The sequence below is a fragment of the Poecilia reticulata genome, chromosome 1 (genome assembly GCF_904066995.2).
Source record: "Poecilia reticulata chromosome 1, P_reticulata-male-v2, whole genome shotgun sequence".
Taxonomy (NCBI): Eukaryota; Metazoa; Chordata; class Actinopteri; order Cyprinodontiformes; family Poeciliidae; genus Poecilia; species Poecilia reticulata.
The window spans coordinates 33,509,207-33,651,661 of NC_088830.1; the positions used below are offsets into that span (position 1 = coordinate 33,509,207).

The 142,455-nt window shown below is 44.4% G+C and overlaps 7 protein-coding genes, 2 long non-coding RNA genes, 4 other non-coding genes and 1 pseudogene across 21 annotated transcripts in view; 4 read left to right on the forward strand and 10 right to left on the reverse strand.

Moving 5' to 3' along the window:
• Positions 1-16,004: 16,004 nt before the first annotated feature.
• Positions 16,005-17,313, reverse strand: cxcl18b (chemokine (C-X-C motif) ligand 18b). Its single transcript, XM_081611761.1, has 4 exons — positions 17,129-17,313; positions 16,907-17,024; positions 16,737-16,829; positions 16,005-16,427 (listed from the first exon to the last, which is right to left on the reverse strand). Exons 1-4 carry the CDS (start codon positions 17,199-17,201, stop codon positions 16,349-16,351), a joined length of 363 nt encoding a protein of 120 aa, XP_081467887.1. The 5' UTR covers positions 17,202-17,313; the 3' UTR covers positions 16,005-16,348.
• Positions 17,314-28,744: 11,431 nt separating this feature from the next.
• LOC108167100 (uncharacterized) lies at positions 28,745-32,500 on the reverse strand. Its single transcript, XM_081611762.1, has 2 exons — positions 32,227-32,500; positions 28,745-29,208 (listed from the first exon to the last, which is right to left on the reverse strand). Exon 2 carries the CDS (start codon positions 29,205-29,207, stop codon positions 28,857-28,859), a length of 351 nt encoding a protein of 116 aa, XP_081467888.1. The 5' UTR covers position 29,208; positions 32,227-32,500; the 3' UTR covers positions 28,745-28,856.
• A 6,293-nt stretch (positions 32,501-38,793) lies between these two features.
• On the reverse strand, positions 38,794-49,334 carry LOC103472417 (ribosomal protein S6 kinase beta-2). Its single transcript, XM_008422053.3, has 16 exons — positions 49,123-49,334; positions 47,671-47,725; positions 47,559-47,596; positions 47,373-47,487; positions 46,313-46,381; positions 45,876-46,023; positions 45,740-45,797; positions 45,559-45,659; positions 45,392-45,482; positions 44,493-44,583; positions 44,278-44,385; positions 43,178-43,240; positions 42,350-42,427; positions 42,174-42,281; positions 41,982-42,094; positions 38,794-41,556 (listed from the first exon to the last, which is right to left on the reverse strand). The coding sequence occupies exons 2-16, from the start codon at positions 47,722-47,724 to the stop codon at positions 41,379-41,381; spliced, it is 1,413 nt and encodes a 470-aa protein (XP_008420275.1). The 5' UTR covers position 47,725; positions 49,123-49,334; the 3' UTR covers positions 38,794-41,378.
• Positions 49,335-49,878: 544 nt separating this feature from the next.
• LOC108166162 (uncharacterized) lies at positions 49,879-53,898 on the forward strand. 2 transcript variants are annotated; one of them, XR_014089336.1, is made up of 4 exons: positions 49,879-50,861; positions 51,822-52,019; positions 52,112-52,264; positions 53,554-53,898. It is a non-coding gene; the product is annotated as an uncharacterized LOC108166162 (long non-coding RNA). The 2 variants fall into 2 exon arrangements; XR_014089335.1 differs by lacking the exon at positions 53,554-53,898 and having other exon boundaries at positions 52,112-53,213.
• Positions 53,899-54,681: 783 nt separating this feature from the next.
• Positions 54,682-54,754, reverse strand: trnak-uuu (transfer RNA lysine (anticodon UUU)). Its single transcript has one exon. It is a non-coding gene; the product is annotated as a tRNA-Lys (tRNA).
• Positions 54,755-56,328: 1,574 nt separating this feature from the next.
• LOC145549566 (uncharacterized) lies at positions 56,329-56,921 on the reverse strand. Its single transcript, XR_014085513.1, has 3 exons — positions 56,733-56,921; positions 56,536-56,640; positions 56,329-56,432 (listed from the first exon to the last, which is right to left on the reverse strand). It is a non-coding gene; the product is annotated as an uncharacterized LOC145549566 (long non-coding RNA).
• A 6,910-nt stretch (positions 56,922-63,831) lies between these two features.
• Positions 63,832-63,904, reverse strand: trnat-ugu (transfer RNA threonine (anticodon UGU)). Its single transcript has one exon. It is a non-coding gene; the product is annotated as a tRNA-Thr (tRNA).
• Positions 63,905-64,325: 421 nt separating this feature from the next.
• LOC103472394 (E3 ubiquitin-protein ligase DTX4) lies at positions 64,326-91,408 on the forward strand. Of its 4 annotated transcripts, none has more exons than XM_008422019.3 (12): positions 64,326-64,674; positions 65,578-65,804; positions 79,950-80,203; positions 80,636-81,525; positions 86,862-86,923; positions 87,006-87,167; positions 87,974-88,035; positions 88,118-88,284; positions 88,370-88,523; positions 88,595-88,684; positions 89,219-89,317; positions 89,397-91,408. In XM_008422019.3, exons 1-12 carry the CDS (start codon positions 64,607-64,609, stop codon positions 89,526-89,528), a joined length of 2,367 nt encoding a protein of 788 aa, XP_008420241.1. In that variant the 5' UTR covers positions 64,326-64,606; the 3' UTR covers positions 89,529-91,408. The 4 variants fall into 4 exon arrangements, with proteins under 4 accessions (XP_008420241.1, XP_008420248.1, XP_008420262.1 ...); XM_008422026.3 differs by having other exon boundaries at positions 64,327-64,674; positions 79,950-80,164; XM_008422040.3 differs by lacking the exon at positions 64,326-64,674 and adding an exon at positions 64,772-65,347.
• Positions 91,409-91,536: 128 nt separating this feature from the next.
• On the forward strand, positions 91,537-91,624 carry trnay-gua (transfer RNA tyrosine (anticodon GUA)). Its single transcript is given in 2 exon segments — positions 91,537-91,573; positions 91,589-91,624. It is a non-coding gene; the product is annotated as a tRNA-Tyr (tRNA).
• Positions 91,625-92,023: 399 nt separating this feature from the next.
• trnae-cuc (transfer RNA glutamic acid (anticodon CUC)) lies at positions 92,024-92,095 on the reverse strand. Its single transcript has one exon. It is a non-coding gene; the product is annotated as a tRNA-Glu (tRNA).
• A 631-nt stretch (positions 92,096-92,726) lies between these two features.
• LOC103472373 (E3 ubiquitin-protein ligase TRIM21-like) lies at positions 92,727-97,329 on the reverse strand (annotated as a pseudogene). The gene is made up of 2 exons (XR_014089348.1): positions 95,952-97,329; positions 92,727-94,376 (listed from the first exon to the last, which is right to left on the reverse strand). The product of XR_014089348.1 is annotated as an E3 ubiquitin-protein ligase TRIM21-like (transcript).
• Positions 97,330-103,819: 6,490 nt separating this feature from the next.
• Positions 103,820-142,455, reverse strand: part of LOC103472310 (C-type lectin domain family 9 member A-like) — a 182,306-nt gene continuing 143,670 nt past the window's right edge. Inside the window, exons 1-7 of one of the 3 annotated variants that reach the window (XM_017306719.2) lie at positions 117,810-118,859; positions 113,035-113,367; positions 112,287-112,424; positions 108,847-112,119; positions 107,691-107,999; positions 106,614-106,734; positions 103,820-106,316 (exon numbers count right to left, since the gene is read on the reverse strand). In XM_017306719.2, coding sequence (XP_017162208.2) covers positions 106,304-106,316; positions 106,614-106,734; positions 107,691-107,999; positions 108,847-109,138 — 735 coding nt within the window. In that variant the 5' untranslated portion in view covers positions 109,139-112,119; positions 112,287-112,424; positions 113,035-113,367; positions 117,810-118,859 and the 3' untranslated portion in view covers positions 103,820-106,303. Of the gene's footprint in view, positions 106,320-106,613; positions 106,735-107,690; positions 112,120-112,286; positions 112,425-113,034; positions 113,368-114,418; positions 114,526-117,809; positions 120,624-142,455 lie in introns of those variants that run through there. The other 2 variants (XM_017306716.2, XM_081611815.1) reach the window with 2 other exon arrangements.
• The window catches only part of LOC103472347 (uncharacterized), a 20,229-nt gene continuing 980 nt past the window's right edge, over positions 123,207-142,455 (reverse strand). The window contains exons 2-6 of the mRNA XM_081609014.1: positions 142,437-142,455; positions 132,012-132,096; positions 124,763-125,071; positions 124,523-124,663; positions 123,207-124,394 (exon numbers count right to left, since the gene is read on the reverse strand). The exon at positions 142,437-142,455 is cut by the window's right edge and continues 80 nt beyond it. Of these exons, the coding sequence (XP_081465140.1) occupies positions 124,369-124,394; positions 124,523-124,663; positions 124,763-125,071; positions 132,012-132,096; positions 142,437-142,455 (580 nt within the window). The 3' untranslated portion in view covers positions 123,207-124,368. The remainder of the gene's footprint in view (positions 124,395-124,522; positions 124,664-124,762; positions 125,072-132,011; positions 132,097-142,436) is intronic.
• LOC103472336 (NACHT, LRR and PYD domains-containing protein 12-like) overlaps positions 142,044-142,455 on the forward strand; it is a 15,176-nt gene continuing 14,764 nt past the window's right edge. For both annotated transcript variants that reach the window (XM_008421916.3, XM_008421925.3), the window contains exon 1: positions 142,044-142,455. This exon is cut by the window's right edge and continues 1,310 nt beyond it. The gene's annotated coding sequence lies outside the window, so the exon portion shown is untranslated.

Sequence of the window (142,455 nt, forward strand, 5' to 3'; positions counted from 1 at the left end):
GTATTCAAAAACCCAGTGAATCTGTAAAGTCCTTCACTTTACGACTCAGGGAGCTGTTTTGCAGGCTGCAGCAGCGTGATCCCATTCATGCACCCACCGAAGGGAGCCTTCAGGAGCAGATGCTGTTGGGTTTATGTGAGGGTCCCCTGTCACAAACTCTGCGAGCTTATGTGCGTCACCATCCAGGAGAAGGTTTTGCAGCAGTACATCAGGAGGCACTGCACTTGGAGGAGGAACAGCTGGGACACCAGGGCCTGCAAACTACCTGTTTTACAGTGGGTGAGTCCAGATCTAGTAGACTACAATCTGAATTGGACTGGAAAGAAAAACTTAAAAAAGAGATTATGGAGGATGTTAAACTTCAAATGAGAGATCTTGTGAAAGATGTCGCAAGTGAAGTTAAACCCCTTTTGCAGCAGCAAAGTTCAACTAGTTCGGCCCCTAGTGAGCAAAGGTTTAAACCAAAGCGACCTGGGTACATGAACCGCTGGACTAAAGATGGTGAACCCATATGCCATCACTGTAAGCAAGTCGGGCACATTGCTAGGTTCTGCCAAAATACACCAGATCAGCCGCCTTTAAACTAATACACCCTGCTGCTGAGGCCCAGGCGGTGGGGATAGGATGCATGTTAAATAAACAGGGGGCCATCGCATCTTTTGTTGGAGAATGTCCTCTTATAGAAGTGTGTATGGGGGGAGTCAAAATGACTGGATTATTGGACACTGGCTCTCAGGTTACACTGGTGCAACAGCAGGTGATGGATCACCATTTTCCAGAAGTGGACAGAACTGATGCACCTTTGGTTTTTGCCCTAAAAGCTGCCAATGGTCTGGATATACCATATTCAGGCTATGCCGTCATGGACTTTGAAATTGAAGGGGTGAAAATACCAGATAAAGGGGTTGTAGTTGTGAGAAACGGCTGTTCAACACATCCTTTAATAATAGGGATGAACGTCATCAGTGCGTGCTGGAATGATGTTTTTACCAGAGAAAAATCTTTTTTCCCCCAGAAGTTGAAATCCCATAGGGTTTGGAAAGAGGCTTTTGCTGTGTGCCAACAGGCTGCCACCACAAAGACTGATGGGTTTCTGGGCTACGTCCGTTCTGCTGGTCGCAGAGGAGTCCGGGTGCCCCCAAACTGTGAAGTTATGGTTTGGGGTCGAACATCCAAAGGCAAGAGTCCAGCCGAACGAGTGGTGCTGGTGGAAGCTTTGCCTGATGCTGAACCTTGGGGAGTAGCGAGAACTTTGTCCATGGTTAACAGGGGACGGGTCCCCATCAGGGTCTGTAACCCCCACCCCTACGAAGTCACCATTGGACGTTATCAGAAATTAGGACAGCTGTACCAGGTGGACGAGTCTGATGTCCAAGGAGCCAACGACCTTACCCTGACGATGAGTTCAGATGGTGTGGTGGAAGTTGCTGTGGTGGAGACAGCCGGAATGGAGGAGCCTATAATACCAAAAGTAGAGGTGAGCCGACTACTTGATTGTAAGAGCTTGACCCCACAACAGGAAGCAGAGCTGCAGACCTTACTTCAGAGATGGCAGAAGGTGTTTGCTGTAAATGAAGAGGATCATGGAAGAACTGACCTGGTCCAACATCAAATTCACACAGGTGACGCACCACCGATTAAACAAAAGTATCGTCCCCTACCACCACTGATGTATAAAGAGATTAAGTCTCTCCTTGCAGACATGTTGGAAAAAGGCATAATTCGGGAGAGTAGTAGTCCTTGGGCCTCCCCGATTGTCTTGGTGAAGAAGAAGGATGGTAGCTGGCGCTTCTGTGTGGATTACAGGAAGCTTAATGCAGTAACTCATAAAGATGCTTTTCCACTTCCTCGAATTGAAGAGACTCTTACATGCCTGACCAAAGCAGAGTGGTTCTCCACCCTAGATCTTGCCAGTGGATATTGGCAGGTGGAAATGGATGGTAGAGATCGGGAGAAAACTGCCTTTACTACTCCATTAGGCCTATTTGAGTTTGATCGGATGCCGTTTGGGCTTTGTAATGCCCCAGCCACATTCCAGCGACTGATGCAGCGGTGCTTAAGCAACCACCTTTCTGAATCTGTGTTGGTATATTTGGATGATATAATAATCTATTCACCTGATTTTTCTACCCATCTTCAGCAACTGGAGAGTGTTTTCCAGAAGCTGTGGCAACATGGGTTGAAGCTGCGGTTGGATAAATGCAAGCTGTTCCAGCAACAAGTGAAGTTCCTTGGACATCTGGTTGACCAGGAGGGGGTGAAACCAGACCCAGAGAAGATCCAGGCAGTCCAGGATTGGCCCGTTCCATCTACCATCCGCCAGGTCAGAGCCTTCCTGGGGATTGCAGGTTACTACAGACGCTTCGTCCCAGGATTTTCTAAATTGGCTCGACCTTTAAATGCCCTTTTAAATGGAAGTTCTAACCGCTCATCGAATGCACATGTCCAGTGGTCCACAGAATGCCAGGAAGCATTTGAACGTCTGAAGCACGCCCTGATTGAACCCCCCGTTTTGGCCTATGCAGATTTTTCAAAACCATTTGTGCTCTATACTGATGCTAGCAACCACGGCTTGGGTGCTGTGTTGGCCCAAGTACAAGATGGGCAAGAACACGTGATTGCATATGCCAGCAGGAGTTTACACCCAACAGAGCAGAATGACAAGAATTACAGCTCTTTTAAATTGGAACTTTTAGCCCTTAAATGGGCAATTACAGAAAAGTTCAAAGACTACTTGGCGGGGGCGAAGTTTGTTGTATTTACAGACAATAATCCAGTAGCCCACCTCCAAAATGCCCGCTTGGGGGCAACAGAACAACGTTGGGTGGCACAGCTGGCTGCATTTGATTTTGAGGTGAAATACAGAGCTGGAAAAGAAAATGCTAACGCCGATGCTCTCTCCAGGTTTCCAGCAGGTTGTCGAGCAGCCCAAGTAACCACTGAGATTACTCCTCCAGGAGATCTACAAGAACCTCAGCTCTACAGGGATGACTGGAAGGGGGCTCAAGAACAAGATGCTGGACTGCAAATGTTGAGAATCTATATGAAACGGGGAGCCCTTCCTGATGCCCCAACCAGGAAAGCACTGCCCGAGTCGGTACAGAAGTGGCTAAAGCAGTGGCGGCGGTTCCAACTTCGGGACGGAATGCTGTGCAGAGAGGTGATGGACGCAAGGACACACGAAACCTACTTTCAGATCCTATGTCCCACAGAAAGACGCAAGGAGGTGTGGCAGAGGTACCATGAGGCGGCTGCTCATGCTGGGGTGGAGAAGACTCTGTCCAGGATACGTCGCTTCTTCTATTGGCCCTGTATGGAAGGTGAGGTGCAGGAATTCCAGCTAGGTTGCGCTGTCTGTGGCCTGCGAAATAGAGAGGCACCTAGAGCTCCTTTACATCCTATTAAAGTGTCTTATCCTTTGGAGGTTGTAGCTTTAGACTTCCTTACTTTAGGGAGGCCCACAGACAGGTACCAGAATATTCTGGTCGTGACAGATCTTTTCACCCACTATGCGTGGGCAGTGCCCACAAAGGATCAAACTGCACAGACTGCAGTACATGCCCTATGGGCTCATGTGATCCAAACATTTGGCTGCCCTGCTAGGCTACACTCAGATAGAGGAGCGAGTTTTGAGTCGGCCTTAATGTACCAGCTATGCAGGTGTTATGGTATTACAAAAAGTAAAACTACACCATATCATCCTGCTGGGAATGGTGGGGTCGAGCGGTTGAATCAGACTCTGTTGCATATGCTTCGTACACTCGAGGCTGAGAAACAACAGAGGTGGCCAGAATTCCTCCCAGAACTGCTACAAGCATACAATAACACTGTCCATGGTGCTACAGGTTACGCACCATCCTATTTAATGTTTGGGAGGCATCTGAGACAGCCAGTGGATGTGAACCTGGGTGTTGACCCAGAGTCCCTTTGTCATGACCTGAAGGGGTGGGTTAGGGATCATCATCAAAAGTTATCTTTTGCCTATGAAATGGCAAGGAAGAACAAGAATAGTGCAGCCACCCAAAATAAAAGGGTTTATGACAAAAAGGCTCAAGCCCTGCCGTTAGTCCCAGGGGAAAGGGTGTGGGTAAAAGACCGGGACAGACAGGGCCAGGGAAAGCTCCATCCAGGTTGGAGTCCTGAACCACATGTTGTATTGGAACGTGTGGGTGACACAGGTGTGGTTTATAGGGTATATCCAGAAAAGGGAGGGAGGGAAAAGGTCCTTCATCGGAACGCATTAAAGTTGTGCATTACCCCTGCAACAGATAACCACTCACCTGCTCCAGAAGACAACCAGGAGGTGCAGACCCTGGTTGAACCGCCATTTTATTGTGTTGTTCCTAATGTTCCAGCTCTGCAGGATGGATTACCTGACCTGCGGCGCTCAACAAGGTCGAACTTTGGCCAGCCCCCTGTACGGTATAGACTTTGAATAGTGTGCCAGGGACTGGCACAGTTAAAATATGGGGAGATGTCACACAGTAGAAATTTGTTTTTACTTTTTAAGTGTGGATTTTATTGAGTGTTTTTGCTGCATGTTTTGTTTTTTATTCACTGTGGACTCCGAGAGCTAATAGCTGATGCCAGTCACCTGCGCGGGGTGGGCGTGCCCATAGGCCGCGTACCTGGAACCTGCAAGGCGCAGTGTGTTTTAAAAGGCAGAGGACTTCGCGTTGAGAGCAGAGAGGAAAAAGCAAGAAGAACCTAAGAAGGGTCGTGACGAAGGACCGCGACCCCGAACGAGTTGACCGCAGAGATACAGTCAGTGGGAACGACGTGTAGAGCCGACAGTGGGCAGAGGGGGAACTCTGCCCTGGGCGGTAAGTAACGTTTCCACTGATTATCTGCAGGGATCCTTGCTGGGACCGATAAGACTTCCGCTGTTTAGCGATCGCTCTCCTGGCCAGGTGCTTTTGTCCCAACAGGACGCCAGCGGGGCGGATTCAGGTGGAGCAACTAGATTGGGCTGGAACGACTACAGGAGGTGGTGGCGCTGGGGTTGCAACTACAGACTGGACGGAGCGCAGGATTTGCCGTCCTAACCGGACTTTGTGGACGTTGACCCTCTTGGACAATTTTAGTTGGCTCTGATCGGAACCTTTTAGTACTTTTTATTGTGATTTTTATAAGAAGAAAACGGAGCATGTTTTATTCTGTTGGGGAATAAAACAAAAACCTAACTAATTGACCTCCCTCTCCTCCCTTGGTGCTGTGTTACTGTCTCCCTCCTTGTTATCCGAGAACCTATAGTTACCAGCTGACGTTAAGCGCGGCCGGTCTACAGAAACACCAGGAGATCTGTGATCAAATATTTAATGAAAAGCAGTGGTGGAAAGTAACGAACTTCGTTACTGTACTTAAGTTCCATTTTCGTGTTTCTGTACTTTACTTAAGTAGATTTAGTAATGGGTACTTTCTACTTTTACTCCACTACATTTTACAGTAAGTATCTGTACTTTCTACTTCACTACATTTCTATAAAAGTGTCGCGTTACTCGTTACATCCAAGTCGCGTTGAGCTTTTTTCTATTAAAATGTGAAGTTCAGGGATTTAAGGTGGCGCCGTAAAATCCCAGCAATAACGTGACTTAGTGTCTGTTGTCACCCATCGGCTCCACCTTTACTCGCACGCGGAGCTCCAAGACATGCGCAGTGGTTTCCTCTGAGCGGGAGAAGATGTCTGTCTAATGTCAGTAATATAATAGTACTGAAGCGCTGCATAAATCATAAGATATGGCGACATGTAAAATCAGCAGCGCTTCGCTTTCACAGACGGTGGAACTTCGTCCAACTTTTAGCGTCACTTTAAAAGGAAAGCTTAAAGAAAGGTAAGATCTGTGGACGTGATGCTAGCTAAGCTAGCTGTACAGAGACACATGTTGCATCTGCGATAAAATAAAGTCACTCATACGCTGAATTATTGTGTTGAGGATTTGACTGAGGTGTTGCATATATGGGACAACGCTGTGACCAAAGTGCAATATAGTGATATGACATTCAGGAACGATCCGGTTCTTATGGACGGATCTTTACTGATTACATTTATTTCAGCTCTTAGTATTTAATATCTAGTTGTTTATAGGAATGTGGATCTTTCAGATCAATTTGAGAAACAATTTTGATAGGTAAAAGTACTTTTTTGTTGTCACGTAGCACAGGGTGCTGGTCTTGACTTGGTCTTGGTTTGGTGGTCTTGACTAAAACTCTGCTACGTGGCTCCTTGGTTGCCTGTCCTCCCCCTGGCCCCCACCTTCTTTCCATCCCTTTTTTGTTGGATTTCTTTAAAAATAAAAGCCACTAGTGGCAAAAAAAAGTGAAGTTCATGTTCTGTTAGGACAGGAGACCAGATGTTTCCATCCCTGAAATTATGATGCATAGAATCACATATCTAAGTCTAAACTATGTTACAGAATAAACACAATAAAAACATGCTTTATCTGTGGCATTGTTCATTAAAATGGCACATTACTGATGTATTAACATTAACCATGATCGGTTCACTTAATGATATTAACGATTAGGTAATGCATTCAGCGAGTACTTTTACTTTTAATACTTAAGTATTTTTAAAAGTCAATACTTTTTTACTTTTACTTAAGTAAAATGTTAATGTGGTACTTTAATTTTTACTTGAGTACTTTTTTTGAGTACTTTCTGATGAAAAGTTTCATGTTAATGTCTAAAGATTGAAGGTAAAATTGATCACAAAAAAATGTAAACAAATTAATAAAAGCTGATTATTGAGGCTGGAGTTGCTGTGATATTAAAGAAATTAAGCAAACATTGGAATGGATCTTTATTACTTTTATGACAATGAATATATATTTTAATGAGAAATAAATTAAGTGAAACTAATATTCAGCCTGTTATGAAACTGCATTTAAGGAAAAATCAATGAACGCATTTATGGTTCACCAATAATTTCAGATAATGTATTTTATTAGTTTCTTTCTCCACATTAAACATTTCGGTATGAAGACTGTGTTGGTCGCTGCAGCCATGTGTGATGAAAGTGGATCTTTCATTTAGGAGGTAAATATTCCAAAACTCGTGTTGCCATATTTACAAAGATCAGAGGAGGCAGAGCGGCGCTCCGTCCTCCGCCTGGTATCTGGTGCAGCAGCACATGCAGCCAGTGGCAGATAAACTCCGAGAGAAACAGTTTAAACTCGTCCCTGTTTGCTCAGATATCTGCGTGAGAGACGAGCCGAGGATTTGTTTTTGCTGCAACTCGAGCTGCGTCTCAACAGCCTGACAGGAGGAGCTGGAGAACCAGAGAGCCGGAGAACCAGAGAGCCAGAGAACCAGAGAGCTGGAGAACTGGAGAACCAGAGAGCTGGAGAACTGGAGAACTGGAGAACCAGAGAGCTGGAGAACCAGAGAGCTGGAGAACCAGAGAGCCGGAGAACCAGAGAGCTGGAGAACCAGAGAGCTGGAGAACTGGAGAACCAGAGAGCCGGAGAACCAGAGAGCCGGAGAACCAGAGAGCTGGAGAACCAGAGAGCCGGAGAACCAGAGAGCCGGAGAACCAGAGAGCTGGAGAGCCAGAGAGCTGGAGAACCAGAGAGCTGGAGAACCAGAGAGCCAGAGAGCTGGAGAACCAGAGAGCCGGAGAACCAGAGAGCTGGAGAACCAGAGAGCTGGAGAACCAGAGAGCCGGAGAACCAGAGAGCTGGAGAACCAGAGAGCCAGAGAGCTGGAGAACCAGAGAGCCGGAGAACCAGAGAGCTGGAGAACCAGAGAGCTGGAGAACCAGAGAGCTGGAGAACCAGAGAGCCGGAGAACCAGAGAGCTGGAGAACCAGAGAGCCAGAGAGCTGGAGAACCAGAGAGCCGGAGAACCAGAGAGCTGGAGAACCAGAGAGCCAGAGAGCTGGAGAACCAGAGAGCCGGAGAACCAGAGAGCTGGAGAACCAGAGAGCTGGAGAACCAGAGAGCCGGAGAACCAGAGAGCTGGAGAACCAGAGAGCTGGAGAACTGGAGAACCAGAGAGCTGGAGAACCAGAGAGCTGGAGAACCAGAGAGCCGGAGAACCAGAGAGCTGGAGAACCAGAGAGCTGGAGAACTGAAGAACCAGAGAGCCGGAGAACCAGAGAGCTGGAGAACTGAAGAACCAGAGAGCCGGAGAACCAGAGAGCTGGAGAACCAGAGAGCTGGAGAACCAGAGAGCTGGAGAACTGGAGAACCAGAGAGCTGGAGAACCAGAGAGCTGGAGAGCCAGAGAGCCGGAGAGGGACCTGAACCAGTGACCATAAACAATCTCCCAGCAGGATGCATGTTCCTGCCGTCAGTGCCCCATCACACACACACACACACATACAGCCGACTGCTTGTAAATCACAGCCATGCACATGCGGCTCTGTGCCGATCCGCAGGCGGCCAACGCTACATCAGGTGGAAGAAAATCCAATTTATTTGATTGGGATATTGTTTGCATAGCGTGCGCAGCGGCCATTACCACCATGATTAAAACAATCAGTCCAATCCGCTCCTATGGAAGCCAGCGGAGCGGAAACCACATCACTGGAAGCTGCTGAGATGTTTAACAATGCATCTTAGCTTTTGGTTCCATGAGGTTGTTTTAATTATTTTTTATGTCGTTCCGACATGAAAACACCAAAACAGAATAAAATATATCAGATGAACTCGGTCCATAATTTTCCAAAGAGAAGCCGTGCAGCAGAGTTAGAGCTACGAGATGATATTCAGTCATAATATTATGACTTTAATGGAAAATCAAATCAGAATTATAGCTTGAGCAAAACTAATCAAATTAGCTGTAAGAAATTGGAGGAATGTTGAAGTTGTTTCAAATAAAAACATTTTCAGTGTCACTGTTTCAGTTGAAGATCAGTTCCTGTTTCACAAACTTTACTTCTGGTTCAGAGTCTCTGCAGGAGGAAGTTAACCGTCTCCGTCGTTCCCATCGTTCCCCGGCTCTCCGTCGTTCCCTGACTCTCCATTGCTCCCCGACTCTCCGTCCTTCCCGTCGTTCCCTGGCTCTCCGTTGCTCCCTGACTCTCCGTTGCTCCCCGACTCTCCGTCCTTCCCGTCGTTCCCTGACTCTCCGTTGCTCCCCGACTCTCCGTCCTTCCCGTCGTTCCCTGGCTCTCCGTCGTTCCCTGACTCTCCGTTGCTCCCCGACTCTCCGTCGTTCCCTGACTCTCCGTTGCTCCCCGACTCTCCGTCGTTCCCTGACTCTCCGTTGCTCCCCGGCTCTCTGTTGTCTCCCTTCCTCCCGTTGAAACGACGGGCCTGAAGCTCCAGTGTCTGCGGTCAAACTGAACGGTGAGAGATGAGAGCAACCAGGAGGCAGAGCATCCTTTATTTATGGAGCTGTGAGTGACATCCTGGACGGTCCAGCTCTCTGAAAGCCCCAGGCTGTCTTACACTCACACACACACACACACACACACACACACACACACACACACACACACGCACACATACACACACACAAACCCACACACACACACAGATATCTGGCCAGAAGGTCAAAACCTCCCAGACCCAGATTGTCGCCTGGTCACAGCGACTCTTTGCCAACTTTTCTGAGTTTTACCTGGAGAGCAGGACGTTTTTCCCTCCCTGCAGGTAAACGTGAACAGAACCATCATGCTAGCTGACGCTAATCCAGAGAAAGAAAGAAGCAACAAGGTTGGATTTGAGTAGAAATGATCCCGTCTGTCCGCCGTCAGCAAACCCTTTGCTCCAGCAGAGCTCCATAAATATTACAGCATCCAAACATGTTTGGCTAATTTACAGTTTTTCTCTTTTTCTGACGGCTCTGCCAACAAGCTTCTGGGTGGTTTCCCCCCACATGAATAAAATATCACAATGAACAATGTGTGTGCTTTAAAAGTTTCTCTGTGTGACGATGAGTGGGACTACAGAGGAGGAGTGACATCTCTCACACAGCTTTGATTTTTAGCTCAATAGTGTATTTTCTTCCACAGGAGGCTTTATTCCCCCTCACAAAGCTATATATACACTTCAAAGCATCAGTATCATAGAAATAAAATCCAGATTCTGCTTTCAGGACCGGCTCCGGCTGCAGAATGCTTTAAAATTTAAACATGCTTGTCGCAGCATTTCCAGAGCGCCTGCAACATTATCAGCAGCGAGTGTGACAACTGGAAGCGCTTCCCGAGATCGAAGGCTTTAATGGTGTGTGTGTGTGTGTGTGTGTGTGTGTGTGTGTGTGTGTGTGTGTGTGTGTGTGTGTGTGTGTGTGTGTGTGTGTGTGTTGGGAAGTTGGCTTTGCTGGCGAGAGATCAGTCCGCTGAGCGTCCGCGGCCTGACAGACGGGGAGAGGCGTGTAATAAGTGCCCAAAGAGCCGGCAGCAGCATGACAGCGCTTTTCTACATCATGTTGGCCGATCGATACAGAAGAGTCGACACCTTCTGAAGAGCAGAGAGAGAGGGAGAGAGAGAGAGAGAGAGAGAGAGAGAGAGAGAGAGAGAGAGAGCCGGCCAGATGAAAGGAGCTAATGGCCTGTTTGCTCAGACCTGCAGCCTGAGGCCTGCAGCACGATGCTGAGCAGTGCTGGACTCTGGGCCACATGCTGCAGATTCGCCCCCGGCTAAGTTCCTCTCCAGCAGTCTGAACTCTTCCTTTCATGTGAAGGTTGGAGGTTTTTCACTGAAGCTCTCAGCTGGAGAGATCACACCCAGCTGGCATGTAAATACAGAGAGACCTGGAGGAGGTCGGTAAGCATCAGCAGAGTGGAGATAAAGCAAGGGGAGGATCTGTGGTTCCCAGTACCGGTACCAGAACCGTCACATCCTGCTTCCTCCTTCCTCACTGGTTTAACTTTAACTTTCCCACATTTTGTTACATCACAACTGAGCCTGACTCAGTTAAACGAAGTTGTGCTGCTTTGTGCAGCAAAAATGTTTGTTTGTGTTGCTATCATTTAAAGATATTAACAAATGTTTCCAGAGGTCATCAAAGGTCAACCAGCCAGTCCAAAGTTTGGTGTCAATCAACTCTGCTACATTAGTGTAGCTGCATTTAATCAACAAAAATGTGTTTAACTTTGTAAATGTGTGATGCTGTTTGACCTTAAAGCTGTGATTTGCTGTGGATTTTCCTGGTAGATGTTCAGTTGGACCAATCAGAGAACAGGAGAAGTTATGACGTTTGTAGCTCCAGCAGCAGGAAGCCATCTGGAAGAATGTAGCATTCAACTGATTTTATAATTATGAAATTGATCCATGATTTTCTAAATTGGTTACAAGTGAAAACAGAAAAACTGTTTTGTCGATAATATTTCCAGACTCTGAACAACGGAGCCATGGAGACACAGACTGATGCTCCTCAATCAAGACATAAAAATAACATCTAATAAATGAATAAACTCTTAAAATTAACAATAAACTTACCTGGAAGTGACTCTGCTTTAGTTATGTGTGAGTTATTATAGTAAGTAAATGTTGGAGACAAAATTCAATACTGTAAAATCCACACTTAGTGACTGCAGGAAACAATCTGTGAAGCATTTCTGTATAAATTTAACACAACTTTAAATGACAGTTACAGATAATTATTTTCTTTCATTTGAATCTTAGAAATGAAACTCTAGTTTTGTTAACATGGAGAGAAAATTCATCCTTTCCTCTGAGCTTGTCAAGATTTAAGACTGAAAACTAACTTGTCGTGTTGGCGCCCCCACCTGGTGACAGATCATAACTGCATGATTAGAGCTGACTGATGGATGAAGGTCACTCATCTTTTATTTTAGAGAAGCTTCAGTGTAAAACAGTTTTTCCAGATGATCCTAACATTTATTATTTATTTGTATTAAATTCAGATTTACTTCACATTTCAGGTAAGGAGAGGGAAACAAAAATAAATGAACCCACATCCTATATCAACACATTTATGACTTTTTATTTAATGAACAAAAAAGGAATAAATTCAGGATTTTATCTGCAGAAGGAGGAAGAAGTTCCTCCAAAGATCAGGAATGAATAATAAATCTGCTGCAGTGAATAAAGATGATGTTCCTGAGATGAGACGATCAGGCGTCCGCCTCGGCTCTCCAGGACCAGCAGGAGGGTTTCCAGGATCTGCAGCTGAGGGTCAGAGGTCAGGATGCGTCTGGTCTCCTGATGTCAGAGGACGAGTCCAGCCAGGATGGACGGGCTCCTTCAGCTGGGATGAGCAGAAACGATGAGGCATTCTGTCTCATCATCAAAGCTTCACCTTCTGTCAGACTGAGGAATGATCCAAACCAACCAGGACCTGAGCCATGAGGTGTGTGAGGAAATCAGAGGAATGACCAGTGGTGGAGAAAGTACTCGAATAATTTACTTAAATAAAAGTACAAATACACAGACAAAAATGTACTCAAGTAAAAGTAAAAGTACCACATTAACATTTGTACTTAAGTAAAAGTAAAAACGTACTGGCTTTTAAAAGTACTTGCTGAATGCATTACCTTGTATTTAATTTTAATACATTAGAAATGTGGTATTTTAATGAATAATGCCACAGATAAAGCATGTTTTTATTATGTTTACTCTCTATAACATAGTTTAGACTTAGATATGTGATTCTATGCATCATAATTTCAGAGATGGAAACATCTCGTCTCCTGTCCTAACACAGCATGAACTTCACTTTTTTTGCCACTATGGGCATTTATTTTTAAAGAAATCCAACTGGCAGAGGAGGACATGGAACCAAGGAGCCACGTAGCAGAGTTTTAGTCAAGACCACCGAACCCAAGACCAAGTCAAGACCAGCACCCCGCGGTACGTGAAGCAAAAAAATGTACTTTTACCTATCAAAATTGCTTCTCAAATTGATCTGAAAGATCCACATTCCCATAAAAAACTAGATATTAAATACATAGAGCTGAAATAAATTTAATCAGTAAAGATCCGTCCAGAAGAATCGGATCGTTCCTGAATGTCATATTATTATATTGCAGACTTTGGTCACAGTGTTGTCCCATATATGCGACGCTTCAGTCAACACACAATAATTCAGCGCATGAGTGACTGTTTTTCATCCCAGATGCAACATGTGTCTCTGTACAGCTAGCTTAGCTAGCAACACGTCCACAGATCTTACCTTTCTTTAAGCTTTCCTTTTAAAGTGACGCTAAAAGTTGGACGAAGTCCCACCGTCTGTGAAAGCGAAGCGCTGCTGATTTTACATGTCGCCATATCGATTTATGCAGCTATTATATTACTGACATGAGACAGACATCTTCTCCCGCTCAGAGGAAACCACTGCGCATGTCTGGAGCTCCGCAGCGAGTAAAGGTGGAGCCGATGGGTGACAACAGACACTAAGTCACGTTATTGCTTGGATTTTACGGCGCCACCTTAAATCCCTGAACTTCACATTTTAACGGAAAAAAACAGCAACGCGACTTGGATGTAACGAGTAACGCGACAGTTTGTAGAAATGTAGTGAAGTAGAAAGTACAGATACTTACTGTAAAATGTAGTGGAGTAAAAGTAGAAAGTACCCATTATTAAATCTACTTAAGTAAAGTACAGATACACGAAAACTCTACTTAAGTACAGTTACTTCCCACCACTGGGAATGACCCAAACCAACCAGGACCTGAGCCATGAGGTGTGTGAGGAAATCAGAGGGAGTCATTTCTGCAAAGGCCTCAGTTTGGATTTTATTCTTATGATTAAAGAAGAAGAAACTGAAATTATTTATTTAACTGATACAAGCAGAAACACAGTGAAACATTTATGATGAACATATGACATTTTTTGCATATTTTATTATAATAAGGAACTTTTCCAGCAGTGTTGCCCAAAATGGGGGTCAGCGGGGGCCGGGACCCCTCTCAAAAATGTCCCCCAGAGAATCATGTTCAGGTCAAAAGGTCATCTGCTTCTATCAAGACACACATATAAAACTTATTAACACATTAATATTCATTAAGATTATATTATTGATATTTGTAGAAGTTAAGAACCATTGCCACCTGCTGGAATATGAGAATATTTGAGAAAAATACATATAGCTGCCTATTTTAATAGTTCAAAACACCAAATGTTCTGTAATATGAACAAATACAAACATCTTAGCAGAAGCTAACAGCTGATTCAGCCAATCAGCACCAAGCAAAATGAAAGTCACTCCTTGATTGGCTGCTTTCCAGCCAGTAGCAGCTTCTTATGGCGTGTTTATACTGAAAATGTTTTTTTAATTCATTATTTTCAAATACAATCATAAAAATAAATTATTCCTGCTTTGTGTAACATAACATATGAAAGATGAATAACTGAAAATAAAAAGGCTGATTATGGAACAAATACCTGATCTTTATTTTCTCAGTACAACGTTGGAGCCACATTTAGTTTTGTCGTCTAAATCTTTGAAGTCAAAGAAATGATGTGTTTTAGATTCAGAACTAAAATCTGTGTCACATACAACCTGACAGTAATCATCTGCTAGCTGTTTATTAATGTTGCCTTTATCTGCAACAACCGACTGAATGAACAAAGAGGTGGGAGAGGGAACGATTTCCCAGAATGCTTAGCGTCAGTGTTACTCTGACCTGCCTCTGGTGTGTTTTCAGGGCAAATATTCATTTAATAACTGTCAGTTTCAACTGTTAAACTCAATGTCACGTCTAATCTCTTCTGCTCTGATCCAGCTGAATGTTCTGCAGAACTCATCATGTTGTTAAATGAAATTTATTGTTAGATTGTTGGTTTTGTTCAGACACGTTCTGCTAACGTCAGCAGTGGTTTTAACTTGACAGTGTGAGTGAGAATAATACAGAAATGTAACTGAATAATGTGAAATAATAACTTTAAAACAATGTTTAGACAACGTGTCTCCTGCTGTTGAGCAAATAAACTTTACTTTCTCAGTTCAAAACAAAACTATTTTCTTGTTGACTTTACTTGTATTACATTTTCACAGTTAAACAACTGTTTTACAGTGCACCCTTTGTTTTTACTTGGGGACGTGTTGTGTCCTAATCAAAGGGTGAGAACTCCTGCTGTTCTTGGAGAACTGACATGTTGTTTTTGGCTCTGAGGATTCGCCAGTTTGCTTTTCCTGGATGGTTGACCGTAAATGCTCTCCGTGTTTTCTTCTTGTTCTGGTAACTGAAATAAATCCTGACCTGCTGCAAACCGTCTCCTCTTACTGGAGGATCCAAACCTCCGAACCCCTGTTCTCCTCCAAACCCCCAAACCGCCCCGAATCCCCCCAACCCCCGTTCTCCTCCAAACCGCCCCGAATCCCCCCAACCCCCGTTCTCCTCCAAACCCCTAATCCCTCCAAACCGCCCCGAATCCCCCCAACCCCTGTTCTCCCCCAAACCCCCGAATCCCCCCGAACCCCCATTCTCCCCCAAACCACCCTGAATCCCCCGAATCCCCCCTACCCCTGTTCTCCCCCGAACCCTCCAGCCCCCAGTTCTCCCCCAAACCGCCCCGAATCCCCCCAAACCCCCGAACCCCCGTTCTCCTCCAAACCCCTAAACCGCCCCGAATCCCCCCAACCCCCGTTCTCCTCCAAACCGCCCTGAATCCCCCCGAACCCCCGTTCTCCCCAAACCCCCGAATCCCCCCGAACCCCCGTTCTCCTCCAAACCGCCCAGCCCCCATCCAGCCTGCAGCAGCTGCAAACATCTGGGTCTGAATACTCTAACGCTGCCGTCATTTAACGATCAGAACCGTAACAGAGTCGTCTCATTGTCCTCGGCTGTCAGCTGCTGCATCTCTGCAGAATAACGGCTGTTTGTGTCGAGATGGCGCCAGTGTGCAGGAACCGAACTGGACCGAGCCCAGCTGAACTGGGCTGAGCAGGGCCGGGCAGGGCCAAGCCGGGCCGAACCTGGCCAAGCCGAACCAGGCCCACCTGAACCTGGCCAAGCCGAACCGGGCCAAGCCGAACCGAGGTGAACCAGGCCGGGCCGAGCCGGGCTGAACGCCAGCTGCAGAACCGGTCCGGTGAAACCGGCTCTCCATGCCTGGGAGGGAAAACAAAACTCGGGCAGCAAACAGCAGTTCTATCAAAACCTTCTTTATTTTCTTCCACATTCATATAAAAAATTTGAGCTGTTAGAAATGTAAAAAAATAAATAAATCAGCATAAATATTACAGTGAAGCAGAGGAAAACAAAGGTGTTTACATTTTGACAGTGTTCCAGACAGACTTGCTGCTATAGTGCTGTACATAAAACTCTTTCTGTTCAGGTCCACAGATTCTCCGTCTCCAGCGTCCCGGCTGTTAATCATCTCCTCCCAGCGCTCCGCCGCCTCCCCAGTCAGTCCCAGTCCATCCCAGTCCCCTCTCAGACTGGGGGCTCAGTGAAATATCCGGCCCTCGGCGTTCCCGGGGCCCCTGTGCTTCAGTCCTCGGAGGCCCTGTCCTCCAGCCTCCTCTGCTTGTTGAGGCACTCCGTCTTACGGCTCTTGTCTTTGTTTATCCTGAGGAAGGCAGAGAGAGAGCAGCGTCAGGCTAATGGGGAACATCTGTGGAGCCCATCACGTGCTCCAGGGTCAGGGGGCTCGTTGAGCTGAGGAGGTTTTATGGTTTTTTGTTTTCATTTTGCAGAATAAACCTGGAAGCTGCGCCACAGAATCGGCTGCGACTTCGAGCCAAATCAACATTTTTAACCGGAGCAGTAAAATCTGATCCCCTGCAGCTGGAGCAGCACCCAGACACTGAAACCTCAGAGGCTTCTGTGCAGACTAAACTGGAACTTAAGCAGAAAACCTTTGTTGTTTTTAACTCACCTTTCCCAGCAGCTGAGGATTTGTAAGCCAAGTTTTCTCTTTGGGTACATGCACAGCGTTTCTGTGGAGTTATCCAGCTTGATCCGAGTTACACTGAAACATCCAAAATCCAAACATCAGAATCGACATAACAGCTGAAATCATGAAGCAGAGAAAGAGAAAACACTCACGTCAGCTCAACCCGATCACAGCCGGCCCGCGCTTCCGTCACCTGGAAATCCGTGAAGTTGGACCTCAGGATTTTGCTGAAGGACGGACATTTGCAGCGGATTCCCACGACGTGTTGAGCTGGAGGTGAAAGGTCAAATATCAACATGGCTTCAAAGCTGGTCAAGAACGGAGCTTTATCAGTAGAAGCTGCATTTGTTTGTAGAAATCCTGCAGAAACTCACCTTGATAGAACTCCATGCAAACTGCAGCCACAAACACCAGCAGCAGGGCGCCGTTCCTCTGGGACAGACCCATCTTCGTTTTCTTGCTGGGAGAAAAGTCCTGAGAAAAATCCCTCAGAGGAGAAAGTTGGAGGCTGATGAGAATCCAGCTGAAGAGAGCAGAGGACTGAGTGTGTGCTGAGAGGCTGCGGGGCTTTTATACGGCGGGTCCAGTGGGTTTTCCCTCCACATGCTGCTTCCCGTAAGGCCCGACCCCAGAACTGCTCTGGAATTTCCACTTTCGCAGCGGAGACGCTCTGCAGTGAGCTCAGCGCTCAGCAATGGAGATAAAAGTCATTATCGCCGCCAGAACCCGACCCGCAGAGCGGGTGCAGAACCCGGACACGGTGATCACTGAAGATTTCTGACAAGATCTGCTTAGTCACTTCCTGTCAAAGTGAATCTTAAATAAACTACGATGATGGAAGTGAAGAAGCAGAACTTTCTCCTGTAAACATTCAGAACTGATGAGATTCATAACGATAAAGAAACAAAACATCAATATAAAGAAAAATAAATGAATAAATGGACGTAAAACAGTGAGTATCTGATTATTCATTTCCTATTTAGAGTAAAAGTAAAAGGGCTCAACATTTATAACAGTTTAAAATCTGAAAAGTGTGGCGTGCATTTTCTGGGTTTGTCTTCATCTCTGCAGCTTCATGATCCAGAATCAGACCCGACAGAGAGCATCTGTGGACATTTCTGGTCTAGACTTTGACTAGGCCATTGAACCATATGAATATTCTTTGATTTAAATCATTACATTGTGTCTCTGGCTGAATGTTTACAGGTTCTGCCTGCAGTTACAATGACATTCCCACATCATGACACTTCCACCACCGTGTTTTAATGTCAGCATGATGTGTTCTAACTTTATCCTGTGTCTCATTTGTCTTTGAGTTTTCAGGTTTTATTTTAAACTTTCTGTAAATGTGTGAAAAGTCCCTCAAAATGCGAAATGTGAAATATTTTCCCTCTGATGCAGATGAAGTGCCAACGGCTGCAAACAGCAGCAGTGATGCACAAACAAACCCGACTCACTGTCAACACAATAAAAATAGTTCAGAGCCGAGAAGGAATGTTCAGATCGGGATGTAATCCGGTCCAGATGCAGATCGGTGCTGGTTCTGATCCACGTCTGATTTACAAGGAGCAGCGGCTCATAAAACTGAACCAAATTACTCAACATGTGGAGCAAATCTAAACATTGTGCTGCTCAATAAAAAACGGTTATGAAGCAGCAATTAAACATAACATCGTTCAGGACGTGTGGAGGGACAGGTTCTGCTGAACAGAACCAGAACCAGAACCAGGACCAGAGCCAGAACCAGAACCAGGACCAGGACCAACCAGGTCCAACCAGGACCAGAACCAGGACCAGAACCAGAACCAGGACCAGAGCCAGAACCAGAACCAGAGCCAGAACCAGGACCAGAGCCAGAACCAGAACCAGAACCAGAGCCAGAACCAGGACCAGGACCAACCAGGACCAGAACCAGAACCAGAGCCAGAACCAGAACCAGAACCAGAGCCAGAGCCAGAGCCAGAGCCAGAACCAGAACCAGGACCAGAACCAGAACCAGAACCGATCTGATGAATGGATTGACCTCCAAACCTGAACAGAAAGTCTCTGCATTCCTGGACTGTCGTTCTGCTTGGTAACACTTACTGGCAGCCGCAGAGTGTGACGCTGCAGTGACGAGGGAGTGTGTGTGTGTGTGTGTGTGTGTGTGTGTGTGTGTGTGTGTGTGTGTGTGTGTGTGTGTGGGTGTGTGTGTGTGTGTGTGTGTGTGTGTGTGTGGGTGTGGGTGTGTGTGTGTGTGTGGGTGTGTGTGGGGTGTGTGTGTGTTTGTGGGGGGGGGGGGGGGGATTTTCAGATGGACAGAAGTTGAACTGTCGGAGCTGCACCTGTTTCAGAGAAAACACTGAAACACCCTGACACACCTGACTCTGGGCCTCAGGTGTGTGTGTGTGTGTGTGTGTGTGTGTGTGTGTGTGTGTGTGTGTGTGTGTGTGTGTGTGTGTGTGTGTGTGTGTGTGTGGTCTCTAGGCTGCATGTCCCGGCTGGTTCTGGTCCCATTCCTGACGGAGCCGCTCAGCGTGTGAACGTTTCATTTTCCCATAACCTGCACAATAACTACGTTTCCCAACAAGTGGCTGTCAGTCACACACACACACACACACACACACACACACACACACACACACACACACACACACACACACACACACACACACACACACACACTCTTCCTGCTGCCAGCAGTTAGAAAGCTGGACATGATTCAGATCAAAGTTCAGCTTTTTCCTTCTCAAAAATGAGGTTCTGTGGAGAACCCCTGAGCAGTCAGTGTCTTATTTCCATCAGATCCGTCTGGAAAACCATGGAGAAAACCAAAGCAGCCCTGCTCACCACCACTGTCACCTCTTCATGCTTTGCATAACTGAGTGAACCAGAGCCAGGTTTCCTCACACATTTGGCTCTAGAACTGTTTGGTAATCTTCTGATTTCATGATGCCTGTGATACGGTCAAGACCTCCAGCACCGGATGCTGCAAAGCTGCCCACAGCATTGTGCATCCTCCACCATGCTTGACTGTTGTTGTGCTGTTCTTCTCCTTCCAGGCTCCGTTGCTCCGTCTGTAAACATTCTGTTTGTGTTCAACAGTTTCATCTGTTCATAAAACGTTAAAACGTCTCCAGGAGGCTTGAGGCTTGTCCAGGTTCTCTTTCGTCAATCAATCAACCTTTTTTATGTGTTTTCTTCAGCAATGGGGTCTTATTGGCCTCCGCCCACAAAGCCCCTCTTTGCTTGGTGCAGCTTGTGGTACTTGGTGAAACTGTCACACCATCTCTGCTCCAGGTTGGTCTGTAGATGTTTGATGTGGTGTTTTTTCCACCATTTGCACCAACCGTCAAACATCAGTCATCAGTCTTCCTCTTCCCCCCGTCCAGGGAGTCCTTAATAACCTCTTAATAACCTCTTAATAACTTCTTAATAACCTCTTAATAACTTCTTAATAACGTTGTGCACCGTTGAAACAGGGACACTGAGGTCCAGAGGCCCTTTGGAGGATTTGTCCTCAAAAAGCTCCTTCGTCTTTACTGTTGTCACACATGAAGAGGTGAAAACAGGAGGCTTTTTAAAACACCATCATTCATTGGTTAATTCATGTCACATGGGTGGAGGCAGGTCATCGCAGTAGGTGAGCCGAACTGGGTTTCCAGACGGACTTGCAGCATTGACACATTAAACACGACATTTTTCTGTTTTCCTCATAACATAGAAAACATGTTATGAGGAACAGAACAGGTTCTGCATCATTTGCTGTTTTGTATCGAACTAAAGCTCTGCAGTAAAATGTTGCTTAACTTGATGAATTTCCTTCAGTAAATATTTAATATGTGCTTAAACTTCATGGGTGCCAATAATGGAAAGCAGGACTGAAGGTAAACAGTTTGATGTGTTTTTTACGCCTCCGTTTCCACCAAGCAGTTAGTTCATTTGTTTTCCTTCAATTAAACATCCCTCATGCTTCCTGAGTCATTTCCTGTGTCGTGGCTCAGGAATGTGTTCCTCTTCCTATCAGCTGTGATTCATTCTTCTTCTGACCCGATTCCATCATATTGAGAAGAAATCAGTGAATAAGAGCAAAAGCAGCTTCTGGGGAAACGGGAGGAGACATTAGAAGAGATGAGCAACAAACAAGTCGTTTTATTTCAACACCAACTGTAAAAATCAGCATTTCGCCAAAGACATGAAAGTCGGTTCCAGCCTCCTTTAGTCGTGTTAAAACCATGTTAAAGGGATTTTTACATGGTTGCTGCATCTCATCCCTGAAAAGCAGGATCGCTATGAGTCGACGGATCGCCATCTGGCTGCTGGAAAACAAAAGTTTCTGATTCATCCTGCAAGGAAAAAACACTCCGAGTTGTTTTATGTGAATGTCTGGAAGCCACAGGAACCACGCAGGATTCAACACAAACAGTCCAGTTAAAGTTCTGCTCAGGACCAGACTGACCCACTTCTGGTCGCCGTGTTGCATTCAGTGTCTCTCAGAAGTTTGAAACATGAGCTTTTAATCCCTTTTGTCCCAAATCTTTAGTTTTTTCTGTGTAACTTTAAAAAACCTGCAGAACCTCTGGACCTGAAACGACCGGCAGCATTTCATCACAGAACTACGACAGAAATCCTGCGGCTTCTCTTCTGTGTCTCTTCTGCATTTAGATGTCGCAACACTTTCCTGTAGCTTTTCTTGAATTTTCTTGAAATCAGACGTTTTCCAACCAGCAGGTTGTTTTTCTTAGTTGTTAACTTTCCAGATCTCTGAGTGTTTTATGAAATGTACTGGTTTAACTTCCAGAACCGTCTGGTTACTTTCTGGAACGTACAGAGGAGGATGCTGGACCCGCGGGTTACTTTTCACAACTCATGGCATATTTACAGAAACATGCAGGTTGCTTTTCCTGGTATTATTTTTATTTAATAAATGATCAGGTATTTCTCTGATTTTGACAGGTCACGTCTCCAAACTTACTGGTTACTTTCTGAAACCTTCACCAGGATTTTTACACATTTTCATGTCCAACTTTCAGAGATTTCTAGATGCAAATCAGCCAACATCTGCTTGAGTATGATTAAACGGGCACAGCTATTTTTCCAGATTGTTTTCTTTTCCCGGACCGTTCCCGACGCTCCCAGACAGAATTCGGAGGTACTGGTTAGGAGAGGTTCTGATTAAAAACATCTGGAAATCCACTGAGAAACGCTGATCAGCTGCAGCAGCAGGAGGAGTCAGATCCACCAATCAGGATGATGGATCTGATTTCCAGAGAAATCCCAGAGTTCACTGAGGAAATGGTTCCCATGACAACGCAGTTTTATCAGAGCTGAGAGAAGAACGAAAAGCTGATTCTGATTTGAAGCTCTGCTGCAAAAACTCAGCGAAAGTCAAACCTGGTTCTCATTTGAGACGAAACGTTTCTGTTGGCTGCGTTTTGGTCCAGAGGGAATTTTCTGGATGGTTGCCTTCACTTCTTCACTCTGAAAAAGCTTATTGGCTTCATTTAGCAGAGACATTTCTGGACTGAAGTTTGTGTTCTTCCTTCAAGACCATTTTAGGTCATTTGTGAAAAAGGAAGAACGTTCTGCACAATAAATCAGTAAAAATCACAGAGTGTTCGCCTTTAAAAGCTAATAAGATTACAGACAGAGAGCCGCTGCATCCCAGGGCAGAATCAATCTGTTGCTCCTTTATTAGTCACATAAAACTGAAATGTGAAGCTCTGCGACTGCTGGCTTGAAAAGCACTGCGCTGCAGCAACATCCTGCAAATAAAACTGTTAACAGAAGAAAGGCAGCGTGTAAATCCAACTCTCCGTTTCTCGCCACTGACTTCAAAAGGTGCAACAATAGAGAAAGTGATTAAAGGCGCAGCGCAGCAGGAGCAGCTAATGAAGAGGTGATGTGACCCTGCAGAGCAGCAGGCTGTCCATGTTTTCCTCTGTCCTCCGGACCGCAGGAAGCAGCTGTTCGGACCGCAGCGGCTTCCTGTCTGCGGCCAGAGACGCTTCAGACGGAAAGCTGCTGCAGTTGGAGCGATAAACGTTTTCAACCAGTTGCTTCCTGTCCTCAGACGACTCATTGGACTCAAGCCCTCATCTCACTGTGTGGATGGGACAAAACCAGAAATGTGGGTTGATGGTAAATGTTGCGTTTTGACATGTTCAGAACCGAGTCCGTTACCTGCAGGAAGCCTGTTGACGTGGTTCTGTAGGAGAAACGTGTTAAAGCATCTCATTGGTGCAGCTGGACTGAAGTTTTACTTCTGAGGAAAAGGAGAAACACAAGCAGCCAGTTTGTTCACAGCTGACTTTTAGAAATGGGTTTGATGCATAAAGTAAAATTCATAATTATTCATTGTGACATAATTCACCACAACATTTACTGTGAATTCACTGCAGCTTTGGATCTGAACAGAACCTCATGTTTAACTGAATCTGATCCAATATTTGTTCAGAATAATATTCCAAGATGACGAGTTTTTATCTCTGCATTGGTCAAACCGAAACGTTGACCTTTTTGTCTTTAAGTTGTTTTTTCTGGATTAAAAATCATTTTAAGGAAATGAGAAGCTTTTGAGAAATTCTGAGTTTATATGAACTGTAAACTGAACATTAAAAATACTTCATCCTGATATTCATATTCACTGAGTTTCTGTTTTTCTGCGGTCTCTTCCAACAGAAGACTGGAAAACCTCCTGATCCGTTCAGGCAGTCGACCCGGTCCACTGTGGGGCTGATCTGACTCTTCCGGATCCGTCCCAGCACCGTGAAGTTTCCTCTGACCTCTTGACCCCGTGCTCCACTCGTAGCTTTTCTTCCAGCCTGTTGTTTCCATCGTCTTCTTCACGCCTTCTTTGGTTTGTTTTGGTTGCAGAAATCATGGCCGACTCTCTGCTAGCTGCCAAATTCCTGAACAAGGTGAATCATGTCCCGACGTCGTTTAGCCAGCAGCTCATTCTGACGATTAGCTGAACATGTGGCTCCAGCAGCAGCTTTCTAACGAGCGCCTTCATCTTTTTGTTGCCAAAAGTGTCAGAGGAATTACTAACATCGATGTTCTGACAAGAGTTTTATGGCCCAATCAAAGTTCACCTCCACCCAGACAAATGCCTTTTGTTTTTGCTGCTTTGGTCTGTTTCACATTATCAAACACATGAAACATAAACGGAACAAACTGAAGATTTCATTCAGTGAGGGACAGAAAATCCATCAGAACCAACCTGGAAATGTAACGGCTAACGAGTCTTTAGCTCGGAAGAGCTTTGACTGAATTTTGGAGGGTTTTCCAGCTTAAACAGCCACTTTAAGATGAGATGACAGCATTTCAGTTTGACTTAAGTCCAGACTTTGACTAGGCCACTCCTAAAATTAGATTTTTTATTTGTTTGAGTCTTTTTGACATGAAGTAGCAGGAGCCACTGACCTGCAGCAGAGCCACAGGAGCTTTGGTCATTCTGGTTCTGGTTCTGGTCCTTCAGACCATCACACCTCCTCCACCGTGCTTCACTGCAACTATGATGTTCTGTGCTGGGAAAACTTTGTTTTTATTTAATTTCATGATTTTGCACCCCAGAAGAAGAGCGGTTCTTTTGGGGAGGTGATGCGGGCCGAAACAGAGAACTCTGGTCCGTCTTCACCCCTGAGCCTCAGTGAGCCTCAGTGAACTGTGGTCATAACTCCAGAGACCCACTGGAAGCTGCCTCTGCCTCCATCGACGCGTCACAACACGATGAACGATGTTGGGGCGCTCTGATTGGCTGTGCAGAACCTCAGCAGTCATACTGCTTGAACCTGAACCGTTGAGGTCTTTGCGTTGTGAAATGAAATCATCTCCAGTCAGCGTACTGCGGCTGTCTGCGGCTCCTCCTCTGTGATCCAGTGCGTGCCTCGACTGGCGGCGTGTTGGATCCGCTCGGCTCTCGTTACCTGCTGCTTTCTTTAGCTGCGTTTGATATGTGAAGGCGTGCAGCTCACACGTTACCACAGTCTAACTTGATTACAGCGAGTCTGTTTTATTTCTGTCCTCAGGCTCTCTGCACAGCGCCACGCTGCTCACCGACTTACTCCTTTTTTAATTTAATGAGGTTTGGAGAATAGATGATATCTGCAACTCGCTGTGGATTCAATTTAAAAGAAATCCAATGTTGTCAACTTTAACTCTGCTGAAGCAGCACTTTACTGTTGCAGTAAGTGTTGCACAGCCTAATAAGTTCCGGCCCATGAGTCTTTTCTTATCGCCGTGGCATTAACTTACTAATGATACAGCAGTTCAATGAATCTCTGCACTGTTATTGCATGTCCTCTGAGCTGCACAGACTCTCTCTCTCTCTCTTCCTCTCTCTCTTTCTCTCTCTCTCTCTCTCTTTCTCTCTTTCTCTCTCTTCCATATGCAGAGTTGCACAATGTGTGTGAGCCGACTGAGGGTCAGCCAGATTAAGAGCTTGTTCTGTGGAAAAGTCTCCAGGGAGACTTTCTCTCTCTTGCCACATGTTTGTTGGAAGAACTCAGGAGATTCATGCCAAGACCCGACTCGAGATGTTTTTTCTCATAGTCACAAGACTTCAGGGAAAAAGAAACTAAAAGTGGAGGGTTGAATAGAAAACCTGAGAGCTCAGCAGGGACTGGAGAGTTTTGCAGAAAGAAGCTGGAGTCATTTCAGATTTTTCTGATTTTTTTACATGAAGTCATCGAATGTCATGGAAACTTACGTGACGACGAGTTCTTTTAAATATTTGTAATAAACCTGTTGCACATGAAGCGTTTAGGACGTCACTCTCATTAAAGCTGCGTTGATTCAGGAACTTGACCTTCAGTTTCTGTCGCCATCATGATGAACAACAATACTCGCATGTTTACATTTCAAACTGACGTTATGGATAATTATCCGGATTACTGATGGAGAGATAAAACACGTGGTGGATTTTTCTTTAGTTTCAGCCAAGTTGGAAAGCATAAATTCAGAAGGTTTCACTGAAGACGTTTCTTGTGAGGATGAACATGTCCAAACCTGCGATCTGTTTGCAATTAAACCTGCTGATTTCTACACTTTTCAGTCCTCAGCAGGTTTTATTAACACCTCCTTCTTCTTCTCAGGGCCCAGAAATGTTCTGGAAAACAAAAATAAAGAAAAGTCCAGCTGAAAGTCTGACAGTTGAGTTTTAACATCAGCATCTGCTTCACATTACAGTGGAGGTTTATGGAACAAATGAAAACGCTTCATAACTGGCTGGTTTAATAGTTCAAACACAGAATATACATCAGTGGTCCCCAAACAACGGCCCGCGGGCCGGATCCGGCCCGCCTCCACATTTGGTCCGGCCCCGAACAATACCAGAGAGCATTCAGATTTTTTTTTCCGGACTATATGTGGATTTTTCTTCAACCAGCAGGGGGCTCTTTAGCAGGAAGTGAATCATTGGAAGTCAAAATTGGAAATAAAAGAAGAACGCGCCCATTAAAACGGAATTAGATTTTAATAGGGAATTAAAATTTGAGAATGTTGTTGATCAGTTAAATAGCATTAAGGGGAAAAAGAAGATTTTTCGTTTTTTAAATACTGGGATCATTATGAGAATTTGAGGCATAGATATTAGGATCCAGTAGATGGCAGTAGTGCAACAATAATGGATGCAAGCTGCTGTTGAAATCTAAAGAAGAAGAAGCAGAAGAAGAAGGAGCTAATTTTCATTTAGCATATGCTAGTAGCAACACGAAGCACTTTTACTGTTACAGTTACGGTTCGGAAACTACCGGAATCAGTTCAGTTAAATCTAAACTTGGCAACTTTTTCTTTTTTAACGTAATAAATGTGATATTCAATCGACCTGTTATGACTCAGATGTTGGCTGTCCGCCCCTCTGCTGCTGCTGCATCGCTGTGGAAAACCTGGAGCGGCAGAGAAATCTGCGGCTTATATGTTTACTGGTTTAAAAAAGACTAAAAACTTTGGAGTTGTGGCTTACAGTCCGGAAAATACAGTATTTATTTCATAAATAGGGTTATTTCCTGGATTTTTTCTGTGAAGAACCCAGAGAGGATTATTTGCTTGTGCTTTCTGGAAAACGATACATTTATACATTTAGCCACTCCTGCAATCGTCTCACTTTTTCTGTTACAAACTGACTCCGGCCCCCAGCAGAGAAGGGAAACGTTATGTGGCCCTCACAGAAAAAAGTTTGGGAACCCCTGGTACAAATTAATAATAGTGATGGAACTCAATTAAAGGTTTTAATCAAATTAACTCCAGAATGAATCACATTTTAATCAAAACTATATATCAACAAAATAAGCTAATTTTGAATTCATAAACACTTTTTCTACTAAATTATTGAATAAATAGACACAACAGCAAATGTTTTTATAGTTTTTAATCTTATATAGCAAAGTTATTCTATCCATTCAGCTTCCCAGAGGAACTCCTGATCATTCACGGAGCGTCTTTAGGAACACGGACTGTGGACGCTAACATTAGCATTAGCTGCTACATGTTTAGCATTGCGATGCTATTTTAGGCTGACTATGCTAACTCCCTTTACACAACAAAAGTCTTTTCCGGCGTCCAACCTGATCATTTAGAAGCAGAAATGAACTGGGACCAGAGGAGCAGCTCTGCTGTCCATCACCGATGTTAGCGGAAGTTGCTCATGCGTCAGATTTACAGGAGTACTAGAAACATGTCCTGGTGGAACCTTTCTTTGCACAAAATAAACGCAATTAACTGCAAACAATCAGTTTATTTCTGATGATGATAAATTTCATCAATACTTTAATTTGGTGTCATGATTTTCAGATGATTTTGTTTTGCTGCCCGTTTTCACTGATTCTGGTTCCGATCCTTGTTTGGGCCTGTTAAGGCTTATGCAATATGAAATATTATATCTCCTAATTGTGACATCCTGATGGTTGATAATGTTTATGACTCATATTTTCTTACATCAGAGTACGAACCGATTCCAGAAAATGGCTCTAAATCACCAGAGGCCAAACCGCATGCAAAGCATCCAAACGGGGGAGAAACCTGATCAGGAACACACGTAAAAAAAAATCAAAGAAATAAATGTTGAGCCGGCAAAATGAGCAGAAGTTTTGGGCAGTTTATGCAGGACAGACTCTGCAATTCATCCCAGAGAGAATCACTTCCAGCCATGTGGCAACATCTGCAGCAGACTGACCTCTTCTGGACCTTTTCCATTCAACATAAACTACAATGTTCTACAAATCACACTTTAACATGTTTACTTGAGATTAAAAACACAATTTTTCACCAACAGGAAGCTGATCGAGTGTTTTCTAATTGTTATCAACCTTCTTTAGGTAATGAAGATATTATTTATTGGTTATTAGGTTGACAACAAGAGAAGCAAATACTGATATCTTCCTCCTCAACAAATAAACATTTTTCATTTTCTCCTCTTAAGACAGAAAATTCATAAAGCATCAAACATCAGATGAAAGGAGCAATAACTCATTTTTACATCTCCTGTCGGGTTTAAAGAGTATTTACAGTAAAACGTGGTTATGTTTCACCACAGTATGACTCTGCACATTTTTCCACATTTCTGGGCCAAATTGTGAAACAGAAAACTGGCAGTTTATAAAGTCCAAACAGAAACGTTCAGCGGTCAGAACCAGAGAACGCTTGAGGCCGACGGCTCTGAACAGAAGCAGAAACCCCGATGAAAACCTCTACATGTTGAAATGCAGATTGTTTGGGGCCCCTGCGGCTGCTGCGGGACCCCTGCGGAGCCACTTAGTCGCCTCTCCAACTGTTTGCTCTCTCCTTGATGTTCTCTTTTCATCTTTTGTTTCAAGCTTCAAAGGGAATATGTTTCACACGCAGAGAGTTTCTGTTCCCAGTTTCTCTGAACGCATCGTGTTCCGGGGGGCTCCAGGGGGCTCCAGGGGGTTCCAGGGAGCTCCAGGGGGCTCCAGGGGGTTCCAGGGAGCTCCAGGGGGCTCCAGGGGGCTCCAAGGGGCTCCAAGGGGGTCCAGGGGGCTCCAAGGGGCTCCAAGGGATTCCAGGGGGCTCCAGGGAGCTCCAGGGGGTTCCAGAGGGCTCCAGAGGGCTCCAGGGGGCTCCAAGGCGCACCGGGCTCGCTGAGGGCTCCCCGGAGGCCCCGGCTCACACCAGGCCCTCAAACTGGGACTGGGTCGTCAGCATGTCCAGCAGTTTCAGTTTAACCGTGGGGTCGCAGGCCGATGGCCCCGTCAGGGTGAAGGACACGTCTGAGGGGTCAACAGGAAGCCAGGGGGCATTCAGGAACAAGGGCGGGGCCACAGGGCCGCTGCGGGCCCTCCAGGGCCGGTGGCCCCTCAGGGGCCCGTGCAGCGGGTAGCAGGCCGGCTGGGTCAGCTCCTTGATGGAGTCCAGGTACTCGTCCTGGGTGTGGTCTCGGTGGGGGGCGTGGGCCTCCTGCAGCTCGCTGATGGTGGGCAGCCGGTCCACAGAGGAGAGCAGACATCTGGGCTTCATCCTGAGGGACACAGGGTTTGAGTCTGGATTCATGTGTTCATGTTATGGAGACACACAGGGTGTGACTCTGGATTCATGTGTTCATGTTATGAGACACACAGGGTGTGACTCTGGATTCATGTGTTCATGTTATGGAGACACACAGGGTGTGACTCTGGATTCATGTGTTCATGTTATGGAGACACACAGGGTGTGACTCTGGATTCATGTGTTCATGTTATGGAGACACACAGGGTGTGACTCTGGATTCATGTGTTCATGTTATGGAGACACACAGGGTTTGACTCTGGATTCATGTGTTCATGTTATGGAGACACACAGGGTGTGACTCTGGATTCATGTGTTCATGTTATGGAGACACACAGGGTGTGACTCTGGATTCATGTGTTCATGTTATGGAGACACAAAGGGTTTGAGTCTGAATTCATGTGTCCATGTTACTAATTCAACACCATGAATTGATCTGGTTCCTTTCAGGCTGACAGAGACTGGAACTGCTGAAGCTCATTGATGTTTCCACAGATTACTTTCTACTCAGATCTGGACTTTGACTAGACCATCCCCTGTCACGTTTTAGATCTGCTGCTGGGTTTGGATCTTCGTTCACATCAGTCCCTTAAAGTTGCAGTTTGTAACTTTTATTTAAAAAACTAAAATTAAAACTGTCACTATGAGGTGACAGAAAGTCTGTGAGCTCTTCTCTCCCAGTTCTCCCAGTACTAACTAGAATCAACCAATCAGAGCCAGGAGGCGGGTCTTACTGCTGTCAATCACCCTCCCAGTGGCGCTCGTAGCAAACTGTCACAACATGGTGGCGGTTTTAACAAACCTGTAAACATGAAAGTTACGTTCTGCAGCTTTAAAGGCTGAATTTATATCTAATTATTTTGTTTTAGATGTTAATTTATTTAAACTTTGTTCTCAAATCCACCTGAAATCTGAGCCTCTGGAGCTGCTGTGTGAACTGGATCCTAATTTAGCTGTGATGTAATTAGATCCACTTGAGCCTTAAAGGTTGAAACAGATTGTTCAGTTTTAGTACGATGAGTTTTTAATTAAAGCTTTAAAATAAAAACAATGCTTGCTTTTCCATCAGCCTCTGTGTCTAACATGACATCAGCTTCATGAATTTAATCTGTTGGTTTTCAGCCTGTTGGAAACCAACAGATGTTGTTTTCTGTTGGTTTTCAGCCTGTTTTCAGCCTCCAGGGGGATCCAGGGGGCTCCAAGGGGCTCCAGGGGGCTCCAAGGGGCTCCAAGGGGCTCCAGGGGGCTCCAAGGGGCTCCAGGGGGCTCCAAGGGGCTCCAGGGGGCTCCAGGGGGCTCCAAGGGGCTCCAAGGGGCTCCAGGGGGCTCCAGGGAGCTACATGGGGATCCAGGGGGCTCCATGGAGTTCCAGGGGGCTCCAAGGGGCTCCAAGGGGTTCCAGGGGACCCCCTTGGAACCCCATTATATTATGTGTTTTCACATAATATGTGAAAACACATAATATAATGTGTGAATATAATGTGTTTTCACACCAAAACACATTATATTATGGTATGTTCATATGAAGATAATTATCTATTCATCAATATTTATTTTGCCTGTTGGTTGCTAATATGTCAGTTTATTCAATAATTTAGAAGCAAAAATTGATTTTTAACTGAAAATGTTGCTTATTTTATCCATAGTTTGATTGAAATATAATAAAAAATTTTAATCAAGTCCAATTATTTTTCAATTTTAAAACCAAAGATCATCTTGATGCATAATTATTACAAATTAAAACTAATTGTAGTAAGTATAACAATTTCAGCTTTAATCAGAGTTTACACATTTCATCATGTCCTACATGCTGAATTTAAAGCTCAAAGCTGCGTTTACTGAACATCACAGGCGTCTCTGTTGAGGTTTGGTTCGCTTTAAATCTGCAGGTTTTTCCCCCAGACCAAGTTTTCTGCAGATCAATGATGCAGATTCCAGCTCTGTGCTGCAGATCATTACTGGAACCAGATCATCTGGAACCAGATCATTTGGAAGAATCATGCAAACCTCCAGAGCAGGGGAACGCTGGAGGGGAACGCTTCCCTCTGGAGGGGGAACGCTTCCCTCTGGAGGGGAACGCTTCCCTCTGGAGGGGGAACGCTTCCCTCTGGAGGGGAACGCTTCCCTCTGGAGGGGGAACGCTTCCCTCTGGAGGGGAACGCTTCCCTCTGGAGGGGGAACGCTTCCCTCTGGAGGGGGAACGCTTCCCTCTGGAGAGGAAACGCTTCCCTCTGGAGGGGGAACGCTTCCCTCTGGAGGGGAACGCTTCCCTCTGGAGGGGAACGCTTCCCTCTGGAGGGGGAACGCTTCCCTCTGGAGGGGAACGCTTCCCTATGGAGAGGAACGCTTCCCTCTGGAGGGGAACGTTTCCCTCTGGAGGGGAACGCTTTCCTCTGGAGGGGAACGCTTCCCTCTGGAGGGGAACGCTTTCCTCTGGAGGGGAACGTTTCCCTCTGGAGGGGAACGCTTTCCTCTGGAGGGGAACGCTTCCCTCTGGAGGGGAACGCTTTCCTCTGGAGGGGAACGTTTCCCTCTGGAGGGGAACGCTTCCCTCTGGAGGGGAACGCTTCCCTCTGGAGGGGGAACGCTTTCCTCTGGAGGGGAACGCTTTCCTCTGGAGGGGGAACGCTTTCCTCTGGAGGGTGAATGCTTCCCTATGGAGGGGAACGCTTCCCTCTGGAGGGTGAATGCTTCCCTATGGAGGGGAACGCTTCCCTCTGGAGGGTGAATGCTTCCCTATGGAGGGGAACGCTTCCCTCTGGAGGGTGAATGCTTCCCTATGGAGGGGAACGCTTCCCTCTGGAGGGGGAACGCTTCCCTCTGGAGGGGAACGCTTTCCTCTGGAGGGGGAACGCTTTCCTCTGGAGGGTGAATGCTTCCCTATGGAGGGGAACGCTTCCCTCTGGAGGGTGAATGCTTCCCTATGGAGGGGAACGCTTCCCTCTGGAGGGGGAACGCTTTCAGCAGGAAGGAAGAGCAGAAAGTTGCTCACCTGGGTTTCTTTAATTCCGTCCAGGAGCAGGTCTACTTGTCCAAGCTCACTGCACAGCGCTGGGCCTCACTGCGGGTCCGAACCCGACCAGAAGCAGACCAGAATCTGACCCGAACCTGACCTGAACCCGACCAGAACCTGATCAGAACCCAACCAGAACCAGACCAGAATCTGACCCGAACACGCTGCGATGACAGCCTGGTGTGATTCTAAAAGAGTTGCCAAAGGATAAGCCTGGTGGTGGAAAGCTTTTAGCCTGAGAGAGCCAATTATAGCCACACACACACACACACACACACACACACACACACACACACACTACCCATTCAGGGTCAGTAGATCTGTGTTGGTCAACAGGAGTAAATAAGGTGATCAGTGCGTGTGTGTGTGTGTGTGTGTGTGTGTGTGTGCGTGTGTGCGTGTGTTCATGTGTAACTATCCAACAGGGGACATGCGTGTCATTTTACACTGACCAACAGGGGACTCACCGTTGAAGAGGGGACATTTTGTAGGTCCCCTCTTGGAAATGACCCTGTTTTAGGGTCAGGGGTTGCAGTTAGGACTAAGGTGTGAATTGACTTTTGGTTAGGGTTAGGAAAAGGGTTAGGTATGTGATGGTTAGGGTTAGGAAAAGGGTTAGGGTTAGGCTGTAGAAATGAATGGAAGTCAATGGAATGTCCCCTGTTGGATAGTAGCGTACGACTGTGTGTGTGTGTGTGTGTGTGCGTGCGTGCGTGCGTGTGTGTGTGTGTGTGTTGTTCCAGCAGGGTTGGGTAACAGCGTTAGAGGATTAATTTAGCTCCAGTCGCTCCTGATCAGCTTAGAGGGAAAAACTTTCCTCAGGTTTGTTTTCCAGGAGAAACTTATGAAACACCAGAATCTCCTGAACGAACCTTTGATTCAAGAACCGACTTAACGTGTTTAATCTGGAGAAAACAAAGACTAAGACAATCTTATAACAACATGACGACTCTACTTCCTGAGCCTGATAACTGTTGGACCTGCAGAATCAAGAAACGGCTCCAGTAGAACAACGGTTCTACTGAACATCTACCAGGCTTTGGGTCTCCAGACGGTCAGAACCCAGAATTACACAAAGACCGTCTGACATTTACCAGAAACATCCTGATGATCCTCCAGAAACGGGTTCTGAAAAAGTTACTTTTATTTTTATACATTTACTCATTTAGCGGCTTATTTTCCCCACATTTCATAATAAAAATCCTCTTCCACCATGTTTGACCTTTGACCCTGAAACAACCAGCCGACACATTCTGATCATAATGATGGTTTGGGCAAAAATGATCAACATCTGTCCATCCACATTATTTATACTTTAATTTATGCTAATTTACCCCAGAAATACCAAACCATGTGTTTAATGTCCAGAAGAGAACCAATCAATCACAGTTTGGTTTTTAATCAGAATTTAAAATGAGAGGAGGTTCAGGAGGTTCTGCTGCTCCGTCTGAGCTGGTCCGGTTCCAGAACCGACCGGCGTCCAGTCAGAGTCCGGGTCCAGAGCCGCTGCCTGGAAGTCTGAAAGAAAGCAGGAAGAGAAACGAGTCAGAGCTGATAAGACGTTTCCCTGAAATGTGTGGAGTTTTCAGCTGGACCATTAATCTAAATGAAAGGATTCAAACATGTTGATTCCTCAGTTTACATAAAGGGAAAATAATTCTACAGGCTTCTAATTTATAAAATATTAAAAATCCATCAGACGTCCAAAACAGGATTTTCTTACTTATTTTCCTGTTTCAGCTCCATTTAGTGTTTGTTCATTTTTATTACTTTTTACATCCTGTTGTGAAATTAAATGTTTGGTAAAGGATCTAAAGAGAGTTGTGTTTATGTTAGATACTTTGTTTTGTTGTTGCCATTTAAATAATTGGAGAAACTGATCAGTAGAGAGGAACATGGTTCCTGATTTACATTATTAAAGTCCATTTATTTCAGTTAATTATATTCACTTAGTGAAACACATTTTATTGATTAAATGACACATTTAATAATTATAAATGAGAATGTATATTCATATTTACTGACTATGAGTTTACATGATGCTGATCCGTTTTGTTCCACCTGGACCTCAAACTGTGCCGACGCCTCCGTCCCTCTGGAGGAAAACAGGAAGCTTCAGGTTGTTTGCTGAGGCAGACGTTGACCAATCAGACGACAGATCTTAAAACATAAATATGAATCTACTAATATTCTCACGTGATCATATTTTATTACTGAAGAATGAAATGGCTGTTCGTCTGAAGGTGGCTGATCCCAGAAGGTCGTCCCTGTTTGACCTCTGGGGTCAGTTTTCTGTCTGACGCCGGCGCGGCTCATGTTTACGGTCCAACATCTGCTCTTCGCTGTCAGAGCTCTCCTCTCAACACTTACGGGAAAACAAATCTGAGGAAATTCTCTGGAGGAGCTCGGGATGTTTTCTGTCCCGAGTCGTCTCTCTTCATTCCTGCTCCGCTCTTCCCGCCTGTCCTGCTTCCTGCTGGGTTCTCCTTCCCTCCGTCATCACGGCTCCGCAGATGAGGGTCAGCTCTGGAAATACACGCTGCTGTGAATAAGCCCAGAGCAAGATGGCTTCCTGCTGAGGACGCCTGGACGCAGGCAGGGGTCACAGGGGTCACTGGGGTCACGTGATGTCAAGATGGAGGAACCAGAGATCCTGGGATCAACGAGCAGACGTTTGATGGTCGAAGAAAGTCCATCTGTCCATAAACTGGAAGGAAAAGGTTTCCAACATTTCCAGAAAGAAAAATCTGAAAAGTGTGGCCTGCATTTTGCTACAGATTCTCAGTTGCATTTAGTTCTGGACTTTAACTAGGTCGTTCTTTCTATGCAGCTCAGGTTTAACCCTTCAAAGCCTGAATTTGTATCTAATTGTAAAAGTAATAATTACTTTTGTTTCTTGTTCTCAAGCAGAAAGACATTGAAGACCCACCGTTACTGGATCAACCTTCAGACCTCTCAGGTCTTCTGGTTCTGGTTCTGGTTCTGCTCTGCACCAGAACCAGGTCCAGAACCAAACATGAAGAAGCAGCATTCAGCTTCTATGCACCACAAATCTGGAACAAACTTCTGGAAAACTGGAAAACAGCCGAAACACTGACTTCACTGGTCTTCATGATGCTGGTTGTTCTCTGAAGGACATCTGATACCAGAACCAGAACATCTGGTGGAGGTTTGTGTCTGAATGCCCAGGGCCCGTTCCCATGGCAACCACACGAAACGCGTCTGCTTTCGATTCTTTTGGTAACTCCAGTCAGTTCATGCTTCAGTTTAAATTGATGCGCTGAGCTGTTTGTCCATCACATAAAACCCGATCAGTCTGCAGCTGCTGAGCGGGTCCAGTACTTTGTGAAGGTTTTACACAGAACCAGATGTTTGCTGGCAGCCATCATGTCTTCACCTCATAAAGGCCCAAATATGGCAGAGCGGAGCAGATTACCCCGAGGACCGAGTGTGGCCAGGTCCAACGGCTCGGGTCCGGGGGTGACAACTGAACCAGAACCAGGTGATCTGATCAGATCCAGCTCATCACAGTCGGACCCAGAACGAGGCTGAAACTCGCTGGAAGCAGCAGAGAAACGGTGGCTCTGATGTGAAGATTCATTTTTCTCCAGAGACAGAAGAGCTGCTCTGCAGGAGAGCAGAACCAGAACCAGAACCAGAATCAGAACCGCTCCATGTGGGATCCGTGAAGCTGCTTGGTGTCCTGCAGCTGTGAGGCAACCTGCAGTTAGAAAGGTTAAAGGTCACAACAGGAGCAGAAGGACTTCCTGCAGCAGGATGTTGACTGAAAACATCCGTCACCTTCCAGGATTCACTACAGAGGAAAGACAAAGAAAGAAAATATTAAAAGATGGTATTGATTATCCCCAGGACTCTTTTTCTCCTGTTATTTGTCGCTGAAGTTGCTCTGTGCTGCCCCTGGCTGGTCACCACCGGTACTACACGCTCCTTCACCTCCTCTGTCTTTCTGCAAGAAGCAAACATGGAGGAGCAAGTCGAACATCTGCATCTAAAACCAGACTCAAATGACAAGATGCACGATTCTACTGGAAAATAAGGAGTGAGGGAAGGAAAAGCAGCTTTTAACCCTTAAGGCAACATGTTGGCCGACAGGAGGAAAGTTAATTAAGAGCCGGTTGTGCAACTGCTTTGTGAAAACTTTGCTCTCAAGAGTTTCGCAACTGGGTTTTAAACAAAAGCCACGTTTTCCCCTGGAAAACGGAAAATCAAAGACAGATGAGGAAAAGTGGCTTCGGCTCCCACATCAGCGGATTCCTCAGTTTCTTTCGTCCCGGTCTGGGACCGAACCGGACCTGAACACGGATCTGACATGTGTGACTGGACCCGTTCAGATTCTGCATAGTCACAAGGCGACCTGGATGGGGCCCATGTGGTTGACTCAACCTACCCCCCACTGGCCGGACCAGATGGGTCCCTTTATAGCACATGTGTCAAACTCAAGGCCCGGGGGCCAAATCTGGCCCGCCGTAGCATTTTCTGTGGCCCTTTAGACTCCAAAATTACATCAATACGTTCTTCCAGTTTTTCACAAATCTGCAAAATTCACACAAAATCAACAAATCTCCGCATTTTTTCTTCTTCTGATTTTTAGTGCAAATTTTCTCAAAATTGGTCAAAAACATTGAGTTTAAGTGACGGCAGCCTTACTTGATGTCGAGTTATAGTCCATAATTGATATGGTATGTAATAAAAAGTCACATTTCATATCATACATTAGCTAAAATGTCATAAAAATTCCTAATTCCTTCCTAATTTCTAAATTGGCACCACAAAATATGTAATTTTGGTTGCAGAAAAAAAGCACTAAAACAATCACAGAATCCTGGAGGAACAGCTATTTATTGATATTTTAATAATTTAATTAGTTCTATCAATATATTCTGGCACAAGCGGCCCTTTAAGAACATTCAGGTTTTTGATATGGCCCGAAATAAAAATGTGTTTGACGCCTCTGCTTTATAGGTATCACATTGGTATCACGCAGAAGTTTGTGGGACCCATATGGGCTTTACCCTGAATGGTCCCAATACAAAGATTATTTTGTTTAAAGTGAAAAAACAATTTGTTATGAATTAGAGCTAAATGAGTTAGAATAATGAATCCAAGATGAATCTGGTGAAACGTCAAAACCAAGAGCAGCTGATCACATCCGACCCAGAATGATCAAAATTAGTCACATTTCTGTCTCTGTTCACACCAGTGACCCGGTTCATCCGCCCAGCTGAGCTGAGCTTCGTCTTCCAGGTTCACATGGAGATTCCCAAAGTCAGGAAAATATTCCAGAAGAAGTTCTTTAAATCAAATATTTCCTCTGCTTCAGATCTCAGGGCGGTTCAGAACTTTACAACCTAAACTCACTTCCTGTTCGTCTCTTTCATTCCTTTTCATACTGCAACAAAAACATGGTGGATTCTCCTCATCTTAACTCCTGTCCAGCAGCTCTTTGCTTTATTCCGTCTTTAGTTCAACCAGTTCTGCTTTCCTCCAGCTGAGACTAATTTTCATTACTGTAAAAGTTTATTTTCTCAGCAGCAGCTCGTCCAAAATGCTCCATCATGGTTCCGTTCTGAAGAATCTGCTTCTGGCCCGGTTCCTTTAGCTGCAGCCTCATTATTGAGGCAGTTTGATCAAATCTTTCAGCACAGAACGTCTCCTGATTCAACCGCAGAGTCTGCAGGCAGAAAACACTGGAGCTCCTTCTGAAACCTGTTTGGTGAACAACCAGACGTGTTCCAGCGTTTATTTACGGGAGTTTGGCAGTTTGAGCTGCTCTCATGCTGGACCAACTTTAGGCTCCGTCAACATTTACATGCTCATGAGTGAATCTGGCAGGGGATCCACACTGCATCACTTATCATTCCAGAAATGCACTGAGGTTCTGTTCTCCTATTGTTCTGTGATGAAACGGGTTTATTGTTCTGCACAACGACCGGATCCAGGTTCTGGAAGGCGGCTGAAGCTGGGAGGTCTCGCTGCTCTTATGCAACAGGAAAAAATATTTCTACACCTTTAAAGCTTTCGCCACGAAAGACGAATGTTGGGTCATAAAAAGTCATTTTCTTCCAACTGGGTTTGGATCCAGGAAGATTCCTGACCAAAACTCAGATGAAGAAGTTCTGATGTTATGGTCCGGTCAGACGGATCCCCCTGGTTCTGCCTCATTCTAAGGTTTTATTCCTGAAGTTCTACTGGACCATTTCCCCTCGCTTTCTTCTTCTACTACTGTTAACTTTTCTGTTTTTTTCTCTCCACAGAAGCTGCATTTAGTCGTTTCATCTTTTTATTTAGTGAACTAAATATTTAGTTTGAATCTGACATATGAATGAATAAGTGAAAATATGGCTGTAAAATTAACCCCATTCTTTCCTCTACATGCTAAATGCCTTAAATTATTGCTGTAAATTTCTGACTAACTTTAAAATCTCAGTTGTGAACATTGTGTCTCTGCACAACGATCTAAAACTAATGCACAAACCCTGTTGCTCAGTCGCCAGCTGCTTTCTGTGAACTGAATGACTGAACGTCTCAACATCCCAGGATTTATTCACAACATTCATCAGTCAGAGGAAACAAAACAATCCCAAATATAAACTTTTTGTTCTTTACTGTTTACATATCTGTACAAGTCCAGAGGTTCATTATTCCTCTTCAAATCTCTTCATCATAACAGTAAATTATGCAAATAAACAAAACCCGACAAAGTAAATCATTTTCTGATGTGACCCAGTCAGAGGTAATGATGCTGATCCAAACACTGCAGACAAGGAAACAACTTTAAAAATTAAACCCAAATGGAAGCTCATGTGTTTCAAAACCCTGAAAATATCTAAAGATATATATATTTATATATATATCAGTTTTAATTCCCGTTTCCTGAAAACTGGATTCATGTAAAGTTGGCACCATGATGGGGAGGCGGGTCTGAACACAATTAACCCCGTCATCACTCTGAGGGTATAAACGGATCCTGGAGGAACAAAAACATCCAAACAGGGAAAAGTTTCTCAGCCTCCTGGTGGATTTTAATCGATAAACTCTGAGCAGCTGTTCAGCAGCGACGGCTTCTCAGCAGACAAACTTTCCACTTCACTCCGAAGCTGTTCTGTGATTTCAACTCTGAAAACATCCCAGGAAATCTGAAGACTTTTAACTGGTTCAGAACCAAAACCAGGCCGGCTCAGAACCGGCGCCGGCTCTTTACGGCTGCTGCGAACAGAATCCAGTCAGATTCTCTCATCTACAGAAATGATATCAGTTTATCGATTCACTCAGAGGAAGAGCTTAAAATTATTTTGAAAAATAAGGAAAGAAAATTGTGACAAGTTTCCTAAAGTCATTAAAATTAATACTTAATGCATTTTTAATGCTTGGAATATTTTAGGCTCCTGAAATTTGCCAAAACAAAAGAAAATCTCTGAATCTCAACCTAAATCATTTCTGACATTTGATTTTATTTTAGGTTAAAATGACCATTTCAATTTGATCAAATCCTGATTAATTTAACTTTGTTGGAAGTCAGAAATGTACATACACCTAGGTTACCGTTCCTTTAAAGCACAGGTGTTGAACTGCAGTCCCCCGCTGCCCTGAAACCTTTAGATGAGCCTCTGCTGCAGCACCTGAACAGAATAATCAGGTCATCACGGTTCTGGAGACCCGACCCAAACCAGGAGGAGGAAATGAAGCCGTTTCATTCCAGTGTTTTCTACCTGTGGCTCATCTACGAGCTGCAGGACAGCAGAGGACTGGAGTTTGACGCCCTGCTCTGAGGCCAGGCCAGCTGATGATGTCACAGCTTTGTAAGCCAGTGATTGGTTCATTCACATCACCTGAGGTAAACGTGAACTCTGACCCGGTTCCGTCTCCCACAGACCAACAGGTTCTGGTATGAAACGGGTCCAGTGGGCTGAAGCCACCAATCCCAGTGGAACCAAAGCCAGACGTCCCTCAGGCTGGTGACGCTTGATGGAGCGAAAACTGGACCTTTTGCTGCAGGAGGGACTGGTGCGCTTCACAACTCAATCAGTTTGAAATATTGAAGCAGCATGGCTGAGGAGGTGGAACTCGGCAGAATAAACAGATCCGACCCAGTTCCACCGGTTCTGTTGGGAGGAACGGATCAGATTTCCAGCTCTGAGAGGCTTGTGGAAGGAAACCCAAAACCTTCAACTCAAGTCCGTTTAGAGGGACGTTCTGCCAAATGCTGAGAAAAAGATAAAAACTTTGAAGAAAATGGTTTTGATAAAACAGGATATTGGGACCAGAACCAGGCTGTCCCTGATCATCCGGATCATCCTGATTCCTGATTGGAGGAGCTTCCCGAGTGATTCCCTGCTGGCTTGACTGAAGGGGAAATAAACACCTCTGACCCAACACGGTTTGACCTGCAGGTCTGCAGAAACAGCTTCTGTGTGGTCAGCGGTTGGGTTTCTGATTGGACCGGTCCATCGGTCCAATCAGAACAAGTTTGGCAGCAGACATGAAGATCCAGAGAAAAAAGACGAGACAAACATAACATCCTGCTGCATGGATCATTCAGCAGATTTCTACATACAGTCATTACAGAATCTGTTATAATTTACAAACTCATCATTTCAAAGCTGAATTCAGTGATTTTTTTTTCCTATTGAGTTTTTAGCTCCTGTCTCTTTAAGGCCCAGTCTGCTCTGATTGGTTAAATGTCAAACCGAACCAACAGGCAGACTGATGTCATCACGTTTTCTTTTTACGTGCAGAAATAAATAAAAGCAACCAAAAGAACAGAAGCGTTAAGGTTTAACTTCCTGTCGGCTGACGGTCGGCTGACCTCTGACAGACTCATTACTGGAAAACCTTAAATCAGAGCTTCCTCTGTAATTAAACTCACAGTTTCCAGTCCATCCATCACAAATCTCAAGTCGACCCCAGAAACACGCAGGGAAGCTGCTGAAGGAAAATCGATGCCTTCCTGTCCTTTAATTAGATTTAGAAGGAGTTTCTGCTCCGCGGAGCCGCAGTCTGGAGGATTTAGTCGTTTGGTTACTTCAGAGCTTTAAATGAAAGCTGAATAATGAACAGACAGAGACGATGATCCGTGGAGCAGACAGAATCCCTCTGGTTCTTCCTGGGCCTCATCTCCGATGCTCCTTCTTCTTCTTGTTCCTGGACGGCGTCTTGATGGGCTGACTCGCCGCGCCGTTCTCCAGCGGGCCGGGAGGCGGAGCGGCAGGCGGAGACGTGGGGGAGAACAGGTCCGCTTCCCCGTCCATGCTGGACTTAAAGGGTCCGGCCGGAGAGAACTTCAGAGGACTGAGGAGAAAAATAACGTCTTCTGACCAACCCAAGGATTTCCTTCATCCCTCCACTTCAGTAAGGCAGACAAACTTTAAAACATTTTAGCAAACAAAATGTAGCTGTTGAAATAAAGGTTCAAATGACTTTTTCAAGTTGAGATGGAAATCAAAACCTATATCTAAAGTTAAGTTGTATGATTTCATTGTGATGACCTGTTTATTCACACCAATCAGTAGAAAACTGGAATTTAAGACTTTTTAAGACCATCATGGGTGGATTTAAGACCCATTTCTGTATGAATGTCATCCAGATTATGGCAATAAACTTCCACTTACCAGGACAGATGAAAGAAACTAGCTGGTCTGGTAACTAGTAAGTGATTTTCAGAAGTAATAAAATGGTGCAACATGAATACTGTCCGCTGCAGTACCACTTCCTACCTGATGGGGGTGCGCGGGCTGCTGTTGTGGCGGCGGACGTGACGCGATCGCGGCTCAAACGAGAATCCTTCCTTCAGGCTCTCGAGGACCGACGGCGCCACGAAGGAGAAACCCTGCCGGAGGAGATGAAAACTAAAACAGCTGAAGGAAAGAAAGGAAAACGTTCCAGAACATGGAGGCTGATGGACTGACGGCGAAGGCGAGCTCGGCGCTGTGGCTCAGCCTGGTGTCGTCCGGACTGTCCACCGGCGTCTGTCTGGTGAACCTGGTGTCAAACTGGCTCACGTCTTCCTCAGAGTGCTGGCAGGAGGGAATGTTTGAGTTACAGCAGAACACGCTTCACATGTGGAAACGGCAGGAAGACCAACCAGCTGCGGTTTGTACGGCGGGTCCACTCGCTTGTTCAGCAGCTCCTCCCAGCTGATGTGTCTGAAGAACGGATGTTTCTGCAAAGAAACAGGAAAACACCAGGGAAAGGTTAACGATGCTGCCGCACTTCGTTCAGCCTTTAAACAATCAACGTTTCCACTGTTTGCACTTTGTAAAAGCTGAAAGTTCAGAAACAGCATCCAGCATTCACTCATCAAAACCTGATGGTTAACGGAGGAAACGGCAGATCTGAAAAGTCAAAGGCAACATTTTCAGAAACGGAGTCGGTTCTGATTTAAACTCCAGCCTCCATGAGGAGGAAGCCGCTTGGATCCAGGATCCAGTTGTTCTGTCTCCTGACCCGATTCCCATCCTGGAGCATTAAGGAGCTTCGACACAGATCCTTCCTGCCAGCAGCTGTCAGACTCCAGAACCGTCACTGATCCCAACATGTTCACCTCCTGCTGCTGCTGCTTTACTCCTAAATAACATTTCTGCTTTTATTGCATGTTTTCCTGAACTGCACTCCTTGATGGGCAGTTCAGGAAAACATGATGTGCAGCACATGATGTACATGTGCAATGCTTTCCATTTCCAGAACCGGAAAGCATGATATTTCTATTTCTGATAACTGCACAGTATTTTGTCATGTTGTGATCTTGTACAGTATATTGTTGATCTTATTTTTGGTTGTTTTTCATCTAGATTTTGAAGACTTTTGGATATTCTGTGTGAAACCTTCATCCAGATGCTGCCGTTGCACCTGAACGTCCCCAGAGTTGGACAGCAGAGGACATTTCTGATCTAAGACGACCTGCAGCGACTACCTGGATGTCAGCGGCGTCGTCTTTCCCAGAGCCGAGTCTCTGAGCCGGATTCTTCTTCAGCAGCTGGAAAAAAAATGAAACAGAGAAACATTTAGTGATTTCTGCAGTTTGACTTAAAAAACCTCATCATACTTGGAAAATAACTCCATTTGGTGCTGCGTGTCGCTGTAGCTTCATCTGACTGCCACATGCTCAGACTGTATTATAATAGCACTGTGTGTGTGTGTGTGTGTGTGTGTGTGTGTGTGTGTGTGCATGCGTATTAATAATTACTTCACAATGACATCATTTTAACTTATTTTTCTGTCATTTAGCATTTTAAAGTCGTAACGCTGCAGGATTCAGTTCTGCCAGCAGGTGGCAGCGTTGCATCAGCTTCTCACAATCAGCCTCAGTTTCTAGTATCTGCATCAGGCTAGAATCAGTCAGCAGTGAATAAAAGTCAGTTCTACAGAGCAGAGTGGAGCCAAAATGTCCAAATAATGGGAAGAAAGCAGAAAATGTCAACCTTTGTGTTTCTGCATAAAGCAGAAGGATTTTGTTTCAATGACTAGTTCATTTCATGATGATATTTTACTTAAACTCAAATGTGAAGAAGTCCATTTTTCTCCAGCTGCATTAATTTAATATCTCTGTTTTCACGTTCATGTTAAACCACAGCTTACATCTGCTGAAATCTGACATGATTCATATCATCTGAGTTTTGTTTCCATGTTGCTTTGTGGAAATAAACACATTCCTGGTTCAACAATAACTTCTAATGACTGTAAACAGAAATATGAAAAGCCGCTCCAGGCTGAGTGGATCTAACTGAGGGCTGGATGTGGAATAAATGGATTTTTTATGAGCAGGTTTCTCTTTCTGAAGCAGATTAGGGAGCAGAAATCTGGAAACACTGATAGCATTTTGGTAAATAACCAAATATGACAGAGAAATGGTTAAAAAGTCCAATAGTTGATTGATTATTGTAAAAAGTTATATATATTTTGCACTTTATAGGGTCTATGTTTGGATTCATTCACTGTAGCTTTGAAAACAATGTGAAATCACGGTGTGTGTGTGTGTGTGTGTGTGTGTGTGTGTGTGTGTGTGTGTTGGACCTTTTTGATCATGTCTCTGGCATCGACCGTGATGTACGGAGGAAGGTTGACTTTACACTTCAGGATCTTATCGATGGTCTTCTTCCTGTTCTCAGCTGTGAACGGAGGCTAAACGGAAACATTCAGACAGACGCTGCTTAGCAACAGGAATCAGAAGAAACGATAAAAACATGAGATACTGATTCACTGTTTCGGTGCTTCTTCTCTCAGCCTACCGATCCAGTCAGCATGTCGTGCATCAGCGCGCCGAGGCTCCACCAGTCCACGGCTCGGTTGTGACCCGACCTGGTCAGGATCTCTGGAGCCCTGCAGCACAACACAAACCAACAGTTTGAGTAAAACACTTATGAATCCTCGGTTTGTGTTTAGACCAGTGTTTGTGGATGGTGCAGTTGGTCTCATCGCTGCCAGCAGCACCAAGGTTCTGGGTTTGAATCCCAGCCTGGCGTCTTTCTGCAGGTTCTCCTTGTGCATGTGTGGGTTCTCTCTGGGTTCTCTGACTTCCTCCCACAGTCCAGGACCATGACTGTTGGGTTAAGTGGTCTGTAACTCTCCCTGAGGTGTGAGAGTGATTGGTTCTGGCCTGTGTGTGTCTGTGTGATGGACACTGTGATCATTTTGGGTTTTTCTGGTATTTGCTGAGGCGCTCTGCAGCAGCTGTGGTTTCAGAAACTTCAATAGATGAAAAAGACTGAACCAACTGCCTCATTCGTTCAGAGAACATCACAATATCCATAACAACCATCAAATAAGATTAAATATTTAATGCATCAAAACATCAGCAGTTTTCTTAGCTTTATTTTACAGAAACCAATAAGATATTCAGAGAATATTCTGTGACAGACACCAGCCACTGGACCAGTCTGGTTTCATCAACACGACTCGGCGCTACAGCCGCTAACAGGCCAGTAACATTCATCTCCGATTGCCTGGTGAAGAGGAAACATCGTGAAATGTGAGTCTGAACTTCATCACAAACCCAAACCACCAGTTGGTAGCGACTCTTAGTGCTTTCAGACCAAATATTGTGTTTTCTGAATGTTTCTGTTCTTCAGGTTCAGGTGTTTTTGTGCGTTTTTGTGTGTTTTTGTGTGGAGTGTGTGCAGTTACCCACATGTACTCGATGGTGCCACAGAAGGTGTGTGTGATGGTTCCATCATGGATGGACTCCTTACTGAGGCCAAAGTCAGTCAGCTTGATGTGCCCTGACCACGCAGAGATCAATACAATCATCTGGATGTGATTATTGCTTATGGGTAACGACCTGGCAGCCTGCCTCACCTTGCTGACACAGCATGATGTTCTCAGGCTTCAGGTCTCGGTAGATGATCCCGTAGGAGTGCAGGTGACCCAGGGCCATCGTGATCTCTCCCAGGTAGAAGCTGGAAAACAGTTCAACCGCGTCACCTGAAAGGATCGCCACGACGACGCTCTCTGACCTCAACGCAGACAGAGATCTCACCAGGCCGTGTCCTCCATGAAGATTCCCTCCTTCTCCAGCTGCATGAACAGCTCTCCTCCTGGTGACCCAGAGAACAGCTGAAGGTCATGACCATCATCATCACCATCATCATCATCATCGGGTTTCACCAGCTCACCGCTCAGACACTCCAGGATGAGGTAGAGCTTTCCTCCCGTCTGGAAGGCGTACAGCAGGTCCACGATGAACGGGTGTCTGACCTTCTCCAGGATCTCGCGCTCGGCTCGGGTGTGAGCCGTGTCTTTGGCGTTACGGACGATCTTCGCCTGCAGGAGTCAGGGAAATGTTTAAACTAAGGTCTAAATATTAAATGCTGTTTCATCTTTTGAACCATTTCTCTGTCAGCTGTCTGCACCGCTTCTCTTTTACCGTCTCACTCACCTGCATCTCATTTCTAACTCAGCATCTCTCCCTTTAGTAATTTATCCTATTTTTTTCACTTCTCTAAAACCGTTTGTGTTTTATGTTACAAACTTTCCCTTTATTGACACATTTCTGTCCAAATTTGAATCGAAGATAAAAACTGGAGGCAGCCCAGGTCCAGCACCAACTTGCCTTCTTCAGGACCTTCATGGCGAATATCTTTCCTGTTTGGGGACCTTGAACCTTCCTCACTTGGAAAACCTTAAAGAAAGACAGGAAGTTGAAGATTGTTAAAATAGATCAGCACAAAACTCCAGATTCAATCCTAAATATAAGTTTTAGACATTTTCAGACCAGTCTGCCAATCCATCCAGTTTCAGACTGTGAACATCAGCAGACCTGATTTTCCATCAGACTGGATATCGATACGGATCCGGTTTGCTTTGATCCTGCTGTTGACCTTTTAGATCGTACTACTCATATTTGAATGCAAGGGGCCACAGCATCAGCCCTTCACCGCCATGCCTGGCTGTTTGTCCTGGTATCTATCAGGCCTGCAACATCTGCTCCATCTCCAGCTGCTGTGTTTCTCTTTCTCACTGCTCCGAGTCAAACCAACCAAACTAATTAAAACACATGTTCCCCTCCTCACCTGTGGGGGCGCTGCAACAAGAACTACTAAAGGAAACTACACAAAAACCCAGAGCACAATTTCCTTCTTCACAAAATAGAAACAAAAACGGAGGCGTCAGATTTGGTAGGATTTATTTTTTGTCTTTGACCACAAGTCATTTCTCCTGGTAGAGCTAGACTTGTGTGTTTGTTTTGATTGTATTTACCCAGAATGCCCTGTGCTGTAGTCCACTTCCTGCTTTTGGAGCGGTCTCCGGTCCGCTTGGTGTTCACATATGCATTTGACCCGCAGCTGAATTCACTTCAACCGAACCCAGACCGAGGTCAGTAGGCGGACCGGAGTTTGGTCGGCATCAGAGTTTGATTTCGCATCAACACCTTCAAAAACAAACCCGACCTTCTAGACAAAGGGACTGCAGCTGGAATAAACCGGACTGAACCGGGCTGGTGGTGTGCATCCTAAACCAGCATGGTCCTACAAGTCTTCACTGAGATGTTGTGCTACCAAAAAGCCAAAACTGTTCTCTCTCCGTTTCAGTCTTTTTTAAAGGTGGCAGAACTGATGACTTGATGACAGACATGTTCTGAAACCAGACACCAACAGCAGAGCATGGCTCACCTTGCCATAGGCCCCTTTGCCCAGAACGGTGAGGAGCTCGAAGCAGTCCGGTCCAACTCTCTCGCTGTCTCTGTTGACGTTTTCACTGGTCAGCTCCACCTCCTCCGTCTGACCGCTGCCATGACATCACAGGAGACATCAGCTCGCTGCGGCACCCACATCTGTCTGGGCTTCGTCTGAACTCACCTGTCAGGTTCAACAACCATCACCTCACACGCGTCCTCCTAGAGACGAAAGGTTAGAGGTCACTGCTCGTCTTTGTTACATCACGGCGACGTGTGATGCAATCATTGCTCACCTCTGTGTCGCTGCCGTCCTCCGTCTCCAGGTCGATGTCAAACACTCCTGCCATCCTAAAAAAACATCATATTAATCAGATATCATGAATCAGTTTATCTGGACTCCGGTTTGTTACAACTATTTCAAAACTCCTCTTTAAATCGCCATCTGGCCGAATATACAGACAGATGTTGGAGTAGGGGATATGATCCTTGTCCAATGTGATGGATAGAAAAGACAGTTTGAACATGAAACTAGCGTAAACACCCTAAAGTTAATGTTACGCTGTATTGGATCAAGGTTTATTTCCACATTAATGACTCCAAGGCCTGGTAGAGGTCAGTCCAAATAGGAGTTGGGCTTTTTTTGTGATCAAACTACAGCAGAGATGTTTGACGGCGAAGGACAGAGTCACATTTCTGATTACCAGGATAAAAAAAGAAAACATGAAGACCAAATAAAATCAAGTTTATCAAAGCTAAACATAATCATGTTTCTGTAACATGGGCACCACTGGACCACATCAAGAGAAAGTCACAGTAGCACCACAGACTGATGATGAATAGGACTAAACAATATTCCTTCTGGCACAAAAGTAGCTGAGGTTCAGGTGGAGGTCAGGGAGGATATTGTTTAAAAAAAAAGAAAGAAAGAAACAGCAGCAGAATCACAACAAACAAAAAAACCTGCAGCCCGCAGCAACACGCAGCTGCGGGTCATTCAAACAGAACCGGAGGTGAAAAATAGAGGGAGGAACCTGATTTATAGGTGGAGACAGACAGGCCACGCCCACCTGCTGCTCACCTGGTTTCACTGCCTGTATAAAACAATCAGTCTTCATGTATTCATCAGTTTTAAAGGTTTCATCTTCTTTTCATCCTTAAGTTTAGTTTCAATTCAACTAAATTAAAAAATTAAATAAAAACCCACAAAGCTACAACGTGCTTCAAATTTCCTCGAGGTAGGAATTTTAAATCTAATTAAAAATAAAACACACGTCCCTGATTCTTTGTCCAATCTTTAATAAACTAATTTTACTGATTTGATCACCACCTCAATAACCGGTGAATTAAAACTATATTTTAAAGTTACAAAATGGACGACAATATAAAAACACAAAACATTTAAACACCTGGATTTTAAGTGTTTTTGTTTTTTTAGAAAATAGAAAATATTTAAATTTCAACTAAGTCAAAAATAAATGGTGATGTCACTTAGACTGAAACCAGAAGATTCAGAACAGCGTGTTCTGAACTAAAAGGTTTATTTCAGGCTGGACTCCCACACCAGATAAAACCTGATCTTCCTGGGTTTTCTGTAGAAACTATCTGACCGAGAAGAATATTAACTGTTACTACGACGACTGGAAATAAAAACCTGCTCTTCCTGCCTCTCTGTCAGAGGCAGGAACGAGCTAAGTGAGCTAAATGCTAGCACTGACAGCTACAAACAAGCTAATGCTAAGATTCACCTCAGATCGCTCCGTCTTCCGGTGCCTTCCGCTCTCTTCCGGTCCTCTCAGTCCGTCACTTTAAATTCGGAACAGTTCTTAAGTTGTCAGAACCAGCGGGGCTTTCATCGCTGTTTAACAGACAGCAGAGCAGTCAGCTGGTTGGACTCCTGTCAGCAGGACACCATGAAGCCGCTTCGCGCTGTGGCCAACTCCCCAGTAAGGAGGGCAGCGATTGGTTGTTCTAAAAGTAGGTAGTTGCGTAATGACGCAATCTTCATTTGCATATGGGCTAGTTAAAATCACGCATAACTTTTGCGTTTTAACACAAGTTACACAGACTTCTGCCCAGGTCCCTCTTGAAAATGAGATCTAGACCTCAACGGGGTTTACCTGGTTAAATAAAGGAAATAAAAAAAATAATAAAATAACATAAAATAAAAAAACAACAACTTTTGTAAAGTATGGAAGTCTTTAAATGGGCAATAAAGTCAGGAACATTATATCATTATAACAAGAAAGCTTGTTTTTAGTTTTAACAAGATATAATCAAAACAAAGTATATTCTCATATAAATAAAAAAGATCATAATAGTAAAACAGCAACATGGATGGATGGATCCATCCATCCATCCATTTTCTAACACCCTTATCCCTTAGTGGGTCGGGAGGTGCTGCTGCCTCTCCAGCTGGCGTACCGGGTGAGAGGCGGGGTCACCCTGGACAGGTCACCTGTCTGTCGCAGGGCAACACAGAGACACACAGAAACAACCACACACTCACACCTAGGGACAATCTGGAGAGGCCAATTAACCTGACGGTCATGTTTTAGGACTGTGGGAGGAAACCGGAGTACCTGGAGAAAACCCACCATGCACAGGGAGAACATGGAGACTCCATGCAGAAAGACTGGGGAATTACAAACAGCTCCTTGATGCCTTTTAATAAGTCATGACCTGTCAGACCAACATATTTTATGACGGTATTTTTATTTCTGTTAAGTTTAGGAACATACAAAGCACAAAGGACAGGGACACACTAGAGCAGGAATGACTGGGCAGCTTATGACTGGTCTGGGATGAGAGATTCAATATAAAGTATTCACTAAATATATTTATCCAGCTCAGTCTAAATGATTCCTACATGGATTGATAAAAGATATTACCCTTGGATAACATTTTGTTTGCAAATTTGAAGATCACCAATGGCAACAAAAGAAAGTAAAGCACACCTGCCAGAGTAAAGTAATTTAAATTATTTTAATTCAAATTAATCTGATTTATTCATCTTCCATCCATCTTCAATTAGCAACACAGACAAAGCAAAAGTTGTGGTTTAAATATTCATGTTTATTTAGTTCCATTATATCTCCGTTGTTTGTTTTCCATAACTTAGCGTTAAAAATACCTGCTAGTTTTGTGGCTTTCATTTCCTGTTTAGCCATTTCACACTTTCAGCGCGGAAGCACAACAAAACCCAATTCATGCTGCCCGTAAAAAAAGTTTATTTATCTTCAAATTAAACCCCAAAATGAAAAAACTACTACATAACACAGACATGAACTTTGGATTGATCTTGATTTAATCTCAAACAAAGCTGACAGGTTTTAGGAAGGGGAATCAAACAGAAGAGAGAAGTGGGCTTTCAGTGGAAAGAGTGGGCTGTTCAAAGGAAGTCAGTGGTCTGCAGAAGCTGAAGCTGCTCTCACCTACACAACGATAAACCAGATGAAGGCAGACTGGACTACGATGATTCTCATTTGTAAGTAATGCAAAAATCTTTTACTTTCTGATAGCTTCAAGTTTAGCCAGTGGAATCACTGTGTAAACCTCCACGCAGTGGGATGACTTTCAATAAATCTGTGGCTTTTATTACAATCTTTGATGAAGATGTGGGAACATTGAATTATGGTGGCAGTTGGCATAAAGATATGCATTTTACCATCCTAACCACGAGGAAGATGTAAAAGAATTTCTAAAAAAAAACATCTAATCTAAAAATAAATAAATATCTACAAACTGAAGCAGAAAAAACAGAACCAGGAACTTTGGGGACGAGAACAACAGCATTAGTTTTTTAATTAACGGAGAAAACCTCTTTGAATGCCAAACAGAAGATTCAATCCAGAGTTTGGTGGCTTAATAAACATTTTATTCATTGATATTTTTAACTACTTGGTGCTTTAACAGAATCATGGTTTAAAGACTGAGCAGATCATAGAACTCAAATGTCTTCAGTCATGCACTTATTTTACATTTGGTGAAACAACCTCATGTGTTGAAGTAGAGCTCAAGACATGAGCTCAAGACATGAGCTCAAGACATGAGCTCTACTGGGAACAGACAGTAAACCAATCCTTCCCTCTGTCATGACGTCAAGGCAAGAAAACCTCAAGAAAACCCTGGAAAACTATCTGACCAGGGTAAACCTCAACTTCCTGATTGAGTGTCACTTCCTGGTTGTCCTATCCATCCGTCGGGTTTCCATCAATCAAGTTCTGATCCCAAGAACCTGCCCCATTCCTGCTTACACATTAGTGTTGACAGTAAAAACTGTTCTGGGTCATGGTTTCTGTTTTGGGTCCAGAACGTACTAAGAATGCTTCATTCAATCCATTCAGATAACAACCAGCCACTGATCTTCACATTCGGTCTGGTACTGTCAGAAAGTTGATTGTTTTGCCTAAACTTGTTCTGCTTTGGTCCATTTGATCCCCTCCAGGTTTTATTACCATGTCCGGGTTTTGGATGCTGTTTGTTCCAGCTGCTGAGGTCCAGCAGGTCCACTTTGGATCAAACGTCACACTGGGGTGCAACATCTCCTACCTGTACGACACGACAACGTGGCTTAAACAAAACCCAGGCTTCATTCCGACCATTGTCCTCCACGCCAGCCTCAGGGAGGGACGGCCGGTTGAGTGTAGGCCAGAACTTTTAGTCCTGATCCAGAAGGATTCCATTTTTTGGTGACAGTCCAAATTAAACATTAACAATTACAATCTTTGTTTTCAGTGTTTCAGCTCAGTCTTCGTCATTCAGCGAGTCTCTTGAATCGGTCTCTAGCTCTGAAGATCGCTGGTGTCGAAGTGGGGGATCTGGGCCTGTATTACTGTATTGCCAGCATGAATGGACGCGTGATAATTGGAAAAGGAACACGGATTCATAGTAAGCATTCCTCTGTTTTAGCATCAAAACTGTTCCTTCCAGCAGAAATCTGCCTGATATGATAACATCACTGGGCTTCAGCTTTTATACTCTGATTCCAACGTCTATGTCCTGAACTTCTAGGGATGACAAATGCAAAAAGTTAGCAGTTGATATGGAGTTAATGAGTTCCCCCTAATGCTAGAGAAAAGTTCAACAAACCCAAAGAGGTTCTATTAACCCTTCCGAGATTACTTAGGCTACATTCACACAGCAGGAAAATGTGACCTGAATCTGACTTTCTCACAATCTGAACGGAACAATTCTGATCTTTTCAGAATTGATTTGTACATTTAATGACTTTTACATCATTAATGTGAGACATGCATCATTATCCTGCACCAAGCCTGAAATCTGGATGTAATCAATGGGTGAAAGTTATTATTATGGACCACATCCACTCCTGGTCCGACTCCACATCCAGACGTCTTTCCAGGAGCTGCAGTCAGTGCTCCACTGTGATTTCTTTTTATCAGCTTCCTGCATCTTGTTAAGATCTTGTAACGATACTGTCGGCTCCCATCGCTGGATAACTTTAACATTAATCTATAGATGACGGCATCCATCAATACCTCTGTAAACAGAGCGCCGCTGTGTGGCGCCAACGTTCTTCTTCTGTGCTTTGGAGTCGTAAACCGTTCAGGAGTCTGATTGCGGTTGCATTTAATTAGTAGGATGAACTAATGCGCAGCGTGAGCCACACAAAAATATAATATTTCAGAAAAACATCTGAATTGAGCATGAAGACCTGCTGTGTGAACATAAGCTAAGGGTTTTGCTGATGTCTTTCCATCCTGGCATTGTGTTGACACACACAAACCTTCAGAGCAGCAATCTGTCAAACTTTCTGCTGATCCTCTGTCTGCTACCTTCTTACATCACATGCGTCCAAGCAGCAGGGGTGTACTTAGTTTTTATACACTGCCCCTCTTGCCTAGTTTGGCAATTAATCAGAATCAGAATAATCAGAATAACAAAGTCTGTTTTTAGATGATCATCATCACCATCAAAACCACAAACAGACATTTTGGTAACCTAGAGACTTTTTCTCTGAAACGGAGAGAAAGAAACCAGAATCCATTTTGGTAGAGACTTTTTATCTCCTGTTAGCTCTTTATATTATTATCTACAAGATGATATACAATGCATTGCTTTACGAGGTGCAGTTATAATAAACTGTAAACAAGCGGCATATTTTTACATTTAGGTTAATGTCTTAATGTCGTGTCCTTGGATGTGTGCACTTCCAGATTCCTCCCAGTTTCTGTTCCAGCACTGGTACTCTGCAGCTGTGTGTTCTGGGTTGCTGATTATGATTATGACGGTTTGCATCACTCACTGGAAAACCAGACAGAGGAAGTGGCAGACCACCACCAGGAACTACAGCAAACAAACAACTAAAACACAAAACGATGCCTCAGCACGGCGAGTTTTCACACTGCAATCATTCAATTAGCCTGGTTCAAATATATGAACTCACTATGAGACTAAGCTGTTTATGTCCTTACAAATATCACAAGGATATTATTTATTTTTCTTTGTATTTTGTTCTTGTTTGTGTTCTTATTTATTGCTTTTAATTTGTGTAATTTTGTTGTGAGTAGTTTAATGCAGCAAAGCCTGCACCTTTCTCTAGAAAATACTTTATTTACTTGTTATACTTGTACTTTGTAAAGATACTCAATACAAAACCAACGAAAAGCTTGAACAATATCTCTGGTATTGACTTCCTTTTGTTATTTCCTCCCCTTTGGTGACATAAATACTTAAACATTCAACTGTTTTAATTAATTCAATCTTAATTTTGACATGGAGAGATATTATTATTAATTCTTATTATTATTATTAGTAGCAGTAGCAGTAGCAGTAGTATTAGTATTTTATCTCGACATCTCTTGTCTGTATTTGGAGCTTTTCTCGAGTGTTTACTTCGTCCATGACACACGGTCTGCATCATTTGCACGCCTGTGAGGATAACGGCGCGCCGGATGGGTGGAGTTTTCTCTAACTTCCTCTATATATAACCCCTCCGATCATATGACTGAAGGCATCACGAAGTGATTACTTTAAATCAGTGTCAAGTGTTGGGAAGGAAAGTCATGAGTTTGACTAATATGAAAATTATGAACTCCAGGCCGAATATTACTTTTCCTTGCATATTTGTTCTCGACTGTCTTCCTCGGAGAATACTTTTCCTGCTTTTCCTCGCCGGTAGATGTTGTTCATTCCAAGCCCTCGTTTCTCGTTCTGATTCCTTGCAGGTTTATTTACAGTATTTTTTCGGAACTATTCCCAATATAGGTATTTAAACGGAGCTGAACAAGTTTAGGTCGATGTTGACGCCCAGCCAACATTTCAGAAGGAAATGGGAAAAAAGATGCCGCCCGAACAGGGACTTGAACCCTGGACCCTCAGATTAAAAGTCTGATGCTCTACCGACTGAGCTAAAGCTGGGGAACAATAGTCTGCTTGGGGGGGGGAAGAAGAGGAAAAAAGGGGGGGAGAAGAAAGGGGAAGAGTGAGGCCAATCCCAGAGTCGCGAGTTCGATCCTACCAGTCGCCATACAATGTTTGAGTGAAAAGATTTCCCACAATCAATGTTCAAGTGTTATGAAGTAACAGCTGTTTTTTTGTATCTTGAAAACATTTTAAATGCTTTTTTTTTACAGATAGTGTTAAATTATACTATATACTTGATACAGTCTATTTTAATGTCCTTAATTATACCCAGTGCTTATTTTCATTTTTCACAGCAAAACAATGATAAAAACTAAAATATTCTTGCAAGTGTCTTTCCTAAAGTACTTTTTGAGTGAAGTGAATATCTTTTTTCTGGTGTATGCTTAAAATTATTACCAATAATTCAGAATTTGAATCAGCTAACATTTACTGACAGTAAAAGACCATAGACCTTATAGGTTTCAAAGAACCAAATATTTATTCATCAACAATTAAGACAGTGAATGAAACATGTTTAGTTAGTCCAAAAACATTGTAGCATAATGACAATATCAATCGAAAACAAAATAAATAACACTGTGAACTAAATAAAAACTATATACAATGAAACAGTTTGTGAAGTTATTTAAATTAAAGAAAACATTTATTTTTCTTTTTAATTTGTTCCAGCCACTGCTCTTTAGTTAGACTTTCATTAGAGGGACAGTAAATTTGCCCTCTATATTGGCTGTGTCCTGTTTCAGCAATTCTAAACTGCCCGCATTTTTTGCATGTATTGTGCAAAACTTTGCGTGTCAGTTTTCGAGGTTCTCTATCAGGTTCAGCAGGGGCTGCTCTGGGAGCCAGAACAGGGCCACAGCAGGGGCCAGAGCAGAGCCCTGAGCAGGGGCCACAGCATAAGCATGTGGAGGAGGGGTGGAGAGGCTCCACAAACTCTGTTGCTGTTGGGTAGTGAGGATAACAGATCCCTGTGGTACCACTGGAGTAATTGCCACTAGCTGAGGCCTTTTGGGTGGGGCAGGGAGAAGCTGCCGCTGTCCTGATGGATTTGTCCCATCAGTGAATTGTAGCTTTCTTTTTAATTTTGACTGCCCCACAGTGTTGGATGGTAGCCTGTATGTATGCAGTGGCCCTGAATGTGGTACGCCGTAATGCGGACGTATATTTGCAGGCAGAAGTGGGTCAGCAGCTACAGAAAACCGGCTGGGAAGGTTTAGCCCTTGAAGTACCACAGCGGTTTCTTGCCTTTTGACCCTTCTGTTATGCCACTGAACCAGGGTGGTGTAGCTCACATCCACTAGCTGCAAGTTTGTCTGCCCCATCACAGCTCCATTTGCTAGAACGAGCTGCCTGATCTTCCTATAGTCTTGAAGGATTAAATCCCACCTGGAGACTGTGCCTGCCCCTCTTTTCTTTGGACTACGATGGATATTGCACAGCCGGACAAAGATGGTCTCCACCAGGCGGCAGCAGTCTGGCCATTGGGCAGATGGGGCTGGAGTGGTTAAAGCATGCCTCTTCACACTTTCAACCCCAGGAGTAAATTCCTGCCTCTTCTTGGGGACCTAAACCTCCCAGTGTTCAATCTCTCTTGATGCCTTGCAGCAAATACCACCCTCTGTTTATCAAACTCCAGCAGGTTCTGCCACAGAGCAACAATGCAGCTCACCTAAACAGGAAAATAAAACAATTATACATGAGGACACAGCAATATGCAAGTGAGGTGAAAGGCGTGTGCATGTCTGCAGCAAGCAACAACGTATGTTACTGACCTCCTGGTTGTTCAGCACCAGTGAGGTTTTGCTCCTTAGCTCCACCAGATACTCAGCCAAGCTGTCAACTTTGTCCAGGCCTGGTACACCGACCTCATCTAAACCCTGAGAAAACATAAACAACATAAAAAATGTAGAAGTTATTTGAAGTTTTATTTTATTTTTCTTCAATTCTACAGCTTAGAATGAATGCCCACCTCTGACATAGGCACTGCAATGCCAGGCTGGGTGGAGGCAGCGGACTGGGTGGAGGGAGCTGGCTGGATGGAGGCAGCGGGCTGGATGGAGGCAGCAGACTGGATGGAGGGAGCTGGCTGGGTGGAGGGAGCTGGCTGGATGGAGGGAGCTGGCTGGGTGGAGGCAGCAGACTGGATGGAGGGAGCTGGCTGGGTGGAGGGAGCTGGCTGGGTGGAGGGAGCTGGCTGGGTGGAGGCAGCGGGCTGGATGGAGGCAGCGGGCTGGGTGGAGGCAGCAGACTGGATGGAGGCAGCTGGCTGGGTGGAGGCAGCGGGCTGGGTGGAGGGAGCTGGCTGGATGGAGGCAGCTGGCTGGGTGGAGGCAGCGGGCTGGGTGGAGGGAGCTGGCTGGATGGAGGCAGCGGGCTGGATGGAGGCAGCGGGCTGGGTGGAGGCAGCAGACTGGATGGAGGGAGCTGGCTGGGTGGAGGGAGCTGGCTGGGTGGAGGCAGCAGACTGGATGGAGGGAGCTGGCTGGGTGGAGGGAGCTGGCTGGGTGGAGGGAGCTGGCTGGGTGGAGGCAGCGGGCTGGATGGAGGCAGCGGGCTGGGTGGAGGCAGCAGACTGGATGGAGGCAGCTGGCTGAGTGGAGGCAGCGGGCTGGGTGGAGGGAGCTGGCTGGATGGAGGCAGCTGGCTGAGTGGAGGCAGCGGGCTGGGTGGAGGGAGCTGGCTGGATGGAGGCAGCGGGCTGGATGGAGGCAGCGGGCTGGGTGGAGGCAGCAGACTGGATGGAGGGAGCTGGCTGGGTGGAGGGAGCTGGCTGGGTGGAGGCAGCGGGCTGGGTGGAGGCAGCTGGCTGGATGGAGGGAGCTGGCTGGGTGGAGGGAGCTGGCTGGGTGGAGGCAGCGGGCTGGGTGGAGGCAGCAGACTGGATGGAGGGAGCTGGCTGGGTGGAGGGAGCTGGCTGGGTGGAGGCAGCGGGCTGGATGGAGGCAGCGGGCTGGGTGGAGGCAGCAGACTGGATGGAGGCAGCTGGCTGAGTGGAGGCAGCGGGCTGGGTGGAGGGAGCTGGCTGGATGGAGGCAGCTGGCTGGGTGGAGGCAGCGGGCTGGGTGGAGGGAGCTGGCTGGATGGAGGCAGCGGGCTGGATGGAGGCAGCGGGCTGGGTGGAGGCAGCAGACTGGATGGAGGGAGCTGGCTGGGTGGAGGGAGCTGGCTGGGTGGAGGCAGCGGGCTGGGTGGAGGCAGCAGACTGGATGGAGGGAGCTGGCTGGGTGGAGGGAGCTGGCTGGGTGGAGGGAGCTGGCTGGGTGGAGGGAGCTGGCTGGGTGGAGGCAGCGGGCTGGGTGGAGGATTCGAGCTGTGATGTAGCAGAGAAAATGGTCTCATCGTCTAGCTCTGATACTAGAAAGTCCAAAGCTTCCTCATCCACAAAGCCTTCATCTTCCTCCGCTACATTAGCCTCCACATCTTCCAGCAGAACATCTGTTTCTTCTGAGTCAGGCTCGGCTTTCAGTGGCTTTCCTGTTTGACTTAGAAGGTAGTCAACGCCCAGTAGCTCACCTATGGAAAATCGCAAACACATTGATAGTAAAACAGTCCTAAACATGTTACATATTAGTGATTTTTTTATACTGTAGTTTATCTACAACTGTTTTTCCTTCACATATTTCATTTTGTAATACCTGTGTACTTTGAAGGAGGCATAAATTGTGGGACGTACTCTCGTCCCAGCACCTTCAAGCTGTTCTGATTTATGGACTGAGTCATGTCTCCAGCATATGTCAGAAGAGACGATGGTTTGTTGGTCACTGCTGCAGAACCCCGATCCTGATTCCATCTATTCAGGCCTTCCAGGAGGTAGAGCTGGAAATTCAGCAAGTTTGCACTGGTTCCTGGAAAAAAAGCAAAAAAACAAAACATCATATTAATGTGTTTGAAACAATACTGGTTGATCCAGTTTTTCAAAAATATACAGTAAAGGGTTATAGTCATGTTAGAAAGCGACATACCTGGAATAAACCTGTTTAAATGACAGTGAAATGACTCCAGGGATGTAGAGCCTCGTGAACAGCGGTAACGTGTCAACTTGATTCCGCTCTTGTTGACACTGCCCACCTCAGTGTACAACTGAATCCCTGGAACATCCTGAATGCATTTCACATGCCGTTTTTGGACAGCCCAGATGTGTTTCATTCTGACTTCATCCAGCAAGGGAACTCCCATCAAATCTCTCCCTTTTGGACCATTCAGCTCCTCCAGCAGTCGTTCAATAAAGACAGTAGTGATGTCGTCTCCCCGTGTCCTCCTACGGCAGAAAGTACTCAACTCCTTCTTTGTTATCTGCCTGTCCACCATGGTGTTGGTTATACCTGGCCTCTGTTCCTGCTGGAGCTGCCTTTCTTTGGCTCGTCGAAGAAGGTCAAGGTCCCCTGCATCCCACTCAAAAATGCAGGAGGACAGTGCCCGCATGAAAGCAGGATACAGAGGGTGGGCATCCGTGGTACAACCAACAGCCAGCCTCCGCATAAAGTGCCAAATGTCCAGACGAATGTAAATATCTGGCCATTCTCCAAATCTGGCCTGCAGCTTGCTGAGGCCCTCACTAACACAGCAGCCACAGTCCACATATAGCACCTTTGGAGGTGCAGCCCCAGCCTGGCGATACCGCTCCATCAGTCCTGCAGCCATTTTGTCCAGTCCTGGACCCTCCTGGACAGTCAGGACACTATTCAATATTTGGCCCAGCTCATTGCTGACTGACGACACCCACAGAGCTGTTCCTTTGCTGTGGCCAGCCAGCTTTTTGGTGATCTACAATAGAAAATGTGGAATTAAATCTTGCTGTTTCTCGTGTCTATAGAAACCACTGTCTGCTGTGGATGTCATATGTAGAACAACAAACTTTTTCACAACACGTTTAATTGTTTAAACTGAAATAGAAAACAAAAAAGTTATCCCAAATTTTTTTTTAATTATTAGTGTTTTAAATTTAATAGTGTACAACTTTTTTTTTCAAGTAGGATATAATACTAATACTAATAATAATAATAATACTGATAATTATCATCATTACCTGGTTACTAACCTTTTTAGTGGAGTCCAGCTTCAGAACTGTCCCCAAGGTGGAGGTGATGCTGGCCTTTATGTGGTCTATGCGTGACAGAATATCTCTGCCATACACAGACAACAACCAGCGATCAGTGGGGATGTCAGCTGGTTCTGGGGGCTCCTGGCACACCACCGGGAAAAGGCTGGGTCTATTTACAAAGTTAGCGCACTCCTCCAGGTAGTGCCCCAACCTGTTCAGCCACTCCTCCCCGTGGTTTTCTTTCAGCTGCTTCAGCAGCCGCGCTGAACTGTTGCCCTGCGTTCTGTCTCTCATCAGCCTGATCACTCGTATGTCACAAGCATACCTGGAAGGCAGATTAACAAAGTATTTATTCCGCAGTAACATTTACATGCAATTTAATATCTTCATTCCTCCAGTTAGCATTTTACTAAATGTTTTACTCACTTTTGGGTGAGGATGAGCCGAAATAGTTTCTGGTGTGGCAAGTCCAGTTGGTCTCGGATGCTCTGGGATGTTGATAGATATGTGAGATTACACCCGCTGCACCTGAGTGTCTCCGTCACCAGGAGGTAATACCTATCAACATCCAGGACCTTCCGAGCCCTCTTGTGGATGCCAGCACCTGTAAGATGATTTCCACAAGCTTGGCAGAACACCCTGACCTTCCACTGATGGTAGGGCATCCATACCAGGAGCCGATGTGAAAAAAACCTCTCAGGTGTCGGCACCTGATGGTAAATGAGGGCCGGTGCAGGAGGCTCGTACCACAGCTTTAAATCTGGGCGCAGTTTGCCAGATTTAAAGAGGGTATTTGAGATCCATCTTTGATCCTGCACAGGGATGGTTTTCCTCATTTCACTCGGCAACCAGAAAGAAGCTGCATCACCACCTGCAGCTGGTTTTAACAGAGACGTTGAAGGCTCTTCCTAAAACCAACAGAACATAATATGTTTGAAAACAGATATCTTAGAACTGCATTACTTTAATGAATATACACTGCTGTACTCACAGCTGCAACTGTCTCGCTGGAGTGTGTCTGGGAGGATGGAGCAACACTAGGGCTCCTCACAGAGGGTGGAGGGGACTTGGGCTCCTCACAGAGGATAGAGAGGGACTTGGGCTCCTCACAGAGGATAGAGAGGGACTTGGGCTCCTCACAGAGGATAGAGAGGGACTAGGTGTCTTCCGGGCCACCAAGTTGGGCTTCACTGAATCCGAAAGAGAACCCCCAAAATGGGACTTAGTGAACTGAAATGAGAAATGTACAATCATGTGAAGTAAATACTTTATAAATCACTCCATCAAAATAAGAACAAGAAAATGTTTTGTTCAAAAACTATGATAGTTTTTTGCCATGACAGAATCAATGATATAAAGTATTGAGCAAACAAACAAGAACATTTACCCTTGACAAAGATGGAGGGGACCTCAGGAAACAGCGAGTGGCTGTTGCTGTATCACCAGACGTAGATTCTGCAGCCACAGACTGTGGGGTCAAGGAAGGAGGTGCAGAAGGAGGCTACAGTGCAGGCTACCAAAACAAAGATATTGTAAAGTCACCATTCACCAGAATTGCAAGAGACAAGACATAGCTTCAAATTTGACTAAAAAGTGATTGTTATTAGATATTATTTTAAACCAGCTTACTTTATCAGTGTGAAAGCCACAGTCACAAGTGACAGACGCTCCAAAAAGGGTGGTCTGTCCCCGAACTTGCATGGGGCATTTTTCTATCTGAAACAGTGTAACATAATCTTATTAATGACAGCTACTCAAGTCTGTCCCTTTTTATAAACATATCTACACACACAAGTGAATGAAACAGTGACTTCACTTTACCATCTGATAGATGTCATGCCATTTCTTCTGCCTTGGGGCTGGTCTATTCCCTGCATTGGAAGGCCAAACCCCAGTGCTGGCAAATGCCTTAAGCCTTGCCATCCACTCCCCATCCCCCATACCTTTGTGGCTCTTTGGCTTGGTGCTCATCTGAAGATAACATTGGAATTAGCAGAATCAAATTCCATAAACTAATGATGCACTTTGTGCACAACTAACAATGGGTATGACATAAAAGCATTTAAAAGTAAAATCAAAGCCATAGTTTTCTGTGCTCATAGTGAGGTAAAAAAAAAAAAAAACTATCAACCTCGATCGATCGATCGATCGATCGAGGTCGGGCTATATATAGCTTGATATCTATGTATACATTTACATTTTAACTTAAAGTGTTACTACTATATTATAAAATAAACTGTGTCCTTACTCTTTCACTCAGAACATGACATCAATATGTCGCCCTTTTATTGAAAGCACAATATATTATTGTAGCTGATGTAAAATTATAAATACGAAATCTGTTTGAACGACAACAGACAATAAACAATATTAATAGGTACTCACAGTAATATCGTTAAGGTCGACAGATCGATGATGTGATGACGAATCCTTCTCTTTCCTTCTTCAACGAAGCTAGGCTACTGACATCTGACTTTTAGAATCTTCCAACGGTTGTCACTTTTAAAAATAAAATCCGATTTTTTTTTTGCTTGTGGTGGGGGGGCGAGAGGGCGTCTGGGGGATCACGGTGATTGGGCATGTTCCATTGTGAACTCGAACACTGATAGGTTCGCATGTCGCCACGGTGATTGGCCGATTTCCATTGTGAGCTCGGACATTGATAGGTTCGCATGTCGCCACGGTGATTGGCCGATTTCCATTGTGAGCTCGGACATTGATAGGTTCGCATGTCGCCACGGTGATTGGCCGATTTCCATTGTGAGCTCGGACATTGATAGGCTCGGTCCATTATGAGGCGGTACCCCATTGGCTAAACCGTTCAATGTGAGAATGGAAGCTGGGCAAGGCCATTGGAGGAGAAACATAGACTTACGTGAGCGAAGTAGAGCTATCCGGGCTCTGAGAAACAAACGAAAGATGATGGGAAATATTCCGATAGACAGCGAGTTCTGTTGTATTATTTTGGTTCTGACCCAACAATCACCACCCATATCCATTATAATCTGTATTACAATTAGCTCTACCGTCTCACATGTTGCGCCTCGTCTTCAATAATTTTGTCAATTCTTCTGTTTAAACATTCTGCCACAATAACTCTGAAATAGCTGTTTCAGAATATATCAAGAAAGACTTGACTTCATGGCTAAAAATGCTGGCTGGACAGAAAACCGACATATTCATCTCTGACTCCTAAAAACGTGAATGACGCAAACTCCAAAACACGCACAAAAACACAAATGCAACCGAAAAACACTGAAAACGAAAAAATGCTGCAACCACAGAAAACAGAAGCATAAACCTAAAACCAACAGCAACCGAAAAAATGAAACCAATTTAACCAGAGGACAAGGCTGCAGAAGAGGGGATTGAAAAAAAGAATAACGACGGATCAGAGCTGTAAGGCTCAATATGGCGTCAAAAGGTGACATATTCACTAGATGGACTTGAAGACAACATATTTAAAAGCCACAATAGAGTTTTTATTGAACAACCTGAGGACTAGAGAAGGAAGGAACCTCAGAAAAGTTAAAGACTGGTGTGTAAATATATGTAAGGCCAGAGTAAGTAACTTCATATTCATAAAGATATATGCGTATTTTTCCACTGTTGACTGCATGAAAGTAACACGTAGTATTCATATGGGAGTAATGATTTTAAATTAGTTTTTAACCATATTTTTTTAATCATACTTTTATGATTATTACAGTAAACATTACACCATGTAGTAATCATGATCATGTCATTTATTCTAAGTAACCAAATTGTGACCATGTTAGGCCAGCATATTCATGGAAAAGTGTGGAACAGTTATTATTCATAATTTGAGCTCCATGACGATCACAGAAATATATTTTACTGTTACAAATAGGAAACGGAGAAACACACAGCCTTCACTGGATGCTTCCTATGAAACATAACGCCTTTGCGTGTAAAGCATTATGACAAATCATTTCCTCCAAAACTAAACAGTTGAAAACATGTGCAGGTAAGTAAAAGATTTTTCAAGTGAAAAAAAATAACTCACAGGCCCCAGCGAGATTTGAACTCGCGACCCCTGGTTTACAAGACCAGTGCTCTAACCCCTGAGCTATGGAGCCTGAGATACCGGACATGACGTCATTTTCACTTAAATCTTATCAACAAGTGAAGTACAGCAATTGTGATGTTTATACTTTGTTTCTCGTGGTTTAGTGAAATAAAATGTTCGGATTCAAGGACATTTAAGTAAATATGAGAATTAAATCTTAAAAATCAAACTGCGGACCGAACCATTTAAATTCACCTTACTCACAATGTCTCCACCAGGTGGCGGCATTTCATCACTTTTTCAAACGTTGCAGCAGACGACTAGACAGAAAATGTAAAATAAAACGTGCATTTTAATGTGTATTTATCCCTTTTATTTTATTTGAGCGTGGAATAAGATAGAAATAAAATGAAAATTGAGAAAAGCAGTGCTTATTTTCTATTGTAGTTGCTGGTTTCGTGTACTCTGAACGAGTGGATTTCTAGGCGTGGTGAGTGGAGGGAGCTGAGTGATTGGGGGCGGCTGTTGTCCTCGTCCACTCCACAGCCTCACATCCAGCTTTTCGGCTACAATGAAGCGAAGATGGACGCGGAAGGATAGAATAAACATGGAAACACCGTTTTTCTCCTCTTAACTTCACAGGGAGAGGTTTTTTCCTCTCTCGTTTGGTTTATTTAAATAAAATAAAAGTTGGCGAGGATTTCTCTTTGTGTGGAGTGGAAGCGGAGAGACAGACGGAACCATGCTGGAGCCTAAAGGGTAGATTTAATTCATGAAGGAGTTCGTTAAAGTTTGTTCCAGAAGTCTTGGATCAGGAGGGAGGACGCAGGAGTCCAACAGGTGAATCTTTCACTCATTTGCTGCTTTAAGACTCTTGTAATGTGATTTTTTATTTTTTTAAGGCTGATTAGTTCGGTTCATCCAGCGGAGAACAAAGGCTCGGTTTCGGTTGCATGTGTTAGGTTGTGTCCCGGGGATCCAGACCGGTTGAACCAGTTTTTCCTCTCCAGGTTGGGGAGCCGTTGGAAGAAGCCACCGCTTTTCGGATTGCTAAGTCCCAGACACGTCGGTAATAAAAGAGGAATTGAAAGAAAATTTAAACACAGAGGTGTTCGTGGGGTTTTTAATGCCCTTTTGGTTCTGAGTAATCCCGCGGCGTGGGGGAACCACAGCACGGAGGCGGTACATCACTGACGACAGCGCGGAGATTTCTGCCCCTCGAAAGGCCTCAAAAAACGGGCTGAGAACCAACCGACTCGCCGGAGCTGCTGTTGGCCCGTTTGGAAGGAAAAACATCGGCCAGAAAGAAGCCGACCTCAGGGCCAATATCCACTTTTTCGTGCCTGCTCAAGTCCCGGGTGTTTTATCCACGCATTACGGCGGTATAACAGGGGGAGGACCGTGATTTGCTTCGCCCAGCTGCCATGAGAGAAGCCCGGAGCTCTGTGGAAGAATGTGCCGCCTCCTCCCGGTGTTAGCTCCTCCGCGGCTCCATGTAAGGCTCCAAGCCTGGGTATCTGTTAGCTTTACAGCATTATATGATTTTATTTATTCATAATGAGGTATAAATATGTCCACAAACCCAGAGAGGAACAGATTAAAATCGGACAACAGGGAGAAAAACATCGCTTTGTGTCTGCTGGGTGGCTAGCCTCCGCTTCCAGCTGCCAGGCGCCGTTCCCAGCCAACACTTCCCCCCTCATCCCGTCTTTCCTTCTGGTTTAACACTAATTTACTCCCCAGGGCCACCAGTAACAACATGCTCCTGGCCTCCGCTGTGGTGGTGTGGGAATGGCTCAACGAGCACGGCCGGTGGCGGCCCTACAGCCCCGCGGTCTCCCACCAGATCGAGGCGGCCATCCGGAGCAGCGACCCCCGCGGAGGGAGCGTGGTCCTCGGCCAGGTCGACAGCAGGCTCTCGCCGTACATCATCGACCTCCAGTCCATGCACCAGTTCAGACAAGACACAGGTGAGCCGGAAGATGAAGGTCTTATCTGGGGCTTGTTGATGCTGATCCAGACTATAGTGAAAGTTAACTCCAAAATACACCAATATGTGTAAAATAAGTGGAGTTCTGGACGATAAATCCAGTTGTTTTGCTGTGGGATCCAGCTGTTTGCCAGATGTTGGCCTGCAGTTTGAGAACCCCTAAATGACACAGTGTGTGTTTTTCATGGCATTAAACTTTGCATTTTTTGGATGTAAAATATTCAGCACACGCCCTTCATGCGTTACTGTTTTCGCTGGAACATCAGCACACAGCTCCATATGTTTGGATTGTTGGAGCACGGATTTAACACCAAGCTTTGAGTTTTCACATACGTTAGCAGTGATTTTCGGAAAGTAAATCCTGTAGATGTGTTTTCTCTCCAAACTCCCGACGTTCCCTGTTGCCTTTTTACGGCTGTTTCTGGTCTGTCCTCCGTCGAGCAGAGCAGAAACATCAACATTTTACTCCACTTTATTTATCCCTAAAGGAAACTAAATGTTGTTGTAATTCATGTTATGCACATATCTTCAAAGAGTCGTTGTGGATGGTGATTCTGTGGGCAGGAAGCATCTCCAGTAGCAGTCAGTCTTGCAGTGAATCTGTAGAAGCCTCTGACTGAAGATGGTTACTGTATGACATTCTCGTGACTGTCATGGTAAACACTGCTAGTCCATCTCATTAGCTGTTGCTGCTTCTCTTGAACCCTGCCTGGCTGTGGTTCCACAGATGATACCATCCCTGTTCCTTATGATGGTTTGAACTTCTTCCTTCTCTCTCTGCTCTTTGGTCCTCTGGGATTTGGGGTCACAGAGCTTTTAAGATGCTAATCAGCTGCTCGCAGTTGTAAAACCACATTGTTGCCACGGTTACGCTTCATAACTGTCAAAAAAGTAAGAGCAGAAATCAACAATGAGATGGAGGAGCTGGGTTCTAATTTATCCTGCCACAGGACATTTCTGATGATTTAAAGTAAGTTTTAACATTTAAATTAGTTTTTTAATTCTTTAAAAATGTAAAAAAGAGTATCCATTTTTAATTTGAATTTTAAAAAAAGTAAAATAATAAGGTTTTTTTTTTAAAAAGTACGGTTTAATCTACCCATAAAGCATGTTAAATAAAAGTAGTTGCATCCATAAATCATGTGACCAACCTGCAGGATTTCACTCTCAGGTATTCTGGTTTGATCAGCAGCCACACTATCATATTTATAATGGAGATCAGAACCAAAAGTCTTCAGACAAATACAGTTAAATAATTGATCTGTGAGATTTGAGTCCTTTATAATTTGATTTATTTCCATAATTCATCAAAATACTGACCTACAAAAAAACGCTAATCTGGATTTGCTAAGTAGAAAAGTTTGTTTTATGGGCGATGAACAAACAGCATGAATGTCTGAGGTTCTGGTCCATGAATCAGAATGAATCATGACAATATTCCCCTGGATGAACCGCTGCTTCCAGAGAGGCGGAGATATGAAGGATAGCATCACCTCTAAGTTAGCATTTTCTGCTGCGTTTCTTCATGAGGAGAACTGAGACGTTTGCTCAGACATTCAGTTTTTGTGCCTCAGCTGAACAGACGGTACTTCCTGATTCTGCACGACTCGCTGCAGACATCGACTACAGATGAACTGTTGTGTTTCTGCAGGTAAAGTTGGACTTTTCCAACTACTAAAGTTGGCTAATAGTAAAAAAAGTTAAACATGGAGGAAAATAATTCATGGTGCCTTCAGAGCGCTTGGTCCAGATGTTCCAGGGAAACTGCTTCCGGTTGACTTCAAGGTTTAAATGTTTGGTTCTGCTCAGTTCTCTGCTGCCATTCAGACATGTCGCATGACTCGGACTCGCTGCGTGTTTGCATTCTCGCTGCTCTTTGCTCAGGGTGGAGAAGACGCAGCAGCGTGATGGTCTGGAGCAGCTGCTGCAGACGAACATTTTTGCGCTCTTACGCCACAAACAGGCCGACAGCTGCAGACTCCTCCTGCAAAGAAAAGGCTCAGATTCTGTGGGAAGAATGAAATATTTCATGGTCTAATGAGCGCAGCCCCCCTCCTTCCTGAAGGCCTTTGGGTTTTGTTTTGAGATGGACCGACTCAGAAAGAAGTGAGATAATTCTCTCCATCTCTCTGCTCCTCTGTCGGGTTTCTTTCAGACTCTAGAGTTGGATGACATACGAGATGCGCTCCCTGATTTTCTTTCTGGTTCATTTTAGTCGTAGAATCCTGGAATTTCTTGTCACATCTGGACTTAGATTTATTTTTCCTTTCTTGAACTCGCTGCATTCTTCCAGATCTGCGTGTTGCTGCAGTGAGAGTGGAGGAAGCAGGCTGACAGCCATCGTGTGTCTGGCTGCCAGGAAGGAGCCGGTTTGGTTTAAAACGCTGAATCTTTCCTCAAGAAAGCAGAGAAACGACTTTATCAAAACTTCTTTTATTGTTTTTTATCCTTGGCGATGCTTTGCACTTTCTATTTTGTCATTCTGAAACTCCAAACGTCAAACGACTTTATAGGGATTTAAAGTGAAGAACAAACACAAAATGGAGCAGAAATATGAAGAGGGACTTTGAGGATTGAAAGTTTTCACAGAAATAATCTGTCAGTCAAACCTCTAACCAATCTGACCTTCAGGGGAAAGTATCATGTGGTCTGATCAGAGGAATCCAAACTGGAACTCCCTGCAGAACCTCATGTGGAGCAAAATCGGCCTGAAAATGACGTTTCCACTGTGAAGCATGGTGGTGGCAGCATCATGCTGTGGGACGGGAGAGCAGAGTTTTACTCTGAATTTTTCTCTCAGTGAAACAATTAAACACTGAAGACATTTTTATTCCAGTGAGAATAAAAACCCAGATTTGGTGCTGCGCTGTGGAGCGGCCCAGATGAGGCGTTCAGGGTCCTGGGAGAAATGTGTGTTCCCCCAGATATTACAGCAGGTTTCCCTCAGACCAACTCGTCGTCACTTTACTTTCTTTGTTGGGTTTTTTTTATTCAGGCTCCAGCTGGGCCGGCTGAAGGAGACACATTCCCAGAGACACACAAAGCTGCGAGGCGTTGGGGTCATGGAGGGCGGGGCTGGGCTGGGGGGCGGGGCTGGGCTGGGGGGCGGGGCTGGGCGGGGGGGCGGGGCTGGGGGGGCGCTCCCCAGAGACCAGGGGGTTCTCTGAGTGTGGTGACAAACAAAGGAGTGAAGGAATGGGAGTGCCATCAAAGATTTAAACTAACCCGTTTGGAGGACTAACTTAAGCTAAACTAGCAGCTGCCTGTGTGTGTGTGTGTGTGTGTGTGTGTGTGTGTGTGTGTGTGTGTGTGTGTGTGTGTGTGTGTGTGTGTGTGTGTGTGTGTGTGTGTGTGTGTGTGTGTGTGTGTGTGTGTGTGTGTGTGTTTCCATCTGGAAGCAGGAGGTGATCAGGTCGGCTCCTGATGCGGCCGCAGGAAGTTGTTGAAGCTGACTTGTTTCCTGAGTTTCCCACCAGAGGAAACGCTGCTGTGTTTATTTGGATTTCCTTTCCTGTCTCCAAACAGCTGAGAAGGAAAAGCTAAGAATAACTCGGCGGCGTCCTCTGATGCTGCGATGGCGGCGCAACACGTCTGTCAGCAGCAAATTACTGCCACTAACGAGCCTCAGAGACGGTCAGGAGGACGAGTAAACGCAACGCGTGTTAATAAAAATAACCAGTTCAGTGAGCAGAATCCACAGAACCAAACCTTGAACTGAACCAGAGGCTCTGTGTTCATCAGGACTCGGACAGGAAGAAGCACGCACACCCCCAAATCGCACCCATGACCAGTCTGTTCATGGAAAATAAAGATTCTCACAACACACTTTAAATTAATCTTTACTGCTAAATAAATACTGTTCTTGGCAGCATATTTAATAATTTGGCTGAGACAGAGTTTATGAAAATATATAACTGAAACAAAATCAGTTTTTTATTAATCAGTTAATAATTGGATATCAGAAGGTGCTTCATAGGAGCCTTTTTGTCTGACAGAATCTGAACCTGGTGAATCTAAATCCTTCTAGAACAGGTTTTTATCTCAACTTCAGACTGTATTGATGTTTCTGTACAGCTCTGACTGCTGTTCTCTCAGCAAATGGCCTTTTTTAAATTCTTCATTAAGTGTGTACTCTAGTAAAAGATGAATTGATTACGAAATGAGTCGATGATTATTTAAAATATTGATTAATCCCTTGGATCATTTCAGCCGTAGACCACAGAATGTGTCCAGTACTTGAATAATGAGAACATTTACAAACTGCAGCCTGTTTTCATGGCTTCTTCCTCTCGGAGCGGCTCTTCAGCCGTGTTTCTCTGACCGCCGTCAGCTTCATCCAGGATCCCCTGGAGGTTTTTGGCTCTTGTTGTTCTGGGTCACATGTCAGAACGTCCTCTGATGATCCTAACTCACCTAAACAGGAAAAGTTTGGTTTGATGTGAAGTCAGACGGTGAGAAAAACTCTGAGCTGTGACATGAAACCAGGACTACATTCTCACACATTAAGCGGTTGTGTGTGTGTCCTCAGCCCATGTGGGTTAGCTTCTCTTTCATGTAGCTCTTCCTTTGGTTCATCTGATCTCTCTCCCACTGCGCTTGTTTCTTTCCTGCGTTTTATTCTCACACTCTCTGAAGCTGAAAATTGAGTCTGAACCCAAAACTCAAGGGAGCCGACTTGTTCAAGGTGGGACAAAGACAAAGAGACGCACGCAGAGTCGGAGGCAGCGAGAGTCAGCGCAAAGTCAAAAGTAGGAGAGGGGTGAAAATGTGAGGGAGAGGGCGGAGACGGGAAAACTCTGCTTTATGATGAATGGATGAAACCCTCAGAGGTCAGAGGTCAGACCACTGCTTCTGCCTGGGAAGTTCTTCTGAAACTCTGCGTGTCGGGTTACTGGAGCGGGGGGTGGGGGGGAGTGGTAGGGGGGGCATGAACAGAACCAGCAACCGGAGCATGATGGAGTCAGAATGATAGAAATACTCAGCATCAGGACAATCAGAAGGTAGATGGTGGTGGTGATGATGATGATGATGATGATGATTATCATGATGATGATGGTGATGATGATTATCATGATGATGATGGTGATGATGATTATCATGATGATGGTGATGATGATTATCATGATGATGGTGATGATGATTATCATGATGATGATGATGATTATCATGATGATGATGATGATTATCATGATGGTGATGATGATTATCATGATGGTGATGATGATGATGGTGATGATGATGATGGTGATGATGATTATCATGATGGTGATGATGATGATGGTGATGATGATTATCGTGATGATGATTATCATGATGGTGATGATGATGATGGTGATGATGATTATCATGATGGTGATGATGATTATCATGATGGTGATGATGATTATCATGATGGTGATGATGATTATCATGATGATTATGATGGTGATGATGATGATGGTGATGATGATTATCATGATGATGATGATGATGATTATGATGGTGATGATGATTATCATGATGGTGATGATGATTATGATGATGGTGATGATGATTATCATGATGGTGATGATGATTATCATGATGATGATGATGATTATGATGGTGATGATGATGGTGATGATGATTATCATGATGATGATGATGATGATTATCATGATGGTGGTGATGATGATGATGATGGTGGTGGTGATGATTATGATGGTGATGATGATTATGATGGTGGTGGTGATGATTATGATGGTGATGATGATTATCATGATGGTGATGATGATTATCATGATGATGATGATGATGATTATCATGATGATGATGATGATGATTATCATGATGATGATGATGATGATTAATGATGATGGTGATGATGATTATCATGATGATGATGATGATGATTATCATGATGATGGTGATGATGATGATGGTGATGATGATTATCATGATGATGGTGATGATGATGATGGTGATGATGATTATCATGATGATTATGATGATGGTGATGATGGTGATGATGATTATCATGATGATTATGATGATGGTGATGATGATTATCATGATGGTGATGATGATTATCATGATGGTGATGATGATTATCATGATGATGGTGATGATGATGATGGTGATGATGATGATTATCATGATGGTGATGATGATTATCATGATGATGATGATGATTATGATGGTGATGATGATTATCATGATGGTGATGATGATTATGATGATGGTGATGATGATGATGGTGATGATGATTATCATGATGATGGTGATGATGATTATCATGATGGTGATGATGATTATCATGATGGTGATGATGATTATCATGATGATGATTATGATGGTGGTGATGATGATGGTGATGATGATTATCATGATGGTGATGATGATGATGGTGATGATGATTATCATGATGGTGATGATGATTATCATGATGGTGGTGATGATGATGGTGATGATGATTATCATGATGATGATGATGATTATCATGATGGTGATGATGATTATCATGATGGTGATGATGATTATCATGATGATGATGGTGATGATGATGATGGTGATGATGATTATCATGATGGTGATGATGATGATGGTGATGATGATTATCATGATGGTGGTGATGATGATGGTGATGATGATTATCATGATGATGATGATGATTATGATGGTGATGATGATTATCATGATGATGATGATGATGATGATGGTGATGATGATTATCATGATGGTGATGATGATTATCATGATGATGATGGTGATGATGATGATGGTGATGATGATTATCATGATGGTGATGATGATGATGGTGATGATGATTATCATGATGATGGTGATGATGATGATGGTGATGATGATTATCATGATGGTGATGATGATGATGGTGATGATGATTATCATGATGGTGGTGATGATGATGGTGATGATGATTATCATGATGGTGATGATGATTATGATGGTGATGATGACGATGAGTTTCTCTCTGGTCCAGTTCATTTCTGACAATAACTTTATAGAAATCGTTCATATTCATGTCATTACTGTCTCTAAATGTCTTCAGTTTCCATGAACTCAGGTCTGATCTAAAGCTAAAACAATTAATCAGATTGATTAGTGTATCAACTAACTTATTAATCAATAAAACAATATCACAAACTGAGCAGCGATCAAGCCAAAGATGCTAAACTTTATTTAGTTATTGCCAGTTATTGATCAGTTGATACAAAAATAATCCTCAGATCAGCTGTACACTTTACTGAAGTTCATTCTGAACTTTCACATGTTTTTACTAAAGTTTGCTGCCCTGATTAGTGATTTCATAAACATTCGCTCTAGTAACTGACCCAATTCAACAGAGGTCCAGTCAACTGGTGCTTCTAGTCTCATTCTGACTGCAGCAGAGATTGGTTTCGTGGCAGGAACAGAAAGGGAGTGAATAGTTTGTCTGTCCACTGTAAAGCCGAACTCTTCATTTGATTGATCAGCTGAACTGGATCCTTCGTCTGACCCGACTGAAACTTGGTGCCAAGGCAGAACCGGCTGGTTTCAAAGGAAAAGCTTTAAACGAGTTTTTGTCAGAACTCTTGTCTTCCTTATTCCAGGAACTCAGCCTGTTGTGATGATGTGAGCGGCGGTCAGACGTGTTTCTGTGTCTCTGCTGAACGATGAACTTCCTGTTTGCTGCCTCAGCTCTGCTGATCCAGCTGAAAATGCGCCACAGTTTGCCCTTTGACCTTCCGCAGTGGGCAGATTGTAGCCCTGGAGCTTCATTAAGGCTGGTTTGCTTCATGAGTTTTGTCGTTTCAGTCCGCGCTGCCTCAGCGCTCTGCAGCTCCAGGCCGTCAGGAGCCTTTTGAAGACCGGAAAGGTCAGACTGCAGGTCAACCGCTGCACTTAATGTTGCTGAAATTAGCGATTAGCGTGTTTTGAAGTGAGAGAAAGTTGAGCCGCGAGGGAAAAAAGTCACAAGTCATGCAGTCACGATGTTTTAGAGTGAAGAAGAAGAAGCCTGGAGGACTGGAGGCGTTTTCTCCTCAATGTTCAGCTGGTTCCACTTTTTATCCCTAAACTCCTGAAATGGAGGAAAAACGTTGAAGTGGGAGATTCTTCCAAAGAGAAACCGGACAGCTGTTTGCCTGCTGGTCACTCTGCAGATGTGTGTGTGTGTGTGTGTGTGTGTGTGTGTGTGTGTGTGTGTGTGTGTGTGTGTGTGTGTGTGTGTGTGTGTGTGTGTATGTGAAGGGAGGGGTCAGAGAACAATGAGGGCCAGATGGTCCTCCTCTTCCTCCTCCTCCTCTTCCTCCAGGCCGCTCTTCACCTCCGTCACATTAGAGGCAGATGAACCATCAGGTTCATCAGAAATGAAGTTAATATTCATGTTGGTGTCAGGCAACATGGACATAAAGGTTTAGCATCATATTTTGTACTATTTTTCTATTCACATCAATAAGAAAATGATGATTAAAAAGTATTTAAATCAGCTTCAGGCTTTTAGAGGAAGCATGTCTGGGGCTGCGTATCGGTCTAGTCAAAGCCTGACAAACACAATAATTACGTAAAAATAATGTATAGCTGCTTACAATCATATTTTTTTAATATTTATTTCTTCTTTCATCATAAGAGTGGTAGAAACAACAGAAAAAGTAACAATCATAACCTTTGTGTTATAATTTACAGTTTATTGTCAGAGTTATTGGTATAACTGCCCTGGTCCAGGGTCTCCAAGCTGCGGCCCGGGGCCTAATTGCTGCCCCTGGACTGATTCTATGTGGCCCTGCATGAAATTCATGAATAGTACATATTTAAAGCAGGAGGCTGAAGCAAAAATGTATTTTTAATTTGGACCAAACTATTAATTATTACCAACCAGTTTAAAGTTTATTTATAAGCTTTTGAAACCCTGTTATTTTTAATCTAATTAAGTTTTTCAGCCCTAAACGGGACAAAGAGATGTTTCTGAACTCAGCAGTTAGTCTTTCTCTCTCTCGCTCTTTTGCAGCCTGGTTGAGCTGACAGTGTGTGTGTGTGTGTGTGTGTGTGTGTGTGTGTGTGTGTGTGTGTGTGTGTGTGTGTGTGTGTGTGTGTGTGTGTGTGTGTGTGTGTGTGTGTGTGTGTGTGTGTGTGTGTGTGTGTGCAGTCACTCTGAGCCCAGGTGACGCTCTGACTGAACACACGTTCTGCCTCTGGTGGTCATGAACCCAGAGAAGCAGCAGATTATTCCTCCTTATTGTTGACATAACAGAACCGCCTGGTTTGGAGCTGACAGCGGGTTTCTGCTGGTTCTCCTAAAGTATTCAGACCCCAACTGCAGCTTCTCATTCAACCTCCTTCACCCAGGTACCCCCAAATAAAACCCAGCATGACAAATTTTATATAGAAAATGCATCATTATGACCAACAAACGCCACATCACCAACAATGACCAACAAACGCCACATCACCAACAATGACCAACAAACGCCACATCACCAACAATGACCAACAAACGCCACATCACCAACAATGACCAACAAACGCCACATCACCAACAATGACCAACAAACGCCACATCACCAACAATGACCAACAAACGCCACATCACCAACAAACGCCACATCACCAACAATGACCAACAAACGCCACATCACCAACAAACGCTACATCACCAACAAACGCCACATCACCAACAAACGCCACATCACCAACAAACGCCACATCACCAACAATGACCAACAAACGCCACATCACCAACAAACGCTACATCACCAACAAACGCCACATCACCAACAAACGCCACATCACCAACAAACGCTACATCACCAACAAACGCCACATCACCAACAAACGCCACATCACCAACAAACGCCACATCACCAACAAACGCCACATCACCAACAAACGCTACATCACCAACAAACGCCACATCACCAACAATGACCAACAAACGCCACATCACCAACAAACGCCACATCACCAACAATGACCAACAAACGCCACATCACCAACAAACGCCACATCACCAACAAACGCCACATCACCAACAAACGCCACATCACCAACAAACGCTACATCACCAACAAACGCTACATCACCAACAAACGCCACATCACCAACAAACGCCACATCACCAACAATGACCAACAAACGCCACATCACCAACAAACGCTACATCACCAACAAACGCCACATCACCAACAAACGCCACATCACCAACAAACGCTACATCACCAACAAACGCCACATCACCAACAAACGCCACATCACCAACAAACGCTACATCACCAACAATGACCAACAAACGCCACATCACCAACAAACGCCACATCACCAACAAACGCTACATCACCAACAAACGCCACATCACCAACAATGACCAACAAACGCCACATCACCAACAATGACCAACAAACGCCACATCACCAACAAACGCCACATCACCAACAAACGCTACATCACCAACAAACGCCACATCACCAACAAACGCTACATCACCAACAAACGCCACATCACCAACAAACGCCACATCAACAACAAACGCTACATCGCCAACAATGACCAACAAACGCCACATCACCAACAAACGCCACATCACCAACAATGACCAACAAACGCCACATCACCAACAATGACCAACAAACGCCACATCACCAACAATGACCAACAAACGCCACATCACCAACAATGACCAACAAACGCCACATCACCAACAATGACCAACAAACGCCACATCACCAACAAACGCTACATCGCCAACAATGACCAACAAACGCCACATCACCAACAAACGCCACATCACCAACAATGACCAACAAACGCCACATCACCAACAATGACCAACAAACGCCACATCACCAACAATGACCAACAAACGCCACATCACCAACAATGACCAACAAACGCCACATCACCAACAATGACCAACAAACGCCACATCACCAACAAACGCTACATCGCCAACAATGACCAACAAACGCCACATCACCAACAAACGCCACATCACCAACAATGACCAACAAACGCCACATCACCAACAAACGCTACATCGCCAACAATGACCAACAAACGCCACATCACCAACAAACGCCACATCACCAACAATGACCAACAAACGCCACATCACCAACAAACGCCACATCACCAACAATGACCAACAAACGCCACATCACCAACAATGACCAACAAACGCCACATCACCAACAAACGCCACATCACCAACAATGACCAACAAACGCCACATCACCAACAATGACCAACAAACGCCACATCACCAACAAACGCTACATCGCCAACAATGACCAACAAACGCCACATCACCAACAAACGCCACATCACCAACAATGACCAACAAACGCCACATCACCAACAAACGCCACATCACCAACAATGACCAACAAACGCCACATCACCAACAATGACCAACAAACGCCACATCACCAACAAACGCCACATCACCAACAATGACCAACAAACGCCACATCACCAACAATGACCAACAAACGCCACATCACCAACAATGACCAACAAACGCCACATCACCAACAATGACCAACAAACGCCACATCACCAACAATGACCAACAAACGCCACATCACCAACAAACGCCACATCACCAACAAACGCTACAACGCCAACAATGACCAACAAACGCCACATCACCAACAAACGCCACATCACCAACAATGACCAACAAACGCCACATCACCAACAAACGCTACATCGCCAACAATGACCAACAAACGCCACATCACCAACAAACGCCACATCACCAACAATGACCAACAAACGCCACATCACCAACAAACGCCACATCACCAACAATGACCAACAAACGCCACATCACCAACAATGACCAACAAACGCCACATCACCAACAAACGCCACATCACCAACAATGACCAACAAACGCCACATCACCAACAATGACCAACAAACGCCACATCACCAACAATGACCAACAAACGCCACATCACCAACAATGACCAACAAACGCCACATCACCAACAATGACCAACAAACGCCACATCACCAACAAACGCCACATCACCAACAAACGCTACATCGCCAACAATGACCAACAAACGCCACATCACCAACAAACGCCACATCACCAACAATGACCAACAAACGCCACATCACCAACAAACGCTACATCGCCAACAATGACCAACAAACGCCACATCACCAACAAACGCCACATCACCAACAATGACCAACAAACGCCACATCACCAACAAACGCCACATCACCAACAATGACCAACAAACGCCACATCACCAACAATGACCAACAAACGCCACATCACCAACAAACGCCACATCACCAACAATGACCAACAAACGCCACATCACCAACAATGACCAACAAACGCCACATCACCAACAATGACCAACAAACGCCACATCACCAACAATGACCAACAAACGCCACATCACCAACAATGACCAACAAACGTCACATCACCAACAAACGCCACATCACCAACAAACGCTACCTCGCCAACAATGACCAACAAACGCCACATCACCAACAAACGCCACATCACCAACAAACGCCACATCACCAACAATGACCAACAAACGCCACATCACCAACAATGACCAACAAACGCCACATCACCAACAAACGCCACATCACCAACAAACACCACATCACCAACAATGACCAACAAACGCCACATCACCAACAAACGCCACATCACCAACAATGACCAACAAACGCCACATCACCAACAAACGCTACATCGCCAACAATGACCAACAAACGCCACATCACCAACAAACGCCACATCACCAACAATGACCAACAAACGCCACATCACCAACAATGACCAACAAACGCCACATCACCAACAATGACCAACAAACACCACATCACCAACAATGACCAACAAACGCCACATCACCAACAAACGCCACATCACCAACAATGACCAACAAACGCCACATCACCAACAATGACCAACAAACGTCACATCACCAACAAACGCCACATCACCAACAATGACCAACAAACGCCACATCACCAACAATGACCAACAAACGTCACATCACCAACAAACGCCACATCACCAACAAACGCTACATCGCCAACAATGACCAACAAACGCCACATCACCAACAAACGCCACATCACCAACAATGACCAACAAACGCCACATCACCAACAAACGCCACATCACCAACAAACGCCACATCACCAACAATGACCAACAAACGCCACATCACCAACAAACGCCACATCACCAACAATGACCAACAAACGCCACATCACCAACAAACGCCACATCACCAACAATGACCAACAAACACCACATCACCAACAATGACCAACAAACGCCACATCACCAACAAACGCCACATCACCAACAATGACCAACAAACGCCACATCACCAACAATGACCAACAAACGCCACATCACCAAGCTCCTCCCCCTGCAGAAACGCACACAGGGCAGCAGGGTGGTTATAATCGGTTCTTAGTATCGTCCCACGTATCAAACGATACGGACGATGAAGTCGATCATTCAGAGTCGTCATCCGCTGATGAACATCTGATGTTCTGCTGGGTTCTTTGGATCTTTATCTTCTGTTCTTGCAGGTCAAACCGAGTCGCAGCGTTCGGTTCTTCAGTCCATCGTTCTCCTCATGTCCTCATGATCACGTCTTTCTGCTGCCGGCTGATCAGCCCGTTGCCTTGGAGACGGGTTTAGTTTCTGGCTGGTTCAGCCGCCGTCCTGCCGCCGGCGCGGCACAGAGAGCCATTGTTCCGTTGGCTTATTGGGGTTTAGGGATATTTATTGGCTTGTTTTTGGATTATTTATTTGGGCCTGAATGTGAAACACCAGAATGAAGCTGAACAGATGAAAGTCCTGCTTTAAAATGTGATCTCAGAATGACTGCCTGGAGCTGGGAGGGCGTTTTCCCTTCAGTCCAAGTATGTTAATGAAAGTCATGCATGCAGCCTCAGAGGACACGACTCGGGACAAATACTGACATCTCTGTCTCCTTCTGCGTTTCTGAGACACGAAACCTAAAAAATATTCATTTGTAGCAGAAATCTGATCTGTGGGTCTGAACAGTCCCAGCAGAACTCGGAGGAAAACCCAAAGAAATGTTTCTGTCCTGACGCCGTCACTGGATGAAGCAGCATCAGGAACGTTATTTCCTTTTTTCTGTTCCAGGAACCATCCGTCCGGTCCGGAGGACCTTCTACGACCCGGTCTCCGCCCCGGGTCAGGGCTGGCAGTGGGAGTGGGAGAACGATGCGGGAACATGGACGCCATACGACATGGAGGTGGCTATCGCCATCGAGAGCGCCCACAGCCGCCAGCAGACCTGCCTGGACCTGACGCCGCTCGGCTTCTGCTACCTCATCGACTTTAAGAACATGACGCAGGTCGGCATACAGGAAGTGTTGCTAGGATACAGAACGCAGGTCAGCAGACAGGAAGCGTTGCTAGGCTACAGAACTCAGGTTATAGATCAGCTGACAGGAAGTGTTGGAAGTGTCCTGTTCATTGAACAGATCTGGTTTTCCAGCTTGGTGTCGCAGCAGTGATTTGGACTCAGATTCTAATAAGCATCTCGCGCAGCAGGTTGGATAAAAGCTCAGATTACAGGAAATGATTTTGTTTTTAATATAGAAATCTGGTTCTGGTGGATCTCTGATGTTCTGAATATCTGTGTGTTTCACACATCCAAACTCTTTGTTGGACTTTCCTTTACAATCTTCACAAGGCTGCATTAACTAAAGTTTTTCCTTCCACTCAACTTTCCAGTGATATTCTAGGATCCAGCAAAAGCAGTTATTTAAGAATCTGAATTAAATTATTGAAATTAAATTTTGTTCTTTTGTTCTGACCCACAGGTGAACCGGCAGAGCCAGCGGTGCCGGCGGATCCAGCGGCGCGCCGACCTGGCCTACCCGCTGGTGTCCGGCCCATTGCCCGTCCCCAAAGGAGGCGCAGTGGGAGGAGGGGGGGGCCTGACGGGGGCCCTGCTGGGCGTCGGGGTGTCAGGGGCCAGCATGGGGGTGGGAGGCCCCGTCACCTCTAACGGCGGCCTGCCGGTTCTGGGTCTGGGCCAGCCGTGTTCCTGCCAGCAGTGCATGCTGGTCCTGAGCGTGAAGAGCGGTGCAGGAGGCGCTGGAGGACCAGGAGGCGGCGCAGCGGCCATCCAGACTCTGAACAGGCGCGCTCTGACCATGCAGCGCCCCAAGAACTCCGCCCCCACCGCGGCGCGCCCCCTCAGCCCGTCTAAGTCGGCCACCCTGGGGCGGGGCCTGCAGCAGAGCCCCGCCTACTACCAGACGCTGCCGCATGGCCTGGCCATCACCAAGAACACGGCATCGCCACGGAGGAACGCCCAGCTGTTCGCCCAGTCGCTTGCCGCCCTCACCGCCGGCACCTCCTCCATGGCTCTCTCAGCGTCTTCCAGCAGGCCGCCGCCGCCAGCGCTGCCGCCGCCGCAGCCGCCCACCTCCAACCAGAACCCGCCCTCCATTCCACCCAAGCTCTCCTCTTCCTCAGCCACAGAACCGGTGCCGACTGCCACGCTGATCACCCCCGCCAACGCCGTCACCACGCCCCCCTCCCCGGTGCCGTCTCCGTCGCCCGTGGTGATGAAGCCGCAACGCACGCCATCGTCGACGTCGGCGTGCCACGCCCCCTTACCGCAGCGGTCCAACTTGGCCGGGCTGAGCAGGCCGGCGCTGCAGAGGATCGCCATGGCGCAGTCCAGAGCACTCATCGCCTCAGGGTGAGTCAGAACAGAGCAGAAACAAAGGCAACAGAACAGCAGCAGCAAGAATAAACACTGCAGTCTCACTCCAGACCACCAGGGGGAGTCGAACCAAATGAGCTCAGACTGTCATCACAGACAGATGTCATGATTTAACGTAATGACCGAAAGTTGGGGAAAAATATCGTTTTCAGGCTTTTATAATGAACAGAAGAGCAGCATATTTATGTAAATAATATTAACTGCCCTAGACTCCCCCTAGTGGTCTGGAGGACTTTGGACTCTGGCATTTACAGTGTTTCTGGATTGTTGCTGTTTTTGCTATTTGCATCGTTTTTGCATCGCTCCTGCTCTTTCCATTTTGCTTCTGCAGCATTTTTCTGTCTCATTTGTTTATGTGTTTGGGAGTTTTGGATTTTGCATCATTCATGTGTTTCCAGTGCGTTTCGCTGTTTGCTGAGCATATTTGGACATATCGACCTCTGTAGAGATTTTATTATAGTTACATTATTATCTATGAAAGGGGCATTATTTTATGTTCTCCACCCACATGGAGCCATTATAGAACATATAACTATGTAACTGTCAGTTGTTATGAAAATGCCATATCAAATAAGACTTAAAAGAAAATTTTGCTTCCTAATTTAACACCTTGAAATTGGGTCTCTGTCTCTTTAAGAAGCTCCTGCTCTTTCTGAAACTTCGCCTTCAGGGAGTCATCCCAACATGGCTCCTCTGTTAATGATTTAACGTTTTTACCAGCGTTGCTCTGAGAAGTAGCTCCTATAATGAGCTCAGCAGTTTGCTAATAGCTTCTGGCTAGTCTGAAGGAGCTTTGTGTGCGCGAGGCTACGCCCAACCAGGTGTTTTAACAGCTCAGTGGAGATTAAAAGGTTTCTCAGTCGTGACCTGGAGAGGTAACTCTCCAGGTTTGTTTCTGATGAGGGACTATACGACGATGTAAAGCTGAAAACTGTTGGTTTTACCTGATTCTGGCCCTTTAACATAAAGGAGCTGATGAACCTGAGCAGTTATTGCATCATCCAGATTGTTTCTCTCTGTGGTGCAATAAAACATGTCAGTTGTGCCTCAGCATGTCCTGATCAGCAGCCAGACATGCTCCTGCTGCAGGCCGGCCCCAACATGCAGCTGCGCTGCTCTGATGGTTCCGGTCGGGACCAGACGACCCGGATGCTTCCAGCTGCAGTGAAGTGGCTCGGCTGGAGCAGTCTTGGTTCTGAACCACAGCTCCAGGCAGCTGCAGCTTCCCTGGTCATGTATCCGCTAAACTGGATTTCTCTGAGTCTGAGTAGGATCTGTGCAGCAGAGTTCAAAGGTCAGGACTTCCTCCAGAACCTCAGATCTGTTGTGGATCCATGAGGAACGTCAGGATGTGTCCTGAGTTCCTTTCTGTTGAAACTTTGATGTCTCAGTAGAATGAGCATTTTTTTAGCTCTGCCTCAGAACTTCACCATCAGGCGGTCCTGACGTAACGATGTGGCGCCTCAGTCTGGATCGGATCGGTCCGATGGAAACCACCTGGACTAGTCGGCTGGTCCAGTCAGAAACCAGCTGAGAGTGGAAACAGGTCACCGACTCAGATCCACTTCCTGATCAGTTTCCTGGTGAAATTCCACTCATGACGTGATGCGTTTTGGGTTTTGTCTCTGGTATAGTCAAAGCGCAGTCAGACAGTCAGTAGGGTGCAGCTTTTATTTTTCTAACAGGGCCTCTTCTTCCTCCTCCTCCTCCTGTTTTTCCTCCTGGCTCCTCTTGGCCGCCGGGGCCCCTCAGAGCCCCTCGGAGCCCCATTGTTGGTCTCCACGGTAACCTTTGTTGGCTGGCCAGGCCTGGGTCACATTAGCAGCACAATGCCCGCCCCCCTCCAGCCCTGCTTTATATTCTGTCCCTACTCTTCCTCTCCTGTCTGCGTCCTGAAAACACGTCTCTATTGGTCGTCTTCCTTTTCCTCCTTCAGACGTTTTTCCAGACTGATGCGTCACATTTGATCGACTTCATAAAACGCGTAAAGCAGCGATGGATCCGATAGCAACCTGAGGTCCAGGGCTGACGGATACAAGGTCCCGGGTTGGAATCCCAATCTGGGAGTCTTTCTAAATGCTCCCTGTGGATGTCTGGGTTCTGACTGGGTTTTCTCTGGGTACTCCGGCTCCCCCCACCTGTCCAAAAACATGGCTGCTAAGTTAATCATCCATCCATCAATTTTCTTGCACCCTTGTCCCTCAGTGGGGTCAGGAGGTGCTGGTGCCTCTCCAGATGACGTTCCGGGTGAAAGGCGGGGTCACCTGGACAGGTCGCCAGTCTGTCGCAGGGAAACACAGAGACACACAGGACACACAACCATGCACACACACACACACTCACACCTAGGGGTAATTTAGACAGACCAATCAACCTGAGTCATGTTTTTGGACTGTGGGAGGAAACCGGAGAACCCGGAGAAAACCCACCATGCACAGGGAGAACATGGAGACTCCATGCAGAAAGACCGGGGCCGGGAATCGAACCCAGAACTTTCTTGCTGCAAGGCAACAGCTCTACCAACTGTACCACTGTGCAGCCCCCGCTAAGTTAATCAGTCTGTCCAAATAGTTCTTTGGTCAAATTGACTCCTTTGATGGGCTGGTGACCTGTTGACCCCAACACCTCGCCCTGTTACGATTTTCTCAAAACCAGATCAAATGTCTTCATACACCTTGTCCCTGCTGCGTCTTTAAAGCTGCAGTTTAATTATTCTAGAACAATCCTGACAGGAGATGGACCAATAAACTTTCATCTTCAAAGCCAAAGCAACACAAACGTTTTTCACCAGTTTGTCTGACTGGAAGGAGACCAGCGACACATGAGGAATGGATTTTATCCACTGATCTTATCTACTTGCATGTGCAGTTAACAATATTCACCCCAATGTTGCAAACCTAGTGACTTTGTTATATTCAGCAACTCTTCAGACAAAAGATAAATCAGTATTGAGTTTGATTAAAGCAAACTGAGCAGGCCTGGTGTGAATGGATCGATGATCAGTTATTGTTGGATACATGCGCTCTGGTCAGCCTCACTGCGTTCGGCACATAAAGCTGCAATCAGCAGCAGAGATGATGTGCAATTTATGAGCAATAAGAGGAAAACATGAGGCTGTTTGATGACCTGTGATGATTCAGAGCGTTGGCGATGGTTTTCAGACTGTTAACGGCTGAAGTTGATGAAAATGTTTCAATCATTCTTTTCATTTTCTCTGCTTGTCCGGTTTAATCCTCTGATTATCTGAGCAGCCAGCCCACGGCCAATCAGAGGAGAGTTTCCACCGTTCTCTGCCTCTGATTGGTTTAGACTTTCAGGAGACTTTCAAACATTTTTCCCCTCCTGTCTCCGTAATTAGAATCAGGTTTCACTGTAGATCCCAGAACGGATCAGATTTTAGGTAAAGATACAACATTAGTTCAAACCTCAGAATCGCTTCGTCCAGAAGCTGCAGATGTAAAGGTCAGGTCTGCTAAACGTCCCTCAGCAGTCAGCATGGACACACAGGCACACACACACACACGACGGCACGCACGCACACACACACACACACGCACGCACGCACACACAGCTTGTTGAGGCGTGTGTGTGAAATGGGACAGGGACGGGAATAATTTCTGGGTTACAGAGTATAGACAGTGTTTCTGTTCTACTCAGCATCACTGCTGACACACACACACACACACACACACACACACACACACCCCGCTGACATGCCAGGGTGTGGGGAGGGGTCGTATAAAGGGGGGATGTAAATATATGTAGGAGACGGGGGAGGGGACAAGAAACGAGTCAGAAAACTGTCAATGACTGATGGTGATGTGGAGCAAGAGATCAGGCCAACTGCAGAGAAACACACACACACACACAGAGCTGTGAAGGCATTTAACACACATTGTCCTCTGCTCTCACACACACTGTAGAAGTAAATATTGGCCTGGAGCGAACGATGTGTGTTTTCTGCTGTGCAGAGGGGGATGATGGGTCGTGGGAACATGGAGACACCTGTTGGTTCTGCAACAGGCTGCAGCGTTAGGCCAGTAGGGGGAGCTGTAGCTGCAGAGAGGGTTGGTTCTGGTCCGTTAATGAGAAGAGTCAGAGTGGATCTGGGTCCGAACCAGAACCCAGAGTTACTGCTGCTCCAGCTGCTGGGTCAGAACCCAGATGGTGCCCAGCGTTTCATCCTGATCCGGTTCAGAGCTGCAGAACCTCCAGAAAACGTTCTGAAGGAAGCTTTCAGAGTTTCTCCGCTTCGGCACAGCAGAACTGATCAGACGAAGTCCCAACATCCCTCAGTAACCGTCGCCGCCTCGCCCACAGGAAACCGTGTTGTGTCAAAGAATGGGCGTGTGTGTGTGTGTGTGTGTGTGTGTGTGTGTGTGTGTGTGTGTGTGTGTGTGTGTGCGTGCGTGCGTGCGTGCGTGCGTGCGTGCGTGCGTGCGTGCGTGCGTGCGTGTGTGCGTGCGTGTGTGTGTGCGGGCGTGTTACTGTCTGGTGCCTAAAGGAGTCCAGTTGATGTCCATCTGGACTCCAGGGAATCGGAGCAGCAGCACCTGGGAGGAGGAGGAGGAGGAGTGTGAACTGAGAGAGAGAGAGAGAGAGAGGTGTGTGTGTGAGCATGTGTGTGCCTGGGCAGCGGATTTGGATCGGTCTAGGGTCCATTCATGTCCGTCTCCTTCTGAACGTCCTTTATTATGTGCATATGAAGCACAGAGGGAATGAGAGATAAACGGAGCATCTACAAGAACATTGAACGCACCACCGTTTGGTTTCACAGGAACATTGAACGCACCGTTTGGTTTCAACATTGAACGCTGCACAGCAGCAGCTTGACCCGGTCCAGTAGCCTGGAGTCCAGATCTGAACCAACACACTTCACTCCTTTCACCCTGTAGATCTGTGGAGTAGGTTGTGGAGTGATCTGTGCAGTGATCTACAGGGTGATCCACACAGTGATCCACAGCGTGTCTGTGTGCTACGTGCGCTCTGGCCGCTCTCTGAGGATGATGACGGTGTTGCTAACGGATCAGGTAATCCTCTGGCTGACGTCCGTCTCTGAGCCGATGGAAACTCCCAGGATTAGCTCTGAAAACGCCTCTGGAAGTCGCTCTCATCAGAGGACTGAGCAGCTCTGTTTCCATGGTGATCGGTCCGGGTGACCCGGTCTGTTTCTGGCTCGCCGCCTGTTGAACCGGGTTTTAGATGCTGGGAATGACGGTCATCAGGGTTTGTCTGTGAGTTTCCTCTGGACTCCACCAGCCTGGGAGCAGTGGGAATGCTCCTCACTAACCGCCGTGTGTTTTCTCCCGCAGCGTTCCCACCGTCCCGGTGAAGAACCTGAACGGGTCCAGCCCGGTCCACCCCGCGCTGGCCGGTAAGAACCAGCAGCCGGTCTCATCGGATCGCAGAGCGAGCCGAGGGCCGGATTCCATCATCCGCTCTGCTCTCTGTTCCAGGGATCACCGGGATCCTGATGAGCGCCGCGGCGCTGCCCGTGTGCCTGACCCGGCCGCCCAAGCTGGTGCTGCATCCACCACCCGTCAGCAAGAGCGACATCAAGCCGGTACCGGGCTTCAACCACTCCTGCAGGAAGACCACCAAGAAGCAGGTCCGCAAAGGTAAGCTCCAACCTGGCAACCGCTGCTCAGATCGTCGTTTTCATCAAGCTCCAACCTGGCAACCGCTGCTCAGATCGTCGTTTTCATCATCATCATCATCATCATCATCATCATCATCATCATCATCATCATCATCATCTTGTGCTTCAAATGTTTTCTGTCATCATCTGAACTTTCTGGTGGAAACTAGGCATTTCAATGGAAAATTGAGTGGAAGGAAAACCGTTAGAAAATTTGCAGGTTTCTTTAGCTGAAAGTCGTAATCATGGAAATGAACAGAAAAACGTGTATATAATCAATCTAATATAAAAGTAGGCAGATCAATAATATCAATATCAAGTTGATATCAGAATCAGATGGATAATATTGTGGTAAAAGCCATTCTTCAGTTTCAGATTCCCTCTTAATTTTGATTTATTTTTGTATTGTAGTTTCTCAACTCTTCCCCCAAAAAGATTTAGTGTCAGTTTTCTCTGGAATGATAATTTTTTTTTCAGTTTGTTCATTTAGGAAAAATATACACGAATATGATGTTTTTTAAATATTTTGTTAGAAGTATCAGTACGAGTCTGATGTTAAAAATATTCAGCATTGCTCACTGATATGAAACCGTCTGTGTGTAAAGAGCCTAAACGGAGGTTTCATGGAATTAAATTAGTAAAGTTAAATAATTTATTGATGATACTGTGATTTAGTGAGCTGTGCTGACATTTCTGTTGAAACATCAATCTTTTCAAATCTTTTATGTGAAATCTGTAGAAAAGCTTGATTTAAACTTTCCCTCTTCGTTTCGTGTGTTTCTGCAGGTAAAACTCCAGAGGAGGTTGTGAAGAAATACCTGCAGAAAGTCAAAAGTCCTCCAGAGGAGGTGAGTCCTGCCTGTGGCCGTCACTGCTGATGAGTCTGTGAAGATACTGCAGACTAACGTTGGTTCTGTGGGTCTCTTCCAGGACTGCACCATCTGCATGGAGCCACTTGGGGGCCCGTCCGGGTACAAGGGTCCGGGCGTCGGACCCGTCTCCAAGGCAGAGTCGGTGGGTCGCCTCACCCAGTGCGGACACCAGTACCACTTCCAGTGTCTGGTGGCGATGTACAACAACGGGAACAAGGACGGCAGGTCGGTCCAGTACCTGGTCCAGAACCAGGCCCAGAACCAGGCCTCAGGTCTCTGAGCGGGAAAATAACCCGACTTCCTGTCTCAGCCTCCAGTGTCCCACCTGTAAGACCATCTACGGCGTGAAGACTGGCAACCAGCCAGCCGGGAAGATGGAGTACCACGTCATCCCCCACTCCTTACCGGGTCACCCCGACTGCAAGAGCGTCCGCATCATCTACAACATACCGCCAGGGATTCAGGTACCGACCCGCGGCGCACTCCGCTTGCTGACGCGCTGCCGTCGGACACTAACAGGAAGCTTTTCCTCCAGGGACCAGAGCACCCCAACCCGGGGAAGCCCTTCACTGCCAGAGGCTTCCCGCGACACTGCTACCTCCCAGACAGCGAGAAGGGGCGCAAGGTAACAACATTTATTTACACTGGTGCTTATGATGCGTTACCATGGGAACAAAGCTGCTGATTAGCAGAGAAAAGAAAGATCATCCCCTACTCTAACGTTTCAAACCAAACGGCCAGAAAGAGATTTAAAGAGGAGCAGCAGAAGGAAAGGAGGCGGATTAGCGGAGCTAGCTAACAGCTGATGATGTCATCCAGGACATGTTGCTGTGGAACATCTGTTCTGCTGCCTGGATACTGAGCTGTTAGCTGTTAGCTGTTAGCGACAGTCTTCAGTCAGAGGCCTCTTCAGAGGGGCTGTAAGACTGACTGCAGAGAAACTCGGATGACTTCCAACAACATTTAGTTTCCCTTTGGAACGAATAAAGTATTTCATTAAATGTTAAATGTGGGTCAACAGAACCATGATCCAAACACAGCAGCAAATTAACAACCAAACAGCAGAAAGACGGAAGAATCAAAGAATCTCCAGATTGCAGAACGAGGCGCTAACTAACGGCGGTTCTGCTGACGCGGCTTCTCTCCGACCCGTCTGCAGGTTCTGAGGCTGCTGCTGGTAGCGTGGGACCGCCGGCTCATCTTCTCCGTCGGAACGTCCAGCACCACGGGAGAATCCGACACCGTCATCTGGAACGAGGTGCCGGCCGAGTCCGCTCAAACCTCCGAGCTAACCATGCTAACCACGCTAACAGCGGGATGTCATTCTTCCCTTTCAGGTCCACCACAAGACAGAGTTCGGGTCCAACCTGACGGGCCACGGATTCCCCGACCCGGGTCACCTGGACAACGTGTTAGAGGAGCTCCGAGCTCAGGGCATCACAGAGGAAGATGCACTGGTAGAGAAGTGAGGAAGAGGAGGAAGACTCTCTGCCAGCACTTAGGAGGAGATGAGGAGGACAGCGACCGAGTTGTTCAGACTATAACGCTGGCTTAGCCTTTCAATGCAAGTTTCTCCAAATTTTTTAAACCAGCGCATCAAACGAGTAGTTGAGGGGAGGAAGAGGAGGAGGAAGACGAAGCTTGTGGGTCTAGGTACTAAACAAGAGTGAGAATGAATGGTACTAACATCTAGAACAGGAACAAGTTAACTTTACTGAATGAACGAATAAAAAAGTTGGTAAAAAGCAGCAAAAACTGGAAGGAAGAAGATGGAGGAAGAAGAGGAGAGAGGGAGGAAGAGGAGGGAAGGTTGAGGAGGAAGAGAGAGAAGGTGTATGAATGTAGTTAGGTAGCAGTAGAGTGAAATAACTTGTGTGGTACGTTCAGGTGCTAGAGGGACCAACAGACGGGCTGGCTTTGTTTAAGCTGTGGTGAGGTGGCGCCCTCTGGTGGGCGGCTGGAGCAAAGCGGTCCTCACCGTTTCCTCACCACTTCATTCTTCACTGACTCATCCTGCAGCGCCATGTTCATGATTGTTCTGTGAAGATCCGGAAGAACCGAGCCTCCGGGTCGCAACTACGTTTATGTTTTTATTGTTCTTCGTCACATCAGTCGGTACGACGCTCGCTGTTTTGTCCTGACTGTCACTGAATGCTTCGTCCTGTTGAGGTGAACCTGGCGTTGCGTTCACAGCCAGGTTAGGAGGGTCCAAATGGTTCTGTTAGCATTCAATGTCAGAACTTCACTCGTGTCATGTTTGATTGTTTACTACAGAAATTTAAAGTATATTTTCATCCACTAGCTGCTTTTCTCCATTACAAAAAGTAAACTAAAGATGTTCCGACATTTTTCTATAAATTCTGACCTTATTTGGCAACTGAACAAGTGTGAAGCTTTTAATTGTATCTTGGTGAGGATAAAATATTTACCTGTTCATCAGATCAAAAAAGGTACGATAGAAATTCAGACTCTTTGTATCAACAGATAGTGTGCTGCTTCTGATTGGCTGCCATGTTTTAAGCTCGACCAATGAGAACACTTGTAGATGCACTTTTTATCCCAGCTGTTGGAACCTGTGAGGTTCTGTTAGTGACCGGGTCAGAAGAATCCCGGGTTATATTTGGGTATCATCATCTTCATCTTCTGCCTGATGCTGGTTGTCCTAATGATGGTACTCCCTCCACTCTTAACGTCTTTATTACATTGTTTAGCTGCATATTTGCTTTTAGTAGCATTTTATTGACACTATTATAGAATAAATTGCCTTTTTTCTTATTTTGTACATTTATCTTGTATTAATTATCCTGTTTTTTATGTTACCTTTTGTTTACGAAGACAGTATTATTAAATACGTCGTCTTTTGTTCTCTGTGTACAGAAATGAAGCTGATTTGCATCTTTTCTTTGGAAAAGGAATTTCATGGTAGACTTTTATCTGAGTGCGGCTTGTAAACACGTTTTTCTAACTGGAAGCTGCAGCTGTGTATTCATGCTGTCGTGACGCTGGAAGCATTTAAACTTGGTTTTAAAAACTTTTCCAGAATCACCTCCATTTTGTCATAAATGTTTTTCCTGTTCTCTGGCTCAGACAGCGGTTTATTTTTTTTGTTTGTCTAAACCACCATCATGTCTCATCCCCACTCTGAACTCTCATCACCAGTAAATGTGTGGATTACTGTCGGCCCACGGTGGCATCGTGTAGTGGAAGGAGAGACGGGATCATGGGTGCTGATTTGAAAGCATGAAAACGTGTTAAAACAAAAACAAAAAAGTGTAAATATGGCATAAATAATTGCTGGAGTATGAATGATTAATACAAGAAGAAAAATAAAGAATGAATGAAATTTAAACGTCTGTGTCCTGTCATCTATCGATGCCGTGAAATAAAAGTAAAACTAAACAGAATGATGAAAGAGGCTGAACTGAGGACTGAGTCGCCCTGTGAAATGGGTCACTGTGGGCTAAAGCTAGCAAGCTACCTTCGATAGCTCAGTTGGTAGAGCGGAGGACTGTAGGGGCATAAGCCAGTTATCCTTAGGTCGCTGGTTCGAATCCGGCTCGAAGGAGGCATTTATTTTGTAACTTGTTGAGAAAACGACTGCAGCAGGCAGGCTGTGCCTGAAGTTACTCGCGTTTCAGTCAGTCTGGTTTTGCTATATACTTTATTATTGCTTATTTATTTCTCATTATTGGAGCCTTGCTACGACATTTCTTTCAATTTGTTCGTTTTAAATGTACAACTGAATGACATTACACCGTCTATGTCTTAAAATGAAGCACAACAAAATTTTCATGGAAAAGTGCCGGAAAGAAAAACATTTTAAAGCACAAAACAATGGATGAATTTGTTTAACAATGCTGCTCGTTTTAAGGAGGGTTAAGAAGAAAGTTTGAAAATGGCTAAAGGAACTTCGATGATTTCCTCACCACTTAGACAAAATGATCCACCGACGAGAAAACAATTGTTCCCTGACCGGGAATCGAACCCGGGCCGCGGCGGTGAGAGCGCCGAATCCTAACCACTAGACCACCAGGGAGCGCCGAACAAACACTTACGTCATCAATCTTTATAGGGGAGTGAGTTAGTGTTGAATGGACAATGTGTTTTTCTGAATATATACCTTGGAGATCTGCATCCAAACCATCTTTTACCGCACATTCACCACCGCTGCTATCCACCGAGTCGGCGATTATATTCCCGGGCGGCCTGGAGCGTCCTTCGCCCAGGTCTCTCCAGGTATCCGGTCCGGACTTCGCCCCTTGTGGCATTTATTTTACATCCAGAGGTCCTTTTTGTTCCTTCAGCCGTGGGTCAAGCATTCCCGTTCAGCGTCTCCTCGCACCGTGACCTGCCGCCCACTCCTGTCACACCTGTGTCTCTTTTTGTAAGTTCGGGTTGTGACCCAGATATTTTACCCCGTGGACTTTTACAAACAAAATACATACAAGACATCCTTGTGCGTATACTAATACAAACAATTTATTTCAAACCACTTGTTTGTATTAGTATCCGCACACGTTTTATTCCCTGTGGTTAACCTATTTCTTTTTATTGTGACGTCACATGATTCCCCTAAATTCATATTTATGGATAAATTCTAAAGCATTTATTTAATTGGCTGTTTTGTAAACTTTTAGTTTAACAAAATTTCTCATTCTCTCTTTTTTAACTTAAAGCTTTATTGAGCAAATGGCAAGTAAACAACAACTGAACAAACAAATACAGAATAATCCAACACTTACATGAACAAAGATGTAACCATGAGCGAAAGATCTGTTCCAAAGAAATACTTCCAGGAGCGCAACCATTATGATGGGTTTTAGGTAAATTTGTTCCTGTGGAGGGCAACACAAGGAGGATAGTAGCACTTTAGCATTAGCATCTATAGCACAGCTGTTTGTGGAACTCATGTTTATGATTATCATTAGTTTCCACTGTACGCATGTTTTCCACCAATAAGTTAGTTATGTTCCACATGAAAATACGTGAATACTGAGCGGTATATATAGCTTCACGCTAAAATGATACATTTCAGTAAGTCTTTTGAAGTGGATGGTAGAAACTGACCTGAGTGAAAGGCTTGAAGTGGATCATCAAAGACAAAAAGCATTTGGAGAACCAGGAGAAAGGAAGCAGATGGATTATCAGGTTGTTACTGAGGGACAACGGAGACCGGTGTGATGATCAGAGGGGCCCCGTTTGTCCCATCGTTGTTATGACCTGGACCAAATAGTGGGTGGAGTCTCTCGGTGAAGAAGCAGCCAGTGAAGGAGAAGATCAGAGCAGCAGCATCTACATCATAAAAGAAGACCAGACCCTCTTCATAATCCACAAACACCCCCACCTTCTCCAGACCAGACTCCAGAGATAATGGGACGGGAGGGGAAGACAGACCAAAGAACTCGTTTTGATTCCTCACAGTTAGGGACCAGAAACCAGACAGAGGAATCAGTCTGACGGGATGTGTCCGAGAGACGGACTCCTTGGCCACACCGATGGTCCAGTTAGTCTTTCCTTTCACCTGGACCTCGAAGTAAAACCTGCCGGAGGAGAAGCTCTGCTCTCCTAAAACAAATTTAAAAAACCTAAACCTGTTTGGGTCATGCGGGAGATTCCCCGTTGGGTTGCAGCAGCTCACTTGTTTCCCATCATCCGACAGGATGAGTTTGGGATGAACGGTATCCGGATCAAGAGTCACATCCACGGCGTAGCGTTTTGCTCTCATCAGCTCGGCTCGGATCAGCAGCCTGGGAGTTTCCTTCTTCATCACCTCGGTGAAGATCTGCTCCAGCTGAGCGACAGAGAGCGGACCCACCGCAGTCCGCTTCCGTCCAGAGGTCAGATTCTGGCATCTCTTTGCTGGACTACCGGACCAAATGTCCTCCATGATTCCCTTTGCATTCCCTCCGGTTTCCTCTGTCAGAGGAGGGCTGTGATTGACTTGGGAGGATAAAATAAATAAGAGAACCAAGCCACATAATATGCCAATCTTTCTGTTTTTAGTGAAGGGATTGCCGCCAACTGGACCAGGAGTTTCTGCCTCTGCGTTCTGGCGCAGAGCTGACCTTCTGAACTCATCGAGCAGCTCAGCGATCAGAGTGTTGACCTCCAGCTCCGGCCTTGGGAAGAACATCTTTTCACACACTGGACACTGAAACGGGACATCATCACACACGTTTTCTGTGACGCAGTTCTTGCAGAAGTTGTGGCCGCATGGTGTGCTGACCGGATCCGTGAAGACATTCCGACAGATGAAGCACCGAAACTGGTCCTCAGATAGGAGACAGCTGGCCGTGGACATGCCTGCGCGCCGGGACCTGAGGCAAGAAGGTGAGATGTTTGAAACCCAACAGCACAGCTGGTCAGACCTCTGAGAGGTCACCAGTCCAGCAACACAGAGACACACAGGACTGACAGCATCTGCCTGAGGGCAGCTAGCTGTGTCTAATTAACCTGGCATGTCTTCAGAAGACAACAGGAACCTGGAGTACCCAGAGAGAACCCAGACCTGCACAGGGAGCCAGTCAGGACCAACAGAAACCAAACAGACTGGAGTTCAGTTAAATCATCGACACATTAAAGGAGCAGACCGTAAAGCTGGCTACATCCGGCCACAACCTGAGTGACCGTGAAGGAGGAGACTAGAGGTCACCAGGTTACCATGACGATGCTGAAGGAACCATTATGGGAGAGAGGTGATGAGAAAACTCACATCAAGTCAAGAGGCATGTGAGAAGAGACTCCATGGTCAGCGGATGGACGTTTTCTGACCATCAGACAAGACGCTGTGATTGGTGGACACCAAACACTCATCACCAAAAACACACCATGCTTCTCTGCAGCGGCTTGGTAAAGATCTACAAGGTCAAATTACAGCAGTAAAACACAGTCCAGTCAAAGTTCAGAGCTCTTGACAGAACCTGACAGAGCTGGAAGAGTTTAGCAGAAAAACTGCAGCGAACAGATGAGCAGCCTGACTGACGGATCCAAACCGACGGCAGCCAGGGGGCAAATCCTGAAGACTGACTGACTGACGGATCCAAACCGACTCGCTGCCAATCGGCAAATCCTGAAGACTGACTGACTGACGGATCCAAACCGACGGCAGCCAGGGGGCAAATCCTGAAGACTGACTGACTGACGGATCCAACCGACTCGCTGCCGGTCGGCAAATCCTGAAGACTGACTGACTGACGGATCCAAACCGACTCGCTGCCGGTCGGCAAATCCTGAAGACTGACTGACTGACGGGGGAAATCACTTCATTTATGATACAGATTTGTGTTTTTAGAAATCAGCTTTCACCCCGACATTAAAGGGTTTTTGTTAAAAGAAATGTTTTATTATGATTGATTTGTAAAAATATTAAAAAGGTGAAACGTCTAAAGGTGTGAAAACTTCTTACAGGCCAAATCAGTGGAAGGTTTGGGTTCATTTCAGAAACCGTTCGCTTTGGTGCTTCAGTTTTATTAACGTTTCACAGAGGGAACATTTTGTTCTGACCTCAGTAAAGAGTCCAGATAAAACATAAACACATTATTAATTATGTGTTATGAAACTATAAACATGTCGAGTCGTTTTGTTTAAATTCCTCCCCATTAGATCACATCTCTGCAGGAAATGTCAACCAGTTAGAAAAACCAAAAAGCCAATCAGAGGAAAGTACTGCTGCTGATCTGTAAACAAACATCTGCTAACATTTGATTTATGGCACAATTAAGGACTAATACACATAATTTATGCCACCATCCTTCTGTTATCCCATCAACAATAATCTGAAACACTTCAGCATTTCCACACCAAACAAACCTGCGTGGAAGTTTGAACTCAGCAGAAACCGAACAGAAAGTTTGGGTGAGGAAACAAAGACGGATGTAAAAAGTTTCACTCACCTCCGTTCAGCAGAGACTCTGTTAGAACGTCCCGATGATCCGGAATCGGACTTTACAGAACCGAACAGAACCGTCTGAGCAGCAAAGTGAAAGTGAAAGCAGCTCCGGTGTTACCTGCAGCTCCACCTTCATGAAGGTCTGACATTTCCTCAGCCTCGGAGGGAAACGCTCTAGTTTCTACGAGTTATTAACATAAAAGTGCTAAAATCACTAAAGAGTTTGATTCTGCAGCACTGGCACATCCAATAGTTCATTATGTGACGCTTTCACCTGGTTACCATGCACATAATGACAAACACTTTGGTGGGAGGAGCCAGAAGTCCAATGCTCAGATAAAATGGAAAATCCTGATGCAAGATGGTTAAAATCCCAAAATATTCATAATCCGTCATGGAAACCAGTAACGCAACTTTCCTCCTGCTGCTAGTGTTAGACTCCCCCCGCAGAAATGCATAAACAGCCAGCATAAAATCAATTAGCAAAATTTATTTTTATATAAATAAGGTTTTTAGGAAGTGACCCGAAAACAAAACAAAATAAATGGGAAAAAATGTGTTGGCCTCACAAACACCAAGACAAACAATCCAACACTGCGGACTCAGTGGCGCAACTACACATTATTCAGGAAACATAGGGTGTTTTCGCCTCCACCTGAATTCACCCTGACGTTGGTGTTACTTGAGTTCGTGTTACTTTATTGTCTGAGGATAAATGCGGTTCAGTTTCATTGTTTACTTTTAAGCAATAAAAAAATAAAACCATGAAAAAAACATCGGGTTTGATGCTTCTTGGTCTAAAAAACACTGAAAGTCGTCAGGTTTCAGTGTATTTATGAGTTTTGACGCTTTGTAGTTTGATATTGTTCACAGAAAAAGTTTGCGTGGCTGCCGCACATTTTCACGCCAGCAAACTTTGACGCAAAGTAAATTTTTATACATGCCGACTTGTGCGTAAAATATGGCGCCACACATTTTTTGGTGCGCACGCTGCTTTATGCATGAGGCCCAGGATTATTATTAGGGCTGTATAAATAAATCGATTCAGCGATATATATTGATATTTTCCGCCCTCTAAAATCGCCCTCGGAAAGTATCGATTTTTCATCCGCGAGTATCGATCCGTTAAACCATAGGGGTCCATAGCCTTATAGCTCTTTTTAACGTCTAGTTTGTTACGGCGGAGCAGCAAGACTCCGCCTCCCTCAGTCTCACTTTCAACTTGAGCTTAAAGTGCACATTATAAACTACACACCAGTTTTTAAATTGTGTTAATAGGCCAAGTATAACCGGAGTTATGCTAAAATTTGTAAACCATATTTTTCCGAATGTCAGAGAAATGTCAAAGCGCCGCCATTCCCCGACTTTTCCGATTATGTGAGAGGGAATGAGCTTCCAAACTACCAAACAAACGAAACATTAGATTCCTGTGTTTTTGGACATGTAAAATCTTCAGTAAATAAAGATGGGCTGTATTTTGTTGCTGAGAAACGTACGGAAGCGCATTGCTATCATGCAAGAAAAAAAAATTCGAGCGCTATCACGTTAAAACGTGATACTATCTTGTTAAAACGTGTTACGTATCTTGTATAAACGTGTTACGTATCTTGTATAAACGTGTTACGTATCTTGTATAAACGTGTTACGTATCTTGTATAAACGTGATAATTCTATGTCCAGGAAGTGGCGATATTATGCTAGGCTTTTACAGTGGCTGACATGAATTGGTCAGGTTTCCCTTCATGTTTGGTCTACACGGATATGGATGCTGCTTTGCACTGTGGTTAAAACCATTAATAGCTACTCTGATCCTACACAGAACGGGGCTGCATAGAAGGAAACGTCAGTTTGGTTCTCTAGCTGCGGCGCCGTTCCTGACTGTCTGGATCGGAGCTGAAGTTGGCTTCCGGTTGTAGCTTCTGATTCGGGAAATGGCTAAAGAGCGATTAGAACGGAGGCTCAGATGTATTTGCTGAACATTTTCTGTAAAACATTTTTATTGAGCAGTACAATAGGTGCATAACGGCAACGGCTGTTCGTAACCAAGCAACCGAAATCAACAGAAGGCTAGATAGTGGCAAAAGACAAAACTAGATCCTGTTAAGCATTCTTCAAAATAAAAGACTTCCTCTCTCTTCCCTTTTGTCAAAATAAATCATAAATAAAGCTTTGAATTTAATTATTTTTCACATTACCTTTTTGTAATTATGTACAATCAAGTTACATTCAGTAAATAATAATAAGCATTTAAATTATACTTAACATATGACTGTAATTCAGTAACTCCGTCCATTTTCTTTACACTCTTTCTTTAGCGGTTTCTGTTCTGTATATAAAGGATTTATGCTTTACTCTGATAGATAGTTTTTGTGTATCGGGCCTCCTTGCTCTTTTATTGTTGCGTTTTTACCGGGTGTGCCTCGTTAGCCTCGTTAGTGTCTAATTGCGTCTGGGTGTTGTTGAGGTAGAAAATATCGTTCCTATCATTTAGAAGAGCTTTTTCCCTTTACGTGGATATGCAATATGCCTATATTGATAAATGTATAACATGTGTTTGTAATTGATCCTGTTGCGGCGCCGAGGACCCAACTTTGGGTTCCGACGGAGGATTCAAGGATTTTTTATTGTCATACCACCTTTAAGTTTGTGGTACGAAATTTGTACTCAGGTCCCACATAAAGAAATCCACTATACACAAAATAAATAAATAAAATAAACAAATGAACATAAAGTAAATTAAGTGAGGTAAATTAAAGACTATGAGGTGAAGCTGCATTTGGAGCAGCTTGAGTTCAGCAGCCTGACGGCTGAAGGGAAGAAACTGTTCCTCAGCCTGGTGGTTTTGCTCTGGTTGCTCCTCAGCCTCCAGCCTGACGGGAGCAGCTGGAACAGCCTGTGTGCAGGATGGGTGGAGTCCTTCATGAGGAGGAGCGCCTTCCTCCTGCATCGTGCTGTGCAGAGGTCTGAGGTGGAGGGAAGGCTGCTCTGTGCAGAGGTCTGAGGTGGAGGGAAGGCTGCTCCCACAGCCCTCTGTGCAGAGCCGTCCTCTCACGGTGATGCAGGAGCAGAGAATGCTCTCCACCACACAGCGATAGAAGCTCCCCAGGACTGAGCTCCCTAGTCCAGCTCTCTGCAGCTTCCTGAGGAAGAAGAGATGCTGGTGGGCCTTCCTGACCAGACAGGAGGTGATAGTACTCCAGGTGAGGTCACTGGATATATGCACACCCAGGATTAGCTGGAGACCACAGCTGCTCCTCCCATGTTCAGGGGCTGAAGAGGATCCTCATCCCTTCTGAAATCCACCTCCTTGGTCTTCTTCACGCTGATGCAGAGGTTATTTTCTCTGCACCAGGTGTTCCACCTCCTCTCTGTATATGGACTCATCACTGTTCATGATGTGTCTCACTACTGCTGTGTCGTCAGAAAACTTCACTATATGACAGCTGGGGTGTCTTCCTGAGCAGAGCGAAGAGGAGGGGGCTCAGCACGCAGCCCTGCAGGGAGCCAGAGCTGAGGGTGATGGAGGAGGAGACGTGTTGTGGATCCTCACAGTCTGTTGGCCAGGAAGTCCAGAATCCAGTTCCCTAGTGTAGAACTCAGTCCAAGAGAGGAGAACTTCTGCTCCAGGGTCTGTGAGATGATGGCGTTGAAGACTGAGGAGAAATCCAGGAAGAGCAGACGGATGTAGGAGTTCCCCCAAGATGGGGACGAGGAAGGGCTCTGTTGAATGTTGGTGTGCACTCAGTCCAGAATACTGACTGAGTGCTGATAAAACTGGGCAGAGGGTCCAGTTTTATCAGCACTGGATAAAACTGGACCCTCTGCGTGAAACGGGAAACTTTAACCAGTTTCACGTGGTTAAAGTCCCCCGGAGCCACGTAAAACAGCTGCAGGTGCTTCATCTGCAGTGAGCTAACGGAGTCATGTAGCTCCTTCAATGCTTCGCTGCCCTTAGCGCCCGGCGGGATGAAAACAATGGTGACCAACACTGCAGTAAACTGCCGAGGCAGATAATACGGCCGACATGAGTTCTATCGCCTCAGAGCAGCAGCTTTTAAATAAAACGGTCCTCATGTAAAAACATTCAGAGAAGCATGAACTGCTCACCATTACTCTGCTGCAGGAAGACTCGGGATGCAATGTTACATTTTGTAGATTTGTTCTACAGAATATAAAATTCAACAAGGAAATATTTGCGGTCAGAGTCATGGTGAGCAGTAAACATAAGGAAGAAGATGGAGGGAAAGTTTAAAGAAAAGAGTCATTATGGAAACTTGATGCAGCGTCTTCAGGTCCTGATGAGGGACGGACCGCAGAGAACATTGTTCTGAGACACAAACCGTTTCAGGCAAGTAGCAGCAGCTGGCCACATTTATGAAGGAACCAAATATTGAATGTAGAAATAAATGTCTAGATCAGAAGATTACAGGTTTTATTAGCTGAAAGCAAAACGTTGAATTTTAACGATGAAAGAACAACAGAAGGCACAGGAGAAAGTTTAGCTGCAAATGTTAAAGGGAGAATGAAGAATGTTAAATAGCAAAGCAAGGAAATGAAACGGATAAAAGCGATCTCAAAAAAACTAAAGTCGAAATCATATTTAAAAAATCATAATCAAAGATAAACTGTGAGCGAATTCAACATAAAATAAACCAGGTCTGCTGAAGTATGATGGTATAAATGTTCCAAATTTAACTTTGGCTGGTCTCCACACACACACACACACACACACACACACACACACACACACACACACACACACACACACACACACACAGTGTTAGGTAACTGGATTGTTTGTCTTGTTTTTTTCAGGGGAAACCGGATCACCCGAAGAAAACCCAGGTTTGGAGGACGGAGTCGACTCTGTTCTGCTGAATCGGGTGTTTTTCTGACACTCAGCTGAAAACAGAGACTGGATTTTATCCAGATACGACTAAAGGTTCTTATGTTTAGTCATGTTTGTTCTGTATAAATATTGATAAGATGTTAAATAAAAAATGCACATGTTTTGGTTTGGAAGTGAATTTTGGGCTAATAATGCATTGAATGAGTCTGGTATTGTTCTCTATTGTAGTTTGTGTTTTTAGTGCTTCAGTTCCTCATAATCGTCCATTAAAAGATGTTTGTCGTAGCATCAGTGAGTCTGTGATGGTCTCATGTAGAATAAATGTGTGGATTTGTCTGAATTCATCAAGCCCGGTGTGACACAGCCCCACTTCCTCGGCCCGGTTTGGCCTTTGTGAAACGGATCATGTCATGTATCAAGCCTGGCTTCGTCTCTTATCCCAGATTTCTGAATCCTGCTTTTAACAGACGTGTTGTGCTTCTGGGGATCACTGAACAGAATCTTTATGAAACTAAGCATCTTGATGGGTTCATGAGACGTTTTCTGATACAAGACAAAATGATCTGGTCCATTGGAGGCTGGCCTAGATCCAGGAGAACCAGGAGGCTCTCTGGGTGCTCCCACCTCTTACACAGGTCTTTGTAAATGACTCGGTCCAGGCTTTTAATCTTCTCCGGAGACACGTCATCGAGACTGGCCTTGACTTGAGCCCAGAGGTTCTGGGACAGACGCTCACAGACCGTATGATACTGTTGCCTCGGGTAGCACTGCCCCGACTTCTCCACGATCTTCCAAATCAGCTCACCAATTAGTATCTTGACAGCCAACTCTTTTTCGCTTACCTCAGTTTCTTCGACTGAAGTTTCAGTCAAAAAATCTGAAGAGGAAAATGAAAACTCTTCTTCTTCTTCTCCCTCTTCGGTTTCCTGCAGGTTTTCCTGCTGCTGGCTGTCAGACATTGGAGTCATGGGCCACCAGTTAATGTCCTCGGGTTTCCGTGCTGTTGAATCAGAGTCCTGCTCGGAGTCGGACCACGCTTCGTCTTCTGCTGCGCTGCTGTCGTCTTCAGATGGGATGAACTCCTCACACTCTGCCCCTGTCTGCCTAAACAGCTTGGATATGGTTTTACCCACAGCTGAGAATAACTGTGAGAGGAAAGGTTTCTCCACAGGTCCTACGAGATGTTTCAAGAAACAGGACACGACTGCACTGTCAAATGTTGCCGTTTCGAAAAGCAGTAGGGCTCTAAGGTCCCCTGGACACCTCAGTGCTTTGCAGACGCTGCTGTAGATTTTCTTGTCAAGTTTTAAGGCTCTTTCTGGGTCAATGTGAACGTCTTCCTTCTGAACTTCAGCCCAGATCTTGTCTACGAGCCGTCTGTGTGTGGCTTGAGAGTCTGAAAAAGAGATGGCGACGTTCCCGTTGGATGCTTTAATGAGCTGGACGATCAGCTCGTGCACCAGGATGCTCACTACGGTTTTTTTCCCTTGCTCTTGTAAATCTGCAGCCAGTTGCTGCATTTCCTCAAATGAGGGAACGTATGACAGAGGTTCAGGCATGATGGACTCAGCAGCTGAACAAACTTCCTTTACGTAGCTGTTCAGCTGAGGCTGTACGTTTTCTGCCTGAGTATGTTTGGCTGGCTGATCATCGGATATAAATTCTCGTACAGACGTTACCTCTGAAGCTTTGTCCTCGAATGTGCTTTTTTCCAAATAAGGGATGTTTTCCTCCTGGTCCACAGGACAGGATCTGTCTGCCAGTGAGACGACTGAGACATTATCTGCAGGAGTGAACCATCCTGCAGGAAGGGTGTGTGCAGAGCTTTTCTCCTCTGGGCTCTCTGGTACACTTGATGGTGTAACCGTGGATGAACGTCTGTGAAAACATTTAGTGAAAAACTTTTTGACCTTCCTTTTCAGACATTTGACCTTGGATTTGGGCTTGGTAGCTGGGTAAGAGGTTTGGCTCTGGTTCCCGAGTTCGTCGCTGCCATCTGAAGGCGCCTCAGGTTGAACGGAGGACTCTTGTTTCCCACAGTCCGCCTGATTTCCTGGACAGCTCTTCAGGGAAACCTTCCTGGCAGACTTGACCCGCTGCTTGTCCACTAGCAGAAAAAGAGGAATCCTCTTGCTCCTGGGCAGAGATTTGCACATCAATGAAAAGAGTTCTCGTATCACAACAGTGGCTTTCCGAACCACCGCATCCTTTCTGTACATGTCACTTATCTTCTGTATGTAACTCTCTGCAGAATCCTCGTCGTCAGACGGGAACTTTGATTTGATCCTCTCCGTCACATATTCCACAATTAACCTGTTTAAATTCTCAGTGCTCTCAGTTCGGACCTCTTGTTTGATCTTCATACTTTGTGACAAAGCTTCAGTGACGATGTTGCCCACAACGTCTTCCACGACCACGCACGTGAGTTCTTCACGCTGGACCTTATCCAGGACGGACGCCACGAAGAGCTCCATGGTGTCCCCCAGGAGCTGAGTCAGCTTGCAGTTGGTGCTCTGATCTGGGGTTCCTGAAGCCAAACTCATCCATTGCTCTGGGGACAGGTCGCTGAAAAAGCAGTCGACGGCGGGTTTCACGGTCTGCGTGGAAATCACCTGGTTCTGCTCTGAAGGGGAACTCATGGCTGGTTCAGGAAAATCACTTCTCTGGGTTCACTTACAACTGAATGCTAACACTGAAGAGAACTGAAGTAGCTGCTGTCTGTGTGACGTGATTCACACGTCACAGAGATCAAAGAAGCTTGTTACAATGGCTGGCGTACGTGTGTGGGCGGGGCTTAGCGCTGTTTTTGGCGCGAAAACGTCACGGCTTGTTTTTACCCTGGTGCCTTGGAGGACTGAGGCAAACGATGCAGGTTTTACGGGTTGGTCCCATTTCTAGACACAATCAGGGAAAATTATCCATAACATGTCGGAATGTCGGAAGTTTAATGGAATCACAGGAAATTAAAACAACAAAAAACAGATAATTATCTCATTTATGAATAAACGCCACTCAAGAGTAAGTAAATGTACATATTTACATTTATTTACACCAGTCATAGTTTGCACTTTGTGGAAGAAGGTAAAATATTTATTTATCCAGAAAATTCCTTCTGACTTTTATGTATATTACAAATATCTGGTTATACATCAAGGAGTCGTGTAGTGCCCATAAAACGCCACTGGATGGCGCTGTTGCACCTTTCCCAGATTTAAAGGCGTTTGTTTATGAAAATATAAAAGTTTAACCTGCATCCATCCATTTTCTTTACACCCTTGTCCCTTAATGGGGTCTGGAGAAAGTTTAACCTTTTAGCTAAATTCCTTCTTCACCACAACAGCCGAGTAAAGAGGTGGAAATCATAACAGATTAGCCAATAAACCCCAATAATCAGATGCAACTCATCTTACCCAGCATTAAAAACAGAAACCTCTGTGGAGACGAAGGCTGTTTGTGCTCGTTAGATTCATACAGAAAAGTCTGAGCCAGAGGTCAAAGGGCAGAAACTGGAAGTAAAGAGAGATTGCTGCTTGTTTTCCTGACCTTCTGTCAGTTGGACAGATCTGCTAGTGTGAACTGATCCACTCATCTTTTATCATTTGTGTTTTACTCTAAGTGCATTTCTGATCACATTCTAACTATTGCATTAAAGCACACAGTGATACAACAGAACCCACCTTTCCTCAAACACTTTAAAAATATCTTCCAGTAGCAGATTATTTCAGCAGCTCTGTGCTTCTCCAGATTCAAACATTAGTAACAGTTGGACCAGAGGCAGAGTTTATAACACAAAAATACATCAGGTTCACACACAAAGCCCTGAGGGATCCCAGAGGGAGCATCTGTTGGAAGCACCATCATTTTTACTAACATCAAAACTTAGTTTACAGAAATAAGACGACGACGCTACATCTGAAAGTTCATTTTCCTAAGGAGTAACAATAAAAATGAAATGATCGAATGTGTTGAAGGCAGCTGAGAAGTATAACTGGATTAAAAATACTAGAGGTGTGCCGATCGATCGGCCACCGATCATAATCGGCCGATTTCCGTGAAAAAGTGTATGATCGGTGATCAACGATCGTTGGCTCTTGTTGCCGATACCGATCACCTGCATCTCATTTCGCAGCCTGCCTGTGCAGCTGGTCTCCTCTTTCCTTCACACTGCGCAAACGCGCAGCAACAAATCCTAAGCGATGAGGAACTATAACTATAACGCACTGAGTGAACGGGGACGTTTTCGTGTTGCGGCGGAAAATTGAAGCAGGTCAAAATGCATCAACACAACGAGGCTAATACGACATAAAAACAATGCCATACTTGACGGAGTTTGGCTACATCGAGGCTCACTGCAGTAAAAAAGACATGGAGGATAAATAGCAGGTAAAGCAGCACAGCTACAAACACTCACCCGGATTAGCATGACGGTCAGAAAGCTAAACAAATAACCCGCTAAATTAAGTCTTGGAGCTGCGATGTAAGACGCTGGTTCTGCTCTCGCTGTTGAACCGCTGCTACGCTACAGGTAGTAATATTTCAGACGGAGCGCCGCTTCTGCTCCACCTGGTAGTGACTCTCACACCGAACCTCTGCTTAAAGCTGCAGCATCTAACCTAAAAAATACATTTTACATACGTATTAAAACTTTCGCTGTCCTAACATGAGACAGATAATCTCTAAAAAAATAATCGATCTCCTCCCTGCTCTGCATAATTACTCCGCTCAGTCAGAAACAGCCACTCAGAACTAGCAGTGATCAGCTAGCCGCCATGCTAACAGGAAGGTTTCATTCAGTAACTCTGGATTGTTTATTGTAATGGATCCTGTATTTGCCTTTGAATGTTAAGTTTTATACTTGAATCTTTTGGCAATGTTGATGTTTTATTTTGGCTCTTTGCATTATTTAGCCTCTTCAGAGCCTCCATATGTTATCAGTCTGTTAAAGATAGTTTTACTGATAGCAGGACAATTTGCACAATGCCTGTTTTGTTTAGTTTTCTTCTTGGAAACAGTTATTAAAAACAAGTTTTTGTCTAAATTAAGGTGAATTCATGGTTCCTTTTTCCACATAATGTAACCGGTAGTGTTTATGATAAAAAAAAATAATTATGTGATCGGTATCGGTGATCGGCCCTCATGGGGATCGGAATCAGCAGGAAAAAACCTGATCGGCACGTCTCTAAAAAATACTCTTCTTTTCTGGTGCAAGTTTATGAAATAAAATTATTGATAGGGATGTATTTGCATTTCCTTTGAATCATTTCCTGACTGCTGTTTGTGAAAATGTGCTTTAGAAACAAAACTTTACTAACTTATTCTTCTACTACTTCCAATGTCGGTGAATAAATCCTGATTTAAAATGGATCAACATTTGTGGGAAAGAAGGATCAGAGCAGACTGGGCTGGAAAAACAGGAAACTGGTGGAGGTTCTTCAGAAAGGATCCGTCAGTCGGTCCCGACTCGGAGCGCCGAGCTGATCAGTGGATCAGCTTCCTGTTGGTTTTGGTCACAAACTGCTGCTGCTGGTCAGATCCAATGAAAAGAGAAGAAAATCACAGCTCAGCATTATGCACAGCAAAGGTTATGATCATAACACAAGCTGGTAACCAACAGGAAGTATTAATAAAACATGTTTCACACTGAAACCGTCAAACAAACAGAGATTATTCCTGAAATGTTCTTCAAGTTAAAAGCAAATATTAAATCTGTATTTTCAGCTGAGTTGAGATTTACTGAAAATGTTGAATAAAAATAAATAATCACAACTGAATTTTAATATTCATGTGATAAAATGACTAAACTTTTGTGATACTAACCAAAAATATCTCTTCACTGCGTAACTAAAGAGTCCCACAGTGACGATGCAGACAGTCACAATGACAGGAATTACCCAGGGTTCCCTGCTGTGAGGGGGGTCAGAGGTCGGTGGGTCGGAGTCTGTGAAGCAACCAGGAGACAAACAGATTCACGGCCCTGACTGGATCATCATTACAGGAAGTATTAATAAATAATGTTTATTTCAGCAGAAACAGGTTGAGCTTGTAGCTTATAACTGAGTTATAACTGAACTAGTTTCATCCAGTTTTTCTTATAAACTCTTCATTCACTTTAGCAAACAATAATCACAACGTGCAAGTCAAAATCCTGCTCCAAGCACAAGAAAACTTAATGCAGTAAAACTTTAAGAGTATTTAGTTAATCATACTCATCATTGTCCATTAATATTTTAATGTATTTTACATTTAAATGTGACCAACATTACATGACTTGACTGAAGAGACAATATTGTTTATTTGAATTGTATTTTATTATTTGCCTTTTGGAGACTCAACAGTTGGTGTTTGAGTATTGTTTGTTTATTTTCTGTTTCATTAATTTATTATTTAAAATGAACATGTCACATGTTGACATAAAAGTTTTGAATGAAATTGCAGTTTGAAGAAAAGAAGTTTTATATAATCGACGCCTTTTCTCAAAAGTCATTTACAGAACCAAAGCAAATAAACATATATATATATATATATATATATATATATGTAGGACAGCTCATCAGCTGTCCTACATTGAAAACATAGTTTACAGTTGTGCAGAAACTGTTTGCCAAAATAAGCAGATTACAATAAAACATCTCTGTTTATAAAAAGACAACCTTATGGGAGCCTGATAGTCCAGACAGAACTGATGTTGGATTTTAATGAAACTGATGAAGTTAAAGTGCCAGCAGGAAGCAGATCATCGTTTCTTTGTCTTGTTGCTAAAACTGATCAATAAATCACTGAGCCTGACGTTCAGCTGAACATTCTGGCTTCTCACCAGGAGCAGAAAGAGCTCAGATCTTCTTACTGTGGCATTAATGTTTCTGAGCCTTCGTCTCGTGTTTTGGACTCACTCACCCTGGACAGTCAGGTTGAAGAGTTTCCTGGTTCCTCTGCCGTTGATGATCTGTCCCAGGTAAACATCAGAGTCTGCAGGGCGAAGGTCATGGATGCTGAGCGAGCCGCTCCTCAGACTGAGGTTACATCTGCTCAGCTGCTTCATCTGATCCTCTCCGATGTAAACGCTGTAGATCACAGAGCTGCCGGCGCCACGCGACCAGATGACGTGGTCGGCATGCTTCAGGTCTTGGGCTCCAAGGTCAAAGGTCACATTTTCACCAATCTTCCTCGTCAGGTGTTGAACTTCCTCTGCTGCAGTCAAAGCAACTAAATGATGAAAATAGGGAAACTGAATGATTCTTTATCTTTTCTCATCAGAGGCACATGATGAAGTCAGAAAACGTTTCTGCTAAAAACTCGTTTCTGTTTCAGTAAATCATCTCAGATTCATTTTTCCTCTTTGCATGGAGTCTCAGTGAGAGAACTAAAACATGCAATCTGGAGCAAAAATACTTTAACCAACAACAACAATAACAATAATTCTGATTACTGAACTACTTAATAAAAATGATCATTTCTTCCACAGCTAATCCGCCCCAGAGAGAAAATATCATTCATGTTGCTCTTTATCAGACGATGTTGTCTTTTATTGTTAATTTTCCCATAATGCATTAACCTGCCGCCCTCCTCTCTTCTTGCTGAAGGCGTCAATGTGGTACATGAAACAATGGAAAATGATTTAATTCCTTCAGAGGACGTTGGATTCCTGGTTCACTCAGACCTTTAAAGCACAACACAATGAGAGGAGCTGGCATCTCTGTTTATAAAAAGATCATTTATCAGCACATCCCTGGACAGAAACACACGGCAGATAATAACAACGTTAATAAATCAGACTCCACATATGCAGAGGTGGAGTCTGTAGGTTTGTGTCGACTCAGATTTATTACTCCATTTAGTTATTAGATTTTCGCGAGATGCTTGTCAGCATTCAGAGACGCCAGTGTCTGAATGCTAACAGCTGACTGACTGTCCTCTTCTTCTTTCTCATCTTAAATTATTAATCTAATCTGAACATGAAGTTTTGACCAGCGGCTGATGAAAATGATGCAACGTCTCCCTGCAGCTGCTTCCACATGGACGAGGGAGGCATTTCATCTAAACGAATAAAAACCTTCAGAACATGGCAGCTGAATCCTGAGTCCCATCAGGACGGAGCCGTGAAGCAGTGAGCCCTCACCGAGAAGAGAGGCGAGCATCCCGCAGCTGGCGGGAGAAAACATGATGGGAGGGAAGGCACTGAGTGACTGAGGCTCGGAGAGACGCTGAGGGAGCAGGAGGAGGAGGACAAGTCCCTCCTTCAGTCTGGTTTCCATGGTTACCAGAGCACGGAGGACAAGTCCCTCCTTCCTCCTCCTCTTAAGGAAGTCCCTCACATGAGGTGACTTTCTGAAGTGCTGACTCATTTTCACTCATTTATTAATTTCTTTTTATTTCTGTTTCTCGCTGTTTACGTCTTAATGATGTCTTAACGACGTTTAGCTAAAGTCCCACGGGGTTCAGAGTCCCAGTTGATGGCGTTTCAGCTACAAACCTAGAGGTTGGAGTCAAACGGCGTTTTTGACTAAAGTCCTAAAAGGGGTGCAGGTTTTAATGTTTTCATCTTTTTCCAAATCTTTCTCTTTCTCACTGTTTATTCAATGTCACATTCTGTTTTTATTTCAATTATGTGAAGCACTTTGAAATGCCTTGCTGCTGAAATGTGCTGTACGAATAAAATTTGATTAATTGATTCAAATGAAACCTATTCATATATAATAAACAGAAGCATCTCCAGCACTGAGCCCTGAGGAACACCAAGTGGAGGTTAAACCTCCTGCTGGAAAACACCGAGATCAGACAATTATAAAGCCATAAAAATTAGAAACAGAAAGTCAATCAAAGTGAGGAAAATCACCAAAGCAGCAGCTGCAGCAGAGAGGAAATGCAGCCGTTTACCTCCACGGCTCTGTGTCTGCAGGACGGATCGGCCCCAGCAGCCCTGCTGCCAGAGGGCCCAGTTTCTGCCACACACACTGCTGTGGGGCCACTGCTGCCTCAAGCTACTGCAGATCGACTGAAGAATCAGAGGCCGCCGCCGCCGCGACCAGAGGATCTGATGAGCTCAACACCTTCCTCCCATAATCACACACAAAGCTGCTGCATGTGCAGAATGAAACAAAAAGCTTCTGATAGAAACGACTTTCACAAAGGAAGACATGAAAAAGAGCAGAACGGTGATGGAGCAGTAAAATAAAATCAACAGTTTGAAAGAGCAGCTTTGATCTGACAGTTTAACATCCAGAATCGGTTTAATCAACTATAAAAACTAAAGTTTTATTTTTTATATTATTCAGAAATAATTTTCACAAACCAGAAGGAAACTGAGGCAGAAAATCAACGATGGACAGAAACACAGGTATTATTAAAGACTGAATTATGGAAACATCTGTGAAGATTAAAACTTGATATTTGAACTTAAAACAATAAATAAACAGAACAATAAAACAGTTTCTCCAGACACAATTTGATCTTTTTATTTCAGTTTAAATTTACGTTAATTATTGATTTATTCAACAAACTGCTGGTTCACTTAGACATCATGTTTATGGGAAGATCAATTTTGAGTTTAATCACATTATTTTTGCCCCTGATGATCATAAACTAAATATTTACACTGAACACTGTAATAAATAGAAATGATGAGTAAACAACAGCAGAACTGGCATTAATATTACAAAGAGCAAAAGAAACATCTAAAGAGAATCTGCAGATATTAATCCAAACATACATGTGCACATATTTCTGAACTCTTTGGTTTGAATCCATTTTAAATAAATTTGATTTTTGTTTTTAAATAACATAATTTAACCTTAAACATTAAATAAGACACACTGGCTGTTTAGAGGAGGCATTAAGATGTTTGTTTTCTCTCTGGGGGTTCAGTGATTATCGGTGCCAAATTCCTTCATTTTGGTCATTTTATTTATTCAGCACATTTCCAACAACAAGGCAACACAAAGGGCTTTACAGGAATTAAAAGGAAATACAAACAAATTAACAAATCAAAGGAAAGAGTAAAAGAAGAAAAATAATCCAATGTTGATCTAAAGTCTGTAACTAGTTTCTCCTGTTCAGGGTTGATAAGTTTCCTCTGGTCTAATTCGTGTTCTGGAGAACAGGCGTCTGAAACGTTGTGGCTGATGTAGCTTTGTCCTAATCCCTGTTCTGGGAAGCTAAACATGTAAAAATATTCTCTGGACTTACTAACGGGGCTCTAAATTTGTAAAAGTAATGAATACCCTTCAGTCTCTAAGTTATAATAAAAACTAAGTGTTTTTATGACTGAGTTTTTGGGAGATCAGTGATTTTTACACGTGAAGCCGATACACTGATGTTTTCGACCTCTGTCCTTTGTGAGCAGGTCTGACTGACAGACTGGCCAGAGATAAAAAAACTGGCATCAGCCAGAATCTGAAATGGCAGGTCAGGCTTTTAAAAATATTGGTAAACTGTGATCGTCTGTAAAACTGCAATCGGTGCACCTTTAGCTCTTTTTAATCTTTTTAATACTCTGCTCGCCCTTGTTGAGCCCTTACGAGATCCTGAGATGAAAAATGCTTCTTAACATCAAACAACAAAATGTCTTAGTGGATTTAGCTTTGAAGCGAGATGCCAAGCTAATGCTAACTGAACAGAATACATTTTTACTGTAAAATCAAAGGCTAGGCACGTTGTTTCAGAATTCAGTTTTCTGTGCTACGAGTTGATCTAAAATATTCTACTGAAAATGCTGCACTGAAATGCCTGCAGTGCTACTTAACACACTATTGGCTGGTGTTTGCAAAGCAGCAAATAATGGAGCAGCATTTATTTTCCTTGGTGCCGATTGGCTGAACCCCTGAGAGCAGCGCTAAGGAAGACTGTAGATGTTAGCTTTAGCTGTTGGCAGTCTGACTGTTAGCTTTAGCTGTAGACAGTCTGACTGTTAGCTTTAGCTGTAGACAGTCTGACTGCATTAATGCACATTAAGGTATATTTGGTGTTTGAACCGTTGAACTAGCAGGACACAATGGTACAAACATAAAGCAGGTCCCAATGCTTCTCCCTGAGGCCCTTGAGGCTCCTGTGGCCCCTGAGGTCCCTCTGCTCACTGAGGATAAAGGAGCACCATGATCAGGAGCAACAGAAAACTCCCAGACTCTGAACAAGAAATGAATGACAGACACTAAACATGTTGAGTTTCCACATCTGTCAGAGCTGCTGGTCGGAAATGTTGGTGGAAGAACTGAAAATCTTTCAACAGAAATCTGGAGTTTTTCTTGGCAGGAGTCGGTTTGGATCAGCTGAGGCTCGTTGGTCAGGAATGAGAGAAGGTCGAATGATCAGACGATAGAATCAGAGCTGCCTGTGGAGAGGACAGAGAGGAACATCGGTCAGAAAGGACAGGGAATGAAACCGTAGTATGTAACCAGGTAGACATGATCTGCATCACTCCGCTGGTCCAAATGCAGTGAGATGTAAACAATAAAACAAGATTAATATGATCAAAATAAAACACCTTTAATTACTCACATATATTTTTCTTCTTCACTATAAAAGCGATGAGGAAACAGATGAAAACAACAACAACGACGACACCGATGATGATCCCGATGTTTCCATGTTGTTGAGGGTCAGGTGTTGGTTGGATGGGATGGATGGGATCAGGCCCTGTGAAGCAAACAGCAGAAGGTTTTGTAATGAGTTTCCATTTCTAGGATTAATAAAATGTTCAGTTTCTATCCATGGACCGGCTGAGATTTTTCCAAATCAAGAGATTTTTAATCTACAAGATAAATAATATCTATAAAAGTTTGGGAGTTAAAATCCTCCGAAACATTTAGTGTTTTAAAATGTTTTTAACGTTTTGCATGGAGGTTTAGATGACTGTAAAACTTTTCTGTTAGGGAATCTGGTTTGGACCCGGCTGGCTGACCTGAGCAGATTTAGTTTATTTCACTGTCATTTTAGTTTCAGACGTTTTTCATGTTAGTGAGAGATGAAGGTCGTCATGAAGGTCGTCATCTGTTGATCTCAGCTCCAGTCATTGTTTCGGCTCTTCAGCCTGTTGGAAATATTAACCCCACCTGATAATCCCAGTCTGGCTGGAGAGAAACAGAGTTCATTCCTGGTTCCCATGGCAACATTGTTCTTTTTTGACTCAGTTTTTCTCTTTTGATAATCTTAAAGATGCTCAGATTATTGGGACGTTTCAGATCATCTCTGGCCTAGTCAAAGCCCCGCTAGGACCTGTGTGTACTGATCCGGCTGGGACACTTACCCTCCACTGTCAGGTTGAAGAATCGATTGATCCCGTCGCCGTTGATGATCTGACCATAATAGACTGCAGAGTCTGTAGCTGAGAGAGGCTTAATGGTCAGAGCGCCGGTGGTCGGATCCAGATCAAACTGGTCTCGTTTGGTCGGCCCATCATGATTCCCGATCTCGACCTCGAAGAGACGATGCTCCTTCCCCGTCTCTGGACCGCAGAACCAGACCACCAGGTCGCCAGGTTTCAGCTGTCTGTCTCCCAGGCTGAGCGTCACGCCGTCCTCACCAACCTTCCTGGTTAGACTTAGTGCTGCAGCTGCTGCAGCTTCAGCTGCTGCAGTCACTGAAACACAAACAGACCACAGGTTGGAAACTAAATGCTCCAGATTCTCCATCAGGTTAAAACAAGGTGATCAACTGTCAGAGGATCTAAACACTGATCTGTTTCTGGCTGACATTGATTCAATGTTGTTTCAATCACTCTGTGCTATCTGGGGTGATTCATTCCGGAAGTTAAATATTACAGCATCTCTGTTATCTCTGCTTTGTTGCCCAAATCGCATTTATAACACGACTGTGACTAAAACGAGCTGCTGATACATGATGCATGTCATCAGTGGCGCAAAATGCAGGGTATGCAACGGAGGGGCGGCGCGCCGATGACGTTTCCCCGGACACTTCAGCGCCTTACGCTCCTTCACCTCGCGCACATAACGAGGTGAATGTAGCGAGTTTTGCCCCCCCCCCCCCTCTCCCCCTCACTTCGTCGTGAAGGTGCGATGGGGGGGCGCATCTCTATGTTTTCGCATCCACCTGAATAATGTGTAGTTGCGCCATTCCATGTCATTTATTCCCAATCATTAGGATAATTTTCTGCTTCCAGTGAATTTAAACATTGTTTGAAGTTAGAATATTACAGACAAAAACATTTTTTGTGCGTTTAAAGAGAAGCTTGTTTTATAAAAGTTATTAATCTGACAAACGAGCCTCATGAGAAATAACTGTAATTACAACAAAAAGTATCAACAGCTTCATAAGCAACAATATCCGCGTTTAATCAGTTTCATAATTTAATGTTCGCAGATTCTGAATGACTCCCAGTTTAAAGGCACAAACAACCAGCAGCTTTTCATTTATCCGACCTGCTGATGACGCAACAGAACCCGAACCGAATCATCCTGAATTCTCCTTCCGTTCATCATTTATCATAATTTAAAAGCCATAAACTCCACGTCGCTCTGAGTGTGTGACAGGTTCTGTTCTGGTTCGGTACCAACAGCCTCAGCTTTCCTAAACCCCGCAGAAAAGATGCCGATAAACTCCGAACAGAACTGCCGACATCAGAACCGAACCTGACTTTACAAAGACACAGAACTAAGAACCGAAAAACTCACGGAGAAGCAGAACCTTCCAGAGATCCATGAGGATGAAACAGCGCAGAGCCGGACGTGTTTTTACACCCAGTTCCCACCTGACTGTCTGCCGGCTTCACACGAAACACACTGACTGATCCTCCAGACGTGACGATGTTAGGGGAGCCGTGATTGGCCAGCGGTGGTCGAATGGACGGCGCGCCTCACTCCTTATAAGGACACGTCCTTATAAGGAGTTCCCCCCCTCCCCTCCGCTCCCCCCAGATGGGAGGACGGGGTCATTTTTGATGCGTTGTAACTTCGAACCTGATTTTCACAAACACAGCGCCGCTTCTAACAAACTGTGAGAGTTTCTCTCTAATTAAGCCCAAAGAAATGGTTGAAAATACATCCACATGCTCAGGTAGGAGAAAAATGGCGTCTGCTTCCAGTAGAAACCAGAAGTTTACATGCAGTTAATAAAGAGACACTCCCATTTTTCTGAAGTTAAACCAAACAGTGTGATGCCACAGCAGAACATGGACTTTGTTGTCCTGAAGCCTGAGGGACTCTGTCCAGCTGGGAGACCAGTCTGGATCTGATCCAGTCTGGATCTGATCCAGTCTGGATCTGATCCAATCTGGATCTGATCCAATCTGGATGGATCTGATCCAGTCTGGATCTGATCCAGTCGGGATCTGATCCATTCTGGATCTGATCCAGTCTGGATCTCATCCAGTCTGGATCTGATCCAGTCTGGATCTGATTCAATCTGGATCTGAGCTTTTACCTCCTGGTTGATGTCTTCAGATGTTCAGTGAACTCGGTTTGATCAGGAACCAGAACTCCACCATCTGCTCCACCTCCAGCTGCTCTGGTTCTGAGTCAAACCAACCTGTTCTGCTGCTAGCGCTAGACTAGCATGTTAGCTTTGGTTGCATTTACCCAGAATGCCCTGCGCTGCAGTCCACTTCCTGCCTTTGGAGCGGTCTCCAGTCCGCTTGGTGTTCACAAGCATTCAAACTGAACCAGAGTTCACTTCAACCAAACAGAGACAGAGGTTTGTAGACGAACCAGAGTTAGCTTAGCATTCACACCTCACCAACCGGACTGGACTCTCTAGACAGACGGACTGGAGTTGGAATAAACCAGACATGGTGTGAATGCAGTCAGTGGTCGACCACTTTGTAGCTGAGCTGCTGATCCAACTTCCACTGTGAGGAAAGGTCAGGACTTTCACCCTGTAGCCACTGCAGCCTTAGTGCTGCAGTTATGCTGCAGTTTATGCTGCTCTGAACATGCAGGCGACTGGAACAGCTGACCTCAGTGAGTTCAGACACTTCCTGCTTCTGCATTCAGAACCGATGAAGGTATTTACCAATTTTATTATGCTGCTGTATTTGTAGCGACGCTCTGAACACATTACATCATAACACCAGGAAGCTCTGAGCTCCTATGTGACACAAATACAACCAGATTCATGGAGAGAAACCTGAACAACTGAGCATCAAACATGCTGAAGATCAACCAGGTTTTATTGTGTTATGTGGATCACAGCACAGCTGAACCGTTTAAAGACGGGGAGAACCGTGGAGCAGTTAAAACCAACAACTGTTGTGTTTTAAAAACCAATGGGAACCAGGATGACTTTAAAAAACCACTTCAGGAAATGAATGACCAACAGATGTTCATCCATGAGCCACGACAATCGACAGCTAAGACAAGGACCTGGTGGGGAAACACGGCTGAGATTAATCAAGGGCAGGAAAGACGACACAGAAACTAAATGAACACAGAAAGTGGACTGAACAGGGCTGGTGTGAATGTTTGCCAAGTCTGAAGGAAAAAGGGAGCAGATCATGGTGACATCTGGACTTTAACCACCTTCAGGTTTACAAGTCAAAGCCAGGCTACATCATCCTGGTTAGTTTAGCTTCTCTGCCGTAGTGGGAACGATTCTTCCTGGAGTTCACTCCACAAATAAAATCACAATAATACAAACATTACAAAAACATCACAGAAAACCTAAGAGAAACAAAAAACCCATAAATACCATTCAATAACCACAATTTCAAATAATATCAAAAGAAAATTATCCACATGTTGGCTAGATATAAGCAGAGACATTCAGGCTTTCAAACACCACAGACTGTAGCATGGTGGTGGCAGTATCATGCAGCGGGAATCTGGGAAACAATAAAGCAGGAAAACGACCTTCAGGAACGACCTTGACCTCAACCAGCTCCCACCCAGTACAGCAGTCAAAGACATCAGCCGTAGCTCTGAGTGTTTTAACCTCTACAATGAAGAGGACTTACTAAAATTCACAACAATTTGAAGCACAAACTGAAAACTGACTCAATTACAAAGAAACAATAACTTGTTTACTGACGTCTGGAGGCAAAACGTTGAAAGTTTATTCTGCAGTTAACGGCTCTGATCTCATGACTAGCAAACAAAAGACAGACAAGTGCAGAGGGAAATTTCCATTGTCCACTGCACTCAGCTTTTCTCTCCGTTGATGCATCAAAGGATGTGGAGCCAATCCGACACGTCCCCCCAGGGGACAGGACTGCATTCCCAGGATGCATTCCTGTCCCCGTCCGGGGTCAGACATGCCAGGCAGTGAGACATTCAGTGGCTGTTTAGCCTCAGGCAGGTCTCAGCCACTGAACGCCTCAGAAATGTGCTGTTGAGGCATTTTGCTGTTAATTAAAGCTCAGGATTTTACACACAATGTCAAAGGATGCTGCACACAGCTGTAAAAACTCTAACATTATTCATGCAAGGGAGGAAAATGACGCAGAAAAAAAATATTTGAATCAAAAGCTGCCAAAAATTAAATGGAGAAACTGTCAGTCTGGTTTATCTGAGGGAGATTCATCTAAAGTAGAATTTCATAGTGAAGGTTTGCAGAAGCTTCTGTCTCAGGCTTTCTGAGAGGAAATGGAAATATTTCCCAACCTGAAGTCAGCAGCTGATTCCTAAACTTCAGGAACAAAAACTTCCCAAGTTTTCTGATGTCTGTGGAGGGAGAAAAAACCAAGCAGAGACACAGGATCCCTGCAGGGACAGAGCCTCATGTGATCAGACAGACACACCAACCTCCTCCACCTCCTCCACCCTGACACACCACAAACAGGTGGGCAGTTTTGTCCTCCGTTATGTTGGAATGTATCAGTTTTCAGTTCAGCACCAGAAATACTTTTGATTATATTTTGCTGATCACAGCAGAAATGCTGAATGAGGTGCATTAATTGTTAAACAGGACCAATGTCATCTACAAGCGTCTATGACTTCACATGTCAGAAATAAACTTTTCTGCTTTTACCGCTTCAAAATACGCTGGACTTCAATCAGATCAGAAAATTTTAACAATCATTGACTTTTCCTTCAGAAAACTGGAGAAGATGTACAAGAGGTCAGTACTTACACAGAACTGGAACAAAAATCAGAGTCCAAAACGCCATGACAGCCGACATGCCAGCAGAGAGAAGCGGCTGCAATAAGGTGTTTAACTCTGAGTTTCTCTTTAGAGCGGCTGTGATACGTCGCCTCCTTCCCCTCTCAGAAAGGACACATGGTGCATAAGAGTAAACCGCCTCCTCACAGTGAGAGGAGGGTGGAGCCGCACCTTGTACTAACAGCAGCACTGCTTCAATATATTCAGGACAGTTACCATATAAAACTTTCCTATTTTCAGGCATTTGGCTAAAATTCTTTCTCAGAAGCACTTTGAGATTGTAATTCAAGTTTTGGTCACATTTGTTTGGGTTTTGTTTTTTGAAAAGTCATATTTATTTATATGCTGTGTCTAATTTGACATGTTTGTCATTTCAACATAGTTTGGTTCTGTTTGGTCTCATAAATGCTTTAGAAATGAAGCTGGACTGAAAGAGCAAATCTAGAAAAGATGCATATTTATGGCTGGGAGCAGAGCTACTGACACGCAGTCCTGAAAAGAAACGACCAACATTTATTCTTCCCAGAAGCTGACCGAGGTCTAAACGGTTCTCCCTCCTTCACAGGATGGGTGGAAAAGTGGATGGCAGATTTGGCAACAATCTGTCATCTGTAATCTTAGTCAGTTTAAAATCCAAAGGAAAAATCTGAGTTTAAAAACCTTGAACATCTATTTTATTTACTTTAACAGACTTTAACTTCTTGTTTAACATTCAGCCTCAGTTCCAATATTTCTAAAATATTATTAAAGAGGAAGCAGAAAGTGGAAACTGTCAGAGAAAACATGCAGCAAATGTCTGGCGATGATTCATGAGACTGTTTTCCTCTGAACTGTTAGCTTGTGGTAAACAGCAGCACCAAATAAACATCTTTAAAATAAGCCAGCCTACAGTTTCATTGTCTACAGACAACATGCAGCTGACCCTGCTGCATGGCAGCAGCCCAGCAGGTCACATGCTTCACCCCCCAGTTCTGCAGTGAACAGGAAGCTTATTACAAATGTCTGATGTCACCTAAACCACAAGAATCCCATTTTCAAAGCACCAGCAGCCTCAGAAAAACCAGACGTCCCTCTGAACAACGTGTACTTATCACTGAAATAAAGTTTCCATAACCGCCTCAGTAACCAGCAAGGCAGCTTTTAGCTGTGTTTATTTAAGAAACACTTCTAATATCTAACAAATCTGCAGCTCTCACTGGAGCGGTTCGCAGCCGGGATGAGGCTCAGTGCCTCCAAATCCATGGCCATGGTCTTGAGCCGGAAAAGGGTAGAGTGCCTTCTCCGGGTCAGGGGGGTCGTCCTGCCTCAAGTGGAGGAGTTTAAGTATCTGGGGATCTTGTTCACGAATGAGGGAAGAAGGGAGCGGGAGATCGACAGGCGGATTGGGGCAGCGTCTGCCGTGAAGCGGGCGCTGTACCGGTCCGTCGTGGTGAAGAGAGAGCTGAGCCAAAAAGCGAAGCTCTCGATTTACCGGTCGATCTACGTTCCCACCCTCATCTATGGTCATGAGCTTTGGGTCAAGACCGAAAGAACGAGATCACGGATACAAGCGGCCGAAATGAGTTTCCTCCACAGGGTGGCTGGGCTCTCCCTTAGAGAGAGAAGCTCGGTCATCCGGGAGGGACTCAGAGTAGAGCCGCTGCTCCTCCACGTCGAGAGGAGCCAGTTGAGGCTCGGGCATCTGGTCAGGATGCCTCCTGGACGCCTCCCTGGTGAGGAGTTCAGGTCCCACCGGGAGGAGGCCTCAGGGAAGACCCAGGACACGCTGGAGGGATTACGTCTCTCGGCTGGCCTGGGAACGCCTTGGGATTCCCCCGGAGGAGCTGGAAGAAGTGGCTGGGGAGGGAAGTCTGGGCCTCCCTTCTGAAGCTGCTGCCCCCGCGACCAGACGCCGGATAAGAGGAAGAAAATGGATGGATGGATGGTTTCCAGAGTTAACTTAGAGAAACTCATTCATGCGTTCATCTCGTCTGGACCACTGTAACACCCTTTTTACCTGCCTGGATGAATCCTCCATTTCACGCAGCAGCCAGATTTCTCAGCAAACCCAGTAAATCCAGTCAAATCCCTCCTGTTCAATGTTCACTGACCACCGTTGATTTTAGGATTTGTTTTAAAGTTCTTGTGCTGACATACAGAGGATCACATCCTGATTATCTGTCAGCTTTTAACTAAATGTTCTGCTGCTCGTGGTCTTTGCTCTCAAACAATGGGGAACATAACATCTTCACTGGTTACTGAGGCGGTTCATTCAACTGGTTTTTACTCTGTGGTTATGGAAACTTTATTTCAGTGATAAGTACACCTGTGTTCAGAGGGACGTCTGGTTTTTCTGAGGCTGCTGGTGGTTTGAAAATGTGATTCTTGTGGTTTAGGTGACATCAGACATTTGTAATAAGTTTCCTGTTCACGGCAGAACTGCTCCCATCCTGAGTTATTTTAAAATGACATTAAACCTTTTTATTTTCTGTTGTTTTTTACTTTATTCTACCTGTTTGGTCTAACTCTGTTGCGATGTGGAAGATCCAGCTCAAACCTGAACACAGCATAAAACGCCCACAGTTTCAGCATGGAGGCACAAAGACCACAAATATTTAAAAGAATAAAAAATTGCTTATTAGAATATTTGCACAATTCAATCAAAACGCAGAAGCATCCATCACATGTATTTATCTTTACAAAACATATTTAAATGCCTCTCCAAATTGCCCCTAGGTGTGAGTGTGTGTGTGCATGGTTGTGTGTCCTGTGTGTCTCTGTGTTGCCCTGCGACAGACTGGCGACCTGTCCAGGGTGACCCCTTTTACAATAATTGTCATAAAAATCAGATCCAACAGTGAGAACTGCTGCTGCTGCACCAATCAGCATCAGGAATCAGTCATCATCTTTCCTCTTAATTAAAATAAAGCATCAGATTAACGCTGAGAGAAGCAACGCTGCCATGTTGGAGGACAAAACCTGATCAGATCCTGGATCAGTAATTCAAGGTTTCTGGTAAAAAGTCACATTTAAACTGTTTCCTTTTAGGAAGCAGCAAAAAAACTGAACCAAAATAGTTTAGAGCTGCAGCTCTGGAGCTTCATTTAAACTTTAACTTTTATCAGTTGGATAAACAAAATGTGCTTCAGGTTTTAGAATAAAAACTAAAACTTGAGTCCATAGGACGTTCCTCACACAGACGGCAGTGTGTATTTATGCCACTGTTTCCATGGCAACCAGCCAGGCTCCTGTCAAAGCTGCTGCAACACACCCTGAAGATTTCACCGTTTATTAATAGTTTGTTGTGGCACCAAACCGGTTTGTTCTGCTGATTTGTAAAAATAAGATTCATAAATATTGAAACTCTCTGAAGAAGCAGATCCAGATTTTTGTGGAAAGTCTTTAAAGATCTGAACAAACAGACCCGACGTTTGTTCTCAACATGCTGAGTCAACACTGGTGACTCAGCATGTTTTTCTGCAGCCGTTTCTGCCAGAGAGGCTCAGCAGGAAGTGTTTATGTTTTAATTCATCTTAACTCAGACATGCATCTGTTAAAGCTTGTTAACACATGCATAGTTAAGAGAAAGTCATAAAATCATTAATGCCTTAGACGTAAAGAGAAACGCTCCTCTGAAAGCAGCGTCGCCTGAACATTTCACCGTTTGTCTTTCTGTTCATTCATAAAATAAACGTTGGAACCATCCATAAACAGCCTCTTTGAAGAAGCAGATCCAGATTCTTAAGGAAAGTATTTAAAGATCCGATCATTTCTAAGTAAATCTGAAGGTAACAGAACCAGCAGGTTCTCCTCCCAGTGACTCATCAGCCTTTTAGGCTCCTGTTACTCTCCTGCAGGCCGAGGCATCGGGCCGCTGAGACAGGAGTGATTGTGTTTGCAGTGGCGCAACTCCACATTATTCAGGTGGATGAGAAAACATAGGTCGCCCCCCCCCGCCCCCCTCCACATCCACCTCGTTATGTGCACGAGGTGAAGGAGCGTAAGGCGCTGAAGGGGAAACATCATCGGCGCGCCGCCCCCTCCAGACGGGGTTTTGTTGCCCCCTCTCCCTGCCAGCATGCCTAGGTGGGCCCCATATGGGGAAAAGAAGGGCAGACCAGATGGGTCCCATATGGGTTTGCCCATGTAAGGCCCATGTGGGGCCACCGTGGAAGAGCCAGAGTTCACAGAGTCCACCTCATGTGGATCGATGTTTTTAACTTTTTAAATCTTTTTCTAAATCTCTCTCTCTGTTTTTATTTTTATTTTAATTATGTAAAGCACTTTGAAATGCCTTGCTGCTGAAATGTGCTATACAAATAAAATTTGATTGATTGATTGATTGATTGAACCAAACAGAGACAGAGGTTTGTAGACGAACCAGTTAGCTTAGCATTCACACCTCACCAACCGGACTGGACTCTCTAGACAGACGGAGAGTCCAGTCCGGTTGCAGCACTAAGGCTGCAGCCTTAGTGCTGCAGTTATGCTGCTCTGAACATGCAGGCGACTGGAACAGCTGACCTCAGTGACCTCAGTGACCTCAGTGACCTCAGATTTCTGAGGAGCAACTCCAACCCTTCAGGAAGACAACAGAAACTCATCATCATCAGAACCTCCTGCTTTGGTTCCAGCTGGTTCTGTTTCAGTGCCTGAGCCTTCATCATCATCATCATCATCATCATCATCATCATCATCATCATCATCATCATCATCATCACCATCATCATCATCATCATCATCATCATCACCATCGTCGACAGGAACAAGATCCGTTTTCCTCTGTGGAAACTTTATTGTGTCTCAGCATCATCAACATTCTGGTTTGATAAACTTTAACATCTCATTTGTTGCTCTAATTGATCTGAATTCATCTAGAAATGAAAAGCTGCAGGCTGGGAGTATCGGACCTGAGGACATGGAGACACTTCCTGGTTCTGCATTCAGAACCGATGAAACAGAACCGCAGAACAGAACCTGTTTTTGGTTCTTCTGTTTCGTTTAACATGAATAAAAAACGACATCAACAGTTTCAGTGAACTTTTCTCTTTTTCTGAAGGATTTAGAATAAGAAACTTTCCAGAACCAACAATCAGAGGCAGAATAATCATGTGTGTCAGTTTCTACAGCGGGTGGGAGGAGGTTCTAGTCTGATGAAACAACTGGAGGTCCAAACTCAGGAGTCAGACAGCAGAGCTGTGGAAAACGTCCCTGATCTCCCACTCAGGCTCCAGAACCGCCACACTGGTTTTACTATGCTGCTGTGGGGATTTGTTGGACCAATCTGAACACATTGCATCATAACACCAGGAAGCTCTGAGCTCCTATGTGACACAAATATAACCAGATTCATGGAGAGAAACCTGAACAACTGAGCATCAAACATGCTGAAGATCAACCAGGTTTTATTGTGTTATGTGGATCACAGCACAGCTGAACCGTTTAAAGACAGGAAACACTGGACACACAGGGCTGAATGTTTGCAGAAAGGAAAACATCTGGTTGGTTCAGCTCTGACTTCTGGACTGAAGGTGGAAAACTGACGGACTGCAGAGGGTTTGAGCTTTATGATAAACACATTCATTAATTATCTGCTGGAAAAACAAACCATATCAGTCAGATATTTTAATGTATTTAAAAGAAAATAGCAAATCATAAAGACTCAGACGCAATAAATATTTTCAAACAGTTGAGAGTAAATCCCAGAAATAAAACATTTCAGATGGTTGTGAAACTTTATCTGCTCACAAATTCAAGAGAACAAAGAACAAAACGAAGATTTAAAGTTTCTGCCGGTTAAATTGTGACAGTAAAGAACAAGAACTGATGGAGGTTTGAATGTTTCAGGAGGAGAAGCTGAGCTTCACAGGTTTAAAGAACAACTCGTTCACATGCTTTGTGCAGCCTTTTTTAAAATAAAGTCATAACTTATCTTTAAATATTCAGAGAAAATTAAATCTCCAGCAACTGGAAACAGTAGAAGCGTTCAGTTCATTTATCAGGTCATGAATCAAGAAATCTGCTTCAGTTTCTGCACAGAGGAGTTGAGTCGATTATCATCATTTACTTTCATAACGTGTGTAAAACTCTGGAAGGAAACATCCAGTTTAAAGCTAACATGTCCAAATCCTCTTAGTTAAATCACTGCAGCTGAATGATGAAAATAAAGGATTTAAAGAATGACATGTCGCCTTTAAAGGATCAAATAAACATAACTGTAACAGTAAAGTCAATTTCCCCAGATGGATCATTTATGACAACCAACCATAACTATTTGGTTTAAAACCAGAGGAAACAGCAGCAACGCCTCGGTTTCCTCTGCAGCAGCTCATCCGTTCGACTGTCTGTCAGATTCCTGCAGGGATCAACAAGCTGCAAACTTCACATCTGCGTTTGTTTCTTCATTAGTAGGAATGTTTCTGCTCAGGTTTAAACCTTTATGACCAGATCTCTGAATCAGGTCTCCTTAAATTCATCTCATAGTTTTGGACGATGGGCTCCAGAAACACAGCTGGAGGCTGCAGGTGTTTCTGTCCTCAGAGGATCCAGATCAGATCATTTCTGCTCTGATTGAATCTGTGGAAACAGGAAAATGACTCAGTCTGACCGGTTCTTTACAGTGTTTTTATGAAAAGTGCTCAAAATGCAGCCAAGCAAACTAAAGCTGCTATTTAAACATGTCTGCTTTAAACACCAACCCTGACCTTTTCCCTTCAGCTGGTTGGTTCTCAGTGAGAAACCGAGCAGCACAGCAACGATCAGAACCAGCAGAGACGCAGCAGCGACACCGGGCCAGTGGGACCTGCCTGCTGACGGTCCAGAGGTTTCTGGACTGCGGCCCGGTTCTGAACCAGAAACAGACAGAAAGCTGAAACACGATGTGTGTTTGAATCAGCAGAACGCAGAAACTTCTGAGAACTCAAAGTAGATTTTAGTTTCCTCACCGTCAACAGTCAGGTGGAACCGTCTCCGGGTCGTGTTTCCATTCAGGTTCTGGCCCTGGTAGGTTCCGGTGTCGTTCACACGGAGGTCCAGGATGGTGAGCGACCCGGTTTCTGTATCCAGCTGGAACCTCCTGGATAATATAAATAAATCTCTGTCGATGTACTGAGCGAGGACGGCGCTGTCCGGACCACGGGACCAAACGACCCAATCCGCCTCTTTCAGCTTTTGGTCTCCAAAGTCCAGAGTGACTTTCTCCCCAGGTTTCCCCTTCACAGGCTGGGGATCTGCTTCTGCTGCAGCAACAGTCACTGAAAATCAAATATTTCTGTCAAATATTTATAGGATAATAAATATTTTTCTTCTTGCTAGTAAAGCTTTATGTGTTTCAGGATCTGGTGGCTCCAGTTTGGACTTTTCTGTGGAACCTAAATCCAATATGTACAGAAAATTATCCTCTTTAAGGGTTTATTTTCAAAAGGCATAAATTAATCAAAAGAAATGCAGCTTGGGAGCAATGCTACTTGATAGCAGCCAATCAGTAAGCGTCGTTCATTTTCCCTGAACCTGATTGGCTGTAAACCAATCAGGTTCAAAGACAGAGAAAACCGTGGAATCATGAAGATCCGGTTTCCTGCAACTTCTCATGTATTAATGAGTATTATTATTATTATATATTTGGTTTTGAGCTGTTAAAAAGGCGAAACAAGCGTTTTTAAACCAGTGGAAACTCAACAACACACAAAACCCTGAACTACCATCCAGACGCAAACGGAACAAAATCCCCAGCAGGTCGGCCTTCATGAGCATACGGAGCAGCTGACCACCACAAAGTTCAACATAATGGGAAGAAGATGTGCAAAGGTCAAAACTGACCACCAGTTTTGACCTTTGGAGTGAACGCTGGCGCGACTTGCTGCCGCTGCTCGCCGGTTAGATTAACTTAGTTTATGGTCTTGTGACCTAATGGACTGCACTACTCAGGCTGACTAACTTTTGTCTGTTCAGCTAAATCGCCGTTTTTGACAACACTGCGTGTGTACATGGACTAGCTTCCACTCTCCTGCTCTCATCTACTACCTGAGTCTTACCTGTCGCTGCTCACCTGTCCAGGCTGCCGACTCCTCTTCTACAATGCCAACTAGCAGGATATATATCTGGGCTGTGCTTTTCTGGACTCTCCTGGCACTCTTTCAACAACCTGTTACAGGTCAGATCCAGTATTCTGCTGCTGAGCTCCTCCGGCTGCGGTTTCATCTACCTGCACTTCCCCCTGCTTCACTACTCATCTCGGATGCAACTTTCCTACCACGCCGGAAATACATCCACCGCGGGTCTCGTCGGAACTTCCAAGAGGACACGTCGAAACCCATACAATCCATCTGGTCTACCTCTCGTCGTCTCCGGCGTGCTTCCAACCGGGTTGTTGACCGCAGCGTGCTAGCTTGCCTAGCCCGGTCAGCTAACACTCCTGCAAAGTCTGATAACTCCTCTGTAAACTTCGGTCTGCTTAACATCCGCTCACTCACGGGCAAGGGACATCTCATCCAGGATCTCCTCACTGACCGTAAGTTTGACTTTCTATGCTTGACTGAGACTTGGCAACAACCTGATGACTTTTCTCAGCTCAATGATTCTACTCCACCGGGGTTTGTTTACATCTGTCAACCCCGTGGCACCGGCCGGGGAGGAGGTCTCGCGATAATTCACCGCGAGAAGTGGAAAGTCTCGCCGTTGTCTGCTCCCACCTTCTCTTCGTTTGAATCAACTGTGTGTCAGCTCTCTGGACCTACCCCCACCATCATCACAACCATCTACCGCCCCCCGAAAACTAACAGTGACTTTCTGAATGACTTTGCTGCTCTTCTCACTCACCTGTCAACCCTCTCACCAAACATCATAGTATTGGGTGATTTCAATATTCACATGGACGATGGCAATAGTTCTCTGACTAAAGACTTTTCATCCTGCCTCCAGAGCTTTGGTCTCCAGCAGTTCATCAATGTTCCCACTCATTCTAGGGGTCATGTCCTGGATCTAGTCTGTTGTTCTGGTGTTTCCCCCTCTGATTGTACAGCTGATGAACTTGCCATAACTGACCATTTCCTCCTCTCATTTAATATTTGTCTCCCTCTCTCAATCACTAAGCTTTCCCGTCTTATCTCCTTCCGTAACATTAAGGATATTAATTTAAATTCTCTCTCCTTTGGCGTCAATTCACTCATGGACAATATATACTCAACTCTAAATTCAACCACCCTTGATGACCTGGTCTCACATTACAACACTGGTCTTCACTCAATACTCAACTCTCTTGCTCCGTTAAAAACCAGATCTGTTTCTTTTGCTCGTTCTGCCCCCTGGTTTACTCCTGAACTTCGGCTCATGAAGGCCAAAGGACGGCAACTTGAGAGGCTCCACCGGAAAACTGGACTAGTTGTTCATAAAGACATTTACAAAAATCACATATTACATTATAAGGACTGTATCACTCAAGCCAAATCCTTTTACTACACTGGTTTAATCTGTTCAAATGAAGGCTCCACCAAGTCAATATTCTCACTTTATAAGAACATCATTCAAGTTCCGGACTCTCTACCTTCATATTTGTGTTCAACTGATTTTTGTAATTCCCTCATGTCATTTTTGACAGTAAAATTCTTAAGATCCACCAGCATCTCAGCTCACAACCCTCCCCCTGTCCTACTCTTGAACTTTCTCCTCCAGCCCACTCCTTCTCTTCCTTCCAGCTCCCAACAACATCAGAAATTACAACCCTTATACACAAATCCAAGTCGTCCACCTGTCTGCTTGACCCCCTTCCCACAGTCCTGGTTAAAGCCTGTGCCCCATCCATACTCCCTCTTATCTCTGCCATTATTCACTCCTCTCTCTCCACTGGAACAGTTCCTGCTTCATTTAAAATTGCTGCCATAACCCCTATCTTAAAAAAACCTGGTGCTGATCACTATAATCTGAATAATTTCCGTCCTATCTCCAACTTGCCTTTCATCTCCAAAATTCTTGAGAAGGTAGTAGCATCCCAACTTCACACTTATTTATCCAACAATAACCTGTATGAACTGTTTCAGTCTGGTTTTCGTCCCCTCCATAGTACAGAAACAGCTCTCATTAAAATCACCAATGACCTCCTTATGGCAGCTGACTCCGGCTTGCTGTCCATTCTCATCCTACTTGATTTGAGTGCAGCGTTTGACACTATCTGCCATACCACCCTACTCAACAGACTTTCCTCTATTGGCATCACTCAGACTCCTCTAAACTGGTTTAAATCATATCTCTCTGGCCGCACTCAGTTCATTCGGATCAAAACCTTCTCTTCCCAGCCTTCCTCTGTCACATCAGGAGTTCCACAGGGATCTGTCTTAGGGCCCCTTCTCTTCATTATTTATCTCCTTCCCCTTGGCAATATTTTCCGCAAGTATGGCATTGATTTCCACTGTTATGCGGATGACACCCAGCTCTATGTTTCCAGTAAGCCCGCCTCCAACCTCCCACCATCTTCGCTTACTGACTGCTTGACTGAAATAAAATCCTGGTTCTCCTCAAATCTGCTTCAGCTTAACAGTGATAAAACAGAGGTTCTTCTCATTGGTACCAAATCTACTCTGGCCAAAATCAAAAGCTTCAGTCTTGTAATTGATAACTGTCCCGTTTCTCCCTCCCTCAGGTAAAGAGTCTGGGTGTCATCCTTGACAGCACCCTGTCTTTCCAGTCTCATATTAATAACATAACCCGCTCGGCTTATTTTCACCTACGCAACATCAACCGCCTCCGCCCCTCCCTTACTCCCCATTCCACTGCCATCCTTGTTCACTGTCTTGTGACATCACGCCTGGACTACTGCAACTCCCTTCTGTTTGGTCTCACCCAGAAATCTCTTCATAAGCTCCAACTGGTCCAGAATTCAGCTGCCCGTATCATTACCAAAACCCCATCCATGCACCACATCACTCCTGTCCTGCAAAGACTCCATTGGCTGCCCACCAAGTTCCGCATAGATTACAAAATTCTTCTGTACACTTTCAAGGCCCTTTACAATCTCTCCCCACCATATCTTTCAAATCTTATTCATATTGCCATTCCCTCTCGCTCCCTCAGATCATCCTCCTCAATCCATTTCACTGTCCCCTCTGCCCGTCTCACCACCATGGGGAGCAGAGCTTTCAGTCGCTCTGCTCCCCAACTATGGAACTCATTACCACCATACCTTAGAAACATAAAGTCATTATCAAATTTTAAAACCGAACTCAAAACACACCTTTTTAGATCTGCCTTTTCCACATGACACAATTGGTTTGCCTGATTTTACATAGTTTTTATATAGATACATTGTTTTGTTTTATTTATTTTTATCTACTTTTACTTGTTACATTTTATTTGTTTCTGTCACAGTTTTTTTATTATTGTACGGTGTCCTTGAGTGCCAGAAAGGCGCCTTTGAAATAAAATGTATTATTATTATTATTATTATAATGTGTCATATCATGAACCAGAACCAGATTGCTGCTGTTTTGTGTCCATATTTATCATGTTAGCAGAGCAGGTGGAAACCGATGCTAAGAAATCTGCGGTCGCCGTGGCGAGGAGGCGGCATGGACTGAATGTCAGACGCTGCTGGTCAAATATCTGGAACATTTAAACAATATGAAATATAAAAACGTCTCTGTGTCCTGCGTCTATAGAGCCCAGAAAAGGAGATGCAGATTATATTTATCTGCTACAGGTTCCACAAAATGTGCAGGTAAAGATGTGTCTGTATGGAACAGAATAATGTGACGGAACTGCAGACAATATTTATGCAATTAAACCAAAATAAGAAATACCAGGAGTAAACTTAAATATTAACGCCACCAGGAAACAGAAAAGCATCATGGAGCCACAGAGACACTGAGGGTAAAACAACAGCTGAGAGCCGTTTTAAAATCTGGAGATCATCTGCAACCACCAACTGCACATGTATTTTATTTTATTTTATTTTTTGCTTACACGTTATTTTGCATCATTTCTGACAAGCCTTCAGTGTTTACTGCTCCAAGTAGAGAACATGAAAACACAACAAACCAAAGTCTTTTAGTTCATGGAAGGTGGGGTAAATGTGTTATAAACTTGATGTGTTATAAACTTATAACACATCAAGTTATTACAACAATCAGTTTCCATCACTTTCCACAGTGAAACCGAGTTGAAGATTTTACTGCGGAGTCATCAGACCACCAGATGAAGTCTGAGGTGATAAATATGACACACTGAGCCATTTCTCCTCTAATTCACTTCCTCCTTCTGCAGCTCACAGGTACAGATGGTTAGATCACCATCCATTCATGAGTTAGTTGTATATTCAGAAGACTTTACGTATTAAACAAGTTTCTACTTCTGCTTGTTTAAAATAAACTGGACTTCAACAAATCAGTGGCTTTTAGCAGTAATTCCTTTTTTTAATAAAGCTGTAAGAGAGGTTATTACTTACACAGAACCAGAATAAAAATCTGACTCCAAGATGCCATGACAGCCTCAATGGTGCAGAACCAGGTCCAAAAGAACCAGCAGCAGAAATAGAAGCAGCAGCTAAGAAGAGTGTTGCATTTTCCTCCTGATAGAACAAACTAAACATTTTTCTCCTTCCTCTGCTGCGATTCATGTTCCTGTTTTACGACTCCTCCCCTCTTAAGGAACGGCTGCTGACAACAGCTCTGTGTGTGTGTGTGTGTTTGTAATACCTTGTGGGGACAATTTTCCTGACACATACTACCTTGTGGGGACCAATTGCTCCTTGTGGGGACCGAAGCCTGGTCCCCACAAGGAGCAATCCTGTTTTTGGGTCAGCGGTCAGAGTTAGGACTAAGGTATGAATTGAGTTTTGGTTGGTTAGGGTTAGGAAAAGGGTTAAAGGTGAGGTTTAGGCTGTAGAAATGAATTGAAGTCAATGGAAAGTCCCCACAAAGATAGCCACGCAAACACGTGTGTGTGTAGTGGTGGCTGTGTGTGTCTGTGTGTGTGTGCGTGTGTAGTGGTGTCTGTGTGTGTCTGTGTGTGTGTAGTGGTGTCTGTGTGTGTCTGTGTGTGTGTAGTGGTGTCTGTGTGTGTCTGTGTGTATGTGCGTGTGTAGTGGTGTCTGTGTGTGTCTGTGTGTGTGTGCGTGTGTAGTGGTGTCTGTGTGTGTCTGTGTGTGTGTGCGTGTGTAGTGGTGTCTGCGTGTGTGTGTGTGTCTGTGTGTAGTGGTGTCTGTGTGTGGCTGTGTGTGTGTAGTGGTGTCTGTGTGTGTCTGTGTGTGTGTGCATGTGTAGTGGTGTCTGTGTGTGGCTGTGTGTGTGTGTGTGTGTGTGCGTGTTTCTCTTTATTGCTGGGCCAGACGTCTCATTCAAGATCTCCTGTCACACATCCCGTCTAAAAGAAAACCAGTTTATTCATTCCACTATAAATCAGGTCAAAACCGTTATGGACTGTTCTGACTTAATGAGGGAAGTGATGCTGTTTGCCTCTGAAGTCAGGATGTGAGAATCACAGAGACTATTTTCAAATCTCACCAAACCAGAACCAGCTGGGAGCCCCAAACTGGAAGAGACAAAACCCACAGAAGCCTGTTTCTGCTGACTCATCCTGGATGGTAAAATCAGACCAACACAACCCGACTTTACTTCCTTCCAGACAGAGAAAACAGGAGAGAGGTCACACAGAGGTTTGGGTCGTGTGCGTTTTACAAATCAGCTCCAATCACCTCAGACCCGAGAATAACAGAGCTGGGAAGCTGCTTACATCAGCTGCAGCGCTTTAACCTGCAGCACGTTATTTTTCACCACAACAATCAGTTCTGCAAAACGTCCTCCTCGGTTTGCATGTGGGGTCATGTCTGGGCATGTCCTGGGCTTTAAGCATTAACCCTTTACAATCCAAAACACTTTCAACTTTTTTCACTGAATCAACTAAAATAATATTTACTTTTATCCAAAACTCCAAGTCAGGTTGAGTGCAAACAGGCTGATGAGAATTAAGTTAAACTGAAATCTTTTATTAAACAGAATGTTCTGGTTTACAGGCTCATCTGTCCTCCATGTTTTCCTCTGGTTCTGGTCTCAGTTTGGACACGAGCAGGTCCAGAAGCTCACATTCCCACACGCTGCTCAAAATCAAGGACTAGTACTATATTTAGGAATAGTTCATTATGATCAGGGGGTCGACCCTGAACAACACACAGAGATCAGAGCAGCAGACGCACACAGAGCCGCTGACCTTTTTTCCGTAAGGAAAAACTGCACCAGCAGCACCAGTGACACAACGTTCCTGGGAATAACACTGACTCTTCTCCTGGAGATGCCTGAGGAAGAGGAGCAGTAACATCCAGGAATGGAAATCATCCATCCATTTCTTACACCCTTGTCCCTTATTGGGGTCAGGAGGAGCTGCTGCCTCTCCAGCTAATGTCAGCCAGTCAGTCAGTCAGTCAGTCAGTCAGTCAGTCAGTCAGTCAGTCAGTCAGTCAGTCAGTCAGTCAGTCAGTCAGTCAGTCAGTCAGTCAGTCAGTCAGTCAGTCAGTCAGCTAGTCAGCCAGTCAGCCAGTCAGTCAGTCAGTCAGTCAGTCAGTCAGTCAGTCAGTCAGTCAGTCAGCTAGTCAGTCAGTCAGTCAGTCAGTCAGTCAGTCAGTCAGTCAGCTAGTCAGCCAGTCAGCCAGTCAGTCAGTCAGTCAGTCAGTCAGTCAGCTAGTCAGCCAGTCAGTCAGTCAGTCAGTCAGTCAGCCAGTCAGTCAGTCAGTCAGTCAGTCAGTCAGTCAGTCAGTCAGTCAGTCAGCTAGTCAGCCAGTCAGCCAGTCAGTCAGTCAGTCAGTCAGTCAGTCAGTCAGCCAGTCAGCCAGTCAGTCAGTCAGTCAGCCAGTCAGTCAGTCAGTCAGTCAGTCAGTCAGTCAGTCAGCCAGTCAGCCAGTCAGTCAGTCAGTCAGTCAGCCAGTCAGTCAGTCAGTCAGTCAGCCAGTCAGTCAGTCAGTCAGTCAGTCAGTCAGCCAGTCAGCCAGTCAGTCAGTCAGTCAGTCAGCCAGCCAGTCAGTCAGTCAGTCAGTCAGTCAGTCAGTCAGTCAGTCAGTCAGTCAGTCAGTCAGCTAGTCAGCCAGTCAGTCAGTCAGTCAGTCAGCCAGTCAGCTAGTCAGCCAGTCAGTCAGTCAGTCAGTCAGCCAGTCAGTCAGTCAGTCAGTCAGTCAGCTAGTCAGCCAGTCAGCCAGTCAGTCAGTCAGTCAGTCAGTCAGTCAGTCAGTCAGCTAGTCAGCTAGTCAGCCAGTCAGTCAGTCAGTCAGTCAGTCAGTCAGTCAGCTAGTCAGCCAGTCAGCCAGTCAGTCAGTCAGTCAGTCAGTCAGTCAGTCAGCCAGTCAGCCAGTCAGTCAGTCAGTCAGTCAGTCAGTCAGTCAGTCAGCTAGTCAGCCAGTCAGCCAGTCAGTCAGTCAGTCAGTCAGTCAGTCAGTCAGCTAGTCAGCCAGTCAGTCAGTCAGTCAGTCAGTCAGTCAGTCAGTCAGTCAGTCAGTCAGTCAGTCAGCCAGTCAGCCAGTCAGTCAGTCAGTCAGTCAGTCAGCCAGTCAGTCAGTCAGTCAGTCAGTCAGTCAGTCAGCCAGTCAGCCAGTCAGTCAGTCAGTCAGTCAGTCAGCCAGTCAGTCAGTCAGTCAGTCAGTCAGTCAGTCAGCCAGTCAGTCAGTCAGTCAGTCAGTCAGTCAGTCAGCCAGTCAGTCAGTCAGTCAGTCAGTCAGTCAGCCAGTCAGTCAGTCAGTCAGTCAGTCAGTCAGTCAGTCAGTCAGTCAGCCAGTCAGTCAGTCAGTCAGTCAGTCAGTCAGTCAGTCAGTCAGTCAGTCAGTCAGTCAGTCAGTCAGTCAGTCAGTCAGCCAGCCAGTCAGTCAGTCAGTCAGTCAGTCAGTCAGTCAGTCAGCTAGTCAGCCAGTCAGTCAGTCAGTCAGTCAGCCAGTCAGTCAGTCAGTCAGTCAGTCAGTCAGTCAGTCAGCCAGTCAGTCAGTCAGTCAGTCAGTCAGTCAGTCAGCTAGTCAGTCAGTCAGTCAGTCAGTCAGTCAGTCAGTCAGTCAGTCAGTCAGTCAGTCAGCCAGTCAGTCAGTCAGCCAGTCAGTCAGTCAGTCAGTCAGTCAGTCAGTCAGCTAGTCAGCCAGTCAGCCAGTCAGTCAGTCAGTCAGTCAGTCAGTCAGTCAGCCAGTCAGTCAGCCAGTCAGCCAGTCAGTCAGTCAGTCAGTCAGTCAGTCAGTCAGTCAGTCAGTCAGTCAGTCAGTCAGTCAGTCAGTCAGTCAGTCAGTCAGTCAGTCAGTCAGTCAGTCAGCTAGTCAGCCAGTCAGCCAGTCAGTCAGTCAGTCAGTCAGTCAGTCAGTCAGTCAGTCAGTCAGTCAGTCAGTCCATCTGATGCAATAATAAACCAATGAAGTTCAGTTTGTTATTTAACTGGTTAAAGTTTTCTATGTAAGGAACCAGCAGAGAACCGGGTCAGTACCTGACAGAACATGACTTCACTGTTTCTATGAAAATGTTTTCTGCATTCAGCCTTTCATCTGAGCTGCTCCTCCAGATCAGCTACTAGAAATGTCTGCATATAATTTTCATCAGAATAAAACAGAGAAAGTTTCACCCTGGAGCTACTAACAGTTTTATGAATGTTGATCTGTGGATTATTCAGCAGATCCAGATTTTATGGAAAGTCTTTAAATATCTGATCATTTCTAAATGTGGCTGACGGTAACAGAACCTGACGGTAACAGAACCTGACGGTAACAGAACCTGACGGTAACAGAACCTGACGGTAACAGAACCAGACGGTAACAGAACCTGACGGTAACAGAACCAGACGGTAACAGAACCAGACGGTAACAGAACCAGACGGTAACAGAACCTGACGGTAACAGAACCTGACGGTAACAGAACCAGACGGTAACAGAACCTGACGGTAACAGAACCTGACGGTAACAGAACCAGACGGTAACAGAACCAGACGGTAACAGAACCAGCAGGTTCTCCTCCCAGTGACTCATCGGCCTTTTGGGACCAGTTGCTCTCCTGCAGGCCGAGGCATCGGGCCGCTGAGACAGGAATGATTGTGTTTGGATTGGAGCTCCAGGCTGTTGGACCAAACGATCCGGTTAAAGGATTCTCCAGAACAAAGAGTTACGTTTCAGGACAAACCTTCAAACTTATAGAAAAAGTTAAAGAGGCCAAATGTCACATCTATAAAGAAAAAACATCCTGTGGCGTTTCATTTCCTTCAAAATGTTTGTAAAATAGACTTTATTTGCAACTAACTCCATGTAATCCATTAATAATAATAATAATAATAATAATAATAATAATAATAATAATAATAATAATAATAATAATAATAATAATTTACTTGGCAACTATAATAGTGAAAATTAGTCAGAAGTAGGAATAAAGTATTGAGGTATAAATCTATGTAATATAACATGAGCTGTGAAAAAGTATTTACACCCTTTTCTTTTTCTCCAAATGTTTCAGATCATCAAATAAATATTAAAATCAAGTTAATATTAAATAAATATTAAAATCAAGTTAATATTAAATATTAACCTGGTTTTAAAAATAATATAAACGTTTTTAGTAAAAACTAAAATCAGTTTTCAGACGATTGATTATCTTTATTAATGAAATGATCCAAACCAGCTGGTGAAAAAGTATTTACCCCCTTAACTTAATGAGCCACATGTGGCAGCAGCTGATTAATGAGGCTTTAACATCCCTGTTGATGAACTTTGACCTCTGAACTGAAGCTTTGTGGGTAATTTTCCCAGCTCCTGTGAGGTTAATCTGCAGGGCGGTGAAAGAGTGACGGAGTATAAATAGTGTTATTGTGATGATAAAGGATAAATGGTGAGATATGAAAACATGTTTGAATAATTTCCACTCATCCGGAGAAAAGAACGTGAGTCATTTTGTTTCTGCCTCAGAGGAAACGAATCACAACTAAACACAAACGATGAGGAACAATCCACACAAACCCCCCAGCAGATTTCATGCTTCGTTCATAAATACACAGGATGGTAATATTTACCGCTTTATTCCTCTTCTGAGCTTTTAATTTACAACCAGACAATCTGTCTTAACAAACCTCCTAAACTAGAACAAAACTCTGAACCGGACACTTTCTTGCCATAATTAGAGACAAAGTGATGGATGTCGGCCAAGATCAGAATCGGCAGGTCAGGATTTTTCACGATCAGCCAGAAAACTGCAATCGGTGCGCCGCTGGTTTGATAATCCAGCAGATTAACAGGCTGCAGCTGTAGAAGCTCTGCTGCTGGAACTGGTTTCATTTGTCATCATAAAAGTTTCTATTGACATTTATTCTGATTAACAGTTTGAATCTGAACCGAATCAGAACCGACGGCATCCTGACCTGAAGATCCAACAGAAACAGGAACGTTTAAAACAGGAAGTTAGAAGAACTTCTCCAAACTCTCCTCTGCCTTTTTGTTGCAAAATTTATATTTTTAGAAAAAATATAATTTTTTTCTAAAAAAAAAATGTATATATTTTTTTTAATTTGTGCTCCTTAATGCACAAATTAAGGAGCATGAAAACAAACAGAGATTCTGAGACAAATGGTTGTAATTTTCAAACCAAACTGATTCATTCCCACAGTTACTGTTTTCCTTTTTTACAGTTTGAGCTTAATTACGTAAGTCTTTACGGAATAATAGAAATGACTTATTTATTTTCTAACACCATTCTTTGATGCACATTATCGTCTTAAACATCCTCCGTTTGAAACAGATTCAGTTCTTATGAATAAACATGGAAAATGTGTCACTATGTGACCAGAGGAGCAGAAACGTTTGTTCTGTAAACCAGCAGAGAAAAACTGAAGACGTCACAGAAACGATGCAGAGGGAGACGGCTGCAGCTCGCAGTTCAAACCAGTTCAAACCAGTTTGACCTGGACACATCTCAGATGAGCTGCAGACAGACCTGACTTCTGGGTTTAAAGCTTCTGACTGAGAAACAATCAAAAGCAAACAAGATGGCGGCGGCTGCTTCAGGAGACGGTGAAGTCATGTGACTTCCTGTTAGTCACAGGAAGTTGAAGAAGCTGCTCCTGTAGAGATGATCGTTTGTAACATTGGTTCACATGCAATGAAGAAAAACAGAAAAGTATTTAGTTTTGGTGAGAAAAGTCAATATTCTTCTGGTTTTCATGTTTTTGTCTCCAGATCTTACAGATTAAGGAAACTACAGACGGATCTAAAACCTCGGTCGTGTTCCTAGAAGGTTCAGATGAGGAAACGCTGCAGCTGCAGAGGAAAAGGAAACTTTCACATTTCAGCAGCTTCCTTCAGTTCAGAGGATGGAAATTATTCCTCCTGTTCTTCACAGAAAGTCCAGGAAGCAGAACCACCAGAACCGGAACGGAGCAGAGACGTTTACAGTCAGATTATCTCCTTCATCTCCTGGTTCTGATGAGTTCTGGAGCCAAACGGACCGGGTCGAATCAACTCATCGCTCAGTCTGAGCTTTAATGACCAGAAGTTTCTTTCCTCTTTTTGTAAGAAGCTGGATTATATTTATGAATAAAAATATTCCATTACAGCTTAAGCTCTGATCATCAGTCTGTTTAACTCACTTTTCTAGTTTATAAATATGTTTCTGCAGATTAATTTCATTTATAGATGAAAATACTAACCTGGTAATTCACACCTTGCAGCAGTGAAATGGTTAATAAATCATGGTTTCATCAACAGCAGACACTCATTAAAAACTCACCACATGTGGTTTTAATTTAAAATGTCTGAATTTTAACTAAAATATGATAAATTTTAACAAACATGAATCTCTTTTCCTGTATTTTACATGATTAAAACATGATGCATCTCTTCCTCAGGTTTAACTTCTCAGAAACGACTTTAACCTTTAATAACGTTTCTGTTGAGGAGCGTCTGACCACCAGGCCACCGTCCATCTCCTCATCTCATCTCATCTGATCTCATCTGATCTCATCTCATCTGATCTGATCTGATCTGATCTGATCTGATCTCATCCGACCTCATCCTGGTCAAACCTGGAGGTCAGACCAACGGCTGCCAGTGAAAACCTTCATTCAGTTCATTTCTGACCATCTTTGGGTCTCAGATCTAAACTTCTGAGTTGTTTTGGTTTGTCGTTGCTACGGTGACGGTTTAATCCCAGAGGAGCAGCGAGTGTTGTCATGTTCTGCTCAGATTATTTCACTATGAAACTATATTAATACTAAAACATATGATTTAAAAATGAATCATTCCACCTGACAGATTTTAACAAAATAAAGAAATAATTTTATTACTGAGATAAAAGAACAATTTTCATTTATTTGGGTTTGAAAATTTAAATATTTTCTACAGCACAAATTAAGGAGCATGAAAACAAACTGAGGAACAGAAAAAACATAACAGGACAAATTATGAACATGAGGAATGTCGTGTCTCATTAAAGCTGATGCAACATCAGATCATTCCTCACTGCTTTTCTCTCTTAGTTTAAATTTTCTTTTATTCTCTGTAGCTCAGCTGAAAGTTAATAAAATGATAATAAAACATCAGAAACAATACTTCTGAATTTACAGAGGAATTTTGTGTTTCTCTTTAAAAGGAGAAAATAAAATGAGTTTCAATGATCAAAACCAGAAAACTTTAAAGCAAATAGAGGAAAGTGACTTTAGTCAGAAGCAGATCTGATAAACAGACAAACAGTTTCCACTGAAAAGCCTTAAAGCTGCAGCCTGTTAGCGTTAGCATGTACAGGTTAGCATCACCTGCTGCAAAATGGCTGCAGGCTGCAGCCATTTTGATTTGAGCCTCTCAGGAGGAAACAACAGAAACATTTAGGATAAATAACTCAGCAGAAAAACTTCAGCGTAAGAATAAATCTGAACTGAAAGCAGCTGAGAAACGGAGAGCAGACGAGTTTAGAAACGAGTTACTGCTGAACCATCTGTTAGCGAAGGAGCTGAGAGAGAGAACCAAAGATAAGAACAATAATCTGAAGACGGACAAACTGTTAATGGAACCAGGGAAAGCATGAGTGTGTGTGTGTGTGTGTGCGTGTGTGTGTGTGTGTGTGTGTGTGTGTGTGTGTGTGTGTGTGTGTGTGTGTGCGCGATGTGTTCAGTTTTGTAATCTGTCACGTTTGCAGATGTGAATAATCTCATATTATAATCTGGTACAGAGAATCTAATGGTGATGTTCAACTCGCCGCTGTTTCCTTTACATAAAGCTTATTATGATTTTAAATGTAATTTTGGAGAATTAGAAATTTAATTAATCACAGAAACACATTCAATGTATTTAATGTTTCCTATTTTTCTCTACATTTCATTTTTCTTCATTTTTTCTAATTTATTTAAAATCTGTTTCATATTTTTCCATGAGCCTCATTAGATTTCTGGATTTTTAGTTTCAGAAACATTAATCTGACTTTTTCACATTTACAGATCAGATTACCGTAAATCTGACTTTCCAGATGTTTCTATGAAAACATTTATATGAATTTTATCTAAAACTCAAACATAACTTTGTTTTCAAACACAGAAAAACTTGTTTTATTTGACCATTGAGATGTAAATTTGGCTTCTTTTCAAGATTAATTATTATATAATTTTATTTTTTATTTTTTTCCTATGGATTTATTTATATTTACCAGAATTCTACAATTAATGAAAAACAACATTAAAGTTTTTTTTTATAGTTATGCTTGATGGATTGTCATTAATTTAGTTTAGTATCTTAATTTGAACATTGATTATTTCTATAAATTATGTGCTGATAAAATAAATATTTACTGTCGTCTGTTTTCTAATAGTTTGGCTGTGAGTGAAAATCAGCCAAATAAATAAACGAAAACTTATTTATTACTGGTTTTTAAAGGTTTTATGTCTCTTCACGCATCATCACTGACAGGAAGTGGTCAGACAGGAAGTGGTCAGACAGGAAGTCAATGTGCAAGAGAATAACATCAGACCTGCAGGTTCTGATGAATCCCTGAACCTGATGAATTAAATCTGAAAGCCTCTAAATATTTTACTCTACAGACATTCATCCATTCATTCATAGTTCATGTGTTAATCTATTCATGGTGCACTTATATAGATTAACACAAAGAGCTAAAAAATATTAAAAGCTACAAATCTGGTTTAGTTTTTAAGGTGAGGAAAGATTTCAGCTGGGAATCTTCAGGAATCTGCTGATCTGTTTGGGATCAGAAACGATCTGAGGTGTTTTACTCCAATCAGTCGGTCAGATTCCAACTTCACATCATCCTATAACTTCAATAAATATATAGATACTGAAAAGGGATTGACGAAGCTTTGCTTCTTTGGGGAATTTAGATGAAACTAAAACGTGCAACAGGAAGCTCCGTTTGTTTTTATGAATCAAAATGGCCGCCTGCCTCTCTGGCCTTCGAACTGAATGGTGACGCTGTGAGGCATCATCCTCACTCTGTTTTCATTTTTTATGTTCCTACAAAGTGAGATGAGTTTATTGTAAGAAAACAATGTAACTTTTTAAGGTGGATAAAGCCCCTTTTCCTTTAATTGGTCCATTCAGCCCATTAACGAGTTTCAATGCTCTGTCCTCTAAATGACCTTCATCTCCTGACCTCTTTTACGACGTAAAGACACAGAGCAGCATAAACCCAGAAAACAAAACTGGAGTTTTCTTGAAAATATTCATCTTTCCAGAAAACGTGAAATTATAGGATGCTCTTCTTTATACCTTTAAATTAATATTACGACCAAATTAAGAAATAAACTGACAGATTATTTTGAGATTAAACAATGTCGCCATCTAGTGGCTCACTGACCAACTGCTCTGAATGTTTTCGTCATGTCATTTCATCACTTATTTAGACTTCCTACTACTACTACTACTACTACTACTACTACTACTACTACTACTACTACTAATAATAATAATAATAATAATAATAATAATAATAATAATAATAATAATAATAATAATAATTGTTGGCTTACAATTATATAAGCTAAAAAGAGAAAATATGTAGTAAATAAGGAATGAAAATCCAAATGGAAGTGGATCTAAATGAACAGTTATTTAAAGTGTATAATGAGGGTAAAGTGCTGCTGTTTGTGATCCTGTCATGTTGTTCTGGTGTCAGGAAACGATCCACTGAACCTGGATCATTTCCACTGAATGTCAGGAAGGTTTTCACTCATCTGAACGTTTTCTGTTTCCGATTAGTTCAGATACTTTACAGTTTGAAGTTTATTTCACATAAACTCTGTAAAGCTACACAACGGCGCCATCTGCTGGATAAATGTGGAAAAACATTTAGTGAATTTGGCCCGTCATCTTCAAATCAAACAGAATATGCGTCAACATTTGTGAGGCAGAAATGTTTGATCGTGCCGATGTCACTTTAAAGATAATTCATCACAGAAGTTTCCAGTGGTCGTCAAAGGTCAAAGGTCACCTCATTCCGACACTGTTAGGAACCCTAACCGTGTTTCATGTCGCTGTTTTCCCAGTTACATGAAACACCTTTAATACCTGCTGAAGCAGATTCTTCTCAACATGATTCACTTCACCCAGGAGTTCATCTGGGATTTATCACATTTACTATTAATAAGTAGAAAAATGAAAAACATTACCTGGTGGTAATTATGGCTTAATTTGTCTTCCAGTGAAAAACATGAATGGTTTTTTCACCATTCATGTGGTAATGAATCACCACAGTAATGCAGATAATGCATTAAGGTGCATGAACATTCAGGGACAACAGCGCCATCTAGTGAAAAGCATTTCCTTCTCTAATGCATAAACAAAACTGACAGTAAAGAGGAAGAGAGACAATCATTGTGCAAGAAAATACATTTCCTGTTTTCCAAGACAGAATCAAGCAGATCTCAGCATAAAGGAAAAAAATCAGTGACATAAAACTTCACAAACATGAATATATTTCCAAAAAGATAAAGCATAAAATAAATTCCTAAAAAGTTGAGAAGAGTTTAACAGAACTCTGCAAACAGCATGAGAAGCAAAATCTCCTGATAAAAAGAAGAAATAAAACGTCCAACCTGTCAGACAACATGCAGGTAGAAACACGAATTTAAACCTGGAAAACCTGTTGCAGCTGAGCAACATGTGAATATAAAACCTTCTGCAGAAATGAAAACTGATCTTATGTCCCATAGCTGGAACTCTGACACTTTCTCTTTCATGCAGGTTTGAACCAAACCAGAGCAGCTCAACAACAACAAGAGGCTCATTCAGCAAACCAGAAAAACAAAGTCTGAAGTCCAACCCAGAGTTCCAGAACCAAGTAAACAGGAAGTAAAACCAGGAACATCAACTTCAAACCACAGATTGGGAAACTCGTTTCTGCAGCTCAAAACATTCAAGTCAGATCAACAAACTTAGAATCATCCAGAAATCCTCCATCAAACATTCAAATCTGGGTTTTTGTTGTTTTTGTTTGCATGAATGCAAAACCAGCAGCTTCAGCTCTGAGTTCTGTTCCTGCAGGGAATCGGATCAGCTGAACTCCTGGCAAACTGACAGATCTGAAAACAAACTGCAGAGAACTGGGTCCGGCTCTGCACACAGAACATTTATCACAGCACCAAATGTCACAGAAAATCACATTCATTACTGAGTAAACTGCATGCAGACGCTCCTACCTGCAGAGAGATCTGGTTC

Excerpts from the sequence above, each read along its gene's own strand:
- cxcl18b (XM_081611761.1), bottom strand. The coding sequence starts at position 17,201 with ATGGGTCTGTCCCAGAGGAACGGCGCCCTGCTGCTGGTGTTTGTGGCT. Across the intron at positions 16,830-16,906 it reads TGTGATCGGGTTGAGCTGAC|TGTAACTCGGATCAAGCTGG; the intron begins GTGAGTGTTTTC and ends TGGATGTTTCAG. Across the intron at positions 16,428-16,736 it reads ATCCTCAGCTGCTGGGAAAG|GATAAACAAAGACAAGAGCC; the intron begins GTGAGTTAAAAA and ends TGCCTTCCTCAG.
- LOC108167100 (XM_081611762.1), bottom strand. The coding sequence starts at position 29,207 with ATGAAGCCCAGATGTCTGCTCTCCTCTGTGGACCGGCTGCCCACCATC.
- LOC103472417 (XM_008422053.3), bottom strand. The coding sequence starts at position 47,724 with ATGGCAGGAGTGTTTGACATCGACCTGGAGACGGAGGACGGCAGCGAC. Across the intron at positions 46,382-47,372 it reads GCAAAGGGGCCTATGGCAAG|GTTTTCCAAGTGAGGAAGGT; the intron begins GTGAGCCATGCT and ends TCTTTCTTTAAG. Across the intron at positions 45,483-45,558 it reads CATCATGCTGTGTCAGCAAG|GGCACATCAAGCTGACTGAC; the intron begins GTGAGGCAGGCT and ends CTGCGTGGTCAG.
- LOC103472394 (XM_008422019.3), top strand. The coding sequence starts at position 64,607 with ATGAAGGAGTTCGTTAAAGTTTGTTCCAGAAGTCTTGGATCAGGAGGG. Across the intron at positions 87,168-87,973 it reads CAAGAAGCAGGTCCGCAAAG|GTAAAACTCCAGAGGAGGTT; the intron begins GTAAGCTCCAAC and ends GTGTTTCTGCAG. Across the intron at positions 88,685-89,218 it reads ACAGCGAGAAGGGGCGCAAG|GTTCTGAGGCTGCTGCTGGT; the intron begins GTAACAACATTT and ends ACCCGTCTGCAG.